Here is a 128,627-nt window from a genome sequence, read left to right on the forward strand (position 1 = left end):
GTGAAGATCGAGTCTGGTCAATGGAGTGCCGTGGGATGGAAAGCCATTCTGTGTGGCCACAGTGGATCCAACTGCAGCGCGTGCACAGGTCAGATACGCAATGCACACACACAAGGTGGGCTGAATGCAGCATCGGAGATATGGCTTGTGTACAGTTTATCCATTTAAGTGCAGAAGCTGCTTACTGATGGTCCCCAAGAGTGGCCAGCTGCTATGAAAATACACGAAAAGCTGCGTCTTGCGTAGAGCAATGCCAGAGGTCCTGTAAAGTCCACAGCAATCCTAGCCCTGGCTGATGAGTCTCACACAGAGGGCTTGGGCTCGCCACTGTTTCCGTAGCCTCACAAACCTTGACAAAGTCACCTTTCTCGTGGCAGATTTTTATGCATTCCCCTCTTGCTAGAGGTAACCCTGTAGTTTTACCATTTTGGAATTCAGTCCCTGGATGCCAGCCCTCTCGCCCACCCCCAGCTTTGCAGATGCTTGCAAAGCCACCTGCAGTGGGTAGTGTTAAACACTTCTCTCCAGGAATCTGTGACCAGAGTCTTACTAAGGTGACTCTGAACATTTCCCTTCAACCAGCTCGGCTCCCAGTTCACCTAGAGATAGGGCGAACAGCAAAAATCAAAAGACATGCCATTAGCCTCCTGCCCAAAGCCTTTCAGTGTTTGCAGTCCTTGCTCAGAGAGGGACTTCAGATTCCCTCCAACCATGCCATAGTCCTGTTCAGCCTCTGCCAGATCGCTCTCCTTTAAGGTAGTGCACCCCTGCTACTGACAATCAGCTAGCCAGAGCGAGAACAGATCTTTTTCCCGTGCCAGCCTTTTACTGCTGTAGCTTTTCCCAAGTACCAGTGGCCTTTGGCATCACGCCGGCTTGCACACCTGAGCGCAAATATCCCATTTGTTCTCCGAACAATGCTTCCTTCTTTCCTTCCTTGCTTCGTTCGCTCATTCGTTCCCCTGGCGCGCTGTGCAGTCAATGCTTGTACAAAGCATTCCTCTGAGCTGGCAGGGCTGCTGTCATCCCCCGGAGCCCGCTGTGAGCAACCTGCTGCTGCTGGCATGCTCTTGCAGAGTGATGTAATCCTGTGCAGATTTTATACCATCATCCCGATGCCAGACATTGTGTTGGCTCATGTTGTTTGCTTCAATGTGTATAGCTCTCTAATTTTTTTTTTTTTTTCCAAATGATTTGAAATTTGGTCTGTGCTTGTCTTTCTGCTTCTGGGCTTTTCTGTTGGAGAGCTCTGAGATCTCTGTGTTGACATCTGTGCAAGGCTATTGTTCTTCCTCTTGTACGTTCCAGCTGGGCTAGGTAACTTCCTCTGTTTCACAAATTCTAGTTTTGTTAACATTTAACCCAAGTCTTCCAGCCTTCCAATCTTATGTTCCCGATCCAAACAGTCTTGCCTCATCTGAGTCAACTATTCAAAACAGTGAGCCCTAGACCATTCAACCTTCTCCAGCGTTTCACCCTCTTTACCTACCTTCTGGTGAAAAGAGCTTTCTTACATGCTTCAATTCACTTTTACATTTTCATGTTCTGTACTACTCTTTCATGATTCACCCGCCTGGTTTCATGAAACACTATCAAAGGCATTAAGTGCTTCAGCTCCTTGCCAGAAACAAAAGCTGGGACCTGGCCGGTTTCCATTTTGCTGCAGCTGTAGTATTGTCACAGTCATTGTCTTCCAAGTACCCAGGCAAAATGAATTTTGTAACAAAAAAAGGCAAAATACCTTTCGTTAGCCTGACTTTTTTACTGGCACCTCTCTGATTTCTCCTCCTGGATGAAGGTCAAAACTATCCCCACTTATCCTTCTGCACTTCCTGATATTTTCAGCACTAACGGACCAACGTGCAGCTCCGCTGTCCTGCTTGGACATTTTCTTAGTTTCTTTTCTTCACCATAGCATTTGTTTGCTCAGCGATGACTCAGAACAGAAAAGTCTGAAAGAGGCCAATCTCTTTGTTTCTCAGCCTGGTAAAGGTGCAGTTATGCACCCCAACAGGAAATTCAGGACTTCTTTGTGAATGGATGTCACAGAGGTATAGAGGCAAGAGAAGCCACGGTGCCGTGGTCGGTCAAGCATGTATGCGAGGTGACTTGGCCTAAATTAATTAAATTAATTAAGTAGAGGTAAGAATCTTCCTTGAATTAAATGCACTGAAAAGAGAAAGGATTTACAGACTGTGCTAGGAAGAACCTGAAAAGGGTTTGCTCCTCTTCCTGTGCCCTAAAAGCCACAGCACCAGTGGCAATAGCCCAGAGGGAACTCGTGCAGGAATCCTCTCACCAGACCCGTGCTAAACCCTAACAGGTTAGAAAGGTGATTTGTTCAGACTCAAGGTAGGTAAATAACTTCAGATGCACGGCTTATACGTTACTAAATGAGACAATACAAACAAGCCAGTATTACAATTTGGCAGTCGCTGTGTGACGTGGGAGAACGCAGATGTTCCAGCTGTGTTTTTAAAATGCCTCACACACAGGGGGGTCTGAATATTGAGGAACACCCTGGAGATGACTGGAATCTCCCCCGTCCGTCTAAACGCATCTGGACCTGGATCGGGAAAGCTCACTGAGGCAGATGTGCGCATTTCAGGATTTTACATCTACCCTGTGACTGCAAGGTTACAGTGCTGACTCAACCTCCAGTTTACTTCCTCTCGGATTTCCCCATCTTCAGATCTTTTTTCCTCTGTCTATTGTAGGAGTGAGATGTTACAAAACGGGAGTTGAGATCCTTTTATAAACATTGCTTTTGAGTAAAAGTCTGGATTAACATGGAGTTATAACATCAGATTTATTGGTTATTAATTGTCAATAACTGAGACTTTTTTTTTTTTTTTTTTTGAGGATTGACAGTGGTTTCTTGTTCCCTGCTGAAGGAGACACAAAATCTTGATTCTGTGCTATCGGCAGCCCTTTGGCAGCACTCTTTTTGGGATCATGCACCTTACTGCGATAATTCCCTTCTAGCAATCTGCTTTGTAATCTATTACTTTAAAGTAACAAAAATCAGATTTGTTTAACTTTCAAGGAGCAACCACTGAGAAGTGATGAGTCTCCATTTCCTCACTTCTGAACAGGATATGGAGAATGGTGCCAGAAAATTGTAATGTGGGACAATATCTGTTCCATGTAATATTCACAAGTACCTAAATCACACTTTAAGTGTTTCAGATGCTTTGTCTATTCTATTAATAAATCCTTACGTGACTCTCATGGAGTGACTACTGTTTGGGGACGGAGGGGCAGGGCAACTTGCCTATAGCAGCACAGGTCAGGGGTGGAATGAGGATTACGACACAGGATTTCCTGCCTCTCAAATCTTTGCCTCCCAAGCAGGTAATTACACTCATACGAGTCACACCTTTTATAATTTCCTTATCTTTGTTTATGAGCTATGATTCTCCTACTTAACTCAGTTGTACTTCACTGTATTAATTAGCTGTGCTTTACAAAACAACTCCGAGAAGTTTTTCATTTGCATGTTCATGCAGTCAGCTCCAAGAAAGGTGTTAACTAAGCTTTTAACAAGGCTAGACAAAAAAACCCCAAAGCCCAATTACAATGTATTTAAAGGTGCTTACCTCTCTGCCAATCAAATATGGCAAAGCCATTTAATCACCCACAGCTATGAGGGCAAATTAGTCACAAAGAAAATTATAGCTGCACATATTGTTTGTGCTCAGGCAAGAGAACTGCATGCTTAAACAAAATGAACTTCAACAGAGTTAAAAGCAACTCACACATTTTATGAGTGAGATGCTTTTATATCAAGTGGTAAGAGGAAGCTGTATCTGTGCTCAGTTGTGGAGGAGGAGGAAGCCAGATCCTCAACCGCAACAAATGGATTTTGGTTCAAGGGAATGAATGGGTGAAGCTAGATTGACTTAATCCATCTAAGGATTTGCATCAAATTTTCTTATAACTCATAACCATGAAACTTATGAGACTGTCAACTCCGAAACTCATTATGACAGGTGGAGAGAGAACGGCTGTGTTGAAAGCAATCTTGCTTACACATTGAGGAAACTGTTGGCCAATTTTGTTAGATTTGTCGTATTGTTTCATTTTCCATGTCATTGAACTATTCTGCTCTCCGTTCCAGTCATGCAGTATTTTGTCATCTGGGGTTGGTGGGTTTGTTTACCAATACCTCATCCTTTTGACATTTTATCCAACCCGAACTGCTTAATTTTTTCTGAGGAATTCTCGCCTCTCTGTCTCTGTCAAAGAAGGGGCAAATAGCAATAGGGACGTCAGCTGTGCACACCAAGACAATGGCTAGATGATAGTCCCCAGAATACCTAGAGATGTGAACATAAAGTCTGAGCACAGAGTTTCTGTATACTTTCAACTATTATGAATGTCTACAGGCACAATCCGTTTCTTAAAATTCATCACTTTCTGACCTGCTGCCTCTGACCTCTTGTGATCTCCCCAGAGAAGAGCCGTGTTGGCTAGCTGCGTTTTACGGTCAGCAGTAGGCTTGCCCAAGAAGTTCAGAAAACACAACAGGACCATTGCTCTATCCTTTGTGTAGCTGGTCTGGACCAGGGAGCAGAGCATATTACAAATAAGAGTATTAATGCTTTGTAATTGGTTTTTTGGTACGAGTGATTGCCCTAGGTGAAGTAGGGCAGAGGTGACCCTACACAATACTGCAGATTGCATTTCTCAAAACACATGAGTCAGCCTCTCTGGATAATAAAGTGCCTTTTATTATCTTTGGTGTTTTCTTTCTGAATCTCTGTGGCAAACTTGCCTTGCATTTTTCAAATCTTTCTTTGCAATGTCAAGGCCTCAAAGCTTTTCCTTTGGAAAAAATCAAAGCAGGGATTCTCAGGAAATATCTGGATTTCAGCCTCTGGGGTAAAAAGAAGACCACAAAATATAGTAAGTCTCATAATAAAATTACAGGATGCTGTAATACATCTGGGCTACTTTTTCATCTTGCAGTCTCTTGCAGTGTTGAGGCAGAATGGCAAAGGCAGGTACTGAAACACACACTGCTACCAGCTTGTTCGTACATGTACTCCACACAAATAATTCCATGCTCCAGGGCTGTCATGGTGAGCAAAATGTATGCGTGTGTGTGTGTGTGTGCGCGCATATATATATACACACACATATAAAAAATTTGAATCTGAATTCACGTGAATGTGAAAGGGGAATCAAACCTTTACCTTTGCATAATTTTTGAGCACATGTCTATACAAGGAATGGTCAAAACAGAAAGGGAAATAAGTAGAGTCAGCACATAACCTAGTCATGGGATTTACAGACAAGGAGAAATTCCCATATAGCCATCTCAGCTCTTGGCCCCATATGCAGAAATAGCCCCTTCTGAACACTACAGTCATGGGTCAGGGAGTGTTGGGGGCTGCATGTGAAAGAGGCAAACCAGCTGGGCAGTACAGCACCATAGTGTCTCTCTCTCCTGTAAGGGCACGCTTCTCATGAAGGGAGTATTAATGAAGGTGATGGTGGAGTAGGTGAGCAAGTGCTTTGGCCCCCTGAACCACCTGGACAAAGCCCCAGCTGGAGAGACATTTGATTCCCACTTGCAAACTTGCACTGGAGAGCAGTCCTTTTGCTGTCATTGTCTTGTTCCCAGCATGTCCTCGTGATCAGAGCGGAGATGCCCGGATGCCCCTCAGTTTCTTTTTATCACCTGTGGCTGCAGGATGGCACTGGCTAGCATCCATGCGTTCACACACCTCAGCTTTCCTTCTCTCCATAATTCCTGTAAATGCCAACAGCACTATCTAGGAGCTGATGTGTCAGCTAGCATAACGCCCGGCATATCTCCTTGTTAGGCTTCCATTCCTCCTTCGTACGGGGTATTTTCTCCTGATGCCTGAGCTTTGAGACTTAAAAACCCCGCTGTCTGGGGCTTGCACACGCTTTCTCTTCTGAGGAAGAGTCCGTTAGAACAGCGAGCATTTGGGATCCCTTTTTTTTATCTGGGTGAATACCAAACCCTTGGTTAATGTAATGCCTCAAAATCCTTTCTGAAATGGACATCATGATCTTGATTCAGTCACTCTTGATTCTGTTGTTTCTGAATCCCTGTGTAAGTCCTTCTCTGCTTATGAGTGATCTAATGAGATTATAAATAATTTGTTTGAGACTGCTCATCCACTACTCCAGCATACATTCTAGTTAGGACTGATGACAAGTGTCTGAGAGAAATAAATATTGCTGGTTGGTGAGCGCAAGTTATGAAAAATTCCACCAAACGTGTTTACATGAAGGAAAAGCCTGAAACGACGAGTGCTAGAAAGGTGCTGTGTACCAAGTGATAGCATCGAGTCTGTTGCTGGTGTTTTGTGTGCAGAAGTTATTCTGTGTTTGGTTATGCTCAACTTCAGGACAGCTTTTCTTGCAGGATAGGAAAGTCCATGCAGAGGGCAGGTATTAAATAGTTATTAAACTCTAATTGGGTCTCATACCTATTGCACAAGACTTTCCGCAGGGAGACAAGCTTTCGGAAAAGGTCACCTGAAGAGGAAGAGGGTGGATGAGGCATTTGGCCCCTGGCACTTCTGTCACACAACGTGTGAGGCCACAGCTCCATTTACAGTCTTCTGAGCCCACATAATTTAATTAGGCTCCTCTCTTGCCATGAAGCAGCACAGCTGATTGAAAGCCTAGGTATCTGTGCAAAGAAACTGTGGCAGAGCCATAGTAGCGGCCAGCTCCCTCAAGCCTGGGCAGTGGGAATATGCGGAATCAATCCATCACATTATGAGTCCTCTCAGAGCAAGGAAGAGACAAAATAATCCCTGCTGGGTCAGGAGACGGTTTGCTTATGAAAGCAGTACGTCTGTCAGCAAATATTCCTAGGCGTAGAAGTGATTTATCAGGCAGACTACCCTGGTTTTTTATCACACCGTGAATAAAAGACCAGACACTCATTTGTGCACTGTGATTTAAGGGGGTAGGGTTATTGGTCAATCAACCTTTGTAGGAGACAGGAACATCTGTTGTTTAATTATCTCCTCAAATAGACACGTCAAAATGTAGAGTTCCTTTCAAACACACTTACATTTTTTTGTTTCACTAAATCGTTATTTGTAAATATATTCAAATCTCCTTCACTCCTTGGATCCGTGGGAAAGCCAGACAGGGTGCTGACAGAGGGATCGTAATTGCTGTGGTCTAGCCAGGACAACATTAGCACCTGGGTTTTGACAATATTATCTGTTGGTTCTTAGGAATTCAGCTTTCCTGCTGGACATGACAGCCCAGGAAAAGAGAGAATCCTGCACCTCCACCTTTACTTCTGCCCACTATGAAAGTTTACTTGGTTTTTTTCCACACTCTGATTAAATCCTTGAAGGTCTTCATTCAGCAGTGAGTAATCTACTACCCATTTGGATCTCAGTTCTGTTTTTAAAGGTCTAAAACACTCTTTATCTTGAACCCAGGCCAATGCCTTTTTAATTATGGCTATGTCTGAGAAGATCATCTTGGTCGTTACTATATCAGCAAGACAAAAATGAAGAAATACAATACGTGATGAAAGACACACACCCTTTATAATTTTCCATCTCGATAAAGTGTTTCTCAGGCCTCACCCTAAATTCTTACCATAGGTGGTTACACAATGTCATTTGAATGAAGTGATCCACTTACTGATTTTCTTCCTTGAGCTTTTTTCAGAAAAGAGAGAAGCCTGGTTGCATACCCCCTGGATCTAGAAAGTATTAGCCTTTTACCTGCAAAGAACTTTGAAACTTCCTTAAGACTGCTTGTAGTAATCACCAAAACAGTGGTGAGTCATCAAATTTCAGTTCAAAGTCTATTTAATCGAATTTTAAATTATATTGGGATTTGTTCCAACAGAGCACAATTAGCTCTCTTCCCATTTTCTGGTCGTATCAGGCAAGGGTTCATTCTCTTAGGCTGAAGCTGCTGATGGGGCTTTTTTGCATGTGTCATTACTTTTGATTACTATGAAATAGCCACCTGATGATCAGTCTAGGTTTCTATTAAGCACTTTCCATGAGAGAAGCACCCATATTAGACAACATTACTTTTTAAACTGTGGGCTTTTTTGCTGGAGCAGTACCCTGACCTCTTTAGCTGGCCTCCCAGCACCTCCTTAGTTTAGCTCACGGATTATGGATTGTGCGTATTGTGGTTGCATATGTGCACGTACACAGAATATTTATTGACAAGCACTCCCCAAGCAAAGTTGCTTTCCTGCACATTATTTGGAGGGTTTTGCCCTGTGTTGCCTACACACACACACACTCAGGAGGTCCTATAGCATTCGGGTTTTACAGAGGGAAGACACTTTTTGCACCTCTTTTGTATCTTGTATGGAACATGAGGGTATTCAGGATACAGGACATCCTAGCTAGACAGTGCAGCTCAGAAAACCCTTTCGTTGCATGAGCTTACAGAAAAAGAGACTCTATGGATACAACATACAAGGCAACCAGAATTCTTCAAGATAATTCAGCAACTCTTCTTTTTCTGTTTTTCTTTACCTCATTTTCATTTTTTTCTTTTTCTTTTTTTTAAGTCATCATTCCACCCTGCACAGACCACCTGGGCTCCAGCCCATTGGTGTTACCTTTCTTGTCAATCCCCCTCGCCACATCTCCTCCTTGGAGCTTTTTATGGATTCCTCCCCTGCCAGTAGCAGGTTTAAGACCAGCCAAGTTGCGTAACCCCAAGCGTGCCTCTGTTTTTCCCTGTCTCTTGCTCCACCCCGTGCTAATTCCGCACATTCCAGCCTTCCCCTCCGACCGCTCCCTTCCTCTCTCTTTTCTTTCTTGCCTTAATATCTTCTTTCACGCCATCGCCATCCACGGAGAGCGAAGGCGGCCTCCCACCCGATGTTAGCTATGCGTCCTCCCGCTCCCCTCTCAAAACAAAGCAGAGACCCATCTGTTCCCTGAATCATCCCGGCTGTGACGGGCACTTTCCATCTGGCCCAGCTCACTGCTGTACTGACTGCGGTTTGGAAGTTTAAAGCGCATCCATCTGTGCCAAATCCCGCTGAAAACGCAACAGGACTCTTGCTGTCGAATTCCGGGCGCTTTGAATCAGGCCATAAATCATCTGGGGCTGACGTGCTCTTTTTCGTTGCAATTTTTTTTTCTTTCCTGTTTTACAGTGTAATGTACCGACACATCTCAAGTGTTGCATCAAATGCAGGTACTTAAGCCCCAGATTGGTACTTTTCCTGGACACTGTGTCTTTTTACACAGCGACCTTCAGATGAAAACAGTTTACCTACAAGTAAGCAACATGTCTAGGGTTTGTATGACATCAAAATGCTGCCTAGGACACATTTTGCCCCCAAATGTACATGTTGCCAGCAAGATCACTGATGCTGAATTCAGCTTGCAAGCTGCTTCTCCTGCATATACAAACATACCAGTTCTTGCTCATATTGATGGATAATATGTTTCAATCATTTGTTATTGAGACCCACACCATGCTGTTGTGGAAGGACTAACCACACTGAAATGTGGAATTGAAGCCGTAGGAAAATGACTGAAAATACTCTCTTCTCAATATACTTCCACATATAAAATTAACCAAAAATAATGTCCTGCCCAGTATTCTTGAAATAAACCAATATTTGTACTAGTAATTTTTTTGTCACCTGCGTAACATGACTTGTGTTGTAAATATATACTTACTAGTATATATACTTAGAGACCAAATAGCTACTTAAGGAACAAATGTTGCAGCGAATGCATGTTTTGTATGTACAAATGAGCTTATTGACTTTGCTGGTTTATTTTTCTCCTACTTGAAAAGCTTGCTAACTTACTTTACAGTAGGAACAAAAAATAAACTTGAGTTTCAGTATGAGCTGATTTAGTATTTGATTGTTATTTCCTGACATGATTAACATGCCAAAAATGGCCTTAATGCAACCTATAGTGCAACTGCCAGATGAGTATATGAGCAGGTAAGACATGGCTGGATGCCAGCCGGCAGGCACGTGCCCCCAGAGGAGTCTGTGGCAAGAGCTCTGGCCCGTGCCTGTAATAATAGTAAAAGATTAATGTTGCAGTTTAGACACCCCTTCAAATAAGGCCTTCCAGTTCCTCCTCTCCCGATGAATTCCTGCTTGCTGTCTCGTTTCCCCTGAGCGCAGGCGCGTTTGCTGGAGAGGAGCCACCGAGCTGCCCAAGAGCGTGGAGGCACGGAGCTCAGGCCGGGCTGTCCAGGCTGAAGGCAGCGCACAAAAATCCCCTGGAAACTTCAGCAACCAGATATTTTGGGGTTTACTTCAAAAATTATGATGGAACGAAATGTCGGCGCTCGTTTCTCTGGTTTAATGCCCCGGTCAAGTCTGTCCTGGGAGCTCAGTGGAAAACCGCCCTCACCGTTGTGCCAGCTAACTGGAAAATGTCACCGTCCTCCCTCCTGGGTGAGGAGAGGACGGGCCCAGAATGGCAGCTGAGTGCCGGTCCAGAACATCACCTCCATGCCAACAAAGATTTCTTTGCCACAGGTGCCGATTTCTGCTACAACTGGCCCCATGAACACTGATTTTTGCAGAGCCCCCAACCCCAATGTATAACATACTCTAGGTATTTTTAAAAAATCTTAAAGTATATTAAATTGCGCTTAGCAAGAAAAACAAGAAATACTTCCTACGTGCAGAGAAGGGAGCTAATAGAACAGTAAGTATCCCGGCTTTTGCATTTAATTAGTTTTATATTTCAGTTTTAGACTAGATCTCATCCTCAGTTTTAGAAATCTCCCTAGCATAATGGAGCTTGTAGCAGCAAACAGAAAATGGCCCACACTGGAAAAAGTATAGCATAGGGTCAAGAATAATTGTAACAAGCCATATTTTTCGTGTTTCTAATAGCTCCGCTGTATTTAAACGTGATTTATCGACAAACTGTTCGGTTGGGTTTTTTTTACAATAGTTCCTCTTTCTGGCAATGAAGACCAGTTTCATTTTCTGATGGCAATTTAAAGGCCTCGGCTGGGCAAAATTTTACACTTTTGTATGACATAGATTTTTGGCACCTAACTTTGCCATTACTAACATTTTTAGAGGAAAAAAGAAACCCCAGAAATGCTTATTTCCTGGAGGCGTACATACCCCTGTTGCAAATATCATGCAAGTACTTTTCTGGGGTGAACATTCTTCAACTTTTTGCAAGTTATTCTGAGGGATCATTGTATTTCAATACAATCACAGGAACACAAACACCCTCTGGTATGGCTAACTAGAGTTAGGGGGGAAAAAAAGACAAGACACTTCCTTCATACTTGAATTTAAATAAATACAAATAAGATAATGGCGTTTGGGGAGAAGAACCACTTGAAGCTTTATCATTTTTTTTATCTCTTAACAGTGTTATGCTACAGGCCTGATAACATCATGATGTGGGTGGCCACATATTTCCTTAAACACAGGTTTGCCTCTGAGTGTAAATACGGGCGTTTAATAACCTTTGCACTGTGCGGAGATACACAGATAGGACTACAATTTGGATGTGAAGGAAGAGGAGGGGGATATCTGAGAAATATCGATAGGTATCAGGGAGAAAAAAATCCTTTGAATACCCCTATAAATATCTTCTAAAATCTGATTTTCAACACAGCCATACCTGTGTGGAACAATGCAACTCGTTTTCTGCATTCTACAGGCTTAAATTTTTTGCTATTGCTGACAGTTATCTTGGGTAATTTAGCATATACTCCAGATCACAAAGGTACTCTTTGACATAAATTCAGTCTGAAATAGACAGCTAGTGCTCGATCTCTAGTACACATAGAAGAGTACAGATATGCAAGTATGTTGCATTATGCAATGCTATACATAATATTTTGCCCTCCTAATGGATTCCTTAATTGGGTCTTCTGAGCACTATCCTTAAATTTCATCATTTTATTGATGCTTACTGATGTTTTGCAATTTACCTTGTAGTAAACTAATGCCCTTCAGATGAGTGATCTAAAATCCAGTGACAGCTGCTCAGCCAAGGGCAGCAGAATCAGTGTATTTTTAATTCTCACAAGAATGAGGTCTCACTCAAGTCAAAAGGAACATGAACATAGAACATTAAACATAAAAACTGAGATAAAAATCAACAATTAAGAAACATCAGAATCAATTTGCATATTGTAAACTTGTTTTCCTAATATGTTTGCATTAGGATCTAGTTCCTGGTTATGCAACCATATGTTTTTGTTTTTCACAGGATCTCAACCTTCATTGAAGTAAATAGCCTGGCTCCTATGACAAAGAATTTAAGGATGACAACTTTAAAGGGAGTATTTTACAAGTATTTAGAGACACAGCTGCTGATCAAGTGCTTGGTGCTGCCCCTGAACACAGAGATGCCAACATCTGGGTGCATGCGGTGTCCGTGCCTGGGATCACCTGGTCAACCATTAACAGAGAAGCGATGGTTAAGACTTTCAGCGCAAAACTGTCAGCGTGTATGTTCAGTCCACAAAGATACAACACAAAGAAGAAAGCAACGTTGCCTCCACAGGTCCAGGCAAGTAGTTTTCTTCTTGTGCTTCCTCCCTGCATCTCTGCAGGACGCACTGCACCATTGTTCTCCTCTCACCCACATTTGAGGGGCATGGCTTGAATCCAGAAGGTGGCAGATGCAGCACATTTCTGGTGACTTGCTGGGACAAAATAAGAGACACTTGTTGGAAGGTGGTTAAGGCTTGAAGTAGGCATGAAAAGGCCCTGGCTGGGGATGGAGGCGAGCAATGCAAAGAGCAGGAGATTGTGGCTGCTGGTAGCCACCAGCTGGTGACTTGGCTCAGCTCCAGATGAGCCAGTCCCTTAAACACTGCACTGCCATTGCCTCCCATTCCAGGGTTCTAGCTGAAAAACAAGATAGTGCTGTTTGAACTGAGTTACTGAAGCAATAGTTACCCACATATTCACATTACTAGACGTCGCTATGGAGTTCAGGTTTAACAGGGTGATTGAAGTTTTGCAAAACATCTCATTGAAATGGCTAGAACCATAACAAATGGAAAACTTTTGAGCACTCTTAACATTTTTTTATAATGGTATGATGCAAAATCAATAGGAAAAAAAGAGATAAAACCTAATAGTCTTGCCAATTTTTCCATTAGATTGCCTGCCTTTGCACACTTCTTTAGAACGTACTTAAGAAATACCTAAAGGTTTCTCCTTTAGCTGCTCCACGCTCCTCACATTAACTGTAAGCCTACCAGCTCTACATGGAAAGAACTAATCTAGAAAATGTTCTGTATCTTCTAGCTATAGTAAAAAAATAAAAATCTGTGTAAGAAAATGAACCCACTACAGGTTAAGAGGACAGCAGGTTTGCTGCAGTTCAAAGATTTATTCACTTTCTGAGAGAAATTCTCTAATTTTGGAAAGGCACAGGACCAATCAGTCTGATTTCAGCCCAGTGAATCTCTGCCTTCTGCCCTTCCTCCTGTTCCCATGCAAGCTGTGATCAGCAAGCTGCACTGTCACAGAAGTCTCCTCTGTAGGGTTTGTATGGCACACGGCTTCTTTACAGTCCTCTGTAACTGAAGACAAGGGTTGGAAACTGTAGGGAGAAGTTACTGAAATCATTAAGTTAAACATTAACCTCTTTTCAGGTATCTGCTAATATTTTCAGGTAATTGTAATAACCGCAGGTGCTACTATGAATGTCATGGAAGCCCCAGACATCAAAGAGACTAGACCACCTGCCATTAACCTGCAGAATCATTAACCTGCACTGAATTAAGACAGAAAATTCCTGAGCGAGGTGTTACATTTCCACCCTGTTTTACTCTGCTGCTATCCTTCATTCTATATGGCAGGGGAGCATCTGACTGTTAGAGATTAATTAGTAATTAAGAGTTGGTTCAAAAACATCACAAGTTCAGAGAAGAAAGCAACCTAATCATGATAGAAAATAGTTAGAAATATAAACTCCAGTCTCCTGGGATTTTCTTTTGAGCAGGAAATTTAAATAATTTTATTTTGAACATACCAAATTGACCCCACTAACTAGATGTAATAAACAAATGGAGATATTTAAGCTGACATTTGAACAGTGTCAAAGCCTTCTAAGCTTGTTCTGAGTAGATTAGTAGATAAGTGCTAGCTTTCCTATTCTGGGATATGTTCCAAGGGAAGTATGAGGACTGATGATTTCATTTAACTCTAAAGGGGACAACACTGTATATTTAAATAATGCAAATAATTTGCATAATTCTTATGACAAGCTACCAGTTGACACTGACAGTGTTGGAATAAAAAACCCTCTCTGCTTGGCACTGTATCTGAGGGCAAAAAATACATTTCCTCTACCTACCGTTCAATCAGTATGTGAAACCATAATTATTAGCATGGGGTATGTAATTTCTCAAAACCACGTAGCATATCTCATCTGATCTAATCCCAGAAAAACTGACTTAAATCTTTTTTTTGAAACAAGGGATATCATTAGATGTTTCAAAGACTCAGTAATATATTTGTAGACTTAAGTAAGACAGTGGCAAATAAATTCAGAGCCAGCTCCCTGTATCCCAGCAGTACTGACAAATCTGAAAGTATTTTGGTATGTTGTTGGGAGAAGCTTGCCAACTATTGCTACTCATTCAGTTTTGCTGTATCTGTCAGCGATAACAAGTCCACAGAGCTGCTTTCAAAACAGCTCTTAAATATTTCCCCAAATGCATCCTTACTCAGCAAAATACACGCAGAAGTTTCTAGTATGTTTAATGATTCTGACTTCAATGCAATTCCAGGGCTCAACGTTGCTGAGAAGAATCCCTCTAATGTGATTACCTTGTAGGACATCAATCTAGGGAAATCTTCAAAACTGAGCTTATAAAACAGAACAACACTAGTTCTTGGCCATCAGGACTGTAAACCTCTAAATTAATGATTGTTCTGTCACTCCATTCTGTGCGACTGTGAAAATGAATAAAAGCGAGCTTTGTATGCAGCATCAAAACAGCAATCCTAAGCCTATTACACAGGCAGGGATGGAAAAGTTTGCAGGTTTTATCCTCACCTATATGAAAGCCAGATCCACAATAAGGCTTAATTACTTTAAGTGGAGGTTAGTCAAAAAGTCCAAAAGGGTGATTAATTAATCCATGAGTACCTCATTAGATCCCTAAAGCTTCAGGAGGCACGCAAGCTTTTCCCAATGAAGTTGCACATTGGAACTATTATAAGCTTTATACCGCATTACTTACCTTCCCTTTCCTTAGAAATGAGGGTTGCCAGTGACTTATGTATGATTATGCGCATTCAGCAGCACATTGGCAAGACAGAATTTGCATGTGTAACATACAGCAGCCAGAGCCATTTGCGTTTGAAAGAAAGAAGAATTTCTGTAGCAAACCACTTCTTCCAGCTGTGCTTTAACAGCCAAGAGTAAGCCAGTTGTCTGTAGCCAAAGACACAACGACAATGATGGGTTTCCTGCTGTGAATCCAATTCAAATTCTTTGCTGAGGAAAGAACCTTAGCCTGGGAGAGAGTCAGGATTTCCAGTGCACTATCTCTTTGGTTCTTCCTTCTGGCTAGTTTAGACATACCTCCTGCTCTGTGAGCTGACTGTGAATCCCATTCCTACCTGCCTGACTGCAGGCCCCGTACAGAGTGGACAAGTGAGCGACAGAAATCTGAAATTAGCGCTGGGAGCCAGACATTTTAAAATTACACACTGATATGCTGAACTTTGCTTAAGTCTTTGTGGACCCAAGCATAAGGTCTTTTTACGTGCCCTTGGAAGTGTTAAGAGATTTTGTTTACAAAGATTCAGAATCTTCACATTTACAAGTGCTATTTAATAGTTGTGTTTGAATGTAATTATTAAAAGACATTTGAAGGTAAATATTAAAAGGCATTTTATGGAATCTAACAAATTCATGACTTGCCTAAAAAGTTTTTACTAATGGTGGCCTGTTAAAACTTGTTACCTAGCTGACAAGTCATATTTTCCAGTTCCAGAGTGACATTTATTCTCAGTCTTGTACCGCGGCAAACTAAATGTGACTTTGAGGCCCTCAGTCCTGTCAAGTGCACAAACACACAGGGCGCAAACCTCGTCCTGTTTCTTCCCGATGTTCGCACCTGTGATGCAGAGCAGAGCATCACCACCTGTTCAATGCCTAGCGTGACTTATTTCAGTAAACCATGACTTCCCTTGGAAATGCCATTGAAATTTGGTGCCCGAAAAATTTCAGCCTTATACCACTATTGGCATGAAGCTGGGAATTTGGGTCACCTTGTACTAGGCATCTACCACGTTGGTAGAGAACTAGGTGTCTAACGTCCCGCTACAGCCAGTGGTGATCAGTTCGGTACAGTCGGTGGAGCCTAGGGAGCAATTAATTCCACCCTAAAGCAGACACCTTCATTTGACCATCTGCAAAGCTCTCCAGACTCCACCGTTTGATTGACTATGTCTCCGTTAGCTGTAACGAAGGCTCACCCGTGGCTCCTCAGCCGGCACTTACCTCACGGACTCCCAAGACTAGGGCGAGCCTCTCACAGGTTTCCAGAGCGCGAGGAGCCAAGCTTCCCCCAGGCACCTACAAATTTCAAATTTAAATCCTAATTATAAAGGCAGAACTAATTAGGTATCGTACACGCAGGCTAACTCGGGTTTTACCCCCGCCTGGCTACGCCCCGAGCTTTCCAGAGCCCTTCCCCGTACCTCAGGGCCTCTGACAGGAGCCGCTCCCAGCAGCTGCTGCAGGGGGCGCCGGCCGCTCGCCTGACGGCGGCGTTTGGCCCATCGCGGCCGCCTTAGCCGCGCCGTCCCCGGCCCGCCGCGATTCCTGGGGGGGGTCCGCCCGGCCTCTGGGGGTTCCGCCGGCGGCGCCCGCCTCGGCCGGGCCGTCGCCATGTTTACCAGCACCGGCTCCAACGGGCTTTGTGAGTACCGGCCCCCTCGCAGCCCCGGGGTGAAGGGGAGGGCGGCGTAGGGAGGGGAGGGCAGCCCGCCGGCCTGGCTCCCCCCCTTCCCCCGCACACCGCGGCCTGGCGTTTAAACTCGGGCTTTACCGCTCCTGCCGCTGCGGGACCGCGGCCCTGCCTCGGGGGGGGGCGGGGGGAAGGGGGTCTCCGCTTTCACGGGCTCTGCCGCCTGGGCCGGCCGGCGCCCAGGGGTTGTGTCTGGGCGGAGCGGTCCGCTGCCGGCCCGGCTGTCCCGGGGCCGGCTCCCCAGCTCCCTCTCTGTGCGTATATATGTGTGTATACACCCTCGGGGTGTATGTATGTGACAAAAAATGTATAGAGGTATCTATCAGAGCGGAGAAAGAACTCTTCTAACGCGAAGAGAAGGCTGTCGTTTAAACCGCTTCTTTGGCAAGGCAGGTTTAAGGGCAAACACGTTTCCAGCTCTTGTTTATTTTTTGCGTGCGGCATACGTAAATCATTTCGTATCCCAGCGGTACCTGGACGGACTTGGCAGGCCTCGAGGGTTGCTTCTGAGCTGGCTTACAGGGCAAAGAACCTGCTGCCTGTGGGAACGGCGGCGAAGAGCTGCAGCGTGGGCTGTGGCACTACAGAGCAGGCTGGGACAAAGGATAAGTCAAAACTTTGCTGACTAACTGCGTGCTGCACGCAAAAACCCAAATCTGAGCGTGAAAGCACCCTCCAGCAAGGGGGGAATAAGTCTGCCGCTTAAGAAGGGGCGTTAGTTGTAGCTGTATTCTGTTTGAGGCGTCCAAATGAGGGGGGGCGAGTTTTTGCAGATGGATCTGGTGACACTGCACTTGATTCGAAGCTCCTGATTATTTTTTTTATTATTTTTTCCTCCAGTAATAGGTACTGTAGAAGAACAACCTTTTGGTGGCATGTGTCTGTGTATAATTCTATGAGAAGGAAGGTGGGGTGAAGCGTATCCTTGTTTGGCTGAATGGGTGGAAAGCCACAGTCAGTATTTAAAAGTTTCTCCAGGATAGGTCCATCAGAAGGATGAGTGGAAAACTGGAGTCATAAGAAACATACTTGTGCGAGGAGAAAAACCTAGACAAGATGCCATTCTGCAAAAAGTAAATGTTTTACTTTTTTTTTTTTTTTATAATTTTTTTCTTCTGGAAAACTGGTGCAGTGTACACTCTTACTGAACTCACCTGCTGACCTAAAGTGATTTTTCACAATAAGACTTGGCTGGTACTGGTGCACTGACAAACTCTAGTAGAGGCACAGAGTTAGGTGGCAGTGACATACGCTCACCTGGTGCACAACTGTGGCAGTTTAAGATGTCCCTTTGCCCTCAGACTATTGTTTCTGCCTTTGTAGCTGAAGTGTCTGCTGCAGTAGCAGCAGGTATGTAGGATTCAGTCACTGATGTGCAGAATCTGATGCTTTAGGCAGCTAATGAATGAGTGCCTTATGTTGCATCAGGGAAACGTATATGTGTGTCAGTGTTCTGTTCTGCCCCTGGGTCTTGGGAGCGATAATCTCTGGCAGAAGGGCAATGACAAACAATTGTTGAGGCACAGCTGGTGGATAAATGGACCTGTATCAGAGACCCTAGATAAAATAATCAGACACCTGGTTCAAGAGCGATAAGAGTGATCATGCTGGGTCAGACTGAAGGCTCCTCTAGCCTGGTGTGCCAGCTCTGACAGACTTCTTAACATCTATAACGTTTGGTTAAAGCCATATCACAATACCATTTGGTAAAACTTAGTAATAATAAGCTCTCTTTAGCCACGTGTATCGTAGGTAATTTTAAAAAGTGACCCAGTTGATTATATTCTTACTAGATTAAGGGCTTTAGCATCTTCGTAGATGCGGTGGTAGAAATGTCAGAGACTACTGTATTCTTTTTGCCTTGTTTTCATCATTACCTTGTTTTCACTCCTTTCTGCAGAATTCCCCACTTTAGCAATGGGAAAACAAACAAACAGTAGATGACCCCAGAGCTCTACTACATTTTGGTAATGTGATTCTTACTGGGCTTCTTATGCAAAGTGTTTTAACAAGAGTGCCAGAGACACCCTTGTCCCTAGTTTTTATGGAAGCAAATCTGGGTTTGGCCTACTCACCTTTTTAAAAACTTCTTTTTGATTTTGAAACTCCTTAGGAGAACCTAAATAATTATTTAACTCATTTGAAGTATTTTAGTTCTTGTAGATTCTCTTAGTTAGTTAATTCTTGAAATTGCATTTAATACTTCTCTGAAAGAGATAGGAGAGTAACCAGTGGCTCGCAATGGCAGCAGTTGCAGCTGGTTATAACTTTTTGCTCCATCTGGTAATATTAATCTAATGAAGGTTGATAGAATCTTGGATGAGGATATTATTGTCCATGTTCTCTGAATTCTTTGGGTTTTATTTCTTCTGCTAATTTCAGAATAAACCAAAATAGATAACAGTGGACTATATCGTATAATTCCAGGAGATTGTGGAAACCATATAAAGATCAATTTAATAGTCTGTGTTGTCATTAGAGGTCTAAATGAGAGAAATAACTCAAGAATCCTTATGTTTTATTTGATGCAGTACATAGATCAAATTCGTAATTAATGTCCTACGAAGCCTATCTCCCTTTGATTGATACTGCATTAGTCCCTTTTCCCCGTCTTGCATCCTGTCTCCTCAGTGTTTCTAGGCTGCCTCTCTTATCTCTTGATGTTTTGATGGAAACAAAACTCTTCTTTTAAACTACAGGGAGACTGAGATGATTAGGATATTTTCTTGCTAAATATGCATTTTAAACTGGTCTTTGACCCTCATTACATAGAATAATTTAATCAGAATATTAAGTTTTGGACATTTTTGATCACACGTTATTCCTCTTGCTGTAAAAATTCATGGAACTTTGATTGACCCTATAGTCAGTTCTGTCTTTTGTTATGCCCCAGACATGGTAACTGTATGTGCTCAAGAGAAGATAGCTTATAATTCGAATAAAAAGCCTGTGTGCCTGCTAGAATTAAATTATTGTTTAATATTCCAAACATTTAATATGACAAAATGTGGCAGAAGAGATGACTGAAGTTTGGTAGACTGATGTGCTGTTTCTAGGAGATGTGGGAGGAAGACACTGTAGCTTCCTGCTAGCACAATTTATTTATAACATTTATTTGGGAAAATCTTTGGCTGCTGGCATTGAACAAAATCTTGACTGAGTAAATGAAAAACTTGAGTATTTTTATTTCATCAGTAAAAGGAGTTCAGCTATGTATCTGTTTGTGCAGATTACTGAGTAGCTGCATTTCCAGATTTCTAGATCGCGAATACTGTTGGGTTTGTTCACTCTGAATGCATTTTGCTTTTGTATTACAAGGTGGCCCTGACATACAACAGATTAAGTATAGCTCAGCTAAGCTTTTCTGAAGTCCACTTATCTACTGTAGCTGTCCTGATTGTTATTGTTCTTCGTTCAGGGCAAGGTTGTTGTTGCATTATTTACAGTCAGTTGATAAAACAGTCCTAAAAAACATCATCTAGATTTAGCCATAGATAGACCCTTGGGCTGTTTTTGTTACATGGATCTTCGCTTGGTTGATGGCCAAATTTTATTTCTGCTAATATACCACTAGTATCCTGAACAAACAATATTTTTCAAAGTTATTAGCAAGTACGAACTATTTCTGTATTACTTCCCATGAGCTGACTTTGTGGATCATCTCTGTACTATGGGTGCCAGTGGATGCTACACTATGATACATGGCTACACAGAAAAGTTCGTTTCACGTCCTGGCTCCATAGTTCAGTGGGGTGGAAGATATTATCTTCATCCAAGGAATATTCAAAACTTGTGAGTTCTTTACCACAGATCCAGCTTCAGGTATTCCTCGTAAGTTTGACCACCTCTACTGAAGTTAGATTTTCTTGTAAATAATGCTTGCATAGCTGGGCCTGTGTAGTGAAGTGCTTGACCTTGTCTGTGTGCCTTTTAAGGAGTTATCTCATGACTTTGAGCACTGCAGTTGAGTTCTTACATTAAGTGTTTCTCTAGTATTTCTTATCCTATTTTAAGAGTTTCCTGGTATAAATCCCCCATCCTATTTCTCCTGTTCAGTACTCTTTAAAATCACGTGCATAGGCAGAGAGGTTCTTGAAAAGTGACATTATAAGAGACATATATAAAAGCAAACCCCTCCAACAGACAAGCAGTCCAACACTGGGTGCATGTGAGCCAGTTCAGACAAGTAAGTCCTTTGCTAGGAGTGATACGCTGAATTCTGGACAGGCAGTATCAGGTGTAGCAGATGATGACCATGTTGGGAGCTGATAACACACCTACCCAGTGCATGACACAATTTTGGATGAGGAGATGTAAAAATAAATGTACCTGGTACATGTTACCACTATGAGATATGAAAGTCGGCAAACAAGGAAGAACACCGTTTAAAAGGACAAAACCAGTTTGCCCTTCTTAAGGGAAACCGTTTCTGTTATCTGGAATATTGGAGGAGCTGGTATGCCCTGGGCGGGGGGGGAAAGGCAATTACTCTGGATAATAGGAAGCACAGCACAGGCATACTCAAATGACTTAGCAAGACACTAATCCAGTTGAGTTGACTTGTAAAACAGTATTGCAGTGTGTTCAGGAAGCATGCTGCAGCACCTGGCTTTAAGGAAGGGCTTGAGAGGTGGGCTGTGGTGCCGGACCCAGACTGGATTCTTGTGTTGCAGTCTGCCGGCAACTTGAATCCCATGAAGAATGCTGCTGAAACACTTCAGTGGCTCCGCCAAGGCTAGCATGAGTGCATGAAGACTGAAACTGGGCTGTCCGTTTGATTTATTGTAGTGCTGCTTAGGTATATCTGGTGCTTGCTCGCCAACGTGCTGCATCCCAGGAGCAAAGTATGACACGCAGGAGGCTTTCCATTATAAGACAGCAGGGCCTTTCCAAAAACGTAAACCTGTAAGACTAACACCAAACTTTTCTGCAGACGTTGTAATATCCCCTCCCAGTATTCTTCATGCTATGTGCAATACTGCGCGAGTATAGTAGGAAAGCCTGTTAGAGCTAGTCTTTATTAAGGTAAAATCTGAGTCCGTGTTTTAAAGCCTATCCACTTGCTACATGTGGAAAATATTTGGCTGCTTTGCCTACTACACACAAGCTACTTCTTGTAGTAGTAGGGAGTAGAGTCCTTTGAACTTGCATGCAAGCAGTTCCACTAATGCAACTTACGCTTTTACCTCTCTGTGAACCTTGTAGTGCAGTGCTAGCAATTTGTTAAAGATCCCCAAGGCAAGAAGGGAACGCTGTGCTCCTCTGCTTGCGTAACCTGCAAGGCTGAACTGTGTTGTGCGTGGGTGTCAGGAAAATAATAAAGGCATGTAAGTTGATGCTTTGTGGCACAGCTGAAGGAAGAAGTAAGTATGTATTGAATATATCAGACTTCTGTGCATAACAATATTACACAGTACAGTACTATATGGGAAAACAAATTAGCTTGTACATCAGCATGCCACAGTGCAACCTGGTTCAAAATATTAGCATGAGTCCTTGGAGCAGCATAGCCACACCAGTTCAATTAGCCATGCATTGAACGCCACAAAAATGTGGCTATTCTGCTGCTGCTGCAGAGCTACCTCGTTTCAGGCTAACATGGGGATCTCCACGTGGTGTTGTGGTGTAGCCATACCCGGTATTTCTGACAGTGGATACTAATAGTAGTATGGTAATATGCTCTGTGGTTGGGAGGAAGAAAAGGTTTCTCAACAAGGTGAGCGTTTTTTGTTAACTTCAACCCTTTTCACTTTCTTTTCATATGTTCCTTTTAGAAACAATGGTTTTCTTCCCTTTTTTTTTTCTTTTTGTAGTGTCTCATTCTTTTATAGTTTATGACAGGCTAAAATCAGCAGTTTTCTAAACAGTAAATGTATAGGTAACTGGTTTGATTGAAGTCTTACCAGCACCTTTTAAAAATTTAAAGATTTAAAGCACGATCACAGTTGGTTTCTTTATTGACTTTCGGAATATATATACTAATGTTCTTCACCTCTCAGCTTCTGTATTAAGTTTATAAGCATTTGATGAAAAACTGTTCCTGCAGTGATACTCTTCTTACTGTGTTCACTTGCAGGCATCACGATGATTAACCACCAGAGTATGCTGTGAAGTGACAGTCTGAACACAGGATCCCCTTCCTGTGTCTGTGCTCTGTGCCTAGAGTAGGGCCATGAGCTGCATTCCTGACCCAGAATACTTCATTCAGTCGTGTAACACTTTCAGGAAGCAGTAACTTCACTGCTTTTGCAGGGTCCTCTGGTAGTGCATGGTTTTTTTTCAAAGAATGAAGTATTAGGAAAATACTTACACTGGATTGAACAAACTCTAAAAAATCATCATATGGTTAAATTCCATCCTACCAGTCAGCACACAGTCTCCTGGTATCTTCCAGATTCCTCAAGCAGTATTGCATGTGTCCGGATCTCTTGTCATCTTCCCTCCATGGCACACTGTTGATTGTTCTCGGCTACTGTTCAGGACTCTGTGTGTGGTTATAATAACGACAAGCTTTTACTCCTCAGATCTAGTAAGGTTGCTCCAGTCTCCCAAAAGCACACGTTGGCGTCTAGGAAGCACTTAAAAGTTACTACTGAGATTTGCATATCTGACAGTGGGTTTCATCGACCATTACAATAAAGGACAAGCAAGGTTTCCAAGCATTCAGGAGGAGGTTTTCATGCTGTTTGATGTGTAGCAAACCTGCATCTGAAGGGAGAATAGTAGACAAAAGTCCTTGAAAACTCTGACCATTTTGAAATGTCACTGTTGGTTGGTGAACCTCCTGCAGGTTCTTGGACAGATCTTGGAATACAATAGATGAATATCTGCATGATGCCTTAACGCAGGAAAAACAACCACCCAAAATACAGATTCTATCAGTGCATTTGGGAAGTACTGTGCATTCAGATGTGCATCAGTTATGGTTTAAAAGACTCATAGATCTTGTGTATCAACACTAAAAAATGGTTCATGCATATTTCATGCCATTATAGTGTCCCCCAACAGTTAATTGTCTGTATGAAAGTGGCGTGTCTGCCTCATAGCAGCTGGGTTTGCGAAGTTTGCAGATGATAGTAGAAAAAACAGCATGTTTTGTCTGCAGCTGTGGTGTAAGCTCAGTAGGGATCCCCACAAAAAATGTCCTGAGCTAATTTGAGCTTCTGCAGCCACTGCTCATCAGCTGGTGCTGGCAATGAGGCCCTCTCCCAAGTCAACGCTTGAGTCTCAGGCCTGGAGTAGCGGTCCAGTGGGTGAAGTTGTTCCCCAAAAAGCCCTTCTGAAACTAGCTTGGTCTGGCTGCCTGTTTTGACATGCTCGTTTGCTATCTCTCTTCACCTGCGAGTGGTGAACAGGCAGGGAACAGGAAATCATTTAAAAAACTGTAGCTGTTGCTGCTACCACAGCTTTCGTGTTCTCATTAGCGCAGTGGTGGCTTCTGAAGCTGCAACTGCCTGAGCGCTTGTGCCATAAACCTCCCCCTCTGTTTATGACAGACGGACACATCTATTCCTTAACTCTCTGTACTTTGAAGGTGGTACTGGCAGCCAGAAAAGTAGTAGGTCGTGGAAGAAGAGGATTTGTAGGCTTTGCGATGAGTGCAGGGGTGGAAAGTGGAGACTTAGAGGTGGTTTTCTCATTCATGTCGCATTTTAGGATCAGCTTCATGTTGCACAGTGGTAGCACAAAGGTCAGGGTGCTTGCCTGTGAGATTATTAGGGCATTTTGGGGAGAACTTCTCCATTGCACGAGGGGGAAGCAAAGATCTGTAGCGAAAGCTAGTTCTTTGTTCTTCATCATAGTATGGGCATGTTCTGCTGGTTATTACAAAATTTCTCTGTTCACTTAGATGGAAGCTCAGTATGTGTGTTGCAGCACCAAAGCTATTTCTGCCTGTTGTTTGAAAGAATTGCCACTTAAGGAGTACTTTGGGGTTGCAAATTTATTCCAAGGCCTTTGAAGATAGTATTTGATGTATTTTAACTCTTCAGGGTCAAAATAAGAGTTTATCCTTTCATTCTGCTTTCTTTATGTGGTATAGAGGCACTGTGCTTTTCTCCTCCTTGTGCACATTTACACTGGTGCTACCAGTAGGTACTGGTATCTTGGTAGGTTGGTAGAACCTGTTTCCATCCTGCACATGGTTGCAAATCCATTCGACTAGAATTAATTTTGCTTTCTAAATTTTGCCTTTACATTCTAAATAAATGTCAGAATGGGTGTCAGAATGCCTGATTGTGCAGTATCTGGGATCGTTAGTCATTTTTGGTCTTACTGGTTGAGACATTCCACAGCAGTGGGAGGGTTGTTCCTTCACTGGTGACCTCACAGCAGTCCTTGATAAGGATCTATATGCTGTTGAGTGGTAAAGCAAACTACTACATTGTACAGTGAAACACTTGGAAAAAACGTTTCAGGAGATGCATTATTTATCTGGAGGAGTTTATCTTTCTCAAGTTTACTGGACAAGAAGAAACTTTACTGACATGACAACATTTTTATAAGCTTGAGAGTAGGAGTTTCCGTTACTCATGTGGTGTTCCCTGTGGGTGACTGTCACATTAATGGGTTAGTTACTTCTGTGCTTTTTTACTCAATGACATGCTTAAAAATAAGTACTTTTCCTCTATAACAAGGTTTAAAGTGTCTAAGCTGGAAGGAGGCTCATAATAAAAATATTTGTTCACACTTCTGGAGAAAACAGATAAGGTTCTGTTGGTTATTTTTGAATGTATTCAAATTAGGAATGAACTTGATAGGATAAAGTATTTCAAGTGTGTATTACCTGTAATGTAAAAATGATCTAATGATACGAAAATTACAGTAAAATCTAAATATAAATATTAAACCTATATAGAAATATATAGTCATGGTGGGAAATCTAGTTATTTGCTTGCCATGTTTTTTATGGTAATGTGATCCTTATGTGAAAAGTATTATAGGATTAATGAGTTCTTCTAAAAATTTATTTAAACTCATGAAATAATGTAAATGTATTTGATAGTAAAATGACCAGTTTTATGAAACTTTGGTTCAGAAATGTCTACTGTTGTGACTACTACTATTGTTCTGATTTAGACTGTGCTTTCAAATATCTCTTGTATCCTAGTTATAAAACTGACCTTTTCACATCAAGAAATGTTAACTAAGTTAGGTTAACTAAGGGAGCATTGCCTGAGGTGTCAAGTGAATATGTGTGTGCATTGTGTGCACAGTAACTTTCAGGCAGCTCTAGCGTCTTTTTTCCCCCAGTGTTCTACAGTACTCTGATGGCTTTAGACTCTTTTGAAGCGTCCAACTAAATCAGGGGGATGAGTAATTTAAAAAATGGGTGTCTAAAGACTACAGATCTTATTTTTGGAGAGCAAAGAAATCCAAAGAAAGATACTAAATTGAAAGGTGGATAGTTTTCTTGCATTAAAAAAATTCAAGGCTTTCTGCCCTCCTGATGTGTCTCACATAAAAAATCTAATTATAAAAGTAGAGCTTATGGTTAGCAGAGTAATGTTAACCTGTGTCAATCCAAGTCACTGTCTAATTTTTAGAGAAGGATAGTTCTTCAAGGCATTAATTGCTTAAATGGAGTAAGGAAAGTGAATCTGTAAATAATGAACTCAAAGATATGGTCGTGGACTGAAAGAAGAGTTTTAAGTACAGGTTTACGTTACGATACATGTAGGAAGAGATGTTTTCTTCACATGGTGAACATCAGAAGACTGCAGACTGCAAGGTGGTGTGAGCTGAGAACAGCTAACAAGGCCCATCAAAATTGTTCTTGATGTCATCAGTTAGAACTTGAATGAGGATCATGCTTAAATTATGTAGTAAGAACCATATTTTTGATGGCAGTGGGATTGTGCCATGATTAAAATCTTGGCTTTGGTGCCTATTACCATCTTCCTTTTATAGCAGTTTGCTCTTCTGCTGTGCAGCAGATGTTGATGGAATCATTCATGGTAGTCAGTTTATCTAGACAAGTACTAAATGTTTCCTGTATTAAACTTTTTTAATGCAGTTTTGTTCTTCCTGTGCTTCTGCTCATTTCTTCCCATTAGTATTTTTAAAGTAGTCTTATTGCTTCTTTTGTTATCCAAGAACAATGACAACAGAGCTACAGATTTCATAATACCCTGGAAAAAAGCAGCTGTCTGAAAAATCAGATTCTGTGCTATAACTGGGATGTTTGGGACGGAAGTAAATGTGATTCAGGTTGCATGTGTGAAAAGGAGAAAAGTCATAGATGAAATAGTACTTCAGAGTTTCTGTATTTGCTTGAATTGTTGGGTAAGAGTTTGTGTTTCGTTGCATCAACTACACCAACAGCTTAGGATGAATTGCTGGGTATACTCCTGCTGGATACTCCACTTGGCGGTTTTTAGTAAACGTGTACTGCAGATTTCTCTGTTCTCTGCTTGTTTTCTTCTGAGTGTCCTCTCTGAAAGTCATGCTACTGGGGGAAAGAAGTTCTTGTTTCACAAATGTCCTGATTTTATTAATTTCTTTATTAATAATTGTAATAATTGAATGGAAGGGAGATGAATGTTGTGTAAATTAACGTAGTTATGTTTCCTTGAACAGTGGATCCAAGTGTGGTGAAGAGAAAGTCAATTTATTCAGGTGGTTCCTGCTTCATAGCCTCTAGAAAAAAAGCTAATCGTAATCCCTAACACAAAGGAAACAAAGCTATTTGTTTTAACTAGATGTGCATGTATATCTTGCTAGCAAAAAAGAGTGATTGTTTTATTTCCTGAAACATGATTGAGCCTTAGGAGGGCTGCATAGGAAGGCATGACCTCTATAGGTGCAGAGAGTTTGGTTTAATTATAGCCAAACAATTAATTTCATGAGAGACTGTTGAAAACAAAATGTCTGATTAATATTTAACTGTCATTAATATCTCTAAAGACTTCCTTTGGTTGGTGCGTTTTTCCTATCTATTTGCAAGTTGTTGAGAATTTGGGAAGTTGTTGAGATAAAAAGTCAATGTGGTGCCACTGGTATTATGTTTTCCATCCCCTGTTTAAATATGTCACTTTTCAAATGACATTTCTCAAGTAATTTAAATGACTTTTCTCTGAAATGGCTTTTGTTTGTTTGTTTTTTGTCTTTAAGATAAAGCACCTTTGTCAAAGAGTCTGTTACTAGTCCCAAGTGCCATCTCGATTCTATTGACGCTGCTCTTCCAACATTATCAGAAGTTCTTTGCATATAACCTACAAGCTATAAAAGAGGATTTTCAGGTAAGAGTTCATTTTGTGTGGAAAGAGACTGCAAACTACACTCTTCTATGCGATTCCTCCCCCCGCCCCCCTCCCCCACAGTCTGTTTCTCCTCTGGTTCTTTCCCTTTGTTCACTGTTGTAGACCAGCTTGTTCTTGCCTTTTTTTATGTCACCGCAGTATGCCACTTTTGGAAAAAGTGAGAAAAGCTGATCTGAAACGATCAACATAGCTTTTCACTTCTTTCTTTTGTCTGGGAAATGATTGGGTTTGTATAATTTTTCCTTTCAGCCACTGGCATTTGGATACTTGCTGTGAATGAAGTGTGATTTAACCCGTGTAATAATAGAAGTATTTTGATATGAATATCAATATCTTATTGTGCTTAGGTTTTGAGGCTGAAGAGGGCTATTGTGGTTGGGTACTCCGATTGTATATGACTTATTTTAACAAAGAGGCCATAACTTTCACTCTGTAACTTCTGTTCTAGTTAGTTGTGGGAAACTAAAATTTGCCTGTTGAATAGAACTGCTGCTTCTAATTTGAAGATTCCGAGTGATGGGGGAGTTTCTCTCAACAGAGAAGGGTCAGCAAAGGCCTCTGTAATTATCTTAGCCCACATGTTTTACAGTTACATCAAAAAAAAGTATGTAGTCAACTTAATGTCTTCAAGAATGTCAGCTGTAGCCTGCAAGCCTTAAAAGGTTGTTAGACCTAGCTAGTGATAGTTGTTGGTGCACTTTCTGTGGTCTTTCTTGTCAAGAACGAGAGCTTTGTTGTAATAAGGTAGATTACAACTCTGCAAGAGCACTGCTCATATTTTCCAAGTGTCTTGTTAATGCTGTGCAGCAAAAACACGTAAATTAACATCTGCCTTTTAAAAATATTACAACCAAGTGTTTGCAGAGGGGGGGGAGAAACTCTGAGAAACTATTGAAGTTTTAAATGGAAATTTTGTGGGTTTGGGGTTTGTTGGGTTATTTGTTTGTTTTGCAGTTTGTGTTTAGAAGAGTTGTCTCTTTTCATTTGTTTGATCTGCTGAAAAACAGTAGTAGCTGTGTTTTATTCAAAGAAACCATGTTTACTGTGTCTTAAGCATAAACATTCACAGGTATCTGTAGAAGCTATGATACTTTTATTGTGGTGCTTTGGGGAATTTGTGGGTTTGGGTTTTTTTTTTTCTTTCCCGAAATTGTTGTTTCATTTATTGTCATAGCCTTTGGAGTAAGCTATATATATATAATTGTGTACCTCTGAGATCAAGGAGAGCAGATCATTTAACTCTTGTCCGATGCTAATATTCAAAGGAGAACGCTTCAAAGAAAATTTGTTTAGAATAAATTCGTCTGCAGGGATGAGTTTAATGGAATGGAATTTTTTCAGGGGCTGAACAGACATTTCAGATATTGGACATTAACACTTGTTAAAGCTGGTAGAGAGCATAGGAAATAAAGCATGCAGCTGAAGAAGAGTACATTTGATTTGGAAGGCAAAATGTGTACTGCCCAAAACTAAAAGATCTTTGTCTCCATAAAGGGGACCCTCAAAAAGCAGTGAAGATGCAGTGTGTAAAATGAAGATCTTGATTACATTAGACCTATGCGTTTTTTAAGCTGACTAAAGTAAAGAGCAATTAGGCTTAGAAGACTTCCATAGTCTATGTGAGGGCTGTTCAGTTAATGTGTATCATGAAATGTTCAGCTACAAGGTCACAGCCAGTTTCGACTTCAGGAAGGGTGGTACTCATGCTAGGTTTTAATGTTGGGCATGTTGACATGGGACAGCTAGAATGGTGAGGTCCCACTTCTTTCTTCTTGTTCAGTCCTTTGGTATGCTGGGGAAGTTAGAGGCAGACGCATTGGTTGAGGCCTTAAGACCTTGAGAAATATAAAGCTCAGGCAGTGTGTTGGCACTTGAACTTCCGCAGAAGGGAAAATGCCCAGCAGGCTGTGGCTTAGGAAAGGGAGCAGGGAGCCAAAGCTGAGCTGGAAACTAGCGAGGGAGATGATGGGCAGCAAGGAAGGTTTCTGTAAGTACATCTGCAGCAAAAGAAAGGCTTAAGGAGAGTGTGTGCCCGGTCCTCATTGTGGCAGGGGACCTAGTGATAAGAAATATGCAAAAGGATGAGGTATTCAGGCAGATGTGTTTATTAGTTTGTACTAGTGTGTTTTGCCCTCCGGCCTCCAAGGTCCCTAAGCCTCCTAGCAGAGTCTGTGAGAGTGCACCAGTATCCACCATTGAGAAAAATGACACATGTAAATTAAAGAGACCCAGATGGGTTACCTCTGAGGGTGCCAAAGGTGCTGGAAATGTGAGACCTTTCTCTAGCATCTTTGAAAGGTCATGGCACTTGGTGGAGGTACCCGATGACTGGAGAAAGGCAAATGTCACACCCGTCTTCGGGAAGGGCGGAAAGGAGGATTCAGATAACATCAGGCCAGTCAGCCTTACCTTCATCCCTAGGAAGGTCGTGGGGCAAATCTTTTTAGAAGCCATTTCTCAAAACATGCAGGACACAAAGGTGACTGGGAGCAGCCAACCAAGGTGAGGTAGACAGATTCTGTGGGTCACAATTGGTTGCACAGGTGGTGTTGGCAACAGGATTTTGGGTTTTGTGCCCATGCAACCCTCTCTGAGGATTGAGAACTACTTGGAAGAGATGGGATCCACCTGACCAAGTGGGACAAAAGCATCTTTGCTAACAGGCAGGCCAGCCTGGTGAGGAGGAACTTTTAAGACAGGAACAACACAGGGAGGAGATGACAACCTGCAGTCAAGTGAGGAGGCAGTGGACTGGGTTAGCCAGCAAAGGGTACAGGGTGGTGTGAACAGAAGGGATCTTGTAATCAGCAAAACAAGACTGAAAAGGGCCTACACGTGTATACACATAAATAGGGAAGTGCCTGTGGGACAGCATTATGTGGAACACTCCCACATGTTTTCTGGGAAATCAGTGTGACTTGGTGCCTCTCTGAGATGTTTGTATGCTAATGCATGCTTTATAGGGAACAAATAAGAGGAATTAAAGGTCATATGCCATTACAGGGCTACGATCTCATTGGGGTCATGGAGATGTGGTGGGTTAGCTCACATGATAGGAGTGCTGCAACAGACAGATACAAGCTCTTTAGGAAGGACAGGCGAGGAGGGGAATTGCTCTTTTTGTGAAAGAGCAGCAGAGAACTACACAGAGCTTTGTCTTGGGACGTGAGGCAGTTGAGTCTTTATGGGTCAAGATTAGAGGGCAGACCAGCACAGCCAGCTTTGGTGGTGGTGTTTGCTACGAACCACCTGATCATGAAGAAGTAGATGAGGCCTTCTTCAGATACCTGGAAGAAGCCTCATGATTTCAGGCCCTGGTCCTCATGGAGGCCTTTAACCATCCTAATATGTGCTGGGAGGGCAACACAGCAGAGCACAAGCAGTCCAGGAGGTTTCTGGAGTGCGTTGATAGCAACTTCCTAACACAGATGATGGAGGAGCTCACAAGGAGAGAAGTTGTGTCTGGACTTCATACTTACAAACAAGGAGGAAGAACTTGTTGGGCATGTGAAGATTGGGGGTAGCCTTGGTTGCAGTGACCATGAGATGGTGAAGTTCAGGGACCTGAGAGGAGGGGCAAGGCAAATTGCGGGATTGCAACTCTGGACTTCAGAAGAGTGGACTTTGGCCTGTTCAGGGATCTGCTTGGAAGACTCCTATGAGATACAGTTCCAGAAAAAAGAGTGTACCAGCAGATCTGGTTGGTTATCAAGGATCGTGTCCTCCAAGCTCAAGAATGGCTCATCTAGTGTGCAGGAAGTCAAGCAAAGGCGTCAGGAGGCCTGCATGGATGAATGAGGAGCTCCTGACTAAACTCAGACATAAAGATGAAACACACAAGAGGTGGAAGCAGGTCAGGTGACCTGAGAGGAATATGGAGACACTGTCTGAGCATGCAAACCAAAGCCCAGCTGTAGCTGAATCTGGGAAAGGACGCGAAGGACAAGAAGGACTTCTACAGGAATATCAGCAAAAGGAAGACTAAGGAAAATGTGGGCCTGCTGCTGCATGGGAATGGGGACCTGGAGACAGAAGACATGGAAAAGGCCAAGGTATTCAGTGCTTGCATTGCCTTGTTTTTTTACTAGTAAGACTTGGTTTCAGCAGTCCCAGGCTGCTGAGATCAGCGCAGAAGTCTGGAGCAACAAAGGCTTAAACTTGGTGAAGGGCACTCAGGCTAGGGAATATTTAAACTAACTGGACATATGCAAGTCCATGGGACCTGATGGTATATACCCATTAGTCTTGAAAGAATTGGCTCGTGTCATTGTGAGGCCACTCTGGATTATCTCTGAAAGGTCATTGCAGTCTATGAAGGTTCCTGAGGACTGGAAGAAAGCAGATGTCATTCTTATCTTCAGGAAGGGCAAGAAAGGAGATTGGGAAACTACAGGCCAGTCAGCATCATGACCTTCCCAGAGATCCACATGAAACAAGTCCTCCTAGAAATCATTTTCAGACACCCAAAGAACAATAAAGTGATTGGGGGTAGTCAGCACAGATTTATGAAGTGGAAATCTTGACTAACCTGACAGCCTTCTGTGAAGAGGTAGATTACTGTCTTGGTGGGTGAGGGCAGAGAAGTGGATGTTGTTTATTTTGACCTTAGTATAGCTTTTTTACACTGTCTCCCATAACATCCTTAGACAAACTGATGAAGTACAGATGAGATAAATGAGCAGTGGACTGAAACCTGGCTGAACTGATGGGCTCACAGGGTTGTGATCAGTGGCACAAAGTCCAGCTGGAGGCCAGTCATTAGTGGTGTACACCAGGGATGAATATGGGGGCCAATACTGTTTAGTGTCTTCGTTTATAACCTAGACAGCAGGACTGAGTATGCTCTCAACAAGCCTGTAGATGATTTAAAACTTGGATGAGTAGTTGATACACCAGACAGTTCTGCTGCCACGGGAGAAAAGGATCAGCAGGAACCTCATGAAGTTTAGCAAAGGCAACTGCAAAGTCCTGCCCCTGGAGAGTAGTAACCCCATGCACCTGTACAAGTTGGGGGCTGACCAGCTGGAAATCAGTTTTACAGAAAAGGCCCTGGGGGTCCTACTGGAGACCAAGTTGAACATGAGCTAGCAATGCAGTGTTGTGGCTAAAAAGGCCAGCAGCATCCTGGGCTGCATTAGGAGGAGCCTCACAAGCAGGGCTGGTGGGGCAATCCTTCCTCTCGGCCTCGATGAGACCACATCTGGAGTGCTGTCCCTTATGCTGGGCCCTGGAGTACAAGATAGACCTTGACATACTGCAGAGAGTCCAGCGGAGAGGGCCACCGGTATGGTCAGGGGCTGGAGCATTTGGCATATGAGGAGAGACTGAGAGAGCTGGGATTGTTTAGCCTGGAGAAGAGAAGACTCAGGGTGGATCTCACCAGTGTGTGTAAATACCTGATGGGAAGGTATAGGAGCCAGGCACAGTGAAAGACAAGAGGCAATGGGCACAAACTGAAAGACAAAGAAATTCCATTTAAAGAAAAAGGTTTTTTACTGTAAGACTGATGGAACAGAGGAACAGTATCCCCACAGAAGTTGTGTAGTCTCCCTCCTTGGGGATAGTCAAAACCAGAGTGGACATGGTCAGTTAACATCCTGCTCTAGTTGACTTTGTTTTGAGTGAGGGTGTTGGACTAGATGGTCTGCAGAGGTCCCTTCCTACCTCAACCATTCTATGATTCTTTGAAAGCATGCCTGACCAACTGGTTGCTTTCTTCGATGAGGCAAGTGGTGCTGCGGACAAGGGGGAGTGAGTGGATTTTGCATACCTTGACTTTGGCAGGGCCTTTAACCCAGTCTCCCGTTGTGTCCTTGAAGACAAATTGGTGAGGTATGTACCGAGTAACCGGACAAGAAGATGGGTGGAAAATTGGCTGGACTCTCAGTGGAGTTATGGTCATTAGTGCAAAGTCCACTAGGCAGGTATTAATTAGGGGAGGGCCCCTCGGAGATCAGTACTGGGACCAGTACTATTTAGTGTCTTCATTAGTGACCTGGATGATGGGATGAAGTGCACTCTAAGCAAGTTTGTGGGTGATTGAACATTGGTGGGAATATATTGGAAGGCAGGGCTGCTATTCAGAGAGACCTTGGCAAGCCCAAGAAATGGGCTGATGGGAACTTGGTGAATTGGAAAATCCTGCTTCTGGGATGGAATAACCCCAGGCTGCAACGCTGCAGGCTGGTGGGGGTGAGTGCTTGGGAAGTAGCTCTGCAGAGAAGGACCTGTGGATCTTGGTGGATGACAGAAGGCAACAGTGCGCTCTTGCAGCCAAGGTGGCCAGCCATCTTCTGGACTGTATTAGTGAGAGTGTGGCCAGTAGGTCAAGGCAAGTGACTCTGCTCCTGTAGTTGACACGGTGCTCTAGATGTGGTCTCACTAGTGCCCAGTTCTGGGATCCTCGGTACGAGAAAGATATGAACACGGTGGAGCAGGTCTGCCAAGACAGTCAGAGGGTTGGAGCACATGACACACAAGGAGAGGCTGAGAGAACTGGGTCTATCCAGCCTCAAGAAGAGAAGGCAAAGAGGAGACACCTTGTTGCTGTCTACAAGTACCTGATCAGAAGCTATAGAGAAGCTGGAGCCAGACTCTGCTTGGAGATGCACTGAGGTGGTGCAAGAGGTAGTGGACACAAGGTAGAACATGGGAAATTCTGCCTAGATGTAGGGATTTGATTTAGTTTTTTAAACCATGGGGGTGGCCGAACACTGGCTGAGAATGGCCGATCTGATTAGACCTGCTTAGAGCAGTACACTGGACTAGTTGGTATCTGGAGGTCACTTCAAAAATATTTTTTTTCTGTAATTCTACAATTCACTAGGGTTGTGATTTCCATTTTTATTTGTAAATGTGAACTAGGGACATAAAAATGTATTTGACTTCATTTTAATTGTCGATTTATTATAACAGGTAGACCTCTTCCCTGAAAATATTTTATTTTTAAACAGACTTCTTGAACTCTCCATAACATTCTACTCTCTTTACTTCCCTCCTTAAATGTACTGCATTTCTGTTATCTGACTTTAGTATTTTATTTTCACTCTGAGCACAAATTCTGTAAAGAATTTCCTTGAAGGAAGAGAGACTTAACATGACAATCTTTAACCTCCTAGATTTGGAGACTTGTATGTGGGAGAACAATATGTCTTGATCTGAAAGACACATTCTGCAGCAGTCTGCTCATTTACAACTTTAGAATATTTGAAAGAAGATACGGCAGCAGAAAATTTTCAGTAAGTTCCAGTTACTTTTTTTTGTAAACAAACTGTTTTCTACACTGTGTAGAATCTTGTAGTCTTGGATTAATATAGCAGTTTTATTACTGACATTTTGTATGGAGATATATGTTAAAGGGTTTTAGAGAGAGTTTGGTTTCCATAAATCTAAATTTATATTGATAATATCTTGTAGTCAATAGATTATTCTAATTAAAGTTTGCAGCTGTGTCAGTTGAAAGTTATCAGACCCATAGAATTAATTTTGGTAACAAATCTAACCATTCTTCAGTATCTAGATGTGTAGATCTGGAATTATGTTGTGCTAAAGATTTTATTTGTCTTAATTGAACTAGTATAGTGGTTTTCTTGTTTTTTCTTTTATTTAGAGATGCATTAAAACCTTATTTTTAAACTGTTGAATTAATTAAAATCAAACTTTTTCTTTCCAGTCCTTTTTACTGGGTGCTTGGATGCTCTCAGCTTTGTTTGATCTTCTCCTTGTAGAAATCGCTCAGTATATATTTGGCATCACCATCAACAGCTTGCCTTCTGGTTTGTAAGTAGCTCCTAATGGATTGGTTATTTTAGATGCAGTTTCAAAGGATTATTTTGTGTAGATTTTAATTTAAAAAAAACTTTCTTCATTTAACCCTTTAAACTAAATTTAATCTTGAGATACAGTGTAAAGGTTCTTGGCACAACTATTATATTTTCAAACATTCATTTCCTAGTTGTGATCTGTGGTTAATTAATTTATAATTTATCCATATATTGATTACTTTCCATTCTGTTAGTCGCATTTCCACTGTCAGCATGATTGAAATACGGCTTGCAGTGCACAAATTATTGCCATATTTTGTTTTGTTCATTTCAGTGAATCTGAAAACTGAAATCACGTTGGTGCTGATTTCTTTCTTAAATCACAAAGACAGCACAACTGTAATTCATATCTTCATGTTCACTTTTAAATGCATATGCAGTTATATGCATTTCATACTGTTATTTTGTATGTTTGTGTTTCAAAAATTTACTGCTAGAGCATGTTATTCCATTTAGTGCTTGCATCTGAAGTTCTTAAAGCCTTAAGATATTTAGTGGTTCAGGTTTGCATGACGTATATTTGAGATTTCTGCACTTAGTAAGAGATGTTCGTGTTACAGTAGAACTGTAGAGCTTGCAGAGCCTTTGTGGTTAAGCTTCTGACAGGTGAGATCAGCCTCATACAGACTAGAATTTTCATGTGTCGCACACTCTCAGGTAATAATAAAAGCTCTTGGAGTGAGATTTTTAATATTAAACACCATATTAGGCTTTTTTTATTTCTGCCTTTTTAGTGTGTCCCTTGAAAGTAGCTAACAACTGATTTAATAAGGAGGAAATAGTGTGTGTTTGACATTATAAAGATATATTTTTTGTAGTGTGTGAGTATTCAAAAGGACTTGAAAGCTTGAGTAGTACTGCAGTTACTCATCACGTTTACTACCTTGAAGTTTGTTGCTGGGACATAGGCTGCTAGTGTGTCTGGACAAATTCAGTATTTTCATCTGTGTAAAAAGATACTGTGTGCAAGAGTAGGGTGTAATAAATGTGCACATCATACCCACAGGGAACTAATAAACAGTTTGACTATTATACCTTTTGATGGTATTTTTATCTATGGCTGCAGAATGTTGTCAGTTACAAAGAAATTGGCATCAAAGAAGTTTTTAGTTGAATGAAATATAAATGTTACCTACATATGCTTTCTATTTAAGTCGTGCTGACATTGATCTTGAGAGAATGAAGCTAATTTTAGAACTGTGGAATATACAGTAGTTTCAGGAGCATTTGTTTGTGCAGATATAAAAAATCAATATATATGTTGCATCATAATTCTTCAGTGTTGTCTGCTTTATTATACTAATAGTCACTTTTTCGTATCTGACAATATTCACAATCTTTTGAGATGACAAAAGCTTTGGCAAGTTTAACACCAGTACTAAGTTCTAGTTCATTTCAGGTTTACAAAAGCTGTTGAGCAAATTTAAAGAGGTGCAGTTATTATTCTGCTTCTCTCATATTTGCAGTGCAACAAATTTATCTGTTACTTCTGGTTATAGACCATTCTTCAGTGTAGGCATAATGCTAGAATTCAGAAAAAGAATCACTTGTTTACATTATAAAAATCCCCTGACATTTTTTTCTCTTTTTATATCATTTCACTGTTCATATTATTGAGTGATCTTACACTTCCAGTTCGAAAACTTTTCCTGCGCACACTTCGAAGGTAATTGCGATAAAGGATTACACTGATGACTCTCGCCTGAAATTGTTTAGAAACAATATAGTACAGTATAACATCCAAGCATGTACTGAGATTCATGAGAAAGGTGGTAAAGGCTGCCCAGGGATTGTAAGTTGTATCTTCATCTTGCAGCATCAGGAAGGCGAAGCAAATGTGGAAGGGTACAAAGCAGACAAGTACTTGAGCAATCAGAGTCACTATAATTCTTATGGATCTCTCCTTGGCCTTAGGCTTCAGTTTGGAAGTCTTGCCGCGGATAAAGTTGTAAATAATGACTAGGTAACACCCTATCATGATAAACAAAGGAATCAAAAAGAAAAAAATCAAGCGAGAAAAGTTCAATGTATTTACTTCCTTTAAATGGATGATATCAAGCATTTTCGTGCAGGTGGTGAAATTCGAGGCTTTGTCTGGATCAGATTGTAAAAACAGCAGTGGGGATGTTGTTGCAAGGGTCATTACCCAGATTCCAGTGCAAGCCAGCACAGCTTTTTTTGTATTTTTTAGTTCTTTGACATGTTTGGGCTGGACAATAGCCATAAATCTGTCTACACTTATAAAACTGAGCAACCAAAGAGCAATGGCTGGGTAAAATATAGTGAAAGCACTGATAATGCGACAGAATGTATCTCCGAAAGGCCATGTTTCTTTCCCGTGGTAGATTATCCGAAAAGGCAAGGAAAATATAAAAATTATGTCAAGTAATGCCACATTCATCATATATACAGTTATAGTTGTTCTCTTCTTGGTAGTGCAGCTGAAAACCCATAGTGCAGTGGCATTCACTAACAATCCCACTGTGAACACAAAGCTGTAGAAGACCAGTGATGCAATCCTGTATTCTTCAGGGTGGTGACTTCCAGGCATCATATTTTAATTGAACTTAGGAATAGTTTTTGCACTCCATAAATACCCTATAAATAAATAAAATATGAAAAGTTATTCTCAGTCGGATAAAAGCTTTCTTTAAAAACAAACAAGATGATTGTTGTAGGATGGGGCTTAGTGATGATATTGTATTTTTTAGTTGTGAAAATGTGCTAGATTTGTTGCTTTTTCTGACTACAAATACATAATTGTGCTCTGAAGGAAGTACATGTACTGTCAGACTTGTGAGAAATAGTATTTATAAGCTAGTTTTAATTAAATATTTTTAATTACTTAAGAGATTTCTAATATAAGGAATCAAAAAGTCAAGATTGACCAGCTGCTCTGTGTGCGCTTCAGTAGTGGATAGTTAGATTGAAACGGCTGTAATTGAGGCAAGAGAGCTATTTTCTAAAGAAAATATTTCTTCAAGTTGTCCCTGCTGAAAAAGTAATGACTAAGACTAGTTTGAAAAGAAATAAGTGAGCATGGCATGTAGTGACATTTGGATATGAAAAGTGAAATACTGACTTTGCATTTTATCTGTGTAGGAACTACTTAGCTCCCAAAAGAATAGGTGCGTGCTGTTGCTCATAAAAGACACTAAAAAGCTATCTTAATAGCTTCTGAATGAGATGAATGGATTGATATACTTCCTGTTTAAAAAGTAAAAAAGATGGAAGCAGCGCAGTCTCCAGCCAGGCTCTATGTGAACAGTATTTGTTGGGGGGGAAGTTGCTGACTGGTAGCCTGCTGTGCAGAGCATGGTTGTGTTGCTTCTCTCTGCTTCTTGGTCACAGGGGTTGGACATCTGAAATCTCGTTACGCAGACTCAGGTGATGAGAGCTGAAAGAGATTATCGCCTGGTTTACTGGGCAGCCATTTGGGGATGGCGGACCTTACCTGGTGTTTGCATGGGTGTTTTGGTTAACCCGCATCCCCCTGCTTTCCTGGCTCTTGCTGTGGTCACAGTTTCATGACTTTGCATGGGAGGGTTCCTCTTGTTTGGCCTTTTACCCAGCCCTGTGGCAGCTTTATGAAGAGGAGGAGGAAGGAGTTAGTTGGTTGTCTGGTCTTCTCTCTTGTGACAGGCAGCCAAGTAACTTCTACAGAATAAGTTAGGCACCAAAACTGCTCTCAAGAGCAGAAGAGTGCATAGTTCCTGTGTGTTTTATCTCCAAAAGTGGAGAATGCATGAAAAAAAAGCTTATTGTTACTGCTCATCTGGTTTATGTGTTCACCGTAATGTAACCGGGTACTTTTTTCAGTGGTATAGGAATACACAGGGGATTGAACCACTGTTTATTAGTCTAGCATCCTGGTCCTACACTGGCAAATATCAGCTGCTTTCAAGAAGAGTATCCATGGAGTAACTAACTTAAGTATGACCTATTAAATGTTTCTTCAGGTTAGTTTCTGCCTTGAAATATTAAGTTTGGACTTCTGATTTTCTTACAATTCTCCAGTTTACAGATATATAAAAAAAATAATGCATACTGTCTCAAAGATAGGTTTTTTTAGCTGTACAAAACAAAAAGGTGTTTTCTGATCAGATGTAACAGAATTCACGTTCTGTATGGGAAAAGCTATGCGTATAATACTGACAAAAAAGAGGTTTGGAGGGCATCTGTCTGAATTCCTTCTAAATTACCTCATTGTGTGAAGAACACTAAAAATAAAAAAAAATTATGGAGTGATAGCAGACCTTATTGAAAGGTGGATGGCATATGCTTGAAAGAAAATTTTTGTAGCCCATGCTTGTAGCACAGTTGAGAGATTTTCTGGCATACTGTCCCACTTTCATTACTGTTGCATAAAATTGTCCAAATATTGCTTAACAACCCCCCCGCCCCAGCCCCTGCACATTTTAAGTGTTTTTTTCTCTTTTGTTCTGTTTTTTTTTCTCTCTTGATAGTGGTTGTGTATGACATGGTGCATGACTACCTATCTCAAGATCCTGACTGATTTAGCAGGTGAATTGAGTAGTAATGTATAGGATAGGTAGAAGAATTCACTTTTTATAGATGAATGTTAATAAACAGTATGGATTTTGGTTTTGGTTTTGCTCTTCTCTCTTTTGGGCTTTCAGTGACTATGTTTCTGGTCAGGTCCTGTTTCCAAAAGAACCAGCAGGCTGATGTTGATGAGAAGAGAGGAAGCTGAATCTGGCATGAGCTTCTATCAGGAAAACCTGTGGTTCCATCCCTTATTTACTGTTTATTTCAAGCTTGTGCCAATTTTGAGATGTATCAAAGAATGGACCTACTGTAACAAAAAAGGGGGGGGGGGGGTTGTTTAGTTGTTGAAGACACTGTTTTCAAACTTTCTGGGTTTAAATGCATGTCAGTGTTATAATTAGGTACTTCTCCTAAATTTAATTTTTAAGAATCTAAAATTTAACATTTATTTAGGTATGAAATAATGAGATTTTTTAAAAGTATGTAGTTACCTATCTGCATTTATACAGGAATACAGATGTTCTGCTTTTTCATCAGTACTTGTCTGCATGGAGTTCAGGTTGATGTCTCCCAGGTCAGCCCAAGTAGATCTCTGGGTGCCTCCGAGTGGATGGTTTTGCCCTAGTTGCCATTCTTTGTAATGGGAACACTTACTTACTGGTATTGATTAAAGCGCTTGCTGAAAAGCCCCTGGAGTCACCAGTTTCTGGATGTCTGTCTGTGTTAATTCTGAATGATTACTCTGATGCTGGTCCATGTGTTTTACCAATCTGTTTTAATTTTTTAATGGTAGCTGAGGTCCTGAATATCTAATGTGAATTGTGAAGCCCATCTAGGTGCTGTGTATGAGAACAAAGATTTTCAGAACAAAACAAAAGAATTAAATCTCTTCCTCCATATTCGTATTATGAGTTAGGCAACAGTGACTCCGTTTAAAGGATTGTGTGTGTATCCCTGTTCCCCATCCCCTTTTTTTTCCTTTGGCTGTCCTTTACATTTGCTCACATTTTCCTGAGGAGGACATGGTTTTCAGTGAAGCACAGAGAGACCAAGCAACAAGATCTTCTCCTGGTTTTAGTTTAATGAAAACAAACATTTTTCCTTTAGTGATAACGTACTTACTAATGCTTTTAGTTACTGCATATCTTTAAATTTATTGTTAAAATCCTAAACAACAGTATTTATGGTACTATGCTTCTACAGATGCAGTCATTTTGCTTTAAATGTTATTTATAGAATGCTCATACTTTGAAAGTGCATTAAAGAATTAAATATCTTTTCATTAGTTCTAGAATTAATGCCTGTGTTCAGCTTCTGAAGAAAGAAGTCTGTCTTGGCAACATACATAAACATCCAAGTTACTTTGTTAGCATAGCATAATGGATTGTTACTCACCTTTTGTGCACTGCAAAGTTGCTTCAGAGATGCTCCTTTCATAGCCCCAAATCTGTAGAAGGTTTAGACTTCCTCTTCTCTGCTCAGCTTCACTTAGCTAAAATAGCTCCTTTTCACAGGCAGGAAACAATGACGTAATCTAGCTAGTTCTGAGCCCTTCTATTGGTCATACTTAATATTTCACATACGTGCGGTGTCTGTGAACTGATATTTCTCATACCTTTCAACAGGCAAGCTTTTACAATATTTCCAGTGTGGTCAAACTGGGGTGTTGTGCTATGTATCTTTTTTAAAATACATTTTTAAATGTTTGTGATATAATAAAAGCATATTTTTAGTTCACATTTACATGCAAAGTTATCTGCAAGAATACGCATCTTGGTTATGCAGAAGTTTCTCATAAGCACAATGTAAATGTATTTTCTGTAGAGTGTAGTCTGTTTTTTGTGGAAATCCCCATTTTATTTATATTGCCTTGGATAGTAGTCAGTCTGAAAGTGACAGAAACTTGCTACATTTGAAATGAGAAGTTTGATTCACTTGAATTCACAGCCTTGTTTATGCCTGTACTTACCATGTTTTGCTAACACAACAGCAGTGTTTCAATATTTTATTTGCCATCTAAAATAATAACATGCCTATTTAGGACCTTTGCAGAAGAATGCTGTATGAAGAGAGGTTTTTAGCCTTTGTTAAAATGGATTAAAACCTCTGAACTGTGCCACTGCAACAGACATCTTTGGTGGGATGAGAGTCTTCACAAAGGCTAATAGGTAAAGACGACGAATTTCCTATGTTTTCTCTTTGTCAACTGGAAAAAAGATCCAACCTTTGAAAGAGCCATTCAGAGGAGATCATTCCAAATTCTCTGTAGACTGCTCACTAGCTCCAGGTCTCTGACTGGCAGTCTTTGGGACATTGAAGCACACTTCGGAGAGTGTGGTACCTCTTGAGGCCTCCTGGGTTTTTCCCCTCCAAATGAAGCAGAGATGTGTGTTGAGGAAAGGAGCAGTAATGTTTCAGTCTCCTCCTGGCATGCAGTGAAGAATTTGCCAGGATGTGTACCTGGTGCCAGAAGCAACGAAGTCCTGCAGTTCAGATGTAGCCAGAATCAGATTGGTTTGTGGGGACGTCTGTCTTCACTGACTGTAAAAGGAACGTAGGTAGGTGATCCTCACTTAGTGCTAAAGATAGCTTCTGTGAAAAAAACCCTCTCTGCTAGAGTCATGCATTTTATCTCAGCTGAATGGGTTTGTGGTAGTGCGTAGGTATTTGCTTAGGTCAGTGTGATGGGTGAAGTAATCACAGGGAGGGACCTGGGTATGGTTATCAGTGTGTAGATTAATAATATCTTTAAATATTTGGTCTTTCCTGTTTAGGTGAACTAAGACCAAACAATTTTTGTGATCATTCCAGAGAACTTTTAAGTGCAATGAGCTGCAAATCCTACCCAGACCATCCTGTAGAAATATAAATCTATTAAAAAGTGCTTAATGTGGTAGGATTAAGGTGTATCTTAAAAGGACTAACCAATGTTGAAAACTCTTCAGTGGCTTTATCATTAGCAAAACAACTCTGGAGCATGCTTCAGCAGGATGAGTCACTCGTACTGTTTTCAAGTTTAGCGAAAGCTCATTGAGATTCAGTGACATACATATTTTTAAAAGGTTTAAAAAAGAATGTATGACTCCTGGAAGAGAATAACTAGGCTTTTGAACTCTCCTAGGCAAGAGTACTTTATTTTGGGAAAAATAAAGTACAGAACTCTGGAGGTCCCTTCGCACCTAACTGGACTATGAATGTACTGAAACAAACAAGTGAATAGACAGTGCCCCCCTTAGCTGAACAGGGAGTACAAAAGTCATTCTGGATTTGGACAGAAACCAGGCAGATGTTGAGGCTGGGATCGGAAAAGCTGTATGCTGTGAAATGCCTCTTGGCTTGCTGTCTTCTTGCTGGAGGTTCAAAAGGGTTAGGTTTCACAGCTATGTCTCGTTTTTTCTGAAGAAGGTGGCTGACATCTTGACCCTACAGGGGAGGTCATGCCTTGTGAGGGCTGACTTAGCGGTTTACACAGGTGGTTAACAGCAGCTGGGTTGCGTTTACTGGCAGGTTAGCTATCTAGCTGGTTTGCCGTAACATATCTATGTCAGTCTGTGTTCTGCTTTCACCCAGGCTTTTCACAGTCTGCCTGGAGGAGAAGAGGCAGCCGAACTGCTCTGCAGCTGACAGGCTGGAAGGCTTTCCCCCGAGCGTGGTGGGGCAGCTCTGTCTGGCAGCGGTGTGCTGAAAAGAGGTGTTTGGACTTCCAGCGAGCGTGTGCTCCTTCTTGTCTAGTTGCTTAGGCTGGCTGCAGCTGCAGGGTGACAGACATTTGGACGTGAACACCCGAGCAGAGGGTTGCGCTAACTGTGGTTTGCGAGAGGCAGTGGGCTGCTCTGCTGTGCTGCGTTCCCCTGGCGCTTCGGTTTGTGTTGTAGGAAGCACCTGACTCTATTTTTGTTTCTTTCTCCTTCTGTACTATTTTATCAGCTAGAGATGAGTGTCTTGCATTGGTTTTCCTCAGGCGGGTGAGTATTTCCACCGCTCTAGCTTTTACTGAAATAAATGCTCAGTTCCCTCCAGGGTCTTTTTTTCCTATTCTGAAGTTCGGAGAGCAAAGAAGATAATTTTAGTTGCGTTATGTTCTCTTAAAGCCATTTTTGAGTAGTTAAAAGCTAAGCCGATGTACTTCATGTCTGAGGATAAGGCAGAGTGCACATGTGGTCTATCACGCTGCCTTCACTGGCAGTAAGCCTCAGAGGAAACGAGCTTGACCACTTGCAACGATGAAAGTGCAGCACTGAAGGCATTGTCTTCATGCTATTGCTTTTGCAGGAATAATGTACTGCTGGGTCTTTCTCCTTCAGTGGTTTAGTCACGGTACAGAAAAGTATATTTTGCCTGTCCGCTTAGCGTGTAATGTAAGCTTTGTCCAGCTGGTAGAGAAGCTCTGGGTGCAGAGGGGCAGAAGGATCACCCTCCGCTTCAGTTTGTTAAGGAGCAGGCTTGAGCTTGTGTTGTCCTTCTTCTTCTAAACTTTATATCATTTGGACCTATTGAAAAGAAAGAACTGAAGCTTCTTGCACAATCCAGTGCACTAGTGGTGCAGGGAGCAACTCTCCCATGTGTCCGTTTGTTAACTTACCGGCTTGATGTGGGCGAGTTCACGTGTAGTTTTGGTTTGCTGTTCTCAACCTTGATGAAATTGTGCTTCACTTTTTATTCCCATATTGTGTTGTACCATAGTGAAGGTTTAAGAATAGACTACTGGTTAAAGTTGTCATGGCACTGAATGCATAAACTTATTGCAATTGTTTCCAGTTTTGCCATATCTGTGTTACTCAGAGGCTGCATCATGGCACACCAGTCCCTCCTCTCCCACTCCTCAGCCTGTGAGTGAGTATAAACGCTGTGTGCAGCAGAGCTGAAGAAATGAGAAACAGAGCAGCTTGAGAGGACTGCAGCCTTGTTAGCTGTGCCTGACATCCTAATTACGGTCACACTTTGCTTTCTCTTCTGTATTTTGCTAGAATTTGGTATGGTTTGAGGAAGGAATTTCTGATTTTTTTCCTTCAAAACAAAATAAATAATGAAACTGACATTCAATGTTTCTTCTGTTTGGTGTTTGGGTTTTTTTCCCCTCCTTCTCTTGTGCAGCCAGGACACACCCTGTGTCACTGAATACCCTAAAAATATACAGTGCATCTGGCCTGCAGTTCATCTGTTCAGCAGCATCAGCCTTTGAAAGAAGCAATACTTCAAAAATTAATTGAAATGAAAGTTGCATCTCTAAGGTGTCTTAGAGTGGGGTAGTGGACTAGAGACGGTGGTTTGTTACACAGCAACAATCTCAGAATATATGTAGTCTAGTATTAGCTCATGGCAAATACCAACACAGCTCCATACTTCTTGATGAACCCATATTGCCTTTGGCAGATTTCTTAAAATGTTGTGTCTGTGTTGTGTTTTCCACCTGTGTTCTGTTGTGTTGGGAAGCAGCTTTTTTTTCCAAAAAGTACAGATTTCTCATGACAAATATTTCATAGTTGTTTAAAACCTGGATGAATACTTAGCTTTTTTCTTTTCTAACTCTGTATGCATTGTCAGGAGCTATGCAATGAGTTATTTTGGAAGTGTCTAGGAGAGCTTTTTCAAATACTCTTTCCTTACTAAGTATGTAGTATGTGATATTTTTACTATTAAACTGCTCTTAAAAATCTCAGGTGCTTAGGAGTACTGTTCTGAAACTTGATATGATATGATTGAGTTAATGTTTCAAGAGAAATGTCTTTACTGGGAGCTGCTTATACTCAGATTCTTTTGATGAAGTCTAGTGTAGAAGTAGGGAAAATCGTTTTGACTCGTCCAGAGTTAAGGAGCTTGGATGACCTCTGCTCAGTTACTAGCCTGAGTATATGTAATCAGAAATGAAACAATTAAAAATTGCTACATACACTTTAGCATGCCAGTGAAGAGTTTAATCAGAAGTACCTGAAGTGAGAGTGAGTTGTGCAAGATTTGAATTAGAATACATGCTGTCCTTGAAGTTCAAGGGCACCTTGCTGTGTGTTGCATTCCTGTGTGTGGTGCTTCGATGAAGTGACAGTCTTCTGATGTTGTCCTGCCTGTGCCACCTGTCTCTGGCACAGATTAACAAACACAATAATGTGTTCAGGTTTTGAAGCCTGGTGTGCTGTGGTGGAGTTGAGCTGACTTGAGGGGGAGCATTCCAGATGGTAAAGGGGCTGGCATAATCCAGACCGGGACAAAACAGCTCTATTCCTGCCACATAGCAGTGAGTCTGGTTAATGAGGATTTCTGCAGGGCAGGGTTGCTTGGTGTGTAGGCTCAGCGCTGTCCTTGGAGGGGAACGGAGGAGAAGTTGAGTGTGAGTATGCTCAGTGCACCTGAACGCTGGGACAAGGCCATCTGAGCTGGCAAAGGACGACGTCAGAGCTGGCTGTGAGCAGATGATTTCAGAGAAGTCACTGTCTTTGCAGGTACAGGACTCTGTACTTTCTGACCAACTGTTCAACTACAAAAATATATATATTTTTTACAAACACACATACACTTTAAAGTATGTACACTTTAAAGCAGCCCATGGCTCACAGTGCTCATTACAGTTTAGATGATGTAGTTTATTTCCAAGACGATGGGGCCTAAACTGTCACACTTATTGGCTGAGCGCTTGGTGTAGTGTCTTTTAGTAGTGATCCTGGATCTGGCTTCTCTTTACTGCCAGACAGTTCCTGGCCCAATGCTTACACTGCCTGGTGCTAAGGTCTGTGCCATTTGAAAATGGGGCTTTCCCTCCAGCAAGAAACAGTTTTGTGAAATGCATGTTGACCTCTTCTGTGGTGAAGATTAATTACTGCATCAATGCTGCCATCTATAGATCTTTAGGTAGCATAGCAACAGATCTTTGGAACAGCCGAAAACAGGTATAATGGGGTTATTTATAGATGTGCACTACTTAACCAGTTTTCCTGCACAACTGGATGTGAAGAGTGAAAACCACTTTGACTCCCCCATGAAAGGGAGGTACCGCATGGCATGGAAGCTTTGATCGTTCCTGTAGTTGCAGAACTGCAAATTTCTGTTATTGCTCAAAGAGTTACAGTTCGTACAGGTCTCCCCCTTGCATTTCTTTTTGAACAATAAGATACAATTCTGAGAATGAGTTGTAAGCAGAGACTTCCTTACTGTGTATAGTCTGAATTGACCCTGAAAAAGTGAAGACGACACCTAGTGGGGGAAAAAGGAGGACTGCAGGCAACGTTTACCATTCTTCTGGCTTTATTATATAATACAAGGATGAAAACTAAAATTAAAAATTAAGCAACCCTGTGTATTTAAAGCCACCCACCTCCTGATTTTGTTGTGTTTTATTTGTCTGCTGTGTCTCTGTCAAAATAAGGCAAAATAACAACAGCTTTCTTACCACAGCACTTCGTTTTTCTGAAGGAGTGGGTGTTTGTATTCTAAAAGTTTTATGATTAAATTATTTCAGGAAAATAAACAGTGCCTTCTTTCCTATGTGGGAATAGGGGGCCACCTTTTTGGCTTAATAGTTGACCCTTGAAGGTTATTTTCAGTCTATGTAGGGATGATCAACTCTAAGAAAATCAGCTTTTCTTTCTGTCTTTACTGGCAGCTTGTGGGTTTTTTTCCCCTCTTCTCTTCCTCTTTCGGGAAGTAGGAACACCTTGTTTGTTCCTCATGTTCAACCATAGTAAAGGAAGACGGGGATGTGGAAATCCCTTTGGAATTTAAAAGGAAATCCTGCATCTAATTGTAGATGTCTGTGCCAAACAATTCTGTACAAATGATAATTTCGGCTATTGTTTGCAAATGGGCTTACTGTTGCTGGTGCCCCATGTTACTTGATCTGAAGGAAAACAATCTCGAAGTCGTCATTACATCCTAGAAACATCAGTTGTTTCCTATCTGTAGAAGTTCTGCTATGAGCGTGGATTGCTACAACATTTTTGTTTTAAGGATCTGGTATCCTTTCATACAAGGGATAAAATATCCCTCTCCATCATGGAATGAACTGTCTCCATTCCAACGACAGTCTATGTATCTCTCTTCCCTCTCCTCATATTTGTAGGGCAGATAATTATTTGATTGGGGTGGAGGAAAAAGGAAGAAAAATGGATGAATAATTCTTCAAACCAGTTGGAGATGTTATTAGTATGAGGAGATACTGTGTCATATCTTTTTGCAAAATAAAGAAGGTATGATTGCTCTCTTAGGACAAAGAGGAGGAGGATAATTGAGTAACTTCACAAAGGAGGTCTTGCAGTGGCTGATGCTTTAAAGAAGCCCCTCTTGATTTACCAAAATAATGGACAGAAGTTGATTCAGTAAGTTCAGTGGTTTTCTGAGAAGGCACAGTTGTATGACTGAGACTTTAAAAAATAAATACACGAGACAGAAGGCAGTGCATATAGTTAGTAAAAAAACCCGAACATGGTTGCTTCACTAAAGAATTAAGAAATTACGTCTCTTTTTCAGAGTTAAAGGACTTGGCAGACTTTCTGTATAAATAACAAGATTTTTTTGCTATGACTTTTAAAATTTCCTCTTTGCTTTTATTTTATGCTTACTGAATACTCTCCTTTTGTTTAGTCATCACTTTGCTTCAGACACCTTGGTCTGTAGTTGTGAAAAAGGGTTATATGGTGGTCTTAATGGGGAAGTATTTTTTGCAAAGAAATCACTTCTCTGCTACAGCTTTTCTATTTTGTTTCTGTTTTGTCATGAACAAGCTAAACAATTTCCTGCCAGCAGTTTGGGCCTTAGAATACTCACAGAGCTCTCTTTGGAAAAAGAAAAGATGAGCTACAGCCATGAATCCAAAGGAGGTGTGAATGGTGTCTTGACAAAAAACAAAACTGTGGGAAGCATTTTAATTTTCAAGTATTGTGAAGTAAGCCAAACGGTGTGAATAAGATGAACATCAAAACCTCTTTTTACTAGATTTTAGCCTTTGAAGACATGTTATGATGTCTGTTACAATGTACTAAATATGTGGTAAGTTATGAGAAGAGATTTAATTTAATTTTTTTTTTTTTACCAAGAATTCAAAAGTAGTTAAAAAAATGGCTCAGCCAAAAAATAATGAATAGTATTTACCGTAGAAGAGGACTGAGGGCTAGCCAATTACTAGACGGTGCTACAGAATTGCACTCAAAATCTTGAACAGCGGATGTATGAGTCACATTTTGGTAGTTAGTTCCAACTTATTGTCTCTACCATGAAAATAGGTCATAATAAATGAGGCAAAAATAGCTTACATGCTTTGTAACATAGGTCATCATAAATTGGCATCCTTTGGCTCCGCTCTGCCCAAGCTTTATGCTAAATACGGATCCTGATAAAAGATCATTTAGTGCTTAAATCAGTGGGGAGCTGGGAGTGAAGAGCCTCTTCAGCCCATCACATAATGAGGTGTGCCCTTGGGTCGCTTAGGTGTGGACTGGGCGATGTGCTCCGTATGTGGGCTCTGCGGGGTGCAGAGAAGCGGGGTTTCTGTGCTGGAACGTGGGAACTCATCGCAAAGTGGACGATCAGATGTCAGAAGCTGGCAGGAAAGGCTGAAGCTCTCACTCGCCTGTGGTGTCCACTTCTCCCTCCCCAGCACGGGCAGTTGTCACGTAGTCAAACTTGTCCATGCAGATGGTTCTGGGAGGCTGATGCTACCCTGTGTCTCTATCTGCAGTTCCTTTATACCAGAAGCATGAAACAGGTGAAGTTATGGGAGCCATAAATTCAGGTAGGACTTGCACACTTTGAAAAGAAAGTATTTCTCACATGAAGTAAGAATGGCTATGAAACTAATCACATTTAAAAGCAAATGAAATCATAACTCCTGAATTCAGGCATCGAACATACCAGGGTCCTGGATCACTACTGATCAGATGTATTTTCTCTGAGGCAAGAAGTTTGCAGAATGAAAATGTGTATAATAGATACAGAGTTAAAAGCCAATCCCCATTACAAGTTGAACCATTCCCAGTATAAGGTTCCATTTTTGAGGTTATATGTGTCTCAAGAGCCTCTTGAAGTAAGTGCCTATCTTAAATGAAGTTGCCTGCTCTTCTTGGTTCAGTAGAGTGGCTCATGAATGGCAGCTTACCAGAATAAGCATCAAGATCCTTAACAACTGCTAGTAGCTATCTACTCTGTAGATTCACAAAGATTGTAAAAGGCTCAGCTGACCGTTGTAGAAAAGTGAGTTTGTTTGCTGCCAGGCTATACCTGTCCAGGCTTGGAGGGCACTTTACTCAGGCTGGGACGTGTACCCCCGCGTCCCTCAGGACTTGTGTAGCTTCGGTGAACTGCTTGGCAGTTTGTCCATACATGATGCTTTGCTCATTGCTTGCACATAGGCACAGTTTGAGAGCGTACGGTAGCGGTAAGGCACACACCCACGGGATTACAGCCTTTTGTCTTCAACCATCATCAGGTATGTAGTCACAGGTTTCTATTACCTGAATCAGGAACCTTCTCCGGTATCTTTGGAGGGACAGAGACCTTGCGTCTTGAGTTTTCCTGTCTGTGTACCAGACATGCAACAGCTTCGGACTAGGTGGGCTAGGCGATCATTTATCTGTCAAGGTTCAATTTATCCAACCAGTGATAGCGGACAGTACCGAGGTGTGTTACACAGACATGAAGGGTGACACATCACCCTCTTGCTTTGGTTAGGGATGTCGATCATTTGGTGGAACTTACTTTACTTACTGGCAAACTGAGTGGGATTTTGAGTGCTTAAGTCAGGTGTGTCACAAGCAGGAAATCTGAGATGATTTCTCAGAGCTATTTTTAAAAATGTTTTCCTCTGTTCTGGAGCCAGTCAGACACGAGGCCACCTTTTCCAGTTCTCTGACGATACAGAGAGACTGGCAGGATGCAGATGAGTTAGTTGAGATGGTACCAGGTCATCTGAAAGGCAGCTTTTGTTCAAGACTGTCTCAGCTAACAATGCAGTCACCTCACATCTGCTTCTTTGCTTTTTGTCATTGCTTTCCAGCCTGGGGCTAGCATTTGGGATTGGTAAAGCATGTCTACTAAACCCTGGTAAGAAACGGTCAGAAGCAGCAGCACTTAATCTCTTGTAGTTCTTAAATGACCCGATTTTCCCTGTGGTGTGAGACAAAATACCTTTCTGTGTTTTAAGACTTCTGTTCAGTTATTTTATGTTTTTACTTAAGTGTCTCATACACTTAAGAAAATAAAATCGGCTCCATAAAGGGATACTCAGCAGTAATCTCTGCTTTTCTGTGGAGAGCTTTTCTGTCACTCGTCACCATGAGTTTTATCAAGGGCTTGATGAGAGAAGTGGGTTTGTTTGTTTGTTTGTTTGTTTTGCTTTTGCTTAATGATCTTTTTCCATAATGGGTTGTTAATTTGGTGCTGTATTTCCTCACACTACTGCTCTTTGAGCCTGTGGTCACCAGCTCTTTTCACCTTTTGATGAAGATGGTGTTTTGGTAGCTGTGTGCTCTGCCAGAAGTGTGAAAAGATTCAAGCCCGTGTTGCTGAAGCAGTATAACATCCTGTGCTTTCCCTCTTTCCTTTTTAAGATTCTCCTCAGAATTCATCCCAGATTTCTACATCACTTGTCAGTAAATCAGCCTTATGGTGTTTCATCTAAACCCTCATATTTCTAGAACTGGGGCATCTCTGTACCTCCTGGACATCAAACACACTGTCTTTTTTTTATATTTATAAAGGTCGTTCAGGAGTGTTTCTTGCTTCTTCAGTGCAATAACTGTCTCTGTACAGACTGCCGCAGTGAACAGCGGACTGTGAGACGACAAGGGTGCTAGAGGTAAACACCAGGCATGAGCCCCAGTGTCCACAGTGGAATCGTTAAGGAATGTTTCCACTCCAGAAATAAAAATCGGTGTTTTATTCACACCTTAGTGAAAGTGGTGCTTTGGCTACAGACCTGAGACAGCATTTGCAGTAGCTATTGTGCAGTCTGATCTCTCTTACCCTGAGCACTATGTTCCTTCTTCAAGGAACTTCTTTGGGCTGCGGTTAAGAGGGGTGAGTGTTTGCAATAATCCTGGTGAATGCTCATACAAATATTCATTCAAAGGAAAAAGAAGGACTACTTGCTTATAACTGGAGATTGGGATGTGTTCTCTATATACATACCTCCATCTTCTCGTCTACTGCTGAGCCCCTTCTTTGTGTCGGAAGTGTGAGATGGGCAAATGGGAAAGACAGGGTGTGCTTCGCTCCTTCCACGCTATGTTCAACCACCAAGGGGAGTAGACAGTCAGGAGTCCACCTTACTAGTATTCTTAAGCTGAAAGTGTTTGCCCCTAAGTGCTTAAGTTATACACTTCCAGACTGTGAATGACTTATCCCATCCCCCCAAAATCTTGGTCAAATATGTACACCAGTAAACTCAACTGAAGTAATTTCTGCTTAATACAGTAGTAGTTGTGAAAAGAGATTAAAGAGTAAGGGGACAGGATCAGAAAATGAGACCTAGAGTATTTAGACTCTTGAGGGAACTATGAAGATCGTAACACGTGGGGCAGAAGAGACAGAATAACGGTAGACAAAAAATAGTCTTAACAAATGCAAAGCGACACTTAATCAGCGTAAGGGAGCTTGAGGCACCCATGCTCTGAACTGAGGGCTCTGACTTGCATTCAACTGATGGAAAGAAAGAGCTGTGCTAATTCAAAACATAAACATGGCTTCCCCAGCTGTGTTCTCCACTCCTCTACTGGGGCCTTGCAAAGGAGGCAGCAAGAACAAGCGCATGTGGCTTTTTTTCACCTGCTGAAGGTGCAGTTCGGTAGCGGGGCTGAGCCAGTTGAAGCGTAGGGTGCTGCTTACGGAGCAAGCGCTTGGCCCCAGCCTGTACTTTCCTGTCTACCACTTGCAGTGCAAGTCATCTGACCTCCTACAGGCAGTGGTTATAGGGAGATAAAATAATGTTAAAAAAAACCCCACATGTATACATACGTATTTTTGCAGGGATCATTTCCCACTGGCTTAAGTTTCTAAACCTGCTCACTTTTGGGTGGATGAATGCCAGCACCAGAACAAGGAAGGCAACGGGAACGCGTAGCTGGAAGGCAGAACAGGGATTTCCTCCTGTTACCCAGTGCCACAGGATTCACAGTTGGTTGCTTCAGCCCGGGTTGGGGTGCTTGAGGTTAAGGCGTGCATTGCCGTAGAGTCAGTAACCTCTGCCAGAGGAGGGGGGCAGAGGGGGCAGAAGACCGTAACCTCTGAACCGGGGTTCTCCACAGCTTGTCACACCAAGCCCTGATTATGGTAACTGTAAGAAGAGACCAAAAAGTCATTATCGGCCCAAAGCTCTGCCCTATACAAAGCTGTGCTATCTGAGATAGCAGACTATAATAACAAATGGATAATCAGCTGTTTCTTAACTGGTGTCAGGATTTGCAGAGGATTTTGAGGGTGTTTTTGAAATGGGGCAATTCTCCATTTTTACAGTAATTAGGGTACTTACCTCTGCCTTGCAGTTGGAATGTGAACGCTGTCTGCTCTTGCACCTCTCAGATAGGCACACATGCGTGCACACAAAATACACAGTTGGGTAACATCATTTAAGAAGAAGAAAGCAGTGGAGATAATTTAACAAAAAGCGTTACCAGTAGTTGAATGTATCTGGAAGCAAGGTGGTACACCTCTGGAAGGGCTTCCCTGAACTGAGCTGTCCCTTTCAAATTCAGAGAGTGCTAAGTGGCATTTGTAATTAATTGCAGGCTGTCACCACTTTCACACTTACCATTTTTAACTGCTTTTATTAAGTGGAAAGTACCAAGCATGTCATTATTAAATAAGATCTGTGAACTAAGTGTAATTATTCAGATTGGAAATGTGTTTTTATTTAAGGGGAGAGAAGCTGGTCTGCCCTGCAGCAGGATTAATCTCTGCAGTCAGTATTCTGTAAGCAGCTTATGGAGGTAAACATTACATGTATCTTTGCCAACTTGGCTATGTATTGCCAGCCGTCTTAACCCTTTTTAAAGATAAATGAGCTGTAATTGGATTTCTGTACTGGATAATTTTAAACAAGGGCTATTAGAAGAAGCAGTAATTGTTATGAAGAAACTGCACAATAGGCATATTATTATGAGGCGTTGCAGCTCTTGGAGTGTTTTAATATTTGTCTGTCAGAATCAGGGTAGCAGATTAGAGAAATGTGTTTTGATGTGGCAATTCCCATTATTCTTATTATGTGTGAGGAAACAGAAATGGGAATGAAGTTTGGGTTGAGCTGGCAGGGGGAGGTGACGCTACCAAGAGTTACTTTGTACCAACATTGTGAACTTTGAAAAATAAAATTGAAAGAAGAGGAAAGATAAATTGATTACTACCTTTTATATTGCTACAAAACTTTTTAAAATAAAAAGACAATATTTTTGTCTGCAATAATATACTTTTAAAAAATAAAACAATTTAAAAATTCAGTCAGAAATTATTTCCCCATACAGCCAGTTTCTGTAAGAGGGAGGTAGATGGAAAGAGTGGAAAACTTGTTTGTTTCAATAGAATTGTAGCCACTCTGTTGGTAATCTTTGCTTCATGCCTGTTGCAAAATACTAAAAAGTTACAACTGAAGCCAAATGGGGAGAGCAAATTGTGATGTTGCCCACAGTATTTCATTTGCTCGATGCTGTTACCAAAGGCCATCAGGTGCTTTTTGGGAAGCACAGATAAGAGTACTCATAGTAAAATCTAAGTTTTCAAATTTTTGTTATTTCACCAGGGGTTTTTTTGCACAAATAAAACACAAGTTTATTTAGCTTCTCAGGCATTTGTGGTCTTGTTGACACTAGTATTTAAGCTTTTATGAATGAAACACAGAAATCACTACAAATGTTTAGCCATTTTTTCAAAGTTCATGTAGCGTTAATTGGTTGTTATGTTTTTGAGTGTTTGTTGCCACCCTAAATACCCTAAAAAGTAGTTTTTTCAAATTCATATTTTAATTCCTTGTTTTCTTACAACCACTGCTTGATTACAGTTTTTCTCAGAGGGAGCACTGCTTGATTCTCTCTCACAGATTTTAGGATAGCTCCCTGTTAAGTTCTCCACGACCAGTAATTTGCTTGCATTTTTTTTCTTTATTATTCTCTACAAAACCTTATCATTAGTTTGTCCACTTCCATTCTGCTCATAACAAAAATTCATTAATTTAAGTTTTTTAACTTAGTTACTTTGATCTTTTTGATTTGAAAGAATACTTTTTGGAGAAAAAGAGTTGCAACTCATCTTTTATCCTACTGGTGATGGCAGTTGGAAGAGTGATAAATAAAATGCTAAGTGTTTAGCACCAAGGAGAGGACGGTTCTTTCTGGATCCTGATAAGAAAGGCACAAACACTTGCAAGGTAGATAACTATTCATTAATAGCCCAGAAAAGGCAATAGCAAGTTATGAAATCTTATGGCCCTTCCAGTGCTGGGAACCCCAAGACATTACAGAGTTGGCTGGACCTCTGCTCAGGGACAGCACATGGTGCAGATCCCATCCATGGTGCGGTTCACCAGCTCTGAGATCACTGGTGTTCCTCCAGGGTCTTGCTCACAGTACAGATTCATCAGTCACTGGCAGAATCAAGCCAGGAGTGAGGACTTAGCTTTTAAGACTCCCTTGGACAATATACTCTCTTATTCTTATCTCATTAATAAAGCTGCAGTTCCAGAACTGTTGCATATAATCATTCACATGAATGAGACAATACACTATACATATACTTAAGATTACATGCACATTGACTACGCATTGAATAATTATATATTAACTGGGCATACACTGATTAATTATACTATTCATTAGATACACTTTGATTAACTAGCGGTCACACAGTATCCATGATACAGAGACATACACCTCGATTAGTGGTTATGTGGATCACTAACTCCTCACAGAATAGTCGTCCACTGCTGGCTACTACAGTAGATAAACAAATCATTGTTGGTAAGGTTACTTCTGCAATTGCAAGCATTTTGATTCAAAGTACTGCTGATATTCTGATGTCTTATGGATTGAAGAAGTATTGCTGTTCTAAGCAAAGGTCACTTAACTAAAGTAAAATTTCCTTTATAGTTCTGAGGCGCTTCACAGTTCTTGCTGAGTCTTGCTGGTACACCCTGACATTCTTCCCCTCCCACTTGGCCACTGCTGTCATTGTCCTGCGTGTGGAAGAGTCCTATTGTGAGCAGTTCAGTTATATCGTCAGATTAGATGGAGCGTAAATCATAGTTTTTATTTGCTTCGACCTTTTTTTGAGATGCTGACAAAGTTGGATAAACCTGTGAAAAGAAAGTAGCAAAAACTTCTTCCAACTTGTCTGGGGCCAGTCAGGCGCGCTTGTTTCCTGTTTTTGTTTGTGACTAGAAAGTGGCACCTTGTGAAAGACCATTAGAATCAGATTTCTGAGAAGTAATTTCAGAATTCAAGCTCCATCTTTATGCCTTGCTAATCATAGCTATTTTGGCAGAAGATGTAAATTAACCAATAAAGATTGCTCAGTCTTAGAAGAACTGATTAAAACATTACAGACAAATACTGCTCTTTCTTTTTTTTTTTTTTTTTTAAAGTTGTGAGGAATTTATCTAGGCCATATGACAATGAGACTTCATCTGTAGTTAAAATAAGTTACGGTACTAACTCTTTATTGACATCTGTTCCAAAAAATCTTTTTTATGGACATTTTTTAATTACAGTTCTGATCATTGATCATTTAATTTCAGCAGGAATTTGCAAGTTGCAGCTACAAGAAGCACTGCAAAGGGATATATGATGGCAGTGGTGCTTGACTGCTTCCATAGAGATGCTGAGCAGTACAGTAAGTGCCTCCACAGCACCAGCAACCGTGCTATTAGGAAGACAGGACCGTAGCCAGGGGATTAATTTTTCCAAGTTCAGCTTCCACGTGCGATGGAGGAAATGTAAAGAGACTTTTTATGGAGGCAGTAAAATCCGTTCAGACAACAGGAGGCATTTCCCTGACCCTAGGCTCTCCATCTACAGTGGTCCTCAGCTAGTTGCTCTCAGCCATGAGCTTGTCCTCTGTAGGTTTGCCTAGCTGTGGACAGCTCTCCCTGCGCTCCTGGGTACCGAGGGACTCCTCACGGCCAAGGGTATGGGATGCGGCTGCTAGATGAATGGCTGGAACAGTGTGGGAGAGAAGCAAGGAGGGGCAAAGAGATGTCCTGGCTGTGCCCAGAGTTGTAAGCTGCTCGTTTTGGAGTCTTCCCTGGCATTTGTGGTCACTAGGTCTGCTTGCCAGTGTTATCCAAGCACACTAGTTTTAGAGTTTCTGCTCTAGCTTGTGGGCTAAGAGGAGTTAAAGAGGAAAGATTCTTCGTTTAATGAGATTAATACAATGTAATCTGCTACATCACTAATTTCAGGTGGCTTGATTATTGGTTTTTTTTCCTGTCCACAGATCTGAGATACTTTTCTTCCAGGTAACATTTTTAATAGTGACATACAACGTGTTATCTTCTTGCAGGCTTCTTTCTAGATGCCCTGTCTGATCATTTATGTCAGTTTTTGTCTAGAACAAAGCTACTAGGAGAGATCATGAGATGTTGTTAAGTGTTCGGGATATGAATGTGAAGCTTTGCCCTCTCTCCCTCTTTTAGCATAAATAACATTATTATGTATCAATCCTAGTAGGTAGCCGTGACACATTTAAAATAGTTGGTTTGCCCCCATCTGTGTGAGTGAAGGAGTAAGGTTCTCATGGGTGTTTGGGCTGTTTCAAGTAGCTGGCATTGTGAATACACACATATTTATTTTTTAAAGGACAAAAAAAAAGAATTGTCCTGGAGTTGCCTTTATAGTCTGATAACTTGTCAGGAGTCTTCAGTTGTCTCTCTTTGTCAAAAATGCCTTACGCGTGCAGCTGGCAGGAGTGCTTCATCTCTTTCTGTCCAACTGGGGACAATGATCTGTCACTGTTACTTCTAGATAGAATTGCTGGAACTTTCCATACTCAGAAGTTGTAATATTAAGGTTTCATCAAGTTCTTAGCCCCTTAGTATCAGCAGCTCCTGATAAAATGCTATCTGGCTGCTTTGTAGGCTAGTAAGTTGAGAATAATCAGTTTTCAGCATCTCTATATTTAAAGTAGGCTGCCTCAGAGTGCCTTCTGTTAACTAACCACAACTTCCCTCGAAAGTTACATGCCACAGGAAGGATGAAACTGCTAAGTCTAGCTTAATAGAGGGAGGAACATAGCTCTCCTTGTGCATGGTATAAGACAATGTATACTTTTCTGGAAGGAATAGGATAACCACAAATGTTGCTGCCTTCAGAACAGGTGCAAAATTTGCTTTTTTGGTTCAGCCCTTTGCACAACATCTGTCACAACTGAGGAAAAGAAAAGAGGAAGAGGAGAAACTCATGGTTTTGCACTGAGGAAAAATTAATGCAGCTTTTTGGAAAGAAATCTAGGCCATGTCTTGACCTTTCTTTATTTTAGGAGGATGCTAATGACAGCATTTTGATAAGGGCTTAAATAGAGGACAACACTAGGAGATTTTAAAGTTTTATCATTTGCTAGTTTTACTGCAAGGCCACTGAGTTTCATGTTGCCTTCTTGTCTACTTAAAGTTTTGACCAGATTTGTTAGTCATAGAAGGATGCAGGTTCAAAGGAGCCTCTGGAGATCATGTTGTCCAACCCTGGCAGTGCCAATTTAATCAGGGCTGTGTCCAGTCAAGTTCTGAGTATCTCTAAGGATAGAGATTTCACAGGCTTTCTGTGCAACCTTTCCTAATGTCTGACTAACCTCATGATGAAAAAGATGCTTCCTAATGTTCATTTGTTCCTTGCTGCAACTTCTGCCTGTTACTGGGTGTTGACATCTTTTCTGTACCCCTGCCCATTAGGCAGTTGAAGACAGCGATAACATCTCCTCTCAGTCTTCCCTCTCCAGGCTGAACCATCTCAGCTCTCTGAGCCTCTCCTCCTATAACATGTGCTGCAAGCCTCTTCATCATTTTTGGTGACCCTCTGCAGGCAGGACTTGTTCCAGTATGTTAGTATCTTTCTTGTACTGGGAAGCCCAAAACTGGATACGGGACTCCAGGTATGATCTCACAAGTATGGAATGGAGGGGAAGGATTGCTTGCCTCGACGTTCTTTTGAACACGGTCCTGTATGTGTTTGGCTGTGAGGTCACATGACTGACTTCTCTTTAACTTGTTGTCCACCAGGAACCCAGACCTTTTTTGCCACCCAGCTTGCTAACCAGGTGGTGCCCAGCCTGCACTGTTGTATGGGGTTATTCCATTTCGGATGCAAGACTTTGCATTTGACTTGCTGAACTTCATGAGGTTCCTGTGAGCACATTTTTCCAGCCCATTGAGGTCCTGTTCTTCTGTATTTAATGCATCTGAGCAAGGTTATCCAAATTTGGTAGTCATGGGGTAACATCCTAGTTTTGAGACATACCTGTATGCTACTGTGGTAGGAGAAGTAGATCAGTACGCTGTTGATCTCCCTTTGTATAGAGATACCCTGTTCTCTTCTGCCACCCAGCTCGAACACAGTTGGATTCCCATTCTTTCTTTGTACTTGCCTTCTTTCCTTCCTTTATAATTTGGATGAAGTGGTGAACAGCTTTGATCTGACTGTTCACAGGAGAAGACACTAGATGACTTGAAGGAAGGGGATTTGATGCAGGTCTGTAAAATCACGAGAAATGCGGACAGGGTAAATAGGGAGTTGCTGTTTTCACTCATTTCTGGTACAAGAAGCAGGGACTTCAAATGAAACTAACAGGTGTCACAAGCGAAAGAAAATGGCTCCAGATACCATGGGTAGTTAGTCTGTGGAACTTCTTGCTGCAAGATGCTGCAGGCACATTTTATTTGAGTTCAAAAAGGGACCAGACAGGCTGATGGAAGAAAAATTGATCAAGGACTGTCATGTGCAAAGATGAGAAATCTGCCTCAGGACGTCCAAAGTTAGACATTGCAGGAAGCCAAGAGAGTATTGTAAGGAGAAAAAAATTGAGGAAATATGTCTGAGCATTTACTACACAAACAGCAATTCCCTGTTTTTCTTCAGAAAAGGGTTGCAGCTTGGCTGAGTTCATTTTGTACCAGAGCCGTAGTCTGCAGGCTGCGGCTTAGCCAAGACTGTATTGGGAAATATTTCACTTGGATGAATTTGATGTTTTAGTGATTCTTGGTGTCCATTGACCTTGTCTGTATTGAGCCAGTACAGTGGGATACTGCTAAGATACAAACCTTAGTTTGTCTTGAGTTCTTCCCCTGCTGTGTACCATGGACATGGAGATCAATGAGACGGAGTACATCGCTGCTTTTCAGTTTCTCCAAAACTGGTCATGTAAGGCAAACCTTCTCTTCAGCTGCACCCTATTTATTTTTCTTATGTTGCAGGCCATCTCATCGTTTTCTTGGAGTCTATTCATTCTTTGCTTACCTGAAAGCTTTTGAGATGCAGAACAATGTTAGTCTTTAATGCAACATCTGTTTAAAAAACCCCCAAACCCTCCATTTTTTTCTGTATACTAATGAGCTTGCTGGTTTAAGAGGGGTCATTAACCACCTTCAGGAGTCGTGTTATTTGTGGTAGCATGTTTCTCACTTTGGACAGTTGCTGTTACTGTTTTTTGCTAGGAGATAACCATGTTGCTGAGAGGTTCCTCATCTGCATAGCTTTCAGGGCCACAGCCAAAAGAGTCAGGCAGCGATGCCTTGGGGAATACCTGTCCTCGTCTGCTGGGACTGTAAGCCACAGGAGATGGCGTTCTTTATCTCCACACTTTCAGTTAGGCTTCAATATCTTTTGAGCCGAAGGTGGCTGAGCACTTGTAGTAGTAGTCCTTAGTTTTGCATTCTCAGTGAAAGAAAAGGTGAAGGCACTAAATGCTATTTTGCTGAAAATGCTTGTGTTTTGAGATTTTTTGCATGATGCACCTTCATTTGGTCATGTGTTCAACAACAAAAGTCTATACAATTTTCTTTTCTGGACTTGGACAGAGACAGCCAAAACGTACCATTTGGCCCCCATCATCATTTTTATTTTTGTGTGCTTTGTTGCATTCCCTACCAGGTAAGATTTGAGACATGTCAGCAGTGGACATGTAGTCTGGTTGGAGTCCTCTTAGCAACTGCCCTAGCCCCACACTCTGAAGTGCAGAGTTAAAAGCTACTCTATCGTTTTGTCATGAGCACGGGTTTTAAGATCCTGACTGGACTTCACCCTCCAAATAGAGATCCAGTTTCCCTAAAGAACGTCAGTCAGATCTCCATAATGAGCAAGCCATTTGAACCTGCTGCTACTTGTCAGCTGCTGGCTTTATATGTGAAAAGAGTGAGTGAGCTCCAGATCTGTATGACCATTTCCCAGCCTTTCACGTAGAAGGGGGCATTTCCTAGAATATATCAAAAGGTTTTGCCAAAGCAAAAGCTCATTTTCTTTTGCAAAGCTCGTACTGCTTCAGCCACATGTTGCATGGCATGGCATGCTCGTGTCTTTTAAGACAGACACATCCATTATGTGCTCAGTGTTGGAGAGGAAAAGAGATGCCAGGTATGGCTTTACCCCCTTCTTTCATGTCTGTGTGGCATACAGGAGGAGAGGGACCAGAGCTGTGCCACTACAAGTAACTGCTGTCGTAAAAATACTCCAACAAACAGTACTGGGGGAAGAGTACCAGCAGGATAAATGGATAAGGGCATCTTGAAGAAAACCAATTGTTGGAGAACAGCTGTAAGTTTTCAATATTGCTGCTCTCCCTTGCTCCCATGCAGCAGCTTGTTAGATCTCTCTGGTGATGGCTACCAGCCCCACAGCACAGCTGGTAGAAGAAATAGGACAGATGCTCTCTAAATGACTTCGGTGCAGTTGTCCCAGGCCAACTGAAACCACCACCTCTGCTTTCGGCAGTTTCAGATAAGCACGCAGAAAAGAGGCTCCTCATTGATAGGAGTGTGCATGAGCTGTGGGTGCACGCTGACAAGCAGTGAGGGGAAGCAGTGGCATCGGCTGCCACAGCTATAAATTGTCACTATCTGTGTGTCTGCGCCTTTAGGACTCTTGTCAGGAAGCTGAGCTTATATTCGCTTTTAAAGGTTTTTATTTTATTGGTTTCTTCAGCATTTGAGAAATACCAAAATAGGGAGAAAAAAACCCAGCTTTTCGCAAACCCATATTTAACTGGACCGACACTCTAAGGCTTATTAGAGCAAACCTGGTATTTTGATGTAAAGTTAGCTGGTTGAGAACGTTGATGCGTGTTTGTGAAAAACAAAGTCTAAATTTGAAAATAACAAAATTGCTAACGTAAGAAAACAGGGATAGAGAAACATTTTCAATACAGATCTTCACTTTGTTTCCACTTAGAAGAGAATAGGTATCTGCATTATGTGGTGCTGTAATACATGAGTTATATTTTACAGACAAATATAAAAAAGACTTCTTGCCTTTCAGGTTTTATAATCACAGTTAGATGAAACACATATCAAAATTTAAAAAGAAGACGTTAGTAGAATAAAATGAGCTTGTACTGGTGTGATGTTAGTAATACATACATTTTATTTCTACAGTTTCTAGGTATTCATGAGTGGTCTGTCGGTATTTTTTTCAGGTCATCATTTGCTTACTCCAGTAGGAACAAATTCTTAAATAATATTTTAAAATAGTTTATTAAAAAAGCTGACAAGAACAGAACTGCTATAGCGTACAGAATTAAGGAGAACTTCTGTTAAGAATTATTTTTCTTACTCTGTTTTTCTTTAGTTGCATAGTGTCTTTTGTAATTAGAAACTCAAGTTTGACAATCTAAGTGGTATGAAATATAGGGTCTTTTGCATTTTCTTTCCCATAAGAAAGTACTTGTTAATTTAATGTTTCCGTACTGCTGTTCAGATATGACCCTTCCATGTTTGCAGGTAGGCGGAGGTCAACACGTGAGGAAGGAAGGAATTGCAAAGATGACAAATGTAACTGTGTTTGTCTGACTTGCAGTACAACCTCAATTCCAGAGAGATACAGCTGCAATAAATAACATTTATTATGATATCTGGCATAGCTTTTACCAGTAATTATCAGGCGCTCTTTAATTTTCCTTTTCCATCACAACCTCATGGTGCAATTACCGAGTTGTGCTGGCAGATGAAGGTATATTACTAAGATAGAAGACAAAAGAAAAGACGGGGGGCCAGGAATGAAGTGGGGAAGGAAACTGACACATGACGGAAGGGCACGACAGCAGGAACCCAGGGCTTGCATCCTGGATACTCAACTGGTATTGAGCCGATTCCAGCAGGATGCGTTTAAGTCATTTGGTCTCTTTGCTGGCCCAATTTCAGTGTGCCCAAAGGGATCCCGCTTACGCTGTATGAAGGCGTGATGGGAAAGCTTGTTCTTTCCCAGCCAATCCTGCTGTTCTCTTTTATTGATCTCTCTGGTAAACAGCGCTTAAAAAGAGGTGGCCATCTCACACCATCAGAATTAACCCATTGATTTACTTTTTGGTGGCTTCAACTGTGAACATTTATTCCCGTTTCCAAAATGTTTGTCTTGTGTCCATGTCTGACTTCAGCAGAAGTTCTGAAGAACCCTGTATCACTGCAGTTCTCACTGAAACAGTGCAGTTTTCATATTACAGTCTCCTGTTTCAACTTATTTTTTGTGTTTATAAATAATTTATATACAACTAGGGTAGAGGCTCATTACAATACACACTAGAAAGAAGAGTTCTCCTTTAGGAAAAGGAGTAAAGAGATAATACACCTTGCAAAGATGAGTGATTTAACATACGGGAGATACTCAAGTGTTGGGGAGGACCAAACAGTTCATTAACTTTTCATCTATTACTTTTGACAATGTTATCTGTGTGGATTGTCCAATAAGACATTTGTGCTCCAAATACTATAAAATGCAGTTTCACCTCCAAAGGGCTATAAACTCGGCACTGGTGATAGTCACGTGTGCACAGAAATTGTCCGTTTTATCTCAAAGTTTGATTTCTTTTCCTTGTGTGACTTGGCTAACAAAACCATTGCTGTAATTGAAGCTCAGCTAGAGGTCTTGCAATTTTCAGATGTTCTGGTTGTAGTCAGTCTGAATTGTAAGCTGTTGGTGTTTAATCCTTTCTCAGACACCCAAACTGTGAATCAAGTCTTTGCTTGAGTTAATAACATCCAGGCATACATATGTGCAGTATGGAACTTGAACATTCACAGTGGTGCATATTTCCTGGAAAAAATAATGAGATCAGTCAAAATGATACAGCTAGGAAATTATAATGCCGAGTTTTCCTGCTGACCTGTGACAATTCTTTTTCAGTCCAACATCACTCCTTGATTTCCTGACATCCTGAAAAACAGAATCTTACTTAAGCTGCTGTACAGGGACCACTAAGAGTTTTTACTGTGGACCCTGGATTTTTAAGCTTACTCCGCTATGGTGTGTACTACAGACTTTATTTTTCAGGTAGCTTTCCATTGGAAGATTTTGCAAGTGTCATCATTTGCGTTTCTCCCACATCACGTGAGCTTTCTTCGTGATGTGACCTGACAGCACTTGAAATTGATACACTCACTTGTCGTCTCAGTATTTTCATTACAGTTCTCTTGTATCCTTTGCATGCAAAGAAATAGATGAAAGGATCTAGGCAGCAGTTAAAATTCATCAGAAACACGGTATAATGGAGTGACTTCTGGAAAATTTTCTTTTCAGTGCACGAGGGTTCATTCTGCAGCTTCTTAATCATGTGTTTTATGATTGCAACATGATAAGGGGTAAAGCAGATGATGAACACTATAATTACAAATATGATTGTATTGATGGCTTTTTTGTTTATCCCTGATTTTTCAGTCAGTGGATTTTCCTTGGCCGTTTGAAAAAGTTTGCAGCTAATTTGAGAGTAACAAAATAGTATAATCCCCAGGGGAATAAGGTACCCTACTAAACAGGCAGCAAGCAGTATAAATGGTAGATGTGCTATTTTTTCAAAGTTTGGATATTCCATACATGTAGTCCTTTCTTTTTCTTCCTGTGACATGGGTTGTATAAGTAATGGGAAAGTTTGACTAAATACAAGAAACCAGATAAAGACACAAATGCCCTTGGCATATTTAATCCTTCTGATCTTGTATCGGAAGGGGTGGACAACAGCGAAAAACCTGTCAATGCTCAAACATGTCATGAAGTTTACACCTGCGTAGGTGTTGATATAGAACAAGAGAGCCGTTATTCGACATAATGCTTCTCCAAATGGCCAGTGAAATCCCAGGGCGTAGTAGGCTATCCTTGTAGGCAAGGCGATACAGAACAGGAGATCGGAGAAGACGAGATTTGTTGAATAGAGGGTAGTGGAGTTGATCTTCTTTCTGTTTTTAAAAATGACGGTGAGGGCAATGGCGTTTCCAAGCACCCCAAGAATTAAGATGGAGCTGTAGAAGACAGACAGTAGTATCCGTGCTGTATCTTTATGCTCATATAAGTCACAGGTGGAACTGTTTGTCTGAGAAGCTGTGAAAGTGTCCATTTCTGTAACCACTGTTGTTGCAGGAAGCTCAGTAGACCTAACATGAAAAGAAAACCAAAAGAGAACATTTTGTAATAAACATAGATAAACTTCTTCTGCATAACAACGGCCAACCTCTGTTGCAAAAAGCAAGATTGTAAAAAAATGAAATGAAACTTCATTATGGTGAAATACTTTCCAAACCTCCTTCTGAAAACAAACAAAAAGATGGCTCTTTTTGGCTTTTCTGTTTTCATAGAATGGGTTGGGTTGGAAGGGACCTTAAAGATCACCTAGTTCCAACCCCCCCGCCATGGGCAGGGACACCTTCCACTAGACCAGGTTGCTCAAAGCCCCATCCAACCTGGCCTTGAACACTGCCAGGGATGGGGCAGCCACAACCTCTCTGGGCAACCTGTTCCAGTGCCCCACCACCCTCACAGTGAAGAATTTCTTCCTTACATCTGATCTAAATCTACCCAGTTTAAGTTTAAAGCCGTTACCCCTTGTTCTGTCACTACGTGCCCTTGTAAAAAGTCCCTCTCCAGCTTTCTTGTAGGCCCCCTTTAGGTACTGGATCCTAGTTCCTTCTCTCCTGAAAAGAAATCAGACAGGAGGCAAAATAATAAACCAGGGATGTAATATATTTGGAAAGTGAAGTTTATAGATGTTCAGGGGGTGGGAGACTGTTTAAAGCAATCTGAGGGGAGAAAGGAGTGTGAAGAAACCACATGTTAAAGGATCATCGTAAGTCCCCAAGAGTCAGACAAGCAGACAAAATCTTTTAAATGTGTTTCAGTTAATTTTTAGGGAGTTTTTGTTTCTAACAATTCACGTTGTGATGGTTTAAATCGTTTAGAGAAACTAAATTTTTTCAGTGTTCTTATCATATTGGCATTATAATAATTCAGCTTTTTTTAACACTAGTTTTAAGAATTGGCTTTTGGAATCTAATTCAAATATTGTTACATAGATAAATTCTTAAGACTACAACTTTAGTCACTCTTCAGTGGTGCTGCAAAAGAGAGATAACCCAGCTGAAATATTTTACATGTTGTCAATTTAGCAGATTTTAGAAATTGTTTAACCTGCACAGTCAGAAGTAGCATGGAAGAGCTGCATAGTGGCAGTGATTTGGGGGACTTAAAAGTATAAAAAATGATCCGGTAGAATTTCAGAAACGGAAAGGACCCCATCCTGTTGATACCACTTCCAGTGCAAAATATTTCTTAGGTGTGTTGTTACCTGACAGTTGCATAGTGTAAGCATAAATGTCAGAAAGGATGGGGCATCTAACATTACTCCTTAGGCAGCTGTTCTGCAAAATGGTGCCTCTTGGAGGCACCATTTATGGATTAAAACAGCAGTCAAAACAAGATTGCTTTTGCTTTAATGCAGAATACTATCTGGAGATAAAAGCTGTTGTAACCTGAGTTTTAAGTCCATCTGGTACCTTTAATTAAAATGTCTAGGTTAGTTCTGAGGATCTGCCTTTCAACACATAATATTTACAAACAACTGTAGCCTGTTGTACCTTAAAAAAGTCTTTCTGGAAAATATCTCTCAGTTTTAAGGGTTTTAAGCTATGCATTTTAGAAAGTATTCATTATCCTTTTATTAACTTGTGAAAGCATTAGAAGGTTAGTATCTTCTTTCAGTTTTGAGGAGATTGTCCTACTTGTTTCAAGTTACTCACAACTAATGTACCTGCAACACATACTGTATTATAAGTCTGATGAGACTTCTGGCTAGGTTAGCAGAGGTGCATGAGGTTCTCTGTAAACAGTAAACCTGCGGGTAGTGGATGATGTGTATTAGAATACATAAATGAGTTATATTACATACGTTTAAGGAAGAAATTTAGCATCCAGGTAGTATAGTAAGTGTATGTTTGCTGTGTTGCACAGGCAGTAGGAAAGACAGATGAGTGATTTCTGACTGATAGATGTACGATGTTCTGATTGTTAGATACCCGTGAAGTATGTACCGTGTGTCAAGATGTGGGAATACTGCATTCAGGGTTGGAAGTCAAATCTGAAGTGGGAGTTTTGTGGTTTTAATAAGGGAATTAAACTGGTAAATAGCAAGTCCAGCTGTAGTTCAGACTTAAGAAAGTCTGGAATTTTGTGTTAGTTGTATCTGCATCGTTCACAGTATCTTGGTGTTAGTGTGTTTGATGATTGATTAATGCAGTAGTTATTACCCTGAGGACAGTTCTGGTATAATTTCCTTCCATTTCATCTTTTCACTAATAGAAGCCTGTAGGGTGGCTCTTGTTTTATATAAGTGTAACAGACTGCTTTTTGCAGAAGATGGCGTGGGTTTTGTGTAGGCACCTGGATAACAGTCAGTGAGGTATTTTCTTTTCTTTCTCTTATTTAAGTGCTTCTGATTACCTGTTCACCCTCCCAGCGTGACATCTATCTTGCACTCATCTCTTCCGTGAAATTTAGGTAAAATCATTTCTTAAACATAAGTAAGGAAGGATAATCTAAGATTTATGATAAACAGTTCTATTGCAGTAGCTAGCTACAGCATATCACTGCATAATTTTATTTTCACTGTAAAGTTGTAATAGTTTTGGTTCGTAAATGATGTGCATAATTGTCAAGTCCATCCATTTGTCTTTCTATAAATGTTTGTAAAATGTAGAATATCTATTATACAAACACATTTAACTATGGTTTAAGAAAAAATCCATAATTTCAGTGAAATACTTTTTTTTTTAATATTAAGAGTAGAATTTCCTAAAATGCATGTTACCTAATTTTGTGCTATGAAGTCGGATCTTTAATTCATTCAGAATAAATTCTATCCAGAATCTAATAAATTCATGTAGAACTTGTTGTTGCTCAAAATAGGATGTTCACCCTCGCATAAAACCACGGCTATATTGAGAAGTAGTCCTAGCTGAGAGAGAGTTTGTGTCTATCCATGGTGGTAGCATGGGTATACGTGGGGAGCAGTTCCATGGCAGGACAAACCGGCCACAAACAGATGAGAAGAAGGCTGGAGGACCACAGCTCATGGGCCTTCCAGGGCAGCGTGCACGTCAGCTAAGCTACGCTCCTTGATAGAGGATGTCAGCAGGCTCTTCTGCCTGCTGTGGGAATCAGCCCTGGGTGGGGAAAGCGTTCTTTTTGATCCTCTGTTATCCCCAAAATATTTTGGCTGTTAATGTAGGGAGCACATTTTATAATACTCTACATGAGTGTTAGTATTTTTCTCTATAGGTAGGTATGTATGGGCATTTTTGCCCATGATGTCTAGGTGCTATATTACCTGAATATATTTAATTTAAAAAAAAACCAACAACAACAACAAAAAACAACTGAGATGCTGTATCTGGTTTGGGGCCCAAACAGATGATGAAATTTATGCACATCACCTGAGCTATGGTAACGTCTTTGTACATCTGAGCTCTTACTGTTGTTGGATGAACTCCATTCACCTCTGCAGGTATTTCACCTTTTCTTGTCAATCTTGAACAGGGCTGCATTTAAAAAAACACTTTCTTTCTAAAAGGTGTCTAGACTGTTAAGGAAGACAAGACTTCTTTTTTAATCCTATTCCTTGTGTCAGGTTGCTCTTTATTTCTTGGCAGCAGTCATTAGTGATCAATTTATTATACATACAAAGCATATGACATCCTCCACAGAATGCATCTGAAAAAACAGCAACATGCCCATTTTGCGTACTTTTTGTGTGCTTTGCATTCTTGGAGCAAAAATGGAGAATGTTACCTCCTTACTGCTGCAAACCTCAGACTAGAAGGACTTAATTCTTACTGATTTTAATGAGCTGTGTGTCTGAATACCTTGTGAGAACATGGCCATTTACGGTCCCAAATCCAGATGCACCGTTGAAGCTACCCTCTAGAATCACTACCAAAATGTTTGCTCCTCTAGGTTGTTGGATTAAATACCCTTCCTCAGTGGCTTTCTGAGTTTATTAATGATACTATTTTGAAGTATATACTTGAAAAAAAGATAACATTAATTTACCTTACCAATTTAATAATTTTAGAAAACATTGTCACATTTTTTTGTCATAGAGGTACATGCAAAATTTTAAGGCATAAAGTATTTAAAATTCCTGTCTTTATATTGGTATTGTAAAGAAGATTGTTCAGATTTTTGTTTTCTGAGTCTGCAGACACGTGATGCTCAGCGACACAGACCACTTACTCATTTAATGGGACCTCCTGTGTAATCCAGGTTATGTTATTATTTTAGTTATTTGTTATGGATTCCACTAACTTTTCATTTAAAGCATATTTTCTAAAATGCTGTTTGGTCTTGATTTAGAGAACTGAAGAGAAAGCAAATTAGCCATTTGTACTGTAGTTTTTGGTCAGTCAACCGCCCTGTTAAAAAATGTGGCTGTGTCTTGTTCAAAGTTCTCTAAAATTAATCTGCAGTTGCTGGTTTTGTTGAGCCTTTCCCCTTTATACGTTCTCACGTTTTGGCAATTCAAGGTGAAGTTCTCAAATGTCTCATCACAAGGCAAAATAATCCCGTGACGCCAGTTCTAACCTCAGCTTAGTCCCACACAAGAAATGGGGTTCCAGGTGCCTCTTGGTATTGGTGTACCTGGAAATATACTCACCACCACGGCCCTGCTTTTTCTGCTCGGTTGATTAGGTATCCGAGATAGAGTTGTGTAGCATTGCACTGGAAGCTTGGGAAGTGAGTTCGCTGTGATCCTGGAGTACTTCTCAGATTCACTGTGTCCTAGGATATCTCCAGTCTAGGGGCATGACCATTGCTCTCTGCTTCTAGCTGGGAGGACCTTACGCCTGGGAGAGTTTAAAATTAATTTTAATGTTATGCCCAGGCTTACGACCAGTGCAGGTTGTTCTTTATTGTTCTCTCACTTGCTGTTTTTTAAGTCTTAGCATTGTATTTGCTTTCTGACCACCAATGGAAAAAAAAAATATTTTCTTTAGCCAATTACTTGATGAGATTTGTTAGCTAGCCAGCTTTTAGTCTATTCTGTGTGCTCTCTTGATATTTGATAGCAATAGTATCCACTTGGGGAAGAAAAAACACAGTACCCTGTCAAGCTGGTAACAAAATCTAGCATGTCTGAAATCTGTGCAGGTGCCTTTTTAAGCCAATTTTGTAATCTCATCAAAGAAGGAAAAGAAGTTGTTTTAGGAGACTGGTTTTCTGTGAAAACATTTGACTAGCATCATTCATTTGTTTTACATTTATACTGCAGTATACAAAAGCCCAGCTCAGAGCAGAGTCCCCGCTGCAAAAGGTGTTTGTCGAACAGAATGGTGGCTCCAGTCTGGAAGTACTACATAATCCAAAGCCCTGGTTCATAAAGATGTTCATGTATGATGAGCTTTATATGTAGTATCATAATGTTACATGCTTTTAACTATTAACAAGCATAGACTTAAATGATGAGCCAGCAATTGCAGTGTTGCAACCTTAGATTACACGGGTTTGGACTATGTGCAAGCAGTGATAAAGGCTCTCTGTATGCAAAATGAGTTTTCTTCTTGTTCTCATCTCCTGCTTTTGCTGAAGAAGCACCATCTCATCTGTCTTTTCAGCAGAACAGGGAACATGTAGAAGGCTGTAACTGTGTATTGTAATCTAATGTGTGATTTGTCTGTCTCTCGTCATAATTTTCATTCTTTGGAGATGAATCCCTGGTCCATCTGTCCAGTAGCTAATTTAAGAGGCATACTAATTAAGTTCTTGGAAAGGCACAGCAGATCATTAGAAAGATCTCTCCTGGCTCTGTAGGTAGTATGGTTTAGTCACTTTGAGATGGACAATATTTCTTTAACAAACAGTATTGGGGAATAATGTTGTTTATGTACACATAAAGAGTGTAAATGATTTAAAAGGAATGGTTGGGAAAGAGACTTCTCTTTCCCTGCAGTGCCTGACCTGAGGATTTACTGAGCTTGCAGTCCTCTGTAGGTGTTAAGCTGTCTAAGTCTTACAGTTTCAAAACAGTAGAAGATGGGCAATATGCAGTGCTGTGGTTATGTAGGTTTAATTTTTACCTTAATCTCTAAAATTAATTGTTTTCTGTTGACCAGTCATATTTACTGTTTGAATTTCTAATTTACCGTACAAGTGATCTTCATCACAGAGTGTTTTCTCTGAGAAAAAGGCTTGATTCAACCAAGTTATGTATGTTAAAAAGTGTGCATGCTAAGTTGCATAGTAGAACATACTGTTAGTTTAGAAAGAACATACACCTAAGGTACCTATATCTAGGTGTATGTATTGGCAGCTTGGGAGCTGCATGTGGTTTAATAAAAGCTGAGGCAAGAGACAGGCGTGTCCTAAAGCTTCCTGTTCTTTTCTAATACTTTAATACTCATACGCTTCTAGTGCATTATGTTAATTTATCTTGTTTCAAAAGCTGTTGAGTTTTGTGTACTAAATGACAACGAGTAGGCCTAATGACCTGAAGACTGAATCCCCAGGTCACAACCCACAGCTAATTTTGGTGAGAGAGTTTCCAGGCTAGTGCTCTTATTCTTCCTTGGTATAGACCCAAATTCGTTGGAGTACTAAAGCCAAATTTGTAAGCCACGTGTCAGAGAATCCGAAGTATGCCTTTCATGAATGAAATTGTCTTAATGATGGCTATGAAGAATTATAATATTCTTTAAGTGCTTAACAAAATTTGCAGATGCATACGCTGTGGGTGGGATCTTTATGGTCCTGCTTTTATCTATTACTACAGATTTTAAAAAGTTGTACGACAGTTACTTTTGGCACTTAAAAATAGTAGCAGCTACAGTAAGCGAAATGGAAATAAAGAAGTTGAGTTGAAATGCTGCATAACTAGTTAAAAAGTGGAAGTCATCTGAAGTGTACATGTCTTGCTGTTATCTGTTAGATCTCTGTTTCCAAATGTGATCCGTCCTATGAAAAGTGTGAGAACTATCTAACATAAATCATCTCTGCCAAAGATGCATGTTAATGTGAAGAGCTGTGCTGATGCAGAGATGGTTATCCTTCCTTTGGTTTACTTGCCCGAGTATACTGAATGTAAAAAGGAGAGAGCCTAAAATGTAGCAACTAAACAAAATAAAAAGCTGAGCCACTGACAATTACATTCCTACAAGCAGAAGAAAAAAGGAGTCAAATAATTATTTGTATTTTAGTACTAGAAAACATGCACACCTGTTTATATGACCAGTACAGGTGCAGTTTTTAATTTTAGGGATTACAACTTCAGAACTCTAGCTTAAATTTGTTATTCATTACATGGATACAGATTCCTCAATTTTTCGAACAGAAAGGGATGAGATTTGAGCTTTTAAAGACTAATTGCCAGGTAAGTTTTCAGTTCCCTCATCTCTTCAGGAGGAGCCATGAAAATGTTAGACAGATCTCTTGTATTCCGTGCTTAAAGGCATGCATGCCGTCTCTGTTTTTTAAGATAAATAATAGTTGAGTTGTTGTCTGTTAAACAGTCTATCTTGTTTTGCCAGTATAATGGGAAAAATGGATCCTTTTTAATTGGGAAGATGTATAAAAATCGTACCACTTTTAATATTTCTTCAGCTTTGTGGCATGAAGATCAGTAATAAGGAGAAAGACATTTGGTGATTGTGATTCAGAAAAAGAATTCCTTCTGAAAACTTTGAAAGAAATGTGTGTCAGAAGGTAAAAGAGGAATTAGCTTGTAAAACTTTGAATTCTTAAAATATACTGTTGCAATATTTAGGCGTGAGAAGAGTGACTGAGTTCTTGAGCTGATAGTAAAGGCTGTTTCATAGGCAAGAAGCACATGTGATAGAGCAAGCTATGCATTCATGACCATAGTATGGATTTGTTTAAGGCTGCAAGGTTTGGTGAATGACTTAAGATACTTCCCTTACTATTTGTACATCCGTTATTTCTGCATTAGCATAATTTAAATTACTACTGCTAAAAAAATTTGATACTACATTAGCTTATCCAGTGTTTCCCTGTGATTGCCGAAAGGCTGTGTTATAAAAAAGGGCTTGAAATAACTTGTTGATGCTGTGGGTCAACAGATCCTTTAAATAAAAATTAACTGGCAGCATATTAATGTGTAAACATAAAATATCACAGAATTTCTTCCACGAGCCTTGTCTCCCATTCAAAGATCATTTATCCTTCCTACCACATGAAAATATTCAGTATAATGCAAAAAAGAAATAATCTTTCTGGAATTGTTTGCTGTTGTTCAGTGAAAAAATTTTAAAAGTTAATTCTTTTCTGTACTTACATATCTGTAGCTTCTTGGATCCTTTGAGCAGTTAAGGGCATTAGCAGGATGGCTTGACTGCGAAAGTTTACCCTCGCACATTGTTTTCAAGACTGATGACGTGAGTCTCTTTTGTGGGAGGCGTAGGTTTTTTCAAGTGCTTAAAAAAACCCGTGTTTGTATGCTGGTCTTGATTTGCTGCCTACTGTTTTATGGGATGTGAAAGCATCTATTTTTAATCCTTTTACAATTAGTCTGTTCAAAGAGAGTAATTAGAAACAACCCTCCTGCCTCCTCCCTGACGTTACGCATTACTGACTTTCATAGAAGGGACTTTACCCAGAGGTTTGCTTGACTAACTGTTGACCAACTAAAATCCCTGAGTGAAAAACTTTGTTTATATGCCATTTGCATTTAAAAACAACTTAAATTTAGTTTGTAGCAAAGAACTGTATGATCACTACATGCTTTAAAACTGCTTCTTACTGATCAAATCTGACAGAGCACAAGCAAACCTCAGAACTGAGGCATACTGAGATACTGTGTAAAAACAGACGTCTCGACAGCCTGTGTACATTCCCAGCACTGTTTTAGTATCATAATGATGAGGCTTTACAGAAATGCCCTTTGAAAATATATAAGGGAGTAGAAGAGCTCTGGTGGTTTGAGAGATTAATGAGGATGTGTGCCTTTGTAAGCCATTTATTGCATTTTGAGCAAGGATAACAGTAATAATAATACACATGTAAGGTAAACACATTAAAGATAAAAAGCTTTTAAAACACATGTCTGATTCCCCTAAAATGATATTGATAAGAATGGGCAGCTAGGGAATAGGAAAGGAATGGGATATCAAATTGTGAGGTAGCCCGTTGTTACCTGGAATAACATTGTTTCTGGGCAAAGAACGTTGATCTAAGAGTTAATTAGTGTGTTTGTTAAGAGGGTTTTGGAGATCAGAGATAGATGGAAAACCCTGTCGTTTGCTGTTAGAGGCTGTGGTTGAGAGTTACCTGGGATTTTCCCCCAGAACTCATACTGATCGTTCATGACTGCAAAAGACTTTATCTTTAAAGTGGCCTCATTTAGTGGCCTGATTTTAAAGAACCAGCAAGTAGGCATGATGATGTGTCCAACCCATGGTGGCTAGAATGCCTCTTTGCAAACGTTAGGGCTGTGTTCACGGTGTAAGCCTTTGCTGACGTCGTAGTGTTGGAGGTGTGCAGACATATGATCTCAACTAGCATGTCCATCTCATCAGAAAGCCTAAAGTCAATGCAGATCTGATGACACAAAGTTAAACTTTACTAAATGTACCTTGTCTTACAGAAAATGTTTTTGCTATAGCAGAATGAAGTAGAGCCTTGTGAGCTAGTTTTGTGGCTACTTGGAGCATTTGGTTGGCACTGTACACTGATTTTTCTGGTGCTGAACTTGCAGTGCAGACATGGCTTGATTCCCCTTAGATGCCAGGGAGCTGAAGGGCTCAATCTAGGGCTTTCAGCTCCTCAGTTTTTATGGGGCATATATCTTTTAACATGAGATTCAGAAAGTCTTTGAGAGAACTTACTGGTCTTATTCTGGTTTTTTTTTTTTCCTTCCTTGTTTTTGAATTATTTTTTAATTATTCAGCTTCATCACAGAGTAGAATCTCTTTAAATGATGTAATGAGAATTAAAGACTATTTAAAGGGAAATTGCACAGGGAGCTTGCTTCATATGTACACAAAGTTATACTGCAATGTAGTTGCCTGTCTAGCAGCAAAAATATGTAGTGGAAATGGGAAATCTTGACATACACAGGCATGTAGTAGTCTTCACTCAAGGGCTGACATTAGTACCACAGCTTCATATTAAAGGAAATGTTTATTTCAGTATAGTCTTACCATTATAAAATAATGCCAATATGCGTTTCCTGCTCCGATCTGATAAAATATTGCCTTCCTTTGATTAAGATACATTACTAGATTGTACCCGTTGAGTCACACTGATGTATTAGCTACCAATCCAGCCTAGCATGATGTGATGTTAATTGCTTGAGCTAAATGATAGAGGTTGCATTCTTTCACTTGCTATTTATCCTTCTAGCTATTTGTTTTCTGTTCTTACACAGCTGCTGTTTCTCCAATATCTGTTTGGCTGTCCCAGGATTTGAACATTTAAACCAAGAAATTATGTGCTTCAAAACGCGTGATATATGTTTGGTTTTACCGTTTGTGTGCAAAAGTTTACTGTTTTGCTTTTGGCATGCAAGGAGAGTAATGTGTAAATTAATATACTAATTTGTTACTTTCAGAGGTGGTGACATCAAAGGAGTGCAGCTAATATTTTGACCAGTATGTTGTGGTGCCTGTGGTGATTTATTTTCTGTCTGCTTACTTAGTCCCTACTCTATTTGAGCAGTTTACAAATGGTACTGGATTTAACTTTACAATTCCATATCTAGCAAGCTACTACCCAAGGTAAGAAATGACTTCTGAATTACACAGGGTGTTTATGGATCAACCAGAAAATGAATCCAGACAGCCTGTTTCTTAACTGCAGAACTGCCTTTCCTTCTAAAAGTAACTCCTTTTGTTTTCTGGGAGACATGTCAGGTGTCTAGAACTAACCTGTAGCTGAATTCTGTGGTTTTTTGAGGACAAACATGATTTCTCAAGTGACTTGAGTTAGAGGAACAGTAAATGATGACTCACCAGTGAGTCACAGTAACTCTGTGGAGGCCAAATAAAATGTGTTAGGTTAATCTAGATGAAGAAGAAGAAATTAAGCACCCAAGTCTTAATGAATTTAGGACACTAAAAATTTCAATACAGCTATTAAACTGCACCTCCTCAACAAAATACTCTGCCATCTAAATCCCTTCAATGTTTCTCCGCACCTTCATGTCTTCTGCCTAGCTCCAGTTTCTGTGCCAGATTTAGCCGAGTATAGGATTCATTGGGAGCCCCTGCCTTTTAGAAAGGTGCAAGCTCCTCTCTCTGGCTGAACTCAAACTCTGGTTTGGTTAATAGGATCAGTTGTGAAAGCAAAGCTACCTGGTAAGCTCCCACCATCAATCACTTGCTGCAGACATCTGATGCAGAGCAGCAACTGTCAGTGGGTGAGCATGGGTAACTAACTCTGTAACACCTAGCTGACACTAATAACTTATCAGTTAAGGGTAAATAGTTGTCCCTGTGATACTGTACTCATTTGTGGCACAGGGTTTGGCCAGCCATTCCTATACCGCTCCATCGGTTTCGTCTGTATCTCCATACTTTGGCCTTCGCATGAATGGCAGCATGCTAATCATATTTAAATAAAGGACAGGGACCTTGATTTAAAAAATAAAAATAAACATTATCTTCGCAGTGGCGTACCTGAACAATTCTTTGATGGTCTGCAGTAATTGCTTCCCTGAGGGCAGTACAATGTGAATGCCTAACTGAAGAAATTTTATGTTGTGTATTGCAGCAACCTGGTAGATTAGAAATGGTCGGGTACTGTAAGTCAACTTTGCACAACAAAGGTTGAGGGGAGATAGGATTAACTGATCTTTTTAGGAAAAGCTAAAGAATAATGATTGCATATGTTAGCATCTTATTAATGAGGAATAAATTAAAACTGAAATTGGAAGAAAGATTTTAGTCAGCAGAAGAGGAAAGGTCTATATTAGCTCACCAATGGGAAAGGGAACTTGAAACTGGTTTACAATGGAGCTGAGCAGTTTACAAAATAAATTGTTGGATGGTCTTGGCATTAAAAAATAAATGCCATGATTTTAGGAGAGGTGGGTGTCTGACTGCTGTCTTCATGAAGGGATTGTAAAGCATTTGGTTGGTTGGTCGGTCTCATATTTTAATGAACCCGAAGTTGCAGTAATTCTGCTGAGATATCTGTGGATCAGAGGAACCTTTATTTTCCCCTCAAGATGCACAACTTCAAATTTTGTCTTGGTTGTTGGGGGTTTTTTCTGCTTTCTTCCTGCATTCCTGTGAAATACTGGCAGTTAGATACACGAGTATTGGGTAACGTACCCTAATACTTCTGCTGGTATTGAGAGGCCTCAGGCACTGGGATGTCCTGTTCCCCTGTAGTGGAAGGGTTGGGTGCAATAAATGGTTCCTTTGAGTCCTGGGCTCCATCAGGCAGAGGATCCCAACTATCAAGGGTGGTCATATTCCAGGGAGCTACCTCATTTTAAGGAATATTACTAAGAATGTTTAACATTTTCAGAATGAAGGCTGGCACCTTAAGTGTAATATGACAGTGTCTGGACAGTCTATAGGAACTCAGAGCACTGAAGTAACTTCATAATTACATAAGTACATATTACATAATGTACGTAATTACAAGCGCACTGTTTACATGCTCTGTATTATCTGCAGCTGCTTTTACAACTGATATTTTTAGTTCCCCCAAAAATACATGGTTGCGAATTTGTCACGTTAATGTTTTTATGAAGAACTTAAATGAAGAAAAATACAGCACCACAGTTAGTAAGTGTAGTGACTCATTCTGAACAGGTGGTTATTTCTGCAAGTTTAATCCCGCAGAACTTCCATTAACAACAGCAGATATTTTTGCAGAAGTAACATTTGGCTTTCTACCTGTTTGTTCATACATTTTAGAACCATTTTTTCTGTATTTTGTGCGTATATTTACTAATGTTAAAATGTTTTATTTTAATCTGCATTTAATATTCACCATTTTAAAATTTAAGTAGCATGTTTCTCTTACAAGAAGTACTTGCCCCTGATTCTTTCTTCTCTGCCAGTCGTTTCTACATCTCTGGTTTATTTTTTTCAAGGTTATTGTTTCTTCAGGTTGTTGGGTTTTGTTTTTTTTCCTCTCTGCAAAACCAATCTCATCACTTCATACCATGTAGAATGTTCCCATCTGGTCTGCTGTGTTTCTTTTTCATTGCAAATGTTGAAATTTAACATGCTCTTTGAAATGAGGATATAATTGTTGTAGAGCCTCTATTACAGTACACCTTTGGGATGGATATGGTGGCCATATAGAGTGTTCCAACTCTAGAATTTAGTCTTTTGGGTTTTAGAGCTTTCTGTTTTGTTTGAAAATTTTATTTTCTAACTCAGGACTGAAATTAACTTCCTAAACATGAAGTGGGCATAAACTCAGTTTAGAGTCAGCATGTATTTGTGTATATGGCCTTTCTTTGCACACAGACATCTCAAGTTTCTAGTAGAAGTTAATCATGGCACTGGAAATGTTTCTGATGTTCCTGATATTCTCATAAAATAATAAACAAAGGTCTGGGACAAAGGTCTCTGGAATAGGAGAGAAAGTATGGGAAAGTAGAGGAAAGGAGCTTAAAAGAGATGAGGGGAAAAGCAAAAATAAGAGGAAAAGAGTGAAGTGAAGGAAAAGAGAGAATTGAAGTAGTCCTTCAATAAGAGTATGTTCTCCACTTGTAGATGTTTAATCTGACTGTATGTTACCAAACAATTAATTAACATAATTAAAAGAACCAGCCCTTTTATTTGCAGTACATGGATGGATGTTTGTACCTGCCTACTGAAATACAGGAACAGAAATTCCTCCAATGATCATGAGCTTCGGGAACAGGGCTTTGATTATTCACAGAAGAATAGAGTAGCTTAGGTTTGGCAGGGCCACTGGCAGTCATCTAGTTCAACCCTGGGTTCAAAGCATGTCCAACATGAGCGAACAGGTTACTTAGGGCTGTGTGTCCAGGTTGTATCTCTGAGGATGGAGATTCTAGCTCCAGGCAACCTGCTACTGTACTGGACCATTATTACCCACGGCTGGACTTGTTCCAGTATATCAATGCCTTTCTTGAAGCGAGGAGCCCAAAAGTGGACACCATGATTCAGGTTCAGGCTCAGAAGTGCTGAGCAATCACTTCTCTTGGCCTGGTGACTACGTGCTTGGTAATGCAGTCCTGTGTGCGATTGACCTTTCCTGCAAGGGCGAACTGCTGATGAACATTCAAAGGGTTCTCCAGCTCCTTGTCTGCAAACCTGTTTTCTAGCCAGTCTATACTGTTGCACAGGGTTATTCCAAGGCAGGTGGAAGACTCCGCAGTTAGTTTTGTTGAACTCCATCAGGTTCTCGTCAGCCCATTTCTCCAGCCCATCAAGGAATAGCTGAATGAGGCCCTGCTCTCCCAAGTGTTGACTGCTCCTTCCAACTTGATGTTGTTCACCAACTTGCTGAGGGTCCACTCTGTCCCATCATCCAGCTTGTTAATAAAGACAGTAAATAGTGTTGGCCCCAGTGTGAATCCCTGAGGGAAGCTGCTGGTAACTGGCTGTTGCTTGGGCTTTGTACTGCTCGTCAGAAGCCTTTGAGTCCAGCAGTGCGCCCGGTTTCCCTCAAATCTGCTTATCCAGTCCATATCTCCCCAGTTTTTCTTCATGGACGCAAGAGGAGGCTGAGTCAAAGGCCATCCTAAAGGCAGAGCGTACAACATTCGCTGCCTTCCCCTTCCTTGTCCACAGCGCCGGAGTCACCCTTGGTAAATCCATATGGGGTATTAGCAATCTGTCTGTCATGTGGCTGGCAATGGCTTCTAGAGGATTTGCTCTGTAACTTCCCCAGGGACAGAAGTGAGGCTTGTGTAGCTACCTGAATCCTCTTCTTGCCCTCATTGAAGATGGGTGTGACATTTGCATTTTTCCAGTCATCGGGAACCTGCCCTGATCACCATGATGTTTCGGTGATGATAACATGGGCCATCTCCCTCAGCACCCTTGAGTTACATCCCATCTGGTCCCATTGACTCCAGTATGACCAGCTGGGCTCAAGAGCTTCCTAACTGTCTTCCTTTAGGGCAGGTGTTGCTTCAGTCTCGCAGGAGGCTTGGGGACCTGGGAGGCCCAAGGACAAAACTAACCAGGGAGAATTGAGGTGAAAAAGGCATGAAGTGCCTTGGCTTTTTTCATGTCCTTTGTCACTAGGTCCCTTTTTCCACTGGGCAATGGGTCCACGTTTTCCGTAGCTGTCCTTTTGTTGTCCCTTACTGTGTCAGTCATATTCTAGTATTGTTACGCAGGTAACTCCTCTGACAGACTCGTTGTAAATAAGCAGCATCTCCTTATAGATATTCTAAAACAAGGCATGAGTGATGTATAGAAAATTCTGAAGGCAACAGAAAAGATTAATTGAAATTTTCAAGGTAAAAGTATAGAATTACATAATGAAGGCTGAGGGCAAAAGTTTAAAATTAATCAGAATAAATTTTCACACACTGGAGTCACCTGTACAAATGAGTTTCACAAAATCTTTTGAAGGGCACTAGTTTTGACATTTTAAAAAATGATTCCTGAATGTGTATTTGTGTAATACCTATTTATACTAGATATGAACTCTGTCTAAAAGAAACACCTGATGTCTTTGGAGGCATATGTCTGTGGTGCCTACGAACTTACTGTTTTAGGAGAAAAGGTCCATCACTAGGTTTCCTCTAGGTCCTCTAGATTTTCAGATACTGAGCAGTGTCAGACACTGGACTTTGAATTATACATGTCACTACCCTCGACTGGGGTGGTGTTTTCTGTGGTCTCTGTTTACATTAATGGTGAATATTAACATTTAAGGAGCCTTTCAACATTCTCTAATCTCTTTTTTAAATGCACTTGCAGTCATGGGAAATTCCTTTTTGTACTTTCCCATCTTATGATTGAGTGCACTCTTGCATGTGAAATCTCTGTTTCTGAGTCACTATTTATCACAGGAGGAATAAAACCTGAAAAGCACACCACAATTTTGGTAATCCCTCAGGTCATTTGGTAAAAGTAGAAAGAAATCATTTAAAATTACTTTTCTAAGAAGGGAAAAGATCTTTTTTCTTTGTTTTTCATCTCTCTTCACTTAATAAAATCTGATTTACTTCAGTGAATATTGTCTACAATGGAAGCACTTCTGATGAATTATTTTTCTATGTGGCAGTCTTATAGCTCTGCCAATAGACTCCTACAACTTAAATAATTTAAATTTAAGAATGTGTTGTGTGTGTTTATACAGGTGTTTTCTGTTTATGTAAGAAGGATTATATGCAAAATTGAACATTTTTCAGTAGTTCCTGAGTTAGCATTCTCTATACATTCAAGTGCATCTGACTGTGTGTTAAATGGATGGTGCTAAAAATGTTCCTATAAGTAAGCTGTAGTTAAGTCCTCAGAGAGGAAGCTTTTCAGCAAGCTGAACTTCAAATATAACAAAATTATAACAAAATGCTCTTAAGCCACAGCCCATTAAATGAGCAAAAATAATATTTGAAGGGGTTTTTTTCATAGCTGTGGGTGTTGCATTTGGCAGTTATTCAGGAAATGTAAGTTTTGATGTTCAGACCGTCATTTCACATAGTATTATTCCTATCAGTAGTTCCTCCAGAAGGGAAATGTATTTTTGAGTGAACACTTCAAGTTATTTAGGTCCCGGTTTGTGCTATTTGCAGAATTCCAGCTAAGATCCCTTTCATGTAAAGGCCTGTGGAAACTGCAACTCTTGAAAGTTTTGATAAGCTGGTGAGCAGTGAAAAATTACCCCATGCAGCATCCCACACCTCTCAGACACAAGACAACACAGAATCACGGGCAAGGATTCAGCTGGGGGAGATGTGCACCTGAAGCGACCTTTTTTGTTCCCCTTCTCCATCCTAGGAAGTATTTTTGTTCTACAGTCTCTCACATTCATGCCTTTGGCATTGGTTCTGCTGTGGCCTCTGATGTTGTCATTAATACTTCATTCAGTTTTCTGGGTGTTTTACTGTGAGGAACACAGGTTTTGTATCTGGGTATAGGGATGAGATGCGCTAGTTTATGTTCACAGGTTCAATCTAGGTATCTGGAAAGGTGCTTGAGTCTTAAATTTCTGAAACTGCTTCCAGTGAGGGTTTAGAAACTTAATAAACATCTTATGCTGTGGTTAAGGTGAGGACCCTAAAGAAAGTTAGTTATTTGTAGGGCTGTGGAAGTCACTGGCATAGGGAAGTTAAATCAAACTGTTGATATTCCCATCTTAGATACTGCAGTCTATTGGCAATCCTGTAACACCTCAAGCCTGGGCAAATAATAGGAGCTTAATTTCATAAGTGAAGTCATTTCCATAACCTTTGGGAAAGGTATAATCCTCACCATTTGTCCATTTGAATCAAAGAGGTTTTGTTCTGATGCAGGAGACTACTGCTGTTCTTTGTGTGCTTTGTTTCGTAGAAAGTCTGCTAGTAGACTAAATATGCTGCCTTCTCTGCTGCTTCCAATCCTAAACATTTGGAAATAAGATACTTTTTGCCACCTGTTGTTCTCATTTGCTAATGAATCTATTATCCTGAATGCTGCCAGTTATCTAATCGTTGGTTCCCAAGGAACACCTTTGTTTGCAAGGTGGTTATTACATTTTGATTATTGCGTACTTAGGATTAATTCCTGTTTCTTGTTTTGCACTACTGTTGCTAGTATCATTCTTATTAACCATCTATATCTTTCTTTTTGCAGCTTGGGTCCTGTGTTTGCACTGTTCGTACCATTTTATTCCTCCATTCCAAGAGTGCAGGTGGCACAAGTATTAGGCCACTTTTCTATCACAAACAAGACACTGGTCTACATACTGGGTTTACAGGTATGGTATGTACTTGCTTGTTCATCTTTTAATGAATTACTAATGTAGTAATTAGTATTTCTGCACGTTCATCTATGCAGTTGTGATGCTTCCGCATGTATGATTCCACATATGTTTAGCTAGTGACTGTCCCATCAACTGAAATATTGAAAAATGTGTGTTGCTAGTATGCATTTCTACATGCTGAAGTGGTGGGCAAGTGATCTGTTCTTCCATTGTCTTCTGTCTTGATTGTCTTGCACAGGACATAATAATATAATAGACAATTCTACAATTTTTTTTTTGGTCAACAAAATGAACTAGACAAAAATAGATGAAAACAAAACCTGGTGATAAGGCATATGTATGTTTTTACCTTTCTAATTTGCTTGTATTCTTGATTTTGTTTATTTTCCCCTTGTCTGTTAGAGCTCAAACAAAGCTATAGAGTACAGTATTTTTCTATGGTAAGACTGTCGGTAAATAATCAAGGTTTTGGCTGAATTCCACTTTTATGTAAATTAATATTATTTGTATATCAAGCATTACCATGTGACAGGTAATTTAAAATAGTGTAATGTAGAGCACAGCAATATCATGTAGTATTATGTTAAATTTGAGTGGAAAAATATAGGTACTTGGTACAGAAAGGCAGTAATTGTTCAAAAAAAACAACAACAAAAAAACCCCATCAGCCTAGAAATGAACGGACACTCATGTCACAACCTGAATTATGAAACAGGAGATGTGCAAACTTATGAGAAATTATACTCATTTTTATATATTATAGGGACTGAAAAATAGCTCTAGCACTAGCAATGGAAAGCACCGTAGTTATGTGAAGCATGGTAGTGAGTATTTTAGAATGAATGGTCAGTTTCAGAATATTGTCTTGTGTCTCCACATGAACATTTCATTCATCCCTTTTGCTGTTCAGTGTTTGGATTCCTTCAGCTTCTGCTCCAACACCTTATTTTCTTGATCTTTCAGAAATCTTGTTTCCTCTCTTCCAAACCCATGAATACCACTATTATTCCGGTCTTTGGGCAAGCCATGATATTGTCTGAGCTCTTTTTCATCGTGTTCTTTGCCTTTTGCTTTCATACACACACCACCTTCGATACAGATCACTGCTGTTACTAATCACTGTGTCTTCGCTGGATCTTTCCCTGCTGCGTACAGAACGGTTGCTGCCATCACACAGAGGCTGAGGGAAAAGTCACTTGCCTTCTCCTCCTCTGTAAACTCTGCCCTTATCTCAAGTCACTCTTTCCATAGTCAGCAGTCTAGAGGGAAGGTGTTCTCATGATTCATTCAGCATCTTGCAGAACTATTTTAGTAACCAGCATCAGTCTAATTTTCAGCCTATTTTTCCAGCTGGCAATAACCTTTTCCAGGTGATTAATCACGGTACTAGAAACAATGGGCTGCCCTGTTGGCTTATCAGGATTTTCTTAAAAATTCACTCCAACCTATTTCTGTGATTTCATGTCGACAAATAGGCCGCTGGGTGAGAATTTTATTTCTTTAATTTTGATGCTCATGCTTAGTCTCTCTGTGACTGCACATCTGAGAGCTTCACTTGCCTGCCCTGCTTGGAACTCTTCTCCTATTGCTGCTGAGTCATTTCCTTTGCTTCAGTCTATCTTTCAGACTTGTTTTTCTGTGCAGCCTATAACTGACATCCTGTTATACTTAGTACGCTATATGAAAATAAAATGTATTGTTCTGTAGAAGGAGAACAATTGTTGGATCCCTGTGTTTTTTCCACTTCTGCTGCTTCTGGAATACATCTTTTTTTAATGTTAAACTGAATTGTCATAGAGATAAGTGTCTGACTTCTCCCATTGTCATGATAAGTACATAGCCTATATAATATTGCAAGATAGTAGTTCGGACAACAACAGCTTTGTAAAATTAAAATTTTAAATCACTGCTCTTGTCTTCTAGCTCTTAACCTCTGGTTCCTACATCTGGATTTTAGCCTTAAGTGGATTGGTAAGTCTTACTGTTTTAAAAATCATGTGTTGCTTAAAACACTCTGTTATGTATACAATCAGTGCAGTATATTTGGACTCAAAAAGAACTGAAATTACTGAGTAATATTTTTATTTGTGATGGTAAGTAGAAAGTTTTCGTCTTCAACTTCCAAAGGTGTAAAGCACTAGCTGGCGGGTGATAAACTGACAGACAACGAAAGAGCTGGTTAATATTTGCAGGGTGCCACTGCTCTCTGAGTTAATTTTATTGCTATGGATATAGCTTTAGACCCACAACTACAAATGAGACTATTGAGGAAATGCTGGAAATGTTTACCCTATTGGTTGGGGTTTTTTTTCAGTTTTCAGCAAGCCTCAAGCTTTTATTCCAAAAAGCAACTTTTAACAACTTTGCTGTGAGGATTTTTCATGTTTTGCTGTTCTCATAAGACATCTGTAGTGTAGCCGTTTCTCACTATGGTAACGGCAGTAAGGGTGCAAAATCACTTTCTTCACACCAGTCAGATAAAGTCGGTGTGGTCTGTCTTTTTCCTTTCTGACTCTGTTCTTGGTACTAAGGCACTTAGTCCTAAAACAGGTTGTACTAAATCTTCCAGATTGTTAGATACTGATAAGCTTCTTTTAAAATTTTACAGACTTAGAAATTAGGAGCTCAGACTCTGATTTCTTCACCCAAAATACTGTCTGCTTTTCAAACAGTGAAAGTGCCACCTCTTCCAAAGAAAGTCATTATTAAGTTGATGCAATCTTAAGAACTTAAATTGTGGCCTGGCTATTTAGAACCTACTAATTTGAATTTATGGTGAGCTCAGAGTGAAATGCATGTGGACACTTCACATAATGCTGCTATAACTCAGTAGTTTGGTCTCTTAGCATTTGCATTGACTGTTCCAAAATATTCTGTGAGCTCACAGGATAACTAACAGGAGTGACGGAGCAGTAAATAATGAAGTCTGCTCAGCAGTTCGGTCTGACCATAAATATCGATGAATACAGTGCAACTAACAAACCAGAATTTCGCTATCCTGCAGATCAGCCCAAGCCTCTGTGCCCACCTAAGGATCTGTGACTTCCTCCAAACACACTAACCTTCCTGTTACTCTTCTGGCTCTTTTAATAGCCCTTCCTTTTGAACAGGTGTTCATTAGAGAGGGAAGGAAAGGAAAGGAAAGAAAAGGAAAGGCAATTTAACTCCCTCTTTCCTGGTTGCAGGAACTGTATGTGTACTTGGTTATACAGACTTACGAAGAATGGCTCAAATAGGTTTGGTTGTTTGGGTTTTTTTCATAATATATTATGTGGTTCTTATTTTGATTCCCTTTTAATGTACAGTTTTATTCCATTGTATAATGCAACATTCTTAGGATTCTTTTTCATAAATGAACTTTTTTTTAATTGCAGGTTTACACTGTGTTTTACAAAGGTATAAGTCCATAGGAATAAACTGAGCTTTCTCTGTGTCACAGAAAGGCTTAAAAAAATCATTTGAAGTTTTCATATTGCTTCAGTCAGCATAAATTAAGTCCTCATCAATGATGATGTGTTTTCAGTCTCAATTTTTTCTGCAGCAAGCGGAGAGCTGCACTCTACCATTTTGTAATAAGTGCTACAATCTGGAAAGAAGTTCGTGTTCTGAATTTCAGCCATTTTTTGCACAGCATATGTGTCACACTCCTGTGAATAAGAAGTCTCTTTTTCTCTTCTGTTAGAAATGATAATTTGGCATCTTTTGAGAAAACTTGGTATAGGAGTAAAATTTCACAGTATATTACATAATCTGAAGAGGGATATGAAACACTACAAAGGTACCTTTTAGCACTGCAAGTGTAGATACTTGATACCATATGTATACGTACAATTACAGAAATACGTAGGTTGTCAAATCAATGATAAGACATTTCAACAGCCTATGTATTTTTGTAATTCTTACTGCTCTTGATGTTTTCTAACATATTATATCTTTGTTGAATCAAATTTTCATGTATTTGTACAAAACGGCTGAGTAAATGCATGAACACCAAGTCAGCTAGGTGTGATACTTAGTCACTAGTTCATTGACTGTTAGAGACTTCACTGTCTGTATTGTTAGCTCTAATGATCACTTAGACCCCCCATATGACTGTACATGAAGCTGTTCTGCAATTTAGCTTTTGTTGCACTTCTGCTGACGTGGAGTATTAAAATGGATGGTGCTGGCACAATTTCTGAATTGTTGTCAGTTTCCACTTTCTCCACCATGTTCCCGGTTAACGTTAATTTAAATTCTCACAATTTATATTTTGACATGTGATGAACACTCTTAGACTAAATGGGATCTGACTTTCCAGGTACAAGATGTGGCACTGGAGATTGATTTCTGTGTTCATCCTTGCTGTTCATCTAATGGTGTTAAGACTTCCCTGTAAATTCCAGGCAGGGCGTAGAGCAACTGGGAACTGTACTGCCTTGAATTCTTGTTTTCAGTGGTTTTGAGCCATGCCATCATTACGGAAATGTGTTTGCGTGTGTGTATGAGTCTCATGTATGCAGGTAGGCATTGATGTAACGTGCCTGGTGATAGGGAATTTTAGACAATTTGTAGTTTGATGCTGGATCGTTCTCAGTTACAGAGATGACAGCATGTGTTTTGTTATTGGAATACAAAAGGTCTACTGTGTCTGTCTTTGCCATGAGGTATATCTTCCTAGTTCTCTAATTTTGAATCAACATGGGAATACACTCTTAAAGGCAGCTTCTTTACTCTCCAGATGAAAGTGGAGTACCTCTCAATTACCATTCTTTTGTTATGTCAGTATGGGCCTGGTAATTTCAGTTGCTGCTGTGTTGTAAAACATGCTGTTTAAATACATGATGCTTTTTTACAAAGGGGAGAATTTAAAAAGTAGACTGTAAACAAATTCACAAATCTGATGTAATTAGTAATCTGTAGTGTTGTTATTCTTATGATTTATGAGACTAATTTAGTTTCTTGTGATTTGTTTTGCCAGGAATATACCATACTTGGTACATACAGTCCAGATTTGTTTCTTATGATAGGGTGTTTTTTATGTCATAAAATTAGGAAACTTCATATTAGAGTTGCAGATGTATCATGAAAGTCATACAGCCTATTTGCATTTGACTTTTAAGCCAGAAATTCTTTCAACAGTTGTTTACAGAAGTGCTTCCATGTAATGCATATCACTCAGTTTAGTGAAGGCCAGAAGCAGTTTCCCTACTATTTTTTTTCTTTAAAACAGTTAAAACACCTTAGAAAATGGTATCCACTTGAGTGTTTCATTGGACACATACATATCAACCCATCTTCTCTCCTCTTCCCCCCCCCCCAAACTCTCTTGGGTTCTCAGCTTACATCTCTCTTTGCTATACTCTTGCAGGATTGAAATTTGAGGGGCATGTCAAGGCTTGCTCAATCATAGCTACACCATACCTGCTTTAAGAAGTAAGCTCAGGTTGGTACCAGCAGATGAGAGATGCCCACTGGGACATGCAGTTCCCTCCACTCATTAGTATAACGTTGTTGTCATACAGATCACATGCCAGGGTTTCTGCTAACCTTGTAGCTAGGGCTATATTTCATAGGGGAAAGGTATCTTTTAGACCCTTTCTGTGATTTTAGTGTTGTAGCCTCTTTCTTCTTACCTAGTGTCATTTGTTTATTTGTTTGCAAGGTGACCTCTGTTGCACAAAGTTCGAAATCTGGAATACCCCAAATCTTCTGTGAGCTGCCTTGAATTTGTGTAAAGTTCAGTTCAAACCTTAGGAAATCGAAATTGTCTTAACCTTACAAATGCTGAAGTTTCTAAAACCCTGTTTACTTTGCAGATTTCACTAAGCCAAATACAACAGCTTTCTGCATTGTTTCTGTACTACTCTGTGATTTACTTTTCTCAGATTGTATGAAAAGTTGCACTTCTTATACTTCAGATATTGGAAAACTGTAGAGAATCTGTAATTTAGAACATGTACTTTAAAGGCTTAAGGTTAAGATAGAAAGTTCAGACAGTGTTGAGTGCTTGGTTTTAATTTCAGTTCTGATTTTTGAATGCTTTAGTTCTTATTCATATTTCTTTGAAATTGCTGACTTGGTTTTACACAGACTACAGGTATCTGTTGTTAAATGCTCCCAAGCATACTTGGGATTGTTTTGAGTTCTGTTTCTTAAGAACTTCATTCACCCTTTCTCTTATTCATTCAGCTGAGGTATTTTTCTATAGTGAGTTCCTATTCTTTAGGATCGGCATTTACAGGATAAGATGTGTTTGGCTGGGAAGCAAAATATTTAAACCAGACTTTCATTTTTTTAGTTCTTGTCTTAAAAGTAACATTATGTAGTTAATATCTGATCAGACCTAAGACTCATTGATTTTTCTTGTTGTTATTATTCTTCTTCCACATCTTTCTTGAGTGATTTTGAACAATCCTTACTGAATTCTTTTTGTTGTTTTAAAAAAAAGTTTTGAAGGGTATGCAGAAGCATTTGTATTACCACACACACACACAGTGCAGTATTGACACTTAAAATATCATCCCTTCTACATACTTAAAATTAGTATTGAATACGTGCTGACTTTCTCGAAGAGAATCTTTGATCAGAACCTGATAATGTAGTATGCAGTTACCTCCACATTCATGTCCTGCTATGTGTCCTTCTTCATCCTTCGGTTAGTCTGGACATCCTCCAGTCATCTACATTTAGTCTTATGTAGATCTTTAGTCAATGTCAAAGTCTGATATGCTTTGAATTCTTTGTAATTGTATAAATATAAATGGGGATTCAGGTAAGTCTACTTATATCTAGTTAAATGTCTTATGGTATTCCTTTGGTGACACAGAAGAGAGTCAGTCTAATAGGATTGAGTTTGGATAATCTAAAAAAATGTATGAAAGTTATGCATTAATTGTTTTTTATGCTGTTGATTTATAGCCAAGCAATATTTGAATTGGAGTTCAGGACAGATAAAAGTTAATTATTTTCAATAACCGAAATCATGTTTTTAATTCATTCTTTTAAATTTAGAATTTATGAAAAGCTATAGTGAAGGCAAAACTTACTAGAATTATGAAAATTAAGAAATAATTAAATGATGTGTTACTGTTTTGAATATTGTTTTTGTGTAAAGTAAAATCTAGTGCACTCATAATAGCGTTAATAGTTGCTATATAAAAGATGCAAAAAAAAAAAAAAATTGACCAGGATAAAATTTCAAGACCTGATACTCAAAATTAAAGCACCAGTACTACAGGGTCTTTTTTGGATTATATGGATAACTACAGCTCTTTTTCAGGAAAGTTTGTAAAGATGCAGAAAGTGTTACCAAAGCTTTTGATTTCTTTTCTTTTTCTTCTTTTTCTTGTCAGTGTTTCTTGAAGTCCTAGCTCAAGGAGTCAAAAGATTTTTTGGGAATGTCAGCTTTTATAGTAGTAAAATAAGCTTTTAACCTTTGTGTAAACTACCACTTCAGAATCCAAAAGAATGTCCCTAAGGCTTAGAAATCATGAAGGAAAGTTTTGGGGGGGGAGGGGGGGGTTGGTTAGTTGGTTGTTTTTTAAACCCTTATGATTTTAAGACAATCTTGCTAGTGACTTTTTGGAACTTGAGTTGTGATTTCTGAATATTTGACATTGGTTTTACAATATATGTATCAGTAGTATTGCTAATATCAGTGAGACTACTCACTTACTAAAAATTCTGCCTATGCTTAAGTACTTTCCTAAATAAAAACATGTATTTTATGTGTAACTGATGTGATTCCCCTTCGCTGATAGAACTGCCCACCAAAGACCCAAGTATTAAGATGGGTCACAGAATCACTGAGGCTGACATCTCTCCAACCCCCCTGCTCAGGCAGGGCCACCCAGAACTGGTTGCCCAGGACCATGACCAGACAGCTTTTGAATATCTCTGAGGATGGAGACTTTACCACCTCCCTGGGCAACCTGTGCCGGTGCTCGGTCACCCTCACAGTGACAAAGTGTTTCCTGATTTTTCAGAGGGAACCTCCTGTGTTTCAGTTTGTGCCCGTTGCCTCTGCTCCTGTCACTGGGCATCACTGAGAAAAGCCTGCTCCCTCCTCTTCATTCTACCCCTTCAGGCATTTATATACTTCGATAAAATCCCCCTGAGCCTTCCCTTCTGCAGGCCACAGTCCCACTTCTCTTAGCCTCTCGTCATGTGAGGGATGCTCCAGTCCCTTGATCATCTTTGTGGCCCTGCGCTGGACTTGCTCCAGCAAGTCCATGTCTTTCCTGTGCTGGGGAGTGCAGAACTGGGCACAGTACTCCAGGTGCAGCCTCGCTGGTGCTGAGACAAGAGGAAGGATCACTTCCCTCAACCTGCTTGCTGACAATGCAGTTCAGGAAGCTCAGCATATAAGTTGTGAAGTGCATAGCCTGAAATAAGAAATGGAAAAGCAATAGAATAACAGAGATTAGGAAATGAAAAAGAAGCATTGTCTCTTTGTCTCCTCACTTTAGGACAGGTGCAGATATCCGTATGTAAGCTAACAGATGTGCTGAATACCACCCAAAACTAACATGAGGTATCTGCATGTGGGCAGTGGTCAATATTCAGTTGAGTGACTGTTGGTGACTTAATTTGAGATGAGTGTCTCTACGTTATACTGACTCTATTGACTTAATTTCCTCTGTGGTGGGAGCTTAGACAACTTGCTACGTGTAAACACATGACAGCTGACTAAGCTGACAATACTTACTCCTGCATCAGTTAATGCATCTGAAAAAAAAAGTAGTTGATGCGCCTGGCATACAGGGGATGTTAGTGTGGAAGTGAGGTTGTAATTGTTTGGGGAGGAGGGAGATGCAGATATTTCCAATTCTGGAAGAAGGAGAAAATATTGGGAAAGGAGGGGAGAAGGTAATAATGTGTCATAAGATATTTTCTCTTTTATATCCACGGCTTCTGAGATCCTGTAGAAAAATGGATTTTAGTTTTCAGTTTGTATTTCACTTATAACTTCTCAGCTTCTCTCTCAGATCTGAGGAAGAGTTTGTGTGCCCCAAATCTGGTCTACTTGGTCAATTGTGCCAACTAGTTCAACAAGAGGTAGATTGCTTCTATCAAGCTTTTCTAGCCTGTACGTGTACTCCATCATGGCTGCAATGTTACCATTGTTTAGAGAGGGAATCTGAGAGAGTAATTCAGCTGTGTGCGTACTTTGGAGACATTTGCTATAGGATGAGTCACATCTTAATGGTGCCCGTTTCTCTCTGTTGACTATGAAACCAACTTCAAACAACCAGCTCATAAGTAGGCTTTTAAATTGCAGATGTCTGTGATGAGGTAGATAAATCCAGTCATGATCGTAGAATCATAGAATGGTTTGGGTTGGAAAGGACCTTAAAGATCATCTAGTTCTAAGCCCCCTGCCATGGGCAGGGACACCTTCCACTAGACCGGGTTGCTCAGAGCCCCATCCATGGCCTTGAACACTTCCAGGGATGGGGCATCTACCACCTCTCTGGGCAACCTGTTCCAGTGCCTCACCACCCTCACAGTGAAGAATTTCTTCCTTATATCTAATCTAAATCTACTCTCTTTCAGTTTAAAGCCATTACCCCTTGTCCTATCACTACATGCCCTTGTAAAAAGTCCCTCTCTGGCTTTCTTGTCGGACCCCTTTAGGTGCTGGAATGCTGCTATAAAGTCTCCCCAGAGCCTCCGGGCTGAACAACCTGAACTCACTCAGCCTGTCTTCATAGGAGAGGTGCTCCAGCCCTCTGATCATCTTTGTGGCCCTCCTCTGGACTCACTCCAACAGGTCTATGTCCTTCTCATGTTGGGGGCCCCAGAGCTGAACGCAGTACTCCAGGTGGGGTCTCACAAGAGTGGAGTAAAGGGGAAGAATCACCTTCCTTGACCTGCTGATCATGCTTCTTTTGCTGCAGCCCAGGATACAGTTGGCTTCCTGGGCTGCAAACGCACATTGCCAGGTCATGTTGAGTTTTTCATCAACCAGCACCCCCAAGTCCTTCTTCTCAGGGCTGCTCTCAATCCATTCTCTGCTCAGCCTGTATTTGTGCTTGGGATTGCCCCGACCCATGTGCAGGACCTTGCAGTTGGCCTTGTTGAACTTCAGGAGGTTTGCATGGGCCCACCTCTCAAGCCTATCAAGGTCCCTCTGGATGGCATCCCTTTTTTCCAGCGTGTCAACCGCACTACACAGCTTGGTGTTTCCAGCAAACTCGCTGAGGGTGCGCTCAATCCCACTGTCCATGTTGCTGACAAAGACGTTAAGGAGCACTGGTCCCAATACCGACCCCTGAGGAACGCCACTCGTCACTGCTCTCCACTCGGACATCGAGCTGATGACTGCAACCCTTTGAGTGTGACCATCCAGCCGATTCCTTATCCACTGAGCAGTCCACCTGTCATATCCATGTCTCTCCAATTTAGAGACAAGGATGTTGTGTGGGGCAGTGTCCAATGATTTGCACAAGTCGAGGTAGATGATGTCAGTTGCTCTTACCTTATCCACCAATGCTGTAACCCCTTCCTAGAAGGCCACCAAATTTGTCAGACATGATTTGCCCTTAGTGAAGCCATGCTGGCTGTCACCAATGACCTCCTTCTTTTCCATGTGCCTTAGCATAGTTCCCAGGAGGATCTGCTCCATGATCTTGCCAGGCACAGAGGTGAAACTGACTGGCCTGTAGTTCCCTGGATTTTCCTTTTTTCCCTTTTTAAAAATGGGGGTTATGTTTCCCCTTTTCCAGTCAGCGGGAACTTCCCCAGACTGCCACAACTTCTCAAATACGATGGTGAGTGGCTTAGCCACTTCATACACCAGTTCCCTCCGGACCCACTGATGCATCTCATCAGGTCCCATGGACTTGTGCACCTTCAGGTTCCTTAAACGGTCTTGAACGTGATCTTCTCCTACAGTGGGTGGTTCTTCATTCTCCCAATCCCTGCCTTTGCATTCTGCGACTTGGGCGGTGCGGCTGGAGCACTTGCTGGCGAAGACTGAGGCAAAAAAGTCATTGAGTACCTCAACCTTCTCCATTTCCTGAGTAACCAGGTCTCCTGTTTCATTCCGGAGAGGGCTCACATTTTCCCTAGTTTTCCTATGTCTTTTATGTAAAGAGGTTTGGTTAACAATATGATGACGATCACCTGCAGAACTTTAGCAGAAGCCCAAGGGAACCTGTCCTTAGGTCACAAGTACAAGTTAGGAATAGATGTACTGTGCTGAAATAGCAGTACAGCCATGCTTGCACATAAACAAAGAATGATTGAGATCTGATAATGACTGCACCTGACCAATGAAGATAGCATTGATGGACTCTGAAGAAAAAAAAATTCAGGGTATCTGGGAAACTTATGAGCCCAGTCAACTGGGAAGGAAATTGAAGAGAATTAGTTTATTATTATTATAATTTTTTTTCTGTCAAGCTAACTGTTGCAAAAAGCTGTTTATACTCTTACTAACTATTTCTGCAGAAAAAAACCAAACAAAATAATCTGTTGTGTTACAATTACATTGCAGGTTATAACTACAAGTTGAAAATACATGTGTAGTGGTTTTATTTGTTGGGTGATTTTAGCACCATCTCTCTTGGTTTGATAAATGTGTTTCTCTAATCAAGGTAAATACAGAATCTTGACACAAACTTTAACCCCTTGTTTTGATTCTAGCTTAGAATTCAGAACGTACTAAAGATAAAGCAGATAAAATGGGTATAAAAATGTCACTTCACCTGAAGAATACTGCTATTTGCTTTCAATTTGTTGATATCTAAAAATAGCAAAGTCTTGAATACATATGATGACTATATTTAAACTATTCAGAACAAAATAATGAGTATTTGCTGTCAATTTCTAACCATTAGGCAAAATAATTTTCAACTTCATTTTCTACACCAATCTGCCTACTGTTTTTTTCATTTGATTTCCTTTTTTAGTGTTAATCAAGTACAATGATTTTAAATATCTCAGTCAGTAGTGGAGCATACATGTCTGTCGTGTAAAATATTTGGAGAGGTTCCCTGTTCGGTTTACCTAATGTAAAAGAGAAACTACAGCTACTTCCTTTTTCTAAAAAGTGTACAACTTTGGAGGGACATGAGGGAAGGGGAGGGGAAGTTGGGCTTTATACAGGGGCGGGAAGAGGTTAGGGAACTTCATGTGAAGGACCAGTAGTGCTAAGCCATGATTTAAGAAACTGAAAAAATGTAAGCACACTTTTTACTGCAGCATGCTACCCAATTTCCAGCAAACTCCATTTCCTCTGCTTAGCATTGTGCCTCATACGATATGGTGGATGAGGTTATAGGTTATGGTGGTGTGACTAACAGAAAACAACTAAGATGTGTTTTATGTTGCCAGCCAAAAATTCTCCATTCTAACAATGTGAACTTAACTGCAGTGTCTTTCTGTGGTGACTTTTTAGAGCCTAAAATACTGTGGAGACTCATCTGTTTGGGGAAATAGACCTTTAATCTGATGTACAGTGCTGGAGTTGGGATATAATGAGATCATCTTATCCTCATTGAATAAACAAAGTTGGCTTACTTTCTTAAACACTAGAAATTCACTACATGTCTGTAACAGAAATGGTGTAAAAAGTTACATTATACTTTGCCAAAGCTTGGGGGGGGGGTTAATTATATATATCAAGTTCTGCATATGAACCAGCTAAAGAGGAAGTACTCTGGAAATACTTGACATTAAGATGAGTGTATGACGCTAAACCAGACTGAATCACAAGACCTGTTTTAACTACAAATGTCTCGATTCTGGGTTTATTGGAAATATGCAAATAGCTATCTCTTCCTCACCAGATGAAACTTCCTGAAAATTTGATAAAACTGAGCACAGCCTTTAAAGTGTCTTATACTTCCATCTAATAGCTTTATAATTGGAGTAGTAAATCAGGGAGCGAGGAAGGGGAGTGGCACTGAAATCCTAACAGATGTGCAGGTAACAAGGTGGATTGCCAGTGTATACTTGGTGCTGTTCACTGCTGAGTCTGTCCTTCCATCTGTTTATAGTTGTGAAGAATTGCAGTCTCACACGATTGCTCTGAACAATTACTGGTCCACAGTAAGTTTCTTGGCAACTAGATGCAGAAGATGTACTTCTCTTCTGCTAGTCCCACACATTTTTGTCTTGTTCGTTCACCAGGTGCTTTTTATTTTAGATTTTACTGTGAACTTTATATTGCCAAACTTCTTGACTTCCTGCTTTGTGAGCACAGAAGTCTACACGTTTGGGTTATGCAATGAATTTCTGTCCAAGGCAGGACAAGGAGGGGCCAAGACACTACTCTGCTGGTGAGGAGCAAGGAGAGAGAAGACAGCCCACTGGAACTGGTGCATTGGCTGTAGACCAGGCACGCTACTCCAATGAGCTCAGTAAAGCTAGGAAGGCAGGTAGGAGCCATGCATGTGAGTCTCACACACAGTGCTAAGTGCCATTCTCCATTTTAGCGGCATCCATAATCTTTTAGCCTTACAAAGCCTTTTCTTCTGACGAAATGCTCTGGAATGACTTGCTCTCTAAAACTACCTGGAAGGAGAGCATATTGAGGTGGTTGTTGGTCTCTTTTCCCAAATAGGACAAGAGGAAACAGCCTCAGGTTGCACCAGGGGATGTTTAGATTAGATATTAGGAAAAATTTCTTCACTGAAAGGGTTATCAAGCATTGCAACAGGCTGCCCAGGGAAGTGGTTGAGTCACCATCCATGGAGATATTTAAAAGATGTGTAGACGTGGAGCTTAGCAACATGGTTTAGTGGCGGACTTGGCAGTGTTCGGTTAAAGGTTGGACTTGATCTTAAGGGTCTTTTCCAACCTAAAAGATTCAATGATTCTATGGTTAGCCATCTCCACTTAGAAAAATATGAGAATGCTTTTACTGATGCAGCTACTAATTGTTGCTTGCAGTACATTTTCCCTTTTGAGACAAACAAGTCCCAAAGTTCTGAGACTAAAAACATGCTGCTGCTATCTCTTTGCTGTATTTTCTATCTCGAGTTGATAAGAAAATGATTCTGTTTGTGGTTAATGTGTTCAGACACGTGTCAAGATTTGTCATACATTCAGGGAGATGTAGATTTTCCTATCACTGCTTGCTGTGTTTTGTTCCTGTGACTTTTTGAACCCGTTCAAGATTTAGGGTGCCCTGAAAACATTAGACCTTAACAAAGGAGGTGATAAGAGTGAGCAGGGAGAGATCAGTATCTGGGAGGGACATTTGGAAGACATGAGGGAATGCTGTTGTGATGTTGGACAAAGTATTTTGAGCGGGAGCGCTTTCCCTGCCTGGTTACCCCTGTGCAACCAGGAGTGCAGAATCCCTGGGACCAAAGAAGAGGCCTGGCTCCATAGCCTGATGACACAAGGTGGGAGGAAGGAAGATAATTTGTAGGTTCTAATGCTGCTTATGCATTTTGCATCTAAGAAATCATCAGATTAAATGTGTGTGTAATATTTGCAACCTGGTTCAGTAATTCTTGCTCCCAAAAAAGTAACCTTCCTGGTAGCCCTGTAATCTAGGTTTTCTTGAGCCTATCTACGTAACTGTCTTGGGACCAGGTGGTTAGCTTCTGAGGGACCTTCTTGCTAGGTAGATACCTCAAGCACTACATAGCAAAAGTAGATGAGTTGCAGAAGTGGTACGAATTTTCCTCCACTTACTCTTTGGCGATTATAGTTCTATCTTAGTTTCCAGTTCATGTGCACAAGTTTTGGTCGTGGGCTTACAGCCATCTGGAACAGTTTCACTAGAGCTGAGGAGAGAATTTCTGAGGTCATGAAGAAGCTTCTGTTCCAGCACCCTGTCATTCCTGGAGTCCAGTCAGGACCTTTCTTTGAGTACAGAAAATTTTCGTTAAAGGCAGCCTTCACTATGATGCCAGAGATTATGGCCTTCCTCTTAGCCCATCCCATTTACCTCCTTCCTCGTAGCACAAAAAGGTTGAAGGGATTAAGGGTGGTTTAAAACTGTTCTTTCTCATTTTAGAATGGTAGCCTGTGTTTGGTGTTATGTCCAACCCTGAGAGCAGTCATAAAATGAAAGTAAAATAAAAGGAAAATCAGTGTTTCCCAAAGCAGAATGTATTTTTGTTATGTCTCATTATCTCACTGCATAATTACCAATAACCTTGTAAATAATCTGAAAAATATCCCCCTCCCAAAGAATGTTGCATTTTTGTATACTGTCTGTCTTTGCATGTGCAGCAATTCATTTGGTATGTATATACAAATGTCAGTGAGATAAAATAAATAACCCCAGTTAAATAGCTCAGGTGTGGAGTTTCTACATTGCTTCTAGCATAATTGGATTGTTTGGGTATGTTTACGGATTTTTTGGGTGTTCGTATCTCTTCCGGTTCGTTTCACACTGTTGTCATAGCATAATTCTTGTGGCATAACAGACAGTAAATAGTCACAAATACAGAAACATGGCATAAAGCAGAATGCAGACTCTGAGTTTGTGCAAGAACTTTGGCCTTTCTGCTGGACTGCTTTGGGCTCAAATGCTAGGGGTTCGTGATGGGATTTAAAATGATGGCTGAGTGATTACTGTAGATCATTTATGTATGGGGCACATGGATTTCTGTTGCTCCTCCTGAATCTGAAATGAAATCAAGCCCCAAGGCAAGCATGAGTGTGAACGCAGGGAATAGGTGTTTTTCTTATAGGTGGGAGAAAGGCATCACAAAAACTGGCTTTTTCAATATCACAGTTTTTAATGAACTGGTTTTTGAACCTTTGTTTGGTTTTTTTTCTCCTAGAAGATCCTTTTGGAATAAGTCTGTGCATACTCTTAGATTTAACTTCAAATCAGCAGTTTTGCTTTTGTTTTTATGGGAAGGAGAGACTTGGGTGGTGGGGGCAGAATCCTTAAGGGGGGTTGTTTTTCTAGGGAGTGTTTACAATGCTTCAGCATCCTCAAGGGCAGCCTTAATCTTCTTAGGTCAGCATGCAGCATACCCTGACCAGTTCCTGTACTAGAAATGAAAATTTTGTTTGAATTTGACCTGTTTGAGAAAGGGTCTCTTGGTTTGGGCTCAGATTCGGAAACAAAAAACTCCAAGAAGCTTTCTGAGTCATAGGAAATGCAGTACACAAAGTTAAGAAAGTAACAGTCTGTAGTTGTGGGGAAGTTGGAGGTAAAGAAATCCCCTATCATTTCTCTGATTCTTGTCTGAGAACTCTGGGTAAGTATAATTAAAAAGTGCTTCAAAAAACAGAAAGACCAACTGCTATCTGCAGCTAAATACAAAGTATATTTGATGTATTTAAGTTTTTTGGTTGTTTTGTTTTGTTTTTTTTTTTTTAACATTTCATTTTTGGTTTTAGGTTTCTGGTATTTGCTACAATAGCAGTATATTAAAAGTTCATCGAATTCTTTGTGTGCCCAGCTGGGTAGCAAAGATATTTTCTTGGACTCTTGAACCAATCTTCTCATCTGCGGAACCAATGAATGAAGTTCGAGTGGGAATGGGAGCAACAGTTGACATCCAGAGGCAGCAGAGAATGGAGCTACTGGATCGTCAGATCATGATGTCTCAGGTTGCCCAAATGAGGCGGCAAAGGCAGCAGCAGGTATTCATATATGTTCTGTAAGGATTACGTTAAGTTATGGGAAAAATACATGTTCGGTTCATGTATCCTTTGTGGTTCCTGTTTCTTTAAAAGAATGTATTTCTTTATTCTTCTCCATCAGTTTTTCATAAACTGTTGTACTGCTAATAGGCATTTAAGTGTTTTATATAGCTTTATATGTTAAAACTGCTTCACAAAGTGTAAGCAGAATGTCAGGCAATCCTGTAAGGATATCGGTACTTCTGGCATTCTTTCACCAAAAATGAGGCTGAAAGGTGAAGTGATTGCCTCTTGGTGATCTTTAGTAAGAGCCATTGTGGAAAGTTAGGAAGTCATAATTCTCCTGACTCTTCGCAGTATTTGTATTGTTAGCATCCTTTTCAGAGAGATTGAAAATTGTCTGTGTAACTCCTTTGTTTGCAGATGTACTTTGAATAATGTAATAATGCCATGTTTAACGCTCTTGTTTTATTTCCTTATTGAATAGAATAGCAGAGGCTTTTTATTTTCTCTGTTTTAGTCAAACCAGCAAATGCAGATATTCACATACTTGGTGTTTTATGGGAGTAAAACAAGGCAGATGATGTCTCAGTTCACTTTTTCCTGTATCTTAGATGTATGTGTTACTACTCTTATCAAACCTAGCGGACAACATAGGCCTTGCATTGCTCTATGTGAATGTATATTGCTCATAATTTAATCACAGCCTAGCAATTTGAGGTCTTTACTGAGTTTCCTCTGTCTGAAACACAGCTCTGTACTAATACACAAGTTCTCTTTGTATTCGAGGTAGTGTAGTGCAAGTAGGTATAGCTATGTTACCATTAATAGGTTGCCAGAATCAGAGGTGTGATGGCATAAAGCTTTGGCCAACAACTGGGGTATGAATCTTTGTTTCCAGTCCCTGATAACATAGTTTTGTTTTCCTTAATTTCTTAATGTTTCAGTCTGATGAAATTGTTCCTTGGGTGGAAAGATCCTGATCTACTTTTCTCAATTCCCATTAGAACATTAATCAGTTTTAGCATAAGAACTGAACTAGAAATGACTCAATTCTTGAACATTGCCATTGTAATAGAAAATGCATTAAAAGTGTCTGTTGGGCTACAAGCTGCTGGGAGGAGTGCAGCCAAGTTTCTTCATATGGGAGGAAGAAGCCATTTCCAGTTATGAAGGACTATCTTTATATAATATATCTTTAACTGCAAAATGTGGTAAATAAGTTCAGAACAGTAAATGATAAAAGAAGAGTTGATAACATCTTCTCATCTTCTCTTTTCCTTAGACTATGAACAATGAAAGTGGAAAAATGTCTTTTCATGTTTGACTTCAAATAGACTTCTTTAAAAAGGTGGAGAGGTTTAAATAAAATAAATGAACATTGTTTGAACATCAGTAAGATGCTTCCTTTTACAAGTTGCCGAAACACTTTCAAGTAACAACCTGCATGTTTGGCATTTAACTTGAGTGCAGCATTTAGTTAACTGATAGTGCTGATCTGTGAAACCAGTGATCGGAAGGCATTGGGATCAATGTATGAATGTTTCAGAGAGGCTCTTCAGAAAAGTTGTGTCATGAAAGCTTTTAACTAGCCTTTTTTTTAATGACTCAGTCACAGAATTTACTGGCCATCAACTAAATCATGAAAAGCATCATTCACAAATGTTGAGATGAAGTGGTAAAAATGAAAAGCAGGCTAATTTTAATCTCAAAATAATATTTTAAAAATTGAAAACCATTTTCTGGATTGCTGTACTTGGGCAATTCTTTTGCTTTCAGAGGCTTGGAAAGGTATAATTTGAACACAGTGGAGTTGAACAGATCACGTTACAGATGGAATTTAGATGATAATTTTACCAGTGGGAGTCAAGCTGATAAAGAATCCAGATCAGTTTCTTAGGGAGGTTTTCTTTGTGAAACTGAAAATAATAAAAGCTGCAAAGTGTATATCAGTCATCAAGTATGGCCTTGAATTATATTCTCAGAGAACATTGTGCAGATTTGTGGAGTCCCAATACGCTATCTGTAGGTAATGTGCCATAAGTGAGATAAACTAACATTTTCTCCTCTGCTTTACGTTTTGTTTGGTGAGGGAAGTGAACTTTAACTTTCCTCTGTACGCCATAGTGCAACAATTTTGTTTAGCTGCTGCTTGAGAAGGTGCTCTGCTCATTCCTCCTACTCCTTTGCTCTTCAGTTCATCTGCTTGAGAAAAGAGACAATGAAGTTTCCCTGTATATTGGTAGCATTATGGAAGGAGACCACAAGAACGTGATAGGTGGTTTTAATGGTGCTCCATTGTCCGTATAGCATGGGAAAGTGTTCTGGCCATAAGGAGGCCCCTTTCTTACATAGACGCTTTTTGTAGTAAGCTTATTCTTCAGGTCTTTGCAAGAAATTCTGAAGAACGTGAGCCTGACAAGTTATGCAAGCCAACACAAAAAGAGTAAGAGTTTAAAAAAAAAAATTTAAAAACCATAACTGGGAAAGAAACTGGGCAAAAAACTTTTCTCATAAGTTGCTTTTATTGTACCTCCAAGATACTGGGATGTAAATAATTTTATCTTTATTTTCCTGCTGTTCACTAAGCTCTTTTATCCAAAGCAAGATTCACTTTGGATGCTTTCTACCAAAAAAAACCCCAAAACAAACAAAAAACAACAACAAAAAAAAACCAACCCCAGCCATCCCAGAATTTCTTTACTGGCAATTCTTTGAGCTTTACCCTTCCCAGTCTTTCTCTAGCTACAGTGTTCTGGTCTGGAGGAGCCTGAAGCATGGAGCTGTGCATGTGAGTGCTGGGTTGTCAGACACCCATAACCTCGAGGAGTAGGTTGAGTATGGGGTAGAATTTGAACATAAACCGCCAATTTCATTACTTGATGTACCTCATTTTAGCCCTTAAATGTTCAGTGGTACTGTGTCTGAATATGTTGTTAGAAACTGAAAAAATTATCTTACGTTGCTAGTTTCTTGGGGGAGTGTGGTTACATGGTGACTGATTTTTGTCTTGGTTTCTAGTTGCTGTGGATACAGCCGTTAAACAGATGGTACCGTGCATATCGAAAACTTTCTGTTCTTTTTTTTCTTCCCTGGAAAATCTTGAGAAATTATGAACTTGTCACAAATAGAGAATTACTGAGCATCACCTCCCTGCACCTTTTGAGGCAGTAGGATAAAACGTGTACCATATGTATTCATTCCCTCAAAAAACACCAGCTTGCTATTTTGTTACTGCTTTTAAAACTTTAGAGTCTTAGTTCTTTTCTTTCCCACTCTTTTGTCTATCCTGTTTCCTAATTTAAATAATTTATCCTATTTTTCTTTTTTTCCCATTATCTGATCTCTTTTTGCCCTTCATATCACTTTCCCATTTTCATTCCCCACTATGCCGTTTTCCTCTCACATTTTCATCATCTCTTCCCCTTCATCTCCATTGTTTCCCATACTTTGTGTTTGCTCCTGTACAAAATCCTTCTTCATTTTGGGGAAAGTTCTCTCCCATAGTGTCTCACCACCAGTAATCATTTGCTGATGCATCATGAAGCTTGTAGGATTTTAGGGTTGGATGCCTCCTGCCTTTCTCTTGTTCAGACAAGATGTAGTTGAGGTCTTTGGGCACTATTTTATCCTTTCGATATTGTAATATCAGTGAACGTTTTGGTCTTCCTCTCCTGACTTTTCTATTTCTTGACCTCTTTCATTTCCCAGCATTTTTTTAAAGTTTATCTTTTCTGTAACCCAAATGAAAGCCCTCGTGAGAAAAGGGAAGCAGCTGCTGCATGTGTGCACCAGTGTGGCAGCAGGGAGTCAACTTGACTTTCACTTCCTATTGAGAAACTTGGAGGGAGGTTGGCAGATATTTTGCAAGTAGATAAGTAGATAAGGGAGGAGTCTGTGCCTAGGTACTATTGACAACACTGTTGTCGCTAAAGACAGATATGTGGAAGGTGCTGGAAAGTTGCAGAAAAGGTGGTCAGCGCCTTCTGTTGGCAGCTAAGTACCACTTCTCCTTTGAGTGAGCGCTCATCCCTCTGCCCATTCGGGGGGGGGGCAGTGTATGAACCTCAGTCCCTTCACCTTGTAAAAATGCTTTCTGTATCCACAGAGCATTTATTCCTTCATTCGTGCGGAGCGTGTTGAAGACACCATGTTCCCTGCTTACTGGTTTCTTTTAAATTTCTTGGCTCAGAAAAGAGCTTCACCAGGTTGCTTCAGACTGTGTGATAACCCTACAGCCATATATGAAAATCTTCATTTCACTACCTCTTTTCTGCCCTATTGTCCACTTTAAGCTTATTTTGTCTTTTGCCTCCTGTCTTTTTGTTCTTCTATTCCAGCTGCCATTACTTTTCAGTGAGGCCAGATTCTCCTTTGATTCATATCACACGGCATCTCTGTATGAGATTCTACTGCTTGCAAAGACCAGACTTCTTCTATAACAATGTGACTTCCTCTAATTGTTCATTTGTTAGATGTCTTTCTCCTGGGACACTGGAGGGATGCTCTGTGGGTAGGCACACTGAGTGCTTTATTGTTGTGAGGAGTCTCATATCCTGAGAAATGTGCAAGTTTCACATTTTGTCAACTATGGACTGTGAGGCTCGATCACTCGTTTACCTTCTGGTTATATGGAAGTGGTAAACTCCTGACCTTGGGAAAAAATAGATTAATGGAGTGAAGACTTCCCTGGCACCAAGAATTCCTCCTCAGGAATGTTATCCTCATTCACAATGGTAGAAAAAAATCCCTCAGTGAATATACTCCCAGATAGTCCATTTCTGCTTTATCAAAGTAGTGTAAGAACCAGACCTGAGCATATTCTTTAACTCTCCCACTGGCACTAAGATACCACTTTGATGAAGTCTTCTTGAATAACTTCACAAGTTTGAGTACCAACAACAAGACCTTCAAACAGACATTTTGAACCCTGAAGACCTTCTGCAACCTTTATACATTGCTGGCTCCATATAAACTCTTGCTCTTACAGCCAGGACTTTGGATGGAAGCAGCCTGTTCGTATTGTTCCACAGATGTACGCATCATTGCCTGGAGGGAATCTACCACACTGCTTTACCTAAATAAACGGGTGAGATTTTCAGCCAAGTGTTACGCAGTCTTTTTGTCTAGTTAGGCTTCCATTCCAACTAGTCTGTGTTACCTAAGGCTACTTTGGGATTTTGTGACATAATTGAATAGAAACTGCCCCTAGCAACCTTGCCATAAACTTCAAAGACAACTATGCGTAGGGTACCAATAGGATAAAAAAGTTAATCGAGCTCAGACTCCTGAGATGTGTGTACAAGATTTGACATCATATTTTTAAAGAATTCTGTTAACTAATAAGTGATTTATGGGTTTATTTCAGCCCATGAATGAAGCATGTATGCTGCAGCAGTAATCATAGTGGCTAAATTTAGACTCAGTATTCCTTCATTCTTCCCTTCCTCTGCATGCCAATATACGAGTGGACACACCCCAAGCCTTTTTTCAAATCACAGACAGCTTCCATTTTTGTAGAGAAAACAGTATCTTCTCATTCAGACCTCAGTGAGTCTTTGACTCATCCTTTGCTTTTTGGCACTCTTCTGGCATTTTCTTCTTGATTATTCTCTGTAATTGTTTAATAATGTTTTCTTTGTGTTGAGAATAATCCTGGTTTTATTTCAAAAGGGGAGCTTTACTATTAGAGGTTGTTGAGTATAAAAACTGCATGTACTGCTGATGTTGGCATGTGTGAACTCTGGTTTTTTAATGTTTCACTTCAGTAAGATTTGCAGCAGTTGATAACCCACTGCTATTTAGATATTTCTGGTTTCTTTTTCTGAATAACTTTTTTCATGGATTCTAGGTGTGAAATTAAAAATGATGAATTTCCAGAGTGATGATCCAGGTAATGAACAGTTTATGACTCTCTCCTCTACAGACTACCACTTTATTTTTCTGTCTTTTTCATGGAAGTTGGCAATTCCACAAGCTGACAGACACTAGTAGTACCACTAGAATAAGCTGAATGTGTCTCATTAACAGCCAGTTGTCACAGTCACAAGGCTAACTATCTCTGACTCCTACTCCTCGGTAGGACACCACTCACACTTTGAACTATCATTTTTTTCTTGGACTGGAATTATGAAATTCTCTTTCTGTCTGACTGGGCTTTTGAGCTATAGCCTTTGAATTTGATTTATTTGTAATCAATTTCCCTGGAGAAGCAGTGGTTGATACAGTGGTTGGACAGCTTCCCAAAGCAAAATATTGTTTTATTTCAAAGGAAATATTTTTTGAGAAATAGAGTATGTTTATTCTCTTATGTGATTGTTCTGTATTCTCTTCCTCTAACAATTTAACCTGAGGCAGTTCCCCATAAAAAACCTCCTGGTGTACAAATCTCCCCAAGCATTTCCAGAGTATTTAATTCTCTGTTGTCTGACCAGTTCCTGGTTACAGAAGGCAAGTTTCTTTTTAGCTGTACCTGTCACTTCATTTCTGGCTTTGAACATGGGGCAAATAAGGCATCCAGTTTGAGGGTGGTTGGTTATTGGATTCCAGGGCTGCTTCTGTTGTCCTTCCAGTCTGCACTGAGAGAGTCTTGATGGGCCATTTCTTTTTCCTAGTGTCATCTTCCATAGCGTGTAGTAAACAAGAAGGATGTAGTTCAGATAGTAAGTGGTCCATCTTAGTATTCAGGTTTTCTGATTAGAACTCTGATATTAGCACGTAACAACTGCAGGCCGGTTTCACCAGTCATTCATTAATGCACTACCTTTAAGAGGCACAACAGATAAAAAAGTTTCGCGGAACAGTGTTGCAAGTATGACGCCATCCTTGTATGTTGACTTTGAGATGTCAACAAATGGAAGCCCCTCCTATTTGCAACCTAAGACAGAACTTGAATCTTTACATCCCAAAATGGGATGCTAATCTGGTTTTTTCCCTACGTCATCATAGGCTAGCCCTTTATATATTCCGGTATGTGTTCATGCTAGTATGTTGGAGAATTTGGGTTTGAGTTTTCTTTGTGCCCAGTGTTTGTTATCTCAGCTTGTCAAATCAAAACAATTTTGGAACTCTGATTTCTCACTTTTCTTTCAGCCTTTACTTATTACTCTTTGAAAAGGTTTGTGCACAGGAGGTGAATGAAGGTTTATCTGTCTAATCACCAGTCAACATCCAAAGAGCCATGTAGTAAGGATTAGAACTGTCTTTGTTTTGTGTAAAATGTCTAAAACAGAGCTAACATTATTTCCTCAAGTACAGACTGCAAGTTCATGCTGGTGGACCTGCCATCAGCATTTGGCTCACTGGACCCCCCCTCCGGATTATCTCACTCAGCAAGTGTTGAATGCCAAACATATGAACAGCTCCAAATCATGTCATTCCTTAAAATTTAGCTGGTGATTATGATCGACAGCTTCACCTCTCACAAGGCACTCACCCACAAGATTAATTTTTGATAATGGGAACTTACTTTTCAATATATACCTGACATTTCTGTGGGAAAAAATGACAAGGCCCACTGCCAATAGTGTGACATGGATGCAATGCATGTTTTCAACTGATGTAGCCATGACCATATCTGTGATGTCACAGTGCCAGCAAGAACCCAGTTTGGATGAAGAACACAAGCAAGGGAAGCCAGGAAGTTTGGAAAAGGAAGTATTTTGAAAAGGTGGTTGAAGACCTGTCTCTGCTGTCTAGAGAAGATCCAAATCCTCATTTATTATTGCAAACAAAGTCTGAGAGTTCTGCTCAACACTTCCCTGATGTTGGACAAAGGAATAACATCCGTTCTCAAAAATGCCATCTTTCAACTTCTGCTTGATATGAAATATCTTTCTTTCTTCTTGCCGTAGTGATCCATCACTTTCTGGTTGAATTACTGCATCACAGCAGTAATGAAAAGTGAATGTTACTGTGATGCACAGTTTGGTACAGAATAGGTATTTACCCTTACTGCAACAGGTTAAATGCAGAGTAGTCTGACTCTTGCAGTGTTCTGAGCTAACCGCCGGGTTTTGGGAGTACCTACATACCTCTTCACTTATTGGCAGCCAGTCGTGTGTCTGAGTCAGACAGTGGCACCCCTTGCTGTCGTGTGCGACAAGCAGTGGTCTACAGGGCCAAGAGCTTGGGCATGCACAAGTACGTGAGGAAGCGTTCACAGCTGTCTGCATCTGGCTGGAATGCCGTAGCAGAGGCAGCCCTTCCCACCTCGCCTCCAGGGAGCAGATGTGCCTCCCCGTTGGCATTTCTGGCTTCTGCTGCTATGAAGGCATCGTGCCTGTGCTGAAATGCCTTCCATTGTCTCTCAGGCAGCCTCAGAGGCCAGATTAAGGTGTTCCTCCTAGATTTCAAAGGAAATAGCTGATCAGGCTTCAGAAAAGACCACATGTGGATTTCTGAACTTCTGTGAAACGTGAGCTCCTCTGGGACAGTGCAGGCATCAAAGTTCAGGATGCAGCAACTAAGAGTTGGAGACAGAGCCTCTTGGCTAAAGAGACTTGTCTGTAGGATAAATTTCCAGAGGAAATTGGAATATCATTAGAAATTGCTGTAGTGCTTGGTGAAAAATTCTTTCCATCATTAAGAACGATGCTCAGAACACTAATACTGTTACATTTCTACTCTCCTTCAAAAGAAGGAAGTTATTAAAGTAAAAAAAAAAAATTTAAAAAAAAAAACAACCTAAAAACCCAGAAGAGTTTTGTCCTCACAGAAAAAAGCAGGCTAGACATTTGAATAAGTCTACTGGAAATTTCAGCATTGCCATTGATCTTTCTTACGCAGTATTCAGGGCAGCAGGTATCATTGTGTCATTCATGGCTATGCTTTTTCTTTGTTTATATCATTAGTATGTGTACTTTGGAGTCAATAACTTGTAGAAAAATTTAGGTCTGAAAAGCAAATAAGTGTTTCTTGCTTTCAGTAAATTTTTTAAATTGAAGCTTTATATGAAAGAAGTAAGACGATATTTATGTCTGTACCAAGTAATGGCTCTTATGCAGAGTAGCAAATTTTAAAAATGTTACTTTAGAAGATGAAATGCAAAGCAATTTCCTTTTTTTTTTTTTTTTTCTTTTTTTTTTCTCTTGCTGCGGTTGTTATGTTAAGAAAAGGTGAACAGGACAGATATCAGGAGGTGCTTCCTGTTTGTGCAAACAGATGGCGAGTTGGCATTAACCATATACATGAGATAACGTTATCAAAATATCTTAACCACATGCATCACTTTCAAGAGCACTTTTATAAAGCATGTTATTTCATTTCTTTTGAAATTAGTCTAATTAAAATATGTGCAGATGTGACAGCTACTTAACTGCATATTTGTTAATTGTCCATAATACAACATTTTTAATTGTCAAGCTTTGGATAAGAAGTGCTTTTACAAAATATGCCATGGCAGGTATGTATATGGGAAGCAGGTAGACCTGCTTTTCAAAAAGAGAGGAAGGAGATTACATGAAAAGACATGGCATAACTGGCGTTTTAGCAGGCTGTACGGAGATATTTGCTAGCTCTAGATACCTCTTCCTTATTCTGTTGGAAAGGAGGATACTTGTAAACAGTATTGTCCCAGACACCAGAAAAAAAAAAAATAGAAAAGAAGAAAAAAAACCCAAAACAAAAAAAGACATCAAGGATGTGACCTCACAAGGCACAACTTCAGTATGTAAAGCCCCAGCACCCGTCCAAGAATAAGTCATCAATGTGGCATTTCCTTACAACCTTTTCTGCAATGAAGAGCTGCTATTTTCCCATTCCCTTAATCCATTCCTTTGTTAAATCTCATTCTTTGGTCATCTAAACTTGGGACCGGTTTGTTGTCTTCCTGTAACAGAAATTCCAACATCACCAGTGTTCTCCTAATCCACTTGTAGTAGTGATTTATCAGAGACCGATAAAATGGTCTCCTTGGTATGTTTGTCTCCTATCAGGCAGTAACAAAGAATTTACAATCAACCGATTAACCCAGTCTTTGCACTGCTAAACCAAAGGAAACTGAATTTTTCTTTAGTTAAAAATTTACAACCTAGGAGTAAGGGAGGAGGAAGGGCTGATAGGGGCCTTTCTTAGGTGTGTCCGACACCCTTGTAGTCAAATAATTAATGAAGCAGTCTATTTGTTAAGTGTTTTTCCTGCTGACATGAGGAAGACTACGTTGCAGACAGAAATAAGGGTCCAGTCACCAATTTGTACAAAGTATTTTTATGAATGATAGTCTGTAGACTGAATTTTTCAGTGCTTGTCTCTCTCTAGTAGCGCAGCAGTCAGGACTTCCAAAACAGAGTTTCTGATTAACACCATGAAAACAAGTATGACAGCTGGCAATGGAGACTAGATGTTCTTCACAGCATCCCGCTGCAGGCACTGGGACCAGTGCATGCAAATTGATGGGAACCTTCAGTCTCTTGACTACAGTGAGCTTGGGGCTGTTTTCATGCCATAAGCAGAGAAAGCCGCCTTGAGCCTCTCATCCTGCAGCACAAACAAAGCAGTGGAGAATTAAATGCAAAAAAAAAATTTCCTTTTGCTATAGTAAATCTTGCAACATTCACACAATTGGACATGGAAAAATTGGACTAAGGAAGCTGACATGAACAAGAAATCTTACCTTTGTGTCAAAAATGTGACAAGTGACTACTGTCCAGAGCACTGACTGGGGGAAGGCATTGGTTTATGTCGTGTCCCCGAGTGCCCCAACAGGCTCTCTAGGGGTTTGGCTGCCTGTGCTGAGGGCAGCTCTGGTACAGTACAGCTCTTCAGCCTCGGAGCAGACTTGTGCGAGAAGGAGCTATGGTTAGAAATACCTGGGAGAAGCCTTGTTGGGGCCTCACCCGCTTTGACTGGGAGTTGCTTTTAAGTTCAGATCCTCGCCCTTGGTCCTTGCTGAGCTTTGTGGATACACATGTGCCAACCAGTGTTATCTCCCTCCCTGCTCCTGACCCATTGACTTGACTTCTAGGCTTGATCCTACACCTGCCCGGCAGTCTGGACTTTTGGCTGACCATGGTTACTGTCACTGGACCTGCTTTGCTCTTCTCACTTGGATCTTGTGGGAACACAGCACATTTCGGTGAGGCCACTGCCTCTGCTTGCCTTGTTGTCACCCTTGGCTCTCAGATTCCCTTTCCTCTTGGAGCAGCACCTGCGCTTGCTGCTTGCCGATACCTAAGATTTAGGACGAAGAAAAATGTCGCCTGAGATAATCTCAGTGCAAGATAGCCTGAGTCTGTCAGTTGTGGAAACTGGCCCTGAATATAAGAGGTTTAATGCATCCTCCTTACCTACTCCTGAGTCATGTTAAGTCCCAGCCCCCAAACCATTTAGTATTAAACTTAATTTTTTTTTATAACAAGTGGACAAACCAGCATCATAGAAGAACTGCCTGGATTTCATTAAAGGGATTAGACTGGCAGACACTTCTCACTGAAGGTGCTGCTCAGGAAAGGAGCTGACATACTGGACCCTTGATCATTCTCACTGCTTAATTATTAGCTCCTTTTCTTCCTCTGTTTTGGACCACTCCGGAGAGCTCTGTTACCTGAGACAAGGCTCCTGTGGAGGGTAAGGAGATGGGTGTGAGCTCACCTGTGCTGTTGGGTGCTGGTGCCAGGGCTCAAGTATATTGTGCAATGCATAAATATTGTTTGCTCATTCCCCAGTAGGGACTTTCAGGTGGTTTAGAAGCATCACTTAAATAAATACGTCAGATTGGATATCTTCATGTGAAATCTTCCTGACTTCTCGCAGAGTAAGTGTGTTAGCATGGTCAAAACCACTGTAACAGAGAAATTATTGTAAAATTATGAAGGGGACGTCTGCAAAATCATTTCTGTGAGGCAAGGAGGAGTATTGGTCTGGAAATCTCCTTCTGCACAGTTTTTAACTGGAATTTGCGATATATTTTTTGCTGTTTGCTTTGGGTCAAATTAAACTTCACAGATCTTCATGTATTTCTGCTGTGATAGTTAAAGTTGTCTGAAAGTCTTTACACAGTCACCATCCACACTGGAAATCGATAGCCTTGATCTCCATCTTCTGTGGATCTGAGTCATTAGCTGCACTTCCTAATTTTTCCTTACCTTTACTCTATGGGATTGGCCGCAGTACCAGTCCCATAGTTCCTGCTGCCGTTCCCCGAACCTCTGCTCTTTCGAGCCTGACTTTGTGCATGTCTATCATGTAATTAGAGGCAAGTCTGTGAGGGGAAACAATTTTCTTGCAGTCAAGATAAAGAAGCCTAATGTGCCTGGTTTTGGTGCAGTTTGTAAAGTAATACACAGATGAGAAGTGGACCATAATGTTGGGATTAATCCTAAACATAAGTGTTCATATACCATTATAGTTAAGAACTGATGGGTTATGTTTGTCGCAATTTCCAAAGGTAACTGAAATATTCTGAGGGCAACTGAAAAAGATTTTTCACAAGTATTTTGATCTAAGTTTTCTGGTCTGTTATTTCTGGGAAAGAGTTCGCAGTCTTCATGTGGAACTCTTCTGAATACATCAGTCCACATCTGTAGTTTATCAAGGTCTCTGCTGTAAACTTTCAAAACCAAAGTTACCTTGGTAAGGAATCTGCTTTTTTTTATTGAAAGCAATGAATTCTGCGTATGTTAATTTAAAATGCATTGTAAGCTTAGGCTAAGGAAGTAGACAAGTCTCTTTGTAGTGTTAGGTGACAAGCGCGCAAGACAGGGACAATGCAAAACCAAACTGGAATAGGCAGCTCAGTATTGAAGCTGAAGGCATAGCTGGAAAGGTACGTTTATTTCAGTCTTCAGATACGCTGGGATACTGCTAAATTAGTACATTTATTGTAGATTTTATATATCATTTACATCATCACATACATCTGTATGACTTCTGGTGCTTCAAAGGAACGTCTCATAGTCCTGTTGGCATTTTTCAATTCACCAATTTAATGTGAATGACCTGTGGAAGCGTTATTTTCTCTTCCTCAGGTCTTTTCAAAAGAATGAAAACAGGCAAAGCAGCATTAGTGCAGTGTTCTTGCTGAACTATAGAGCTTAGCAGACTTTCAGAAATTCAAAGTTAATGAACTAAAACTCAACATAATTCTGAATTAAGGGAAATTATAGATGGGGAAGTACAGGATGTGATTTTCTAAGACCACGGAGTAGTGCCATGGTGTCAGTAGAAGGTCTGACATCCCTTTCTGGGTTTAACCTACAAACCAATTCTCCTTTTTACTACACTACGCTGTTTGGCTAACGCAAGGCTTATACAGAATCCTTTGGTTAAAACCTCGTGACTTTTAAGCAAATGTTTTACGCAGTACGCTAAATAGAAATGTAGACACATAATCATTTTTTAAATTCAAAATCACGAACAGTGGAAACTATGTCTTGAAAACTAGTGATGACTCCTAGCTATTGCACATCTTCACAGGGAAAAATGTGCTCTACTATATAAGGGACTGGAACAGTTCACAAGCCAGTGTTTCAAATCTCGTGACTCCCCAGATGTTTTTTAAGTGTGCTATTGCACTGCCCCCTGTGGTGTCTGGGCTGATTGGGTCTCCTCTGGAGAGAAAGGAAGAAAACAAAGGAAAGGGCCAGAAAACTAAATAAACTTTTTTTTTTGGGGGGGGGGGGGTCTAGGAGCAGGTTTAGCTGCTGCTGATCTGATTGAGCAGAGAGCATTTAATGCTCTAGGGGTACATAAAGGCAGGAAGAGCCCTCGCTGAGAAAGAAAAGAAAAACCTCTTAAGAGGAAGGTCTTCTGAGAAACGACATTATAGAACTAAAATAGAGCAACTAGAGGAAGGAAGTCCCTGTCCTATACATACAGAAAGGGAGGGGGATCTTCTCCATAGTAACGGAGGGAGCAGGGGAGGAGGAAAAGGACAAGGCAAACTGCAAAAAGTGTTTTAACAAATTGTATAGAAAAGAGAGATTTGTGGTTTGCTCTTCTTCCCTGCTTGCAGGGCCTGTGGTTTTGGTGTGACACAAAATCCCTTAAAAAAAGTTTGTTTAAGCTAATAAAATGAGGATTAATTATTTCTGGACAATTATAAAGCTTGTACTTTAGTATTTGTACTTTATATTCTAAATGTCTTACTATTACAAGACTTGAAGCTTGGTTGTTAAAGTTTCAGTTCTGTGATTTACACCATACGTACGTTACTGCTGTGTATTTGTATTATTACTCTGTAGTTACAAAATATTTTGGCACTGGAACACGGCCAGATTTTGCAATGTTATTTAATAGGTGGAAGTTAGGTGAGGTGGTCTGTGTGTCTGTAATAGTTGTGTTGGTGTCACAGAAGTAATGACTTGCATGGAAATCACAGGTATCCTGAAGGTTGGGCTGCTTCTGAGTTTCCTGATGTGGTTTTGCTGATGCACTGAGAATCCATTTTTGCTTTTTCCTCTCTCTTATTTCTTGCACTCTTTTTCCCTGGTTAACTCCAGCAGCAGTCTTGCAAAACACTTGCAGGACCCAGTGTTCCATCTCTTGCCAGGCAAATCCCCATCAGTAAAGAGAGCAATCCTTCAGCCTCAGAAATCTAGCACTGTTGTAAACCAAATCTTTCACAATGGACGTGAAACATCCTTTCCTCCTTCTGTTAGTACTTTTCCTTAATTTACAGTCATTACTTCTAATAACTAGTAAAGCAGTAACCAGTCCCAATTTTTACTTCATAAGACATTGCAGCAGTTTTTGTTGTTTAAAATAAACTATTTTACTCAAACGTTTGCCTTTCGTATTATGTGGGGTGGATGATCTTTTTGTTTAAAAATATCTGTAGTTCTTTTTGCAAAGACTGACAGCAGTGTCTGGTTTCAGGGTGGGATGATTAACTGGAATAGACTGTTTCCTCCTTTACGTCATAGACATAATGCGAATTATCAAGATCATCGCCCATCTGAACAAGACACACCTCCACCTACCGAGGTTTCTGAAGAGCAGGTAAACATTTTTCTATTGTAAAATGGCATTTAAAAAAACTGGTTAGGAATTACCTCTACTAATTTTTTATAAGCTGTTGGCACAGTTTCTTAAACATTCTCTATAGCAGCACAAATTAGAATATCAGATAACAGTCACAATACAGAGACAGCAAATTGTCATTACCATCCAAACCAGAGTTACAGATCAACTTGGGAGTTTCTGCTTTTATGTGTAACTGCTTGTCTTTTGCATTTAAAGATGAGACAGTTTCACTAGTGGGGGCTATTCAAATCTGATAAAATAAATGTTTCAAAGAAGGAAGAATGAGAAATAGATTTCATTATTTGTCTTGTAGACATGCAAGTTTTCCTTCACTGAGGTCTCCAGCTTAAGTTTCCAATTCAGTCATGTAGGTTTTTGAAATTAAAGTTTTGGCAATAAGTTTTTTGGTCTGAAACTTGGATGTTTCCCTCAATAATGGGGTTGACTGACTTCACATAGAGATGCCACAGAGAAGTTTGTGTTTTTTCTATCAAGTATAGATTTAGACTTACTGTATAGATTTAGACTTACTGTATAGATTTAGATTTTTAGATTTTTATTGATAGTTTTCTTCTCAAAAGAGAGGATGATTTACTAGGAAATTTAAGAATTAAGATTGGTCTTATTTCTGTATTCAGGATTTATTGCATACAATCAAGTTCTCTGGTTGTAGCCTATCTGCAGTTAGCTGCATTAGCCATTTTATAGTCTAAGTTCTCTGCTACCCTTGAACAAGAGTAGGTTTCAAGGGTGAGTTTTTCTTTCCCTTTTTCCTTTTTTTAGGGAGATAAATCAACACTTGCTAGCACCATGCTGTCATTTCTAGTTAGTTTAAAATGAGCTTGTCCCAAACAGAAATCTTTGCTGTGATCTGATTTCTAGTTTTGAGTCAATGTTAGATTATATTCAAAATGTTCAAAAATGTAACTGCACTGGTGGTTTTGACTGCAACCCTGCTGGGCTGTGTCCAAAAAGGAAAAAAAAAAAAAAAAAGAAAAGAAAACCCCCACACCAAAGAACACCTGAGACAAAACCTAAAAACTTAGTTCTGGCCAGCCTGAAAGCCTACTCGGTGCCAGGTATGGGGTGGACCAAAAGATCTACCTGCTGGGTTGGTTTGTTTATTTGCTTTATTGACATTCTGCTTATGGGAACTTTTATTGTTGGGCTGGAACTAATGAAATAGTTATTAGTCTGATTTGTGCTGGATTCTTACCCAAAGCCTTTAGGCCCAGACTTATGAAAGCAATATATGCTTATATTTTCTAATGCATGGAAGTTGTAGAGCTCACCTGATTGCTGTCATTTGCAGTGCTGTGTAGTTACCCTGCAAAAAAAAGTAATCTAAGCACTTTTGATTTCTCAGGACTGTACCAATAACTGCACAAGTTGTCTTAGAATGGCAGAAATGCAAGGTTTTCTTCTGTTCTTCAGATTAAAATTTGCAAGCGTTTGCAATGCTTTTGGTACAAAAATCTCTGCATTTCTTGTGGGTTTTTTGGCACCTTAAATTACCGTTACCAGTATACATGTCTGTTTCCTGGAGCTGGATTCAGTTCCTGTGGTTAAAATATTCTCAGACGAAAAGAGCTTTTTGTTGTTACAATCTATTCCCTGTGATGCTTGCTGGATATTTCTGTAAATGGGAACATTGCAGTTCCATCCACCACTTCTTAAGGTTAGAATTCATGGCAACTGCAGTAAAAACCTTTATTCTCAAACGTCTTTCTGTGGTTAGCTTTTATTCCACTGCCTGCCCTTTTTCTCATAAAAAAACACAATCTTAGATGAAAAATCAGACAGAGGAAACTTCAGAAAGTTACGGGTTATGAAATCCAGTTTGAAGTTACACTATTGTTGCAGAGGTGTCGAAAGTAGCAATTCATTTCTCTCTCTACAAGAAGGTGAGAAACTGACATTGGGTTGTAAGGGGGGAGAAAAGGGGGAAAGGCACAAAAATGATCAGTACTGTATTTGATATTCTGACAACCGAGGCAGCCATTTTCGAACGTTTTGTAACGGTGTATTTAGATTAAGAAAAGGAGGACCCCCACCTCTGGGCATACTTGGCAGTAGTATGTTTCTCAGTAAGCTGCCAAAACAGAGAAGATTAAAAATACTAAAAGTTCTGGAGGTGTCTTAGAGGAAAGGCAGGTTGCTTTTAACGGCACCTTTCTTTTAAAAGCCATTTAAAGTACTTTCAGTGCTAGTGCACGTTGCTTTTGCACCCTGGGAAGATTGCTCCTGAGATGTAAATGGCCTCTGCCGCGTCCCTGCTCAGCTTCGTTCTGCTGCTGCAGGCTCCGTACAAGCAGAGGAGGAGCAGTGGTAGCCCGGAGTCAGCTCCTGTAGCCCAGGACCCCCAGGTTCAGGAGCTGTGGTGTCTGGTCACAAGGCCGTTTGGAGCAGGATGGGGAATGCTTTATGCTGCCAGTGGCCACAGTTAATTTTATGTGCTGCTCCCTGCACCCTCTCACTTTGTTTTTCCCCCCTCTGGAAGATTAACCATAAAAGTGGATGAGTTCTGTTGTGACTTTCGGTCATACCTAATTGAGAATTGTAGATTCTAAATGTACTTTAGATTGGAATTTAGTCATACATTAAATTTGGTTATACATACCTTGCTCTTTACATGTGATAGTTTGAATATCTGTTAGCACAGAGCAAAAAGGCTGGGTGTTGAGTACATGATATTATAAAGAGGTGTGGTCAAGTTGTTACTGATTACCAAAATCACTGTCTTAATGTGCTCTTTTCCAGGTAATTCTTCCATCAAATGTCACTGACTTAGACTGTTTTGAGAATGTGTAGAATCCTTTGAAGAATTTTACTGAACCCATTTAAGTATTGTACTGCCTCTGTTTTAGGGCTAACTTTCAGGTTCATTTTAAAAACTACCTAGAATGAATAGTTTTGAGTTTTTTAATGCCATCTGGAAGAGTAGGTCTTTTCAAGGAAAGTAGAGCTAAGGGTGTCCAGACAGGTTTTTGCATCTACTGTAAAATTCTGTATTTTGGTCAGTGTTGGGTTCTTGAGGTCCTGTTCTTGTCAAAGAGCAGCAAGCCCCAAGGTCAGATTCTAGTTGTCATGTGTGGTGCCATACTTTCTATTTTACTCTTCTTTCAAAACTGGACCAGCTAGGAAAATACAGGTGTGGCATTTCCAGCAAACGGTTGGTTTTGGATAAAGTATCAGAAAGCAGTCATCTCTTTGGCAATGTTCTCAAGCATGCTGTCCCAGATATGTCTTTGTGACAGTGCATAGCCATGCTTGCTTACTCTCTGAAAAAGTAAGCTTTTGAACAGCCCGATCAGTGGAAAAGAGATCTCTGGCACTGTTAACGTGACTAATGCACACACAGCGTGAATAAAACTCTAAACTGTTGTTATGTTATTTCTTTTCCAGGTTGCACGACTTATGGAAATGGGCTTTTCCAGGGGAGATGCTCTAGAAGCCCTGAGGGCTTCAAATAATGACTTAAATGTAGCCACTAATTTTCTACTGCAGCACTGATGGTTTTGAGCGTGAAGGAACTTCACTTGATGGGTTTGTACACGTTTGGAAGAGGATCAAAGCCACCTGCTGGACAGACTCACGAAGGTCATCCCCGCAAGAGCGTCAGAAAAGAGAAACTGGCTCCCCGTGACTGGTGATTCAAAGGGATGTTAACGAATGACGTGAACTGTTCCCAAGCCTTCAGATCACTTGGTGGTTTCTAGTCCGGTTATCCTTTTCAAAGTAACTTTAGTTTCTACTTATTACTGGATATCACCTAAATTTATTTTTAAAATAAAGTAGGTGGGTTTTTTCTTGTAAATCCTTGTTAGACATGTTATCAGACTTAATGACTAGGAAAAGAAGCTCCAACAACCAGAACAACTAGATTCACCTATTAAGAAAAATCGTATTTTCTTCATTTACCAGTCTAATTTATCTAGCTTACATGTTATTTTACAGTACTTGATTTTTTATGACAGTAATAAGAGGTTTGAAGATCACTTTGTTTTCAACTCAGTAAAGGGTTATGGGACTATTATGTCATTCTTTGGGAAGTTTTATTAATGCCTGTAATATTTTATTTCTTGAATTCCTTTTTAAATAAAAGTTGTCATTCAGCACATAATACACAGACAGGATGAGAGAAAATTCATGTGCGTATTGCAGGCTGTGGTAAGTGAGCACTGTAAATTTAAATTTTTACAAACTGAGTGAATTGCTAGTCAGATACAGGTCATGAAGATACTCACTGGAAGCAATAAAGGTGAATCAAATGATACACTAAGATCAGAACTGAAATGATTTGAATGACTTCATGTCTAATTCACACTGACTTCTGTAATGATGGATGTATGCTCAGTGTCCTATGTGCTGGTTTCATTTTTTGAGCTGGCTATATACTGTCTTAAAAGAAAATGATAAAAAGCTAACTTTTCTATATATAGTTCTAGTTTTCTACTGTCAAAGATGTGGATGACCCTGCATTTGCTGAATCCTCACTGTCTGAAGCAACTTACTGTTGATCACAGGCTGGAATATTAACCTTAAGGGTGATTCAGGCTAACACAGGAGGTAACAGGACGGTAATGCCAAGGTAGTACAGTATTGGTTTTGAAGTTTAGATTGATAAATAAGCTTGCTTGGCTTGACTCTCAGAAGTGCTCTGTATTAGCACCTTAGGAGTTTCAGGAGGTGGGGTGGAGAGAGGTGAACACTTCTATAAAACCAAGCTGAAGTAATACAAGATTGCCAACTGCGTCTCCGTGAAACCAATTTACACATGTATCTCAAGCATTTAATGTATGTTTCTGTATGTACTTGTGTTTGTATATCCTGTGTATATGTGTCTATTTATATACACACAGGCATATTTAATACATACATACATTTAGAATAAGATATAGGTCATCAGAAGCATAACAAAGGCAATAGCAGGTGCAAAGGGGAGGAGATGAAAGAATACAGGAGAGAGAAGGGATGTTTTGGAAATCCAGATGAACACATGCGTACCAAAGTACAGATCTGCACAGTCTCACTTGGCCTGGGAAATTACAGGACAGGACTTAGGGAGAGAGAGATACCTTTCTTTTTCTTTTTTAGTTGAGTGAAAAAAGTCCTACAGGCGTCCAAGTCTTGATCCAGAAATGACATCAAATTTGTGCAGCTTTTGGCACATGACATAATTTTTAATAAAATCAATGTCCTGTATGTACTTTTTGGTATTTTCCGGGGTGGGTGGGAATAAGGGGTTTTGGAACGACCCTGTGTTTTCCTGGACTTTGATCAACCTCCTTCAGGGTTTGGCTTGCTGCTATGATCACATTATTTAGGCAGGGTCTGCTTTGTAATTGAAAGGTTTTGTTTGTGTGAAGCTGAGTGGCTCTCTGTGTGTGTAGGTTAAAGACATTTCTGGACCCAGAGAACTCTGGAAACCTGCTGTCTTAGAAAGCAAAGGGCAAATGTAAGAAAAAAAGCCCTAGAATAATTTGTATATGCAAACTAGCTAAATGTTTTGAAACAAATACAGGTTTTAATTTTGAAACATACAGATTCTTCCTTCACAAGTATTTTACCAAAAGTAGCAATAAAGACTAGTGAATTACTTCAGAAGTAAAATTTTGTCTGTAGGAAATAATACCTAGCCCAGGGTAAATTAAATATGACCTGTGCCCTTTCAGACATTGCCCTGCTCTAGGGACAAGCACAAAGAGCATTTATTCCTTGGAATTTTAAAACGCATTGAGTGGCATCTGGGATCTGTAAGTGGATATTCTCCAAGTCTAAATCCTTTCTTACTGTTATCTGTACAAGGGGCATCCCAAATGTCACAGTTGTGTGGAAAACCCCATTTTGCTGGGCATTTCACAAAACATGGTCAAACATAAGGGGTAAAATTCAGGCCATGGTGATGTCAGTTGAAAACTCCCTTTGACATCTATGAGAACAGTTTGTGCTCAAAATGCTTCCAGGGTTGTGATTTCCAATTTAAAAAAAAAAAAAAGAAAAGAAGTGGTAAAAGGAGGAGTTTCAGATGCTGTTGAACACAGTTCCTGTTTCATGCAAGAACCGTAGAAGGAAGATTCATACATTAGAGCTGGAAAACAACTCGGTTTCCACTTGATGGTGAAACTTCCATGGACCATTTCTGGGAATGCAAGGAGCGTGTTCTTCACAGCCTACGCAGTGTTTCTCCAGTACAGTTTTGAATGTTTCATTGCACAGTTTCCATTTGGTGTGTGACGCAATATTTTTTAGGCAGTGAGAGAATGCAGAATGCTTTTCTATGGAGAGGATTTTAAGTCCCTGGAAAATTTACACTGGTTTTACTAAAGCCGAGATTTGGTATTGAAATAAAAGCAGTTGCTGCTGTTAAAATTTCTCTACTAGACTGGGAATCTTGTCTTTTGAGACAGCATTGGAGTAATTTATCAGGGACTTTCCTAGATGGTTATGTGACAGTTTGAAATACACCCACAGTGAGGTTTGTATTTGTGGAAATCTGCCTGATAAGCCGCCAGGTTCTCAAGCCTTAACTTTTTGCTAAGATGCGGAATGATTGGGCTCCATACTTACCAAATCCCATTTTCCTTTCCCAAAACAAGTGTTAAAGGTTGCCTGCTACTTAGTGAGCACTGTCTGACTGTTGCGGCTGGTTCATGTACCAACCTGTGCTGTCTAGTGCTTGTCTGTGCCTTTGTGAGCATGTGATGGAGAAAAGGTCTCGTTATTTTTGTCTGAAACAGAAGAACAAGCAAGCAAAACATACTGCAAGTTACTGGGCAAAGGGCAACATTTTTGGCTTTCCTGTTTGTGAGTGTGTATATATGTGTATATGTATATGCATATATATGTGTGTATGCATATGTATATATACAGAGAGTGAGTGAGAATATTTATGTATTAGTTTGATGAATTTAACTGGAGCTAAGAGTTTGTTGAAGAAAATTAAAAGTCTGTATTCAAAGACTCCCATCTCTCAAACACGTGTGTATTTGGAGTATGTATGTAGTTGCAAAGGCACCCAAATTTGAAAACACTCGGAACTACCACTGTCATGTTGTAGGGGAACTGCACCTGTTCGAGGATAAATAAATGCACAGTATTCATTTGAACTAACAGAGGTTTTTGATAAGTGCAATTAATTTCTTGTGTGTGTTCTTCCACAAGAAAAACCTAAATGAGATTAGCTTTCTTTCACTGGGTAGCCATAGTAATAAGCATTTTATATAAACCAGTATAAATACTATTTTGTTAGGAGAGTCACATGAACACACAAACACCATGTGTTTATATATATGCACACATATATGCATATTTTTATATATATATATGCTTACTTAAAACATACTGGGTTTGGTTTAATTTTTAGTGGGATTCCATTCCTCCTGTTTCCATATATAAAGGGATGCTTTGACCAGAGAAAGTCCACTCTTAATTGGAATTCAAAGAGGGTAGGTGCCACCAGGACTTTTCAGTCCAAATATAAGACAAGAACTGGATGATGGGAGGAGAGGAATGGTACGACCTGATGAATGGGTGCGACTGGTGAGAATCCCAACAAATTGGTAGTTCAGCTGTTGTCATTTGATTTTTTCCAACAGAGAGTTTTAAGAGGAAACAACTAGTTAGCTGGGTAGGGTTTATAGGGTACTGTTTCCAAACCTGAATGATAGATAGAACTGGATAAAGCAGGAATATACATACTTTAAAAATGGGTGAAAAATTCCAGGATCATGGCTGAATTGAAAGCAGGATTTGGCCTTTTGACCAGAGATAAGTAGGGACTGTAAATGTAAGATTAGCAAAGGAAAGGACTTGAGGGAGATTGGGGAGGTGGAATTAGGTGGAACAAAGTGTTTAGAGAAAAGGAGCAAAGTAGAAGATAGGCTGCAGAGGACAGAAAAAAAAGACCTGATGAGAGGAGGGTGGCGGGATGTCGTATTGCGCTTAGTTCAATTTTGAAAGAATTCACAGATTCTGTATGGAAAATGCAAATGCGCCCTATTGTGGCTAATTTTGTACTGAAAATCCACTCTTTTTTCAGGGGTGTCCGATAGGGGAATCCTTCCATTTTGTTTGGTCAGTTTTGCATGAGATAGTACACGTAGCAAGAGAGAGAACAGTGTAATCCCAGCAACTCGGCCGTGAAGCAAACCCTGGAGTCACCACAGTATGTGAGCAAGCAGATGTTTCTGGTTTTCAAAGCACTTTAGTCCAGCCAGCCTGACTCTTCCCCTGGCACCCCATCCCAACTGCTCCAGAAAGGACACAGCTCCTCACAGGTCCCACTGCTTTTCCCACCGAAGGTTATTTATAAATCCCCATGCCATGAGAGCACACCACCCTTCTGGGGAAACAAGTGGCCTGCGTAAAGGAGGTGGATCGAGAGCTTGTGCTTCTCCCTTGCTGCTTCTGAGCATTGCTTTGCTTGCGGCGGGGAGAGGCACACGTGCACCTCTGAGAAGAAGACAGTTGCCCACATCACCTGGCCCGAACAATCACACTGGGGCTTGTTACTTGGCCGTGAAAAGCTTTTATTTTAAGTAGATATATGCATTTTTTACATGATGGTATTTTACTGGCTTGCAAAGATGGATGTCACGACATGCAATAGCTTCGACTCAGGACAGTGTAAAGCACAGACTGAAGAAATGTGTTGTACAGCACAGGGAGTTTACCAACAGGTAAATGTGTAACTGCAACCAGGAGCTGTTGTCCCCCAGCACTCTGCTAGAGATTTATGCTTTTAGCTGAAAGCATAAAGTTGGGAACCACCTCTTGCAGAAAAAGCAGTGCTGTTTGAGCTCTGTGTGCTTATTTGCCATCGAGATAGGGCATGTCAGGCAGGCAGGTCATCTGTGGAGATCCTACTTTCTGCACTCCATTTGATTGCATGGGCTAATCACCCTTTTGCAGAAGTTTAGGAGAAACCTGAAATACACAGTGTTAGAGGGGTTTGGCTCACAAGGGGTTTTGAGCTACAAGGGTCACAGCATGAGTTTGCTAAGAAAATCTCAGTTTGCACGATGTACATATATAATCTGTACGACTATACACAGGCATGGTAGTGTTGTGTGACCGCAACGGGTGTACTCACTGCCCTTAGATCAAAATGCAGTTTTCCCTTCTTAGAAGACAGTATGGCAAATAGGCTGCAGTCTAGGGTGAAGCAAGAAATACCCACACACTGTGCAGGAATAACTGTCTACATGGAAATCCATCAGGGATCCCAGTCTGCTGGCCTGTCCTTGCCATACACTTCACAACCATCCTACTTAGGACATGCACCGCGCTCCTGCGTAGCAGTAGATGCGGGGGGGGGCGGAGCACCAGCTGCATCTATTATTTTTTTATTATTGTCGTTTTAGGTTTGCGGGCCTATTTTTAACCCCGAGTAAAGGTTTCAGCTCCCTCTTTCGGCAGGAACCAGCGCTGGCCCTCTCCTCTCTGCAGAGCAGCACTGCGAGGGCTGCGCTCGCCTCCGACGCAGGTGCCGGCTGGTTAAAGCAAGTGTCGTGCGAGGAGCTCGGGTCAGGCAGATGCATGAAGTGTAGAAAAAGTGTTACTGTGTCTCTAGACAAAATGCTGTGTATGGTTCCCCTTCAGTTTTAGCGAAATGCTCCGTTTTTAAGCAGCCAGGGATCACCCCCAGGTAAGCGAGCTGGCTCGGGCGATACGGGATGCCTTCGGCAGTTCTCCATTGCCCAGGCTCCTTCCGACCTGTGCTGCCCAAGTCCCTTCCCTCTCCATCCCTTGGGTGTCCCCTCAGCTCCAGGCAATTGCCTCTTGTCCCAAGGGAGGGTATTTTCAAAAGCAAAGGGCCCCAGGCCGGCGTCACTCCAGAGGAGGGAGGCCAGAAGCCATTTTGCAGCACTACACGCAACTCTTCACCCATTTCCTTCTCCAAAGGTTCTTATGGGTGGCAAGAGGATGAAAGGTGGGGATACCTTTGTTAATAAAATACTTTGGAGAAAACGAGGCTCTGTTTATACCCCGCCTTTTCCTGAGAAGGCTTCACTACTGATTTGCCCTTGCCTCAGGTGTAGGCACCAGCCTGGCAAAACATCTCTATGCCTTGGTCTTCAGAAGAGAGGGTCGGGCACCACTGCAGACCCGTGCTCCGGTGTTCCCATGGAGGCTGGCCGAGACCGATAGCTACGTACCACTGTTCTCCTGGCAGCCCCCGCCACAGTCACACGGGAATTTGAGTTACAAAGATGCCAGAGCCAAGCTCCTCTTAGCACAAGTCGGTGATGTTAGGGGAGATAGCCCCCAGCTGTGAGTGGGGAGGTTCAGGCTGGACGGTGAGGAAAATGTTTTCATCTGGAGGGCGATGCCGCATGGCAGGGGGAACCCTCCTTGCCTGGAGTTTCCAAGCCTCGGCTAGGTGAAGCCGTGGCCAGACGGACATCGTGCCAGCCACGGTCCTGCTCTGAGTGGGCTGTTGGATGAGGTGATGCAGAGCGGCCCCTTCCAGCCAACACTCCTTTGACAAGTTAATAGGGCAACTACTAACCTCGCCAGGCTCCTTTAGGGTGTCCAGACCATTGATATCCTTATATTATTGCATACCAGCTCTTCCTTGTCCGTTGTAACATGCTTTTTAAGACACGGGCTCTCTGCAGGCCAGCACCGAGGTTAGACCTGCTTTGAGGAGGGCTCAGATGATAACCTCCTGAAAGGACCTACTGGAGTCCCTTTCCCACCTGAATTATTTTAGGCATCCCTCTTAGTCAGCCTTCAGGATGCTACAGTTACCTGTACTGTAAGTAAAACCATCATAATCCAAAAGCTCATTCATGCACATTTAAAACAATAAAGGGCTGCACGTGACTATCGTTAATTTTCTAGCCATAAAGAAAGGTTATTACCTTCAAGAATGATTTGTATTAATCAAAAGCGTCTGTTTGCAAAACTTCTTCAGGTTTGCTTTTCAGCAGAATAAAGCTGCTTTTTTTTTTCCTCTTCATGTCTCTGTGCATGTCTCTGTCCCTTCCAACCTCAAGCGGAAGACCAGCCATCCCGGGAACTGTGAAATCCTACGCGTGGGTTTTTTATCATAGTCCAGTGGCTTCAGAAAAAAGCCGAGGAGGTCGCTGCTCCTGCTGACTTTCTCCTCGTCACACGGGCACCCGACGTCCTGGGGCTCCTCCTCTCACTCTGGCAATAGTCAGGCATAACCTGCCCTTAAGAAGGCGCTCGGACTCGTCAAGGCACCGGGTTCAAGCAAAGGTCAGTCAAGGTCACATAAGGCCACCCTCAGCCCTCATCCCCTCGTCCCCTTTCCTCCACTCCAAGTTAAGGAGCACTGGGAACCTTTCCCAGCGAGTCCCCCCGGGGTGGGTTCGCAGCCTTACAGCCGAGCTGCCAGCCACGTCAGCTCCAGCATTCCCTTCCCAGCGGCAGGTCCCAGGACAACCGCAGTCCCATCAGCCATGAGGAAGGGACACCCTGGGGAAGGAGCATCCTCCCGACTGGCAGATGCAGGCAGCAGGGCTCCCAGGAGCTTTGCAAATTCACGTCCTCACCCCTCTGCCTTGAAGAAGGGCTTTCTCCAGCAGCTCCCACGTGCGGCGCCCGAGGCGCAAGAGCGGGACGCTGGGCTGCCGTTTGTTGGTGCGGGGAAGGAGCTGTAGGCGACTTTCTGCCTGGAAATAACATCCCAGCCTTTTCCTGAAATGTCCTGAGTCCGTGTGCTCCGTGCTGGCTGCCCCGAGCCCTGTGGGGATGCTGCCCCAGCGCTCCGGGACCACTGCAAGGGGAAGGGGACAGAGAGGCAGGGACAGCCACGGTGGTTACCGGCAGCCACCAGCCCCCGGCTCCAAGCAGGTTTGCGACGAAGCCTGTCGGAGCGGCTGGTCCTGCTCTGCAGCCCCAGTTCCAGCTCCTGCCACTGGGGATGGTCCATAAGCTGTGGGCCAGAGCGAAAGGGAGGGGGTCGTGCCGCTAGACAGAGACGGAGCCGGGTGGCTGGCTGTTGCTGTTGCTCTCGGAGGGGGTCTTGGCGGTGGAGGAGGTGGCCATCGAGCCGCTGTTCCTGAAGATGCGGAGCAGCCTCCGCTTGTAGCCCCGGAAGGCAAAGAAGTAGATGATGGGGTCGATGCAGCAGTTGAGGTTCATGAACGCCACGGTGACTTGCAGGGACATCTTGAAGGCTTGCTGCTCGCGGCAGGACGGCTGGTAGAGGATCTTCCTGACCATGAACTGGACGATGTTGAGGTGGTAGGGACTGAAGCAGAGCAGGACAGCCAGCAGCACCACCAGGATGACGGTGAAGGCCCGGCGGTGGTGCCCGTTCTTCACCGTCAGTGGATTCTCCTTGGCCGTCTGGCAGAGCTTGAGGTTGATCCTCACGTAGCACACCAAGATGATGCCCACGGGCAGGAAGAAGCCGAGCACGCAGGCCCCTAGAAGCAGGTAGGGCAGCTTGGGAATCTCCTCGAAGTTGAAGTACTCCATGCACGTCAGTTTGTCCCCCATCCTCCGCGTCATGGGCCGCAGAAGCAGCGGCGCCGTCTGCAGGAACACCAACGACCAGATGAGGACGCAGACGCCCCTGGCACGGCTCATCTTCCGAATCCTGCCGGGGTGCCTGGTGCGCACCACAGCGATGTAGCGGTCCACGCTTACGCAGGTCATGAAGTAGATGCCCACATAGGTGTTCATGTAGAAGATGAAGGCTGTGACCCGGCAGAACCAGTCCCCGAAGGGCCAGTCAAACTCCAGGACGTAGTAGGCGATCCTGCCCGGCAGTGCCAGGGTGAAGAGGGCATCGGAGAGGGCCAGGTTCACCAGGTAGAGGTCGGTGGAGTTGAGTTTCTTCTTCCTCCGCTGGAAGGTGATGCAGAGGGCTAGGATGTTCCCACAGGCGCCGAACACCAGCAGGGCGGTGTAGAAGAGGGAGAAGGTGATTTTGGCGGAGAAGTGGTGGTTGTGCACGTTGCAGCTGCTCTGGTTGCTGGAGGTGAGGTTGGCGGGCGGGAACACGGCCTCCGCAACAGCCATTTCCGCGGCGCCTCGCGAGCTCTTGCCCTCTCCCTTGGAATAAGAACAGACGTGAAACTTGCAGCTTACCGATAACGGGAGCCGCACCTGTAGGGCCGGCCCTTGTCACGAAGTGAAAGGTCTGTGTCCCCCCCCTCTCCCTGCCACCCTCTGGCAGCACACAGCTCGAGTCATTTGGAAAAATGCATCTCTTGTGATTTCGGGTGCCAGCGTCTCAACAAAGGCTGTGACTCATTGTCTTCTTCTTGTCACCAGCTCCTCTTATTTTTGTTTTTTTGCGAGTCCAATCAATACCAGAAAGA

At 40.9% G+C, this 128,627-nt stretch overlaps 4 protein-coding genes across 5 annotated transcripts; 1 reads left to right on the forward strand and 3 right to left on the reverse strand.

The window, feature by feature from the left end:
* Positions 1 to 16,775: 16,775 nt before the first annotated feature.
* On the forward strand, positions 16,776 to 119,454 carry UBAC2 (UBA domain containing 2). The gene is made up of 9 exons (XM_010578297.1): positions 16,776 to 16,893; positions 28,054 to 28,181; positions 35,321 to 35,440; positions 35,875 to 35,981; positions 83,685 to 83,808; positions 85,738 to 85,785; positions 100,117 to 100,362; positions 115,177 to 115,299; positions 118,729 to 119,454. The coding sequence occupies exons 1-9, from the start codon at positions 16,863 to 16,865 to the stop codon at positions 118,834 to 118,836; spliced, it is 1,035 nt and encodes a 344-aa protein (XP_010576599.1). The 5' UTR covers positions 16,776 to 16,862; the 3' UTR covers positions 118,837 to 119,454.
* On the reverse strand, positions 37,614 to 42,002 carry GPR18 (G protein-coupled receptor 18). The gene is made up of 2 exons (XM_010578296.1): positions 41,930 to 42,002; positions 37,614 to 38,623 (listed from the first exon to the last, which is right to left on the reverse strand). Exon 2 carries the CDS (start codon positions 38,577 to 38,579, stop codon positions 37,614 to 37,616), a length of 966 nt encoding a protein of 321 aa, XP_010576598.1. The 5' UTR covers positions 38,580 to 38,623; positions 41,930 to 42,002.
* On the reverse strand, positions 64,527 to 74,346 carry GPR183 (G protein-coupled receptor 183). 2 transcript variants are annotated; one of them, XM_010578295.1, is made up of 3 exons: positions 74,240 to 74,316; positions 70,610 to 70,799; positions 64,527 to 66,059 (listed from the first exon to the last, which is right to left on the reverse strand). In XM_010578295.1, exon 3 carries the CDS (start codon positions 66,020 to 66,022, stop codon positions 64,955 to 64,957), a length of 1,068 nt encoding a protein of 355 aa, XP_010576597.1. In that variant the 5' UTR covers positions 66,023 to 66,059; positions 70,610 to 70,799; positions 74,240 to 74,316; the 3' UTR covers positions 64,527 to 64,954. The 2 variants fall into 2 exon arrangements, with proteins under 2 accessions (XP_010576597.1, XP_010576596.1); XM_010578294.1 differs by lacking the exon at positions 70,610 to 70,799 and having other exon boundaries at positions 74,240 to 74,346.
* A 7,812-nt stretch (positions 119,455 to 127,266) lies between the features above and the next one.
* Positions 127,267 to 128,325, reverse strand: LOC104838553 (G-protein coupled receptor 183-like). The gene has a single exon (XM_010578338.1). It carries the CDS (start codon positions 128,323 to 128,325, stop codon positions 127,267 to 127,269), a length of 1,059 nt encoding a protein of 352 aa, XP_010576640.1.
* Between the last annotated feature and the right edge of the window lie 302 nt (positions 128,326 to 128,627).

Source organism: Haliaeetus leucocephalus, unplaced genomic scaffold (assembly GCF_000737465.1).
Source record: "Haliaeetus leucocephalus isolate CR32 unplaced genomic scaffold, Haliaeetus_leucocephalus-4.0 Scaffold626, whole genome shotgun sequence".
NCBI classification, from domain to species: Eukaryota; Metazoa; Chordata; class Aves; order Accipitriformes; family Accipitridae; genus Haliaeetus; species Haliaeetus leucocephalus.

What these genes read in the sequence shown, in the direction of transcription:
- LOC104838553 (XM_010578338.1), bottom strand. Translation starts at nt 128,325, where the DNA reads ATGGCTGTTGCGGAGGCCGTGTTCCCGCCCGCCAACCTCACCTCCAGC.
- GPR18 (XM_010578296.1), bottom strand. Translation starts at nt 38,579, where the DNA reads ATGATGCCTGGAAGTCACCACCCTGAAGAATACAGGATTGCATCACTG.
- UBAC2 (XM_010578297.1), top strand. Translation starts at nt 16,863, where the DNA reads ATGTTTACCAGCACCGGCTCCAACGGGCTTT. An exon ending in ACGGCAGCAGAAAATTTTCA is followed by an intron (nt 35,441 to 35,874) that starts GTAAGTTCCAGT and finishes TTTTCTTTCCAG; the next exon opens with TCCTTTTTACTGGGTGCTTG. An exon ending in TTTTAGCCTTAAGTGGATTG is followed by an intron (nt 85,786 to 100,116) that starts GTAAGTCTTACT and finishes TTTTGGTTTTAG; the next exon opens with GTTTCTGGTATTTGCTACAA.
- GPR183 (XM_010578294.1), bottom strand. Translation starts at nt 74,280, where the DNA reads ATGCCCTTAACTGCTCAAAGGATCCAAGAAGCTACAGATAT. An exon ending in ATCCAAGAAGCTACAGATAT is followed by an intron (nt 66,060 to 74,239) that starts GTAAGTACAGAA and finishes TTTTCATGTTAG; the next exon opens with GTCTACTGAGCTTCCTGCAA.